The sequence below is a fragment of the Neolamprologus multifasciatus genome, chromosome 15 (genome assembly GCF_963576455.1).
Source record: "Neolamprologus multifasciatus chromosome 15, fNeoMul1.2, whole genome shotgun sequence".
In the NCBI taxonomy this organism is placed as follows: Eukaryota; Metazoa; Chordata; class Actinopteri; order Cichliformes; family Cichlidae; genus Neolamprologus; species Neolamprologus multifasciatus.
This window is the reverse complement of record NC_140453.1, coordinates 32,431,481-32,575,659: the sequence shown is the minus strand read 5'-3', so window position 1 is coordinate 32,575,659 and position 144,179 is coordinate 32,431,481. Positions and strand designations below refer to the sequence as shown.

The window sequence follows — 144,179 nt, the reverse complement described above, 5'->3', positions numbered from 1 at the left end:
CTTAGCTACAGCTTTGCTGGGAACTTGCATTCCTTGCCAAATGTCTTTTGACAAACAAAGATTTTGAAAATGCTGATCTGTCTCTGTCGTCTTTGCTTTTTCGTCCATAACTCTGCTTTTGCCTGAATGACCCGTGACAGTCGTTCTGACAGTCCATTATAACTGTCTAATCATGACCAGCTGGCCCATAAATCAATCAGTAATTTGGGATTTATTAATTCCTTGTAATCCACTACTTGGTTTACCAACAGAAAGCCATTCTTAACACAATTCCTTTTTACAATGACTGTAGGGCCTTAAATCAAACAAAGCTGATCAGCAAGTTTACTAATTAATTGCAAAGGAATTTCAGTTCATTTTCAGCTGTATTTAACAGCAACTATAGTCAACAGCCAATGACCCATAACATGATTATTGGCGAGTACACCAACCACATTTTAGTAAATAATCTGCAACCCTATTCATCCATCCAGTTTGGGGTCACAGCAGGCTGAAGCCTATTCCGGCTTTCAAAGGTCTCCCTGGACAGGTTGCCAGCCTATCACATGGATAACACAGAGAGACAGACAACCATTGATGCTCACATTCACACTTTAAGCCAATTGAGAAGCTAACTGAGTTTGACAAGCATGTCTTTGGATTGTGGGAGGAAGGCAGAGATCCTGGAGTGAACAGACAGCTCCATACAGAAAGGAGCCAGCTAACCGGGTGGTTTATACCCAGGATCTTATTCTATGTTAAGCACTGCACCACTGTTGCACCTACAGTAATTCACCATGTATTTTTTAAAAAAAGATGGGAAGAGGGTACCTCACCATCCTTTCATGATCATGGAAGGCAGGAAGAGCAGCAGCTCTCATGGAGGGGTCAAGTTCCGTCTTCTCATTAAACCGGTATAAGTGGTTTCACTGACAAGAATCTAAAGAAATGTCAACATGCAAATAACTTTCTATGAATCCAATTTAAAATCTAGCAGGACAGGGTGACCCGAGAAACGCAGTTTTCAGCACAATTTTAATAGATCCAGATGATGGGATTTCCATTCACTGCCATGAACGTAGACATAAAAATAGTGAGTTGTTGAGTTAGCTCACTTGGGCAGATTGTTTTGGAAACCCCGCTGAGATTTAACTTCCTTGTATCAGAACATATAATATGAATTGTTAATCTGGCATGTAAATTGCAGATGCATCTTTCCTGTGTTTTCTCAGTTGTTTCATGTTTTAAGTCACAGCAGACACGTTGGAAGTGTTCACAACACAGGACTAGCTGGCTAAGACACATGGTGATGTTTGCAGCTGTTTCTCTAACTTGTAAAGTACGGTTGAAATGTAGCTATTACAGTAGTCAAACACTTAGAGCAAAAATGACCTCATGCTCTAATTTAAAGCCTATATAAATAAATGACTTGTTAATAATATAGCAGTTGTTTATGCTGTGATGGAGCCAACAACATGGCTGGTTACACGGTGAGTCTGTGGACATTATTTCAGCTCATGTTTGATGACATTTGAGGTCATTCTGCCCTCACATCCTAAAGGTCCTCACAGTTGAGAGACTGGAATACCGGCCATCGTGCATACCACTGACAAGGATGTGACAAAGTGTTTTTCAACCACACACTCTCATTCATGCTTCCTTTTCTAATGACTGTGGGTCACTGAAAGTTGTGGTCCTTTTAGTGCAAAGCTCCACTCAGGCTTAAAGTAAAAATAGCACTCCAACTTTTCTTCCAGTTTTGTGGGGAAGGAAGCAGACAGGGTTCTCCTAATAGGAAGCACAGAGACTGTCGTCATGGGAGTACGAACAGGGAATTTGTGTCACAGTTCCCTTCCTGTTGGGCAGGCCAATAGCAGAACCTAAACCTCAAGATAAGAACTCCAAGCACCCTTAGCTCAACTTTACTGCTTCAGTCTAATGCAAAAACCATAGCACCTCACTAGCTGGAAATTAGCTTCCTTGTGGTGCCCGGGGCAACGGGCCATTCCTCGCCTACCCCTTGCATCAATAAATGACAGCAACGGAAGCTTCATGGGGAATTCCTGGAACGGTCACCTCAGTCTGTTTTACATTACGGAAGTCTGTCATATTATAGCAGCTGACAACAGCTAAGGAAAGATGAGACAAATAAGAACGTGGGATTTCAAAACAAAGTGGGTCTACCCAAAGCCACATCTCCAGTGGTTCCATGGTGAGAGGGTTTGATTATCTCATAAGTTTATGTTTGCTGTAGGAGTACGCCACATCTTGAGCCGCACTAATGAGTCATTAGTTACTCAGTAGATGACATGAATGGTAACCATAAACAGAGGCGCGCTGTTTGGGTTTGGCTGGTGCGTCGTGTTCCCTCATCAATGCTTCTATAAGTGTACACAATCCTTATTTGAGTTATCAGTTTATACAACTTTGACAGTCTTTCATGTGTTGAACAATGAGGCTGACAATAGCTGAAGAATAGTCTGAAAAATGTCGTATCGTTAAAGCAAACTGCCGCACATGCACTGCAGAACATGTGAGCCAACGTCATAAATCACTAATCTGCCAGTGACAGCATTGTTTTTGTAATATTGTAACTATTTTAGCATGCAGATGTTTACTAAACAGAGGGGATATGTCTTATAAAAACTACAGGTATAGTATCTCTCAATGTATTTTTTATGCACTCAGTGCTCGGTGCTCTGTGTGAAACTCCCTCTACACACTGGCTCATTCCCAGTGGAGCACATTACATCAGTCAGGGCTAATCTTGATTTTGTATAACCGGGGTTAATTCCACTTAGAGTTTGTGATGTAAAGCTGAAATCTGGAACTGAGATTCCAATGAGAGTGTCAACCGTGAACAGAAGTCTCCAAGACTCAAGAATACAAACCAAAGCACATCCTCTCCCCAGCGGAAAGTCTGACCAGACACTCCCTTCTGATTGGTTGCATAAAAGGCATTGAATCATGGTGCTTAATAAGTTGTACACTTATATACAAAGACTTATAGATACTGTAAGCACTTTGGGTACTGACAGCAGTCAGTACTGTGCAAAACCCTTTAGCTATCCCTCATTTATGTTATTTTTTTCCTTCAAGAAGTCAGGCTTTCTTGTCATGTTTTTTTTATTGTTCTGCAGCAGTAATTCTCCGGACTTTCTGAAGCTCTTTCAGAGTTTGTATTTAGAGATTGGCTGCTTTTTCGCTCAATTTCAGTGTAGGTTTTACAGCTGACTGACTAATTGATAGCTTAGTGAAAAAACAATTTTAAATCTTTCTGCAGCCTTTCTGTTACTAGGAACCTTTTGCAACAACACATAATTTCTTCCCATTTTTTTTTGTTGACTCTCTAAAAATACCCAAAACAGTTTACCAAGCATAAAACAGTTTCTTTTGCGTCAACAAGCTCATCCTAATGAGATATTAGCCAAAAACATGGCATATCTCAGAACAGTTTGCAGCGTGCCCTTAAAACATTGGTGGAAACTTGAGGACAAGTGGATGACAAAAAGAGTTGGAGGCTTAAAACACTAAACACGTACATACAGATGAACAGGCTCTTAAATTTGTGTCCTTAAGAAAGTGGAAAACGAAAATCCAGCAAAGACCTGATCCATCTGTTGTTCACTGAAATCACATCAGTAATAATCTCAATGAAAGGGTGGCCATTCCTAAGGAAGGGAAACGGGAGAAAAGGGTGATATATGCAAATTCACATAAGAACTGGACCGATAATCAGTGGCAATGCCATGGTCCAGGGCATGTGGCTGGAATTTTCCATCAGGCTCCTCAGTCTTCCTGTCCTACAGCTTAAGCTCCATCTTGGAAATCACTCTGTGCCTCACCTGCCTGCCCTCCTGCCACCACACATCATCAGGAACCTCCAGACCTCAGGTCAGCCACCATTCTACACAATGTCCAGCTCACTCCAGATTCACGTTACCCCTCTCTCATCGCTCACTCTCTCCACCTGCAAGTAAGAACAGTTATATAATACACTCCCCATCTTCAGAGCTCCACCTCCCTAACTCCAGTGTCCCCTCTCCACAGTGTGACTGCTTAACTGCCACGTTCCAGTCTGCATATCTGGCCCAATTCCCCCCTTTCTAGATCCACGTCCACCTAGCTATGTTGACTAGGCCTTGCCACATCAAGTTCTATGTATTGTTGCCTTTGTCCTTGTCACGGTTTCAAGTTTGAGTTTAACAAATAAACAGTGTAAAATGTTCTGCTGTCTCTGTTCCAGGTTCCTGCGCTTGAGTCCAGTTTTTGGTACCGACCTTTCGGTCTTGTGACAGACAACAGGTATTTTGGGTGTCTACAGCCATCTGTAAAACACAGTGCGGAGAGTCTGTGGGAATCCATTTCAGCCAGTGGTCTCGTGGATCTTGTCAAAATTGGTGGAATTATAAATGCTTAAAATTACCACCAGATGGAAAGCATCTGATTGGCAAGGTTCATTTTCAGGATGACAATGATCCCAAACACACTACCAGTGCATTAAAAGCATTTCTGGATACAAAAAAGAACTCAATCGAACAATATCAGTCACGGACTGGCCTTCTCAGATCCCTGACTTCAACATTATTGAAGTAACGCGGTCTCATCTTGAGAGAAAAGGTAAGACAAAGCAGGCAACATCCAAAGAAGAGCTTTGAATGTCCTCCAGGAAGCCTGGAGAATTATTCCTGAAGACTACTTGTTTAAATAAATTGCTGTACCTAGTTCTCATTTATCAAGTAACATTTAAAGAAAGGTGGGGTGGCACAAGAACTGTTTTGCACATTATTGTATGGAACTGGTCAAACTAGGTTGTGCATTTACTGCTGCAAATATAATGATTCGTGACTGATATTATATCAGGTGTGACAAATTTTGGTAATCTAAAATAAGAGTGACTAGATCTCATGCCAAAGATATAAATCAGCCAAACTGATGCGACAGTTAAGTGATTGTTTTAAAACAACAGATTCATTTTATAGCCCTAAACAGTTCATCACATCGCACCAACACCAGCTATGTAAAGTTAGATTATGGCTCTGAACACAATGAAACACCAAAAAGCAGGGAGTCTGAATAAAGTTTTAAGTGGCTAGTTGCTCAGTCCGGCCTGCCATGTGTGTTTTAATACAAAGCTCCGAGGTCAAGAACAGCACACCTGGGACACAGCACACACACTGCTAGAGGAAGTGGTCGTCTGCCAAAGAAAGCAATAGAAATTTCCAGCCTATTCACCAGCCTGCTGCGATCCTACCCTTTTCAAATCCTTCGCTTTTCAACAAAATGAAAATAATTTCCCTAATTTCACACTGAATTAAAAATTTGTACAGCATGTATGAGGTTTTATCACCCCTGCATATTACTTAATAGTGCAGCGCATGGTCATGTTCACTCTTTGCCTTTAGATATGACAAAGACAATAGAAAACATCCGTTAATACAACATGGTATGCACAAAAAAAATCCATTAATACTTAACCTGTGTTTGTTGAAGTCAACAGATGAATGCAGGTGCAGTTTAGCCTTTTAGCCATAAACTCATTTAACTTTCCTGCTCTATATTATGCTCCCTACTCCCTTCATCATTTTTTAAGTGGAGTAAATCAACTTTGGATTTCTGTGGTGTTTTTGAATAATTGTGGGAACATTCATGTGCATCTAATAACATGCAGCATCTGATGTCTTAAAACAGAGGTCTCTCAGCGCACCGGATACCGTGAAGCATGCGGTTGCTTGTTATATAACTTTTCAAAAATATTGTTTAAGTAAAGTCATCTCAAAAGGAAACACTACGTAGCATCTGCTGTTTAGATCAAATAATATGTACCGTAATGATGTGATTTGCAAACCCTCCATTTCATTGCTTTTCCGATGCTCTGTGTCAAGCCACAGAAGGAGAAAGGGCTCCAAGTGAACATTGGCTATTATGGTGCATTTGCAGGGAGGGGAGGAAAGCATTTTGTCTCCTTGGCTTATCTCATAAAGTCAAAAATCACTACAGGCAGGTTTGTTAAAGCTCCCCCCGATTCCATTAAAATATCTCATCTCTCACACAGATCCTATTGTCAGTAGTCCAGTTTATTATTCCAGTGCCCGTGCCACTTTCCACACACATATATCTATTACAATGCAAACCCAGGTTAAACTCCAACCCCAAGTGTCCAATAAAATTACTATTCATATTTTTATAGCCTATCCAGCACATCGCTTTTAATGACAAATGTTTTATTTTTATGGTTTGTTTGAAGTCCAGAGCCAGCAAAACTGTTATGTTCATGCAACAGATTTGTACATGCAACCCCCCCACATCACATCACAACCCCCTCACAACCCTACAAGCACGGTTTTGCCAGTTCAACAGCACCGGGCTTTATTTCTTCATAGAAAATTCTGTAATGGAGAAAGTGTTGATATAGATTTACTTCTTCTCAAATGTGGTTCGTGTACATGACAGTCTGTATGACTATTTATGTGGTTTGACGTGTAAACATGCGGCCAAGCCCCAAAATGAAACAATATGTATAATGCACAACGGTGGCGGTTTGGTTTGAGACAGTTAAACAGTCATCTGGAGTGAAGGACCAGTCGTACCTACAGTCCTGCAGGTGCTGCAGAACTCAGAGCACAGTGCAAGGTTTATTTTGATAGGGTTAAAACTCTTGAATGGAGACCCCAGACCAACAAAACCACCAGGGAAAATGTGACGCAGAAGTTGTCACTGTTGCATACTGCGAGCTTATGAACTTGGGTTTACTTCAGCGCTGTTTGTAACGTTTCCCTGTAAGATGCAAAGACTTGTTGGATCTCTTGATAAGACACCCTGATTTCTGTGTGTTTAAGTCAAATGCTAAAGCAGTTAAATACAAAGAAATTTTGCATCTATTGGTGAGCCAAAGAAGGGTTATTGCTGTCTGAATTAATATGACTCATATCGCCAGTGCTTTAGTCAGAGAAGCTTATCTAAAGATGCAAAAACTTTAGTGAAGCAAACTGGGAAGGAGTGAGAAAAGGGGTTATTCCTTTGGGTGGGGGTTATCAGGGAGGCCCCTGGTCTCCACCTACTCAACATTGTTAATGTTCCTGATGTGTAAGGATTTGGTGGAGTTTTTCCTGTCCTCTATCTTTTAAGAAAGGAAGCTGATTTGTTCTTACTCAGGCATTACTCAGGCCGTGATAAAGAGCCTCCATGCACCCAAAATATCAGCCTTGGTTCATTGGTAGCTGAATTCTAGATGAGGGTCAGCACTGTGCAACTGTGCTGCTCCTAAGTCAAAAAATAGAGTTGATCTCTGAAGCTAAATGGAAATCAAATGACTTAAAATATATGACCTTACCAGATAAGAGTCGTCAAACACAGGTATTGTTCTGAAACAAAACAATCATATCCTTGAAAGGAATGATTATGATACAATATCTAGCAAGAGAGTTTACCGTACAGGAAAATGCTCATGCTGACATTTCCCTCCATTATAATGCTGCATTTAGGATCTAACAGGAACACAGCCTGTGCCTTTTGTTTTTTAAGTCCTTAATACCACCAACAGTAGGAACACACCCTCTTATCTTAGATTCAGATGTTTACCTTGTCAATTTCCGGAGGATTTGCAACCGCAGTGCAATTTCCTCTCGGTCATTTGTGAGGTGGCAGACAAACAACTGTCATCATTATTTTCTACACAACGTGCAGCAGCTCTTCAATTTGTCATGGTCCTGGGTCGAGCGACCAAGTGTTTGAGTTTTATGTATCTTTTGTATTCGTTTGTGCCCTAGTTTAGTTCATCTAGTTTATTTTGAGGTTGCTGTTTAGTCCTTTGTTTCTTAGTGTTTGTCATCTCCTGTACGCAGTCTCCCTGATTCGTGTGTCTACCTGTCATGCGTCATATCTGTGTGGTTATGTTCAGTCATGTCTAATCTCCATGTTTCCTGTTTTACTTTGGAAGTCTGTGTCTAATGTCAGTGTTTGTAGTTTCACTTTCCCTGTCCTGTCATTAGGTTCATGTGTATCAGCTGTTCCCCCCTCATGTGTTTCCACTTCCCTTGATCATCCCTCATGTGTATTTAGTCTCTGTGTTTCATTCAGTCTGCGTCGCGTCATCTGTGTTCCCACCCTCCATGTCCTCATGGCCAGTCTTTACAGTCATCGTCATGGTTCAAGCTATGAGTCTTCATAGCTTATCGGTATCTGCTTCCCAGTTTAGTTTAAGTTCAGTTTAGTCACGGTATTTCTGCTTTGTGTGAGACCTGTCATCAGCCATAATAAAGGCTCGCTTTCAGTTTAAGTTTACTCCGGTCTACTCTCTTGTGTTCGCACCTGGGTCCACCACACACACCACCGCACGGTCTGTCTCCTCAGATCGTGACACAATTGAGTACTATTATTTGGTTACACAATTTAGGATGACTAATTGTGTGCATGTCATGTCTCACAGCTTAGAGACAAGTAGCAATGCTCTTTAACAAGTTTAACCAGCTTTATGTATTTCAAGTGTTTACAGTATTCGAGCATTCGTGTGTCTTCAAATTTCTGCCTTTGTGGTTATTTTCCATTCAACATGCAGTTATTCTGTATCAATATGCTTTGACCTACGAATATATCTGTAATTTCGTTCCATTAGTGCATTCATTAAATCGTGAAAACTGATTTTTGACATTTGAGTTGACTGGATAATTATTATTTCACATTGAGGTGTGATGCCGTTGTGAAAACTACCATCAAATGGTAAAATAAAAATAGTAAAGGCACCGTGTGGATAGTGAGTATTATAATCAATCATCTGTTTCAAAAATCAGGCTGTTTATTGTATACATATTTAATCCCGTATACTTTTTACCCAGTAAAAGCAGCAGATTTATAAGATTGTAGTGACCTGCTATAATGTAAGATTTGAAGGTGGTTGCACTAAAAGGAGACAGAAGGCTGAACTGGAGGTGACAGAGCTGAAGATGTTAAGATTTTGATTGGGAGAGACCAAAATAAACAGGATTATGAATGAGTACATCAGCAGGACAGCTCAGGTTAAGCCGTTTACAGACAAAGGATGAGGTGGTTTAGACTTGAAATTGAGCTCATTCTTGATCTGATCCAATACAGATACCTTGACTATGGGTTGCTGCTGATACTTCGAACTACCAGTGTTAAACTAATAATCTGTATCCCTCACTAAAAGGAAGAGCCTGAGAAGCATTCTCACATCAAGCTGGACTGAAGTAGCTTTCCCATTAGGAAAGTGAAAGTACACAAGTGTCGCCAAGTGTTTTGACTCTTGTCAGCTCATTTTGACCACAGTTTACACTTCAGTAAAACGCTTTTGCACAATTGCACAACACTGACAAAAAAACAACAACATGCACATGGAAGTTGTTGGTGTAGCTGCATGAAATACCCCCATACCGTTGCATTACAACTAGCTGCTGCTGTGGCATGATGACCACGGATTGACAAATTATCACTGATATCCAATCCAGTGTTTTGGGTCAGTATCGGACCGATATGTGAGCCAAAACATCCCTAGTTTGGAGAGTTTGGGTTGGTGAGACAGAGGAGGATGGATAGGGTGAGATAGAGCCAGATGATCCTTAGTGGCAAAGCAGCCAAAACAAAAAAGACGACTCACAACACACTACATTTAAAATTAAAGAGACAATTAACTAAAATAATGTTTCCCAGAGGTCGCTGTATTTGACTCATTTAACTTAATCCAAACAATCACAAGAATATTATGTGGAATTAAATAATTTAAGGAGATAGCACAAAATAGCATTTTGTGCTATAGCATTTTGTGCTAATCAAAGCCTAGCATTCAAATAGAATTTTGTCAAAATAGCATTTTGTGCTAATCTAAAGTTGTTGGGAACTCCTATCCAGACAAACCTTTCTCAGTGCACTTACACATATATGCCACTCATGCAAGAATCACTACAGCCACGGTATATTTTGAGTGAGTGTGAGTGGGGGGTGAACACAAGTGTAATTGCAGGTGAGCAGCATTCGCTGAAGCAGATTAGCACAGAGCCCTGAGTACGCCGCTGCGCCACAGCTGCATAAAATCAGATACATGGAAACCCAAGCTGATACAAAACAGAAACGTCTGAACAGAACAACAAACAGCGGTGGTGGGTGTAAGTGGAGGGCGCCTATTCATGAGTGGAGAGCAACTCGAAATGGATGCACACGACCAAGTTTGAAGAAAAGTTGATCTTCAGCCAGTATGCTACAGAATTTGTGTTTTGTCCTGTACAGGGGGATTGTTACAGCATGCTAGTAGCAAAACAAAAGATCCATCTTGATTTGAGGTTTTGACGAGATGAGGATGAGAAATGGTGACAGGCTGACAAAACGTTGTTTTCTTTGCCTGAAGGTGTGCAGCATGTCGCCATGGAAGAAAGTTGTGCTTTCACTGGAATCACAGCTCATTGTAGACGCATTTGTCATTCAGGCTTCAAGGCAATTACAAGCAATCAGGGCTCTGGTTAATCAGATGAAAGGCTCCACTGTTTATCATTAAACGCAGGGTATTCAATAATACTTTGTCACCATGGTTATTGTTTGATTAGAAAAGATCAGGGCTAGGGTAAAATGAGTCATTAAGATAGACACAGTTAGAGTTCGGGACATTGTGGTTCTGTAAAAAAATCTTTTTCTCTACTCCTGACCATCATTTCACATTTTTCAGGTGTACAGTTCTAAACGTGTTTTATTTTAACCCAAATTTAGACAAGTTGCAAATTAAGTGGGTCTGTGGAAGACGAAAAGTAATCGAAAAGCTACTTTGAAATACCTATACTTAACAAACAAACCTATACTCTACCCATATACTAGTTAAGCAAACCATAACAAATGCAAAAAGTGGAAAACCACATGTGTTATACCTGCACCGAGTAGAAAGGAACCCCATTATCCCAGTGCTGTCACAGCAGATGCTTTGGGCTACGTCTACACTAAACCAGATAAATTTGAAAACGCCGTATACGTCTGAAAACGCTCCACGTCCACACGATTGTTTTCATTCGTTTTCACAGAGTTGTTCATCCGCATTGAAATGGCCGAAAACGCTTACGTTCCAGTATTGCACAAAACGATTCGACCTGCCTCATTTCTGTCTGCCGTTTATTTACTTTCCGGCTCTTTGAAACGTCGTGGCAAAATGTCAAGGACAAAAAATGAGTTTTTTAAATGGACTGACAATGAGGTGGAGTTGTTGCTGCGAGTAACACAAAGGTACAAAGCTGCAAAAGTGAGTGAGAGTTAAAGAATTTGAAGAAAAGCTATCTGGAGGATGTACAGGCTGATATTAATCTTTAATAGGACTGTCAAAATCGAGCGCAAACAAAACAACTGATGTATAATGCCCTCCACTATCTTAGTTTAATTGGTTGCATGACTGCACCACATGACTAAAATGTGTCATCGTTTTCAAAAAGGCTCCAGCGTTTTCAAAAAGCTAAGTTTTCCTTGACCAAAAACGCTGTCGGACAGAAAAAGATGCGTTTTCAAAAGATAACCTATTAGTGTGGGCATGGCCTTGGTCCGCTTTGTCTGACCTCTGTTTTCAACCTGGACTGAGACAGGTAACTGAAAAGACAGGAAAAAGTAATGAAGAACAACATTTACGAAATCTGCACGCCACAGTGTAGATCATGACATATATGAGTGTGAAACCATTAGATTAGAGCTTAAAGCGCATGAATATTGCTATAAAATTGCTATTTCATTACGTAGTTGTGGATACAGCCATCTTACAGCATTTCTTTTAAATCAGCCAAACTTTGTAGCTCTGGAATCAACTTTTGACATGCCAGATGGTGCACAGTAAGTGACGTTCATGTTTCTGAACATCAGCAGTGTTTTTTGTTTGAAAATGACAGAAGAAAATGGGAAGTTCTGCAGGACCAAAGCCCTGGAGTCCTATAGCCACCTATAGAATGGCATCAACAGAGAGTCCAAGGAAAATACATTACAGCACAGGCCACATTGTTTGACTGGCAGGTGAACTCTGGTAAGTGCTGAGCCGGACTGCTACAGCAATGAATCGTTCACACCAAAGGTGCTGCCAGAACGTCAGAAATAATGATCTTGGGGTTTATCGCTTGAACTTTAAACCAGCTGAGCATAAAGAGATTGCCAAAAGGAAGTGCATTTCTACTTTTGAATCATCGCTGCTACCATAACCATGCGTTCATGAAAGGAGAGTTTAACTCCACAGTTTAGGTTTACACACATATGGTAGCATTTAAGCTCATACCAGTCGGGGTAGCCTCTTGTGGCTAGAACTTGTGGTAGTCACACCAGTTTCACTGAAGTCATAATGCCAAGTATGGTTAGTGTCACTGCGAATGATTTGAACCTGACGGAGCCATCTCTTTGCAGAACGAGCGCTGAAGCCATCTGGTAAGCTGTATGGTTATGTGCTGGATGATGGTGAAGTCGGATTAGTCTAATATAATTGTCTGAGTAACAGTTTCCAAAGATGTTGAGCGCAGTTTGATGAGCTTTTTCCTGCTGTCGATATTCCTGTCTAAAGGCTGTGGTTCACCGAGGAGGGTGGGCCCAGAGAGTTCGATTTCTTTGCGACAGGCACCGAGTCAAGTGAAGTGATGCAGACTGGTGTATTCATCCAAGAGTGCGGTGGCTAACTACGTGATGATTTGCAGAGGCACACTAACATTTCCTTTCCTAATAGTCCCTCCTCAAATAAGACATTTATAGACTTTCTTTTCCAATAAGTTTTAAATCTGGATTTTGCTCCATTTTCAAAATAAAAATACCCATCCGCAGTGTTTCTAAAGACCCATAAAGTGGTAGAAAAGACCATCCACTCCCACTTTTCATATGGAGTAGAAAAGTGATGGCCATACGCTGTGATGTGAAAGATTTCACCAGTGTAAGAATCTGTGTAAATACAAGTTGAAAAGGCATCGAAAGCAGAGAAACATCCGTAGCTTTTGTGGTTCTCACAGAAATAAAACTTTTTTTATTTGCTCCAATCAACGTCAAAAGATAAAAGTTTGTTGAACCTCTATATACACAAATCAAGTTAACCTGCACACAGCCATTTCTAGTAAACACAGCTTTGCTTTTGTGGGTCACATGCACATATAAAGTTTGGGAATCACAACCATAAACTGCAGAAAAACAATGATATCACACATATGTGATATCACACAAACATGAGGGGCTTTTGTGAAGACCTGAGGGCGTTTTACAAACTTTTCACCATCATGGTGAAATGTCTCACCCCAAAAAAATCCCAAGTTGTGCAAGAAGTGTGGATGAGCCTTGATGACCGCAATTAAAACCGTCTGGGATGGCGACATTTTTTACAAGGTTCCACACTTTTCAGTGGTGTTGCTGAAATGCGACCTGATATCAGTGAGTACGTTTCAGTCTTTTATTTAAATGTCACCGGTCTGTTAATGAAACCATGCTGCCTCTAGTACATGCAGTGGCAATTGCTTATTGTTTCAGGAGGTGGTTTGACTAATTGGATGACTACCATTTCTATGTACAATGTACCAATGGTGACACCTTAGAAACACAAAATTGCCTAAAATGAACAAACTACCAGAATGTAGAATGTATCTTATAAACAGATGGTGTCACTCTCATTAAAGACAACCAGATTTACAGTAATCCTTTTTAAAACAGCAGGGGCCCAGAGTCAGGGTGCTTAACTAAAGGCCACATTAACACCAACGGTAAAGACTTCCTGGCAGTGTTGTTAGTTTCAATAAGACACACCTCGCAAATTCTTAAAGAAAAAAAGGAATGGAAAGAGCAAAACAGAATTAAAGGTAATTAAACTCAACGGACAACAACACAAATGGCCGCAAGGCTTGGTTTGAACGTGGAGTTTTGTTTGTACTTAGTTATTATTTTGTTATATACATTTTTTCTCTCTGTGAACCTCCTTTCCTCTCTCTCTCTAACAGAGGCACACAGTCTAGCTATAGCTGTTGTTTTTCGCTTTGACTGTTTTTAATCTTTCTACCAAGCTCTTGCTCATAAGGACTCACTAGATTTCTCCCAGTAATTATTGTCACGAGGCACCGTGTTGTTGTAAATAAATGTGAATGAAATCGAGAGTTGTCATGTTTCTTGAATCCGAGGCCCTTGCCTCAAACCTCCAAATGCTCTCAGCTGCTAAACACAAAGTTTGTTTTGATGCTGTGTAGTGTTAATAGTTGACTCATGTGCCGACGTCTCAGCTGCAAAAAATGCTGCAGGGCCCTCGAACTCCCCGCACTGTAGCCCATTTGTTTAATTTTGTTTTTGTGGAAAGTCTTGGTGTCTCAAATTTCCACTTTCACATTCAAAGAACAAATGAGAAAATTTGTTCCAATATTAGATGGGCCCCATCTGAACTCTTTTATCGTCTTCTGCTTTTCATTCACACTTACGCTTGACTAAAATTGAAAAAGTCAGGTAATGTGCTTGAGCATTGTTTAAGGATACAGTGCTACTTTCAAGGTCTCTTTTTGTTTTTTATTGTAAAGATGTACAAGAATATGGATATAGTTACAAAAGTTACAAATGTTTCTCCACCCAAGAGAAGCACCTTATTTAGAAGATGGAGAAGACGGTAAAATTCCATTAACTGTTTTGGTTAAGATGGGTGAGATTAATAGAATGACTCCTCTTTGGCAAAAACATATTGGAAAGAAAAGAGTGCCATCAGTGCACATGGACTTGCCGGGTACTGGGCCGTTTTTGACGCCTGAAGAAGCCCTGTGACCCTGATTGTGGGTCACCGAGGTGGCCGTCCCCATATAGAGCCTTCCTACTCATGGGATGGGTGTGCAGATATTGGCCTTAGGTCTTCGGTACTCTTGAAGGGCTGCAAATGGCTCGGTTCTCCTGGATCCATCGCTGTCTGCCTCTGGCTCCTGGGGGGCATTATTTTGGCTTCCCACCCTCATTTTCAAATACATTTTCTGACAAAAACACATAAACACACACCCTTTTTCTCTCTCACACTCATACTCACACACACTACACACGAAGATTGCTGATTTATGTACCTGTGCATTTTAAAATGTTTGTGTTTCAGGTGTTGTATGTTTGTTTTTCTTATAAGTGCGGCGGCTGGCGATACATTAGGCATTACTATACATTCCCCATTACGTCATCACCTTTGCACTGTATGCCACATATAATGTAATAACTTTAAATAACAAGAATACAAATGTAGAAATAAACAGGCCTTTGAAAATCTTGGATCAGATCATAATTCTGACTGCAAAAAAATATGTATATATATTCTTACCCAGCGATACTGTGGGTGAAAAAGTCAACTTTTCCTAATACATTGTATGAATCTTCAGTTGCATGCAGGTCTCTGAATAAGGCTTTGTATAATTCTCCCCCCAAAGGAAGGGAACGAGCATGTAATCAGTTTGTTTGTTTGTTTAGAGGCCACACTTTTCTACACATTTGTGCGATGGTAGATACCAACAACAGCTTGAGCTGATTCGATTTTGGTCGCACCAAATGCAAAAATCAGTAAAACCGTTATATTACCCAGAACTTTCTATGGATTGTCTTCAAACTTCACAACAATGCACGAGGCCTTGGTGGGCATGAACACCTGAGTCAGCTGAGTGGTTTTTATTCACCACCACTATTTGCGCCCAAGGTCAAAGTTGAGCTTGAAAAAAAAGATTTAAGAAACTGTATTGAGTAATCTATGAAAGGTCATGGGCATTTTTCCAGGACGACGCCCTATGTCTCAATCAAGTTTTGCATAATCACACACTACATGAATATATCTTAAAATGTCAAGTTTTTACAGCCAAAGTTTTAGTATGGGAGGTCCTAGGTCAAAGGTCATGGACACAGCTTTTTTTATGTTGACATCAGCATAAAACGTCAAAGCTTTAATGCTCTTGTTTGTAATTTTATAGTTAATATTTCTCTTTGTTTTCAGATGACAAAGTTTAAATAAACTTTAGCCTTATTAAAGTCTAATTTCTTTGTCATTCATTTGTTTTATTTTCAAAGCGACCATATGTCCATCATCTCATGCTTTCATAAATTCAAGTGTACCATCTTTTTCATTTGCTTGTTGCCAATAAATGAATAATTCGGTCATTTCATCTTCCACAGCATGTTTTTTTCTCTTTTTTCTCTTTACTAATGCCCTTCAAAATGGGTGTTGATGAAGAATAGTCCAGAAACACATTATCACTCTTAATTTGACAAAGCCTTTTATTCATCCCTACACTGCAGAAGCCTTTTGGGTGTTTCTCCCAACTCGAGGCACCACTATTGGGTTTCAAGCCCTTTATTTAGTTCAAATCAACATCCACACCCAGAACAAATGGTCTACCTCAGATGACTTTGAAAACAGATTACACAGGATGAGCCTCGGACTCCAACCGTGTCTCCTATAATCTTTGATAACGCTCCAAGTAGCCTCTTCATATCGTACGTAACAGCAGATCAAAAGTTCTCTTTTCATTTAGCTTTTCTTTTTTTTCTTCTTTTTTTGCTGTAGGTCTCCTGTCCAGTCATCTTAGCAAATGAAATGAAAATAGAAATATAAAATGTATTAATGTGGTACTATAGAGGGGCTTACAATCGAGATTTTAAGTGAATACAAGACATATGACCTCTAATTTTTAGAAGAACTAGTAATATCAAATGCATGAGTTAGCTAGTTAATTAGAGGTTCGGGTTTTTTGTTAAGCATTTCTCTCTAGATGCCAGTGCACTTCTTTGGCTTGCACACTTTGTGTAGACTTAACTTTATATTAAAAGGCTTGTATTGTACTTGTATCTGAACAATGGTGATTGTGCAAAAGTGTGCCGCTCCAAGGGGCTGTCAGTCAGACACAGAGAGAGAAGAGGAGGAACGTGGAGGAGGAGAAGAATCACCCTCAGGGAGGATACAGCGCGGCAGGAGACAACATGGTAAAGGCAGCAGGAACACTCCAAAAACGTGGCCGACTGCCAGGAGAAGTTTAGCGGCTCTCGGCTGACACAGCACTTTACTGTTACGGCCACACAAGCACACAAGCTCTCTCTGGTTGCGGCTTACACGGCTTTGCACTGAAATAGGCTCTTCCAGCCTTGTGCCTGTGCACTGCGCACACACATCAAGATCAGATGCAGTCAGACTTGACACTATCCTTAAAAAAAACAATATGTGCGCACTTGAACTGTCTAAATAGAGCTTGTCGGGTACTATGCAAACAGCCAGTGTTAGACAGACAACAGAAAAACCCTTATATGAATGTGTTGCATTCATATAAACATCCTCTTCCTTCTTAAGAGTCCATATATTGGATTGAAATTACCTGCCACACAAGTTCAAGCATATATGGCTCAACTCACTATGATTCTTTTGGTTTGTTTCAAAGTGTCATACCTTATACTTATACCTTTTATGTCATTTCTTCTGAGAGACATAAAAGGTATAAGCAAAAACAACAGCTTAGATAGCCTAAGTCGACATTCAACAGGCCAACCCCGTGAAATGGTTTATGAGTTGCCAGGTTATGGTTGGATGGAAATCGCATGTATAGTATGAATTGTTTGTAGACTGTGATTGATTGATGATCTGGCAACTTTGGTAACAAAACTTTGATTAAGAAAGCAAAGAAAACTTAGAAATGTGGATAAAGATTACTGAAGAGTTCAAGGAGAAGTAGCAAAAGAAGAAGGGACCAGAAGATAACCTTAAATTACATCATTTCCTTAGGGCAAGCCTCTTCAAATGGCGGCCCGCAGGCCACATGCGGCCCAGAAGCAATCTCTGAGTGGCCCTGCCCGTGGTTCTAGCAGAAATGCAGAGAAAATGAAAAAAACAAACAAAAAGAAATTCCTACAGCATAGTGTGGACTATGAATGCAACACTCCTAGTAGCCTAGCAATATTCCACCCACAATGCACCGTGTTGTAAACATATCAAGCTATCGCTTCACCATTGCCTTCAGATTGCACTGACATCTTATGAGCCAACAGTTGCCGCAATTGTTCAGAAAAGAAAATGTCACTTCTCCCATTAATAATGTCAGGGTAACTATAGCCCACATATCAACATAATGTGGAATGTCTAACAAAGCCATGCCTAATTACAGGGGTTGATATAAAACAAAACTGTATTACCTCAGTGTGCAGCAGTAAATGTTGTATTCTTATGTGTTACTGCTATGGGTTTGTGCACTGATAGCTTTGATAGGATTGACTGTTCTATTTTAATTGTGTTAAATGCACTTTAAGATGTGTCTGGGTCACATATATATTGAAAGGGAACTTTCAAAATGTTTTTTTTATTTTATTTTTTATTTTATTGGAGTTTTTGGTGTGCATTTGTGAGATGTCACCAGATTTAAAAGGGACAAAATGAATAAACATTACTTGTTTTTCAATACGTTTCTGTTGGTTTGAAATTTATCACGATATGCTGCTTAATGGCTGCTAAAAAAAAATCTGGCCCGGATAAATTCCTTGTTTTGAAAATCTGGCCCAACCAACTTTTTAGTTGAATAGCCGTGCCTTAGGGATTATTAAAGTATTTTGATTCTGATTTTGATTAAAATTGATCAAAAACTGTAGAGTTGGCACATATGCAGGACTATCACAATGATTTATTTTTGTTTTTTCATATATAGTGCAGTGAGTGACATCTGTAACACGTGGAGCTAGGAGCTGTCTGCTGATTTTGTGATTAGCATGTTGACCCCAGCACTTCCTGTAGTTAGCATTGTCCTGTCACAGCAAGAGCGCTTTGGCCTTTTTCCTGCACTGGATTTCCTCCCGCAGTCCAAAAACATGCATGCTAGCTTACCTGGTGATTCAGCAGGTGTGGAGACAAGTGTGCAGTTTCTTTGTTAGTCTTTTGAAGGACTGTTGATGTGTCCATGGTGTACCCTGCCTTTTGCCCAATGGCAGCTGGGATCACTTCCAGCACCCTTGACACCCAAAGATAGTTAAGTGATTATGAAAATGAATGGATGGAGTGATTACAGACACTTAACGCACTCAAATTTGGTAGAGTTGTTTTAAGACAACTCTAAAGTAAATACTAGCTTTCCAAGTAATTTATCACCAATCTGACAATGCTGACAAGAGTTTTAAATGAGCCGTCGAAAATACATCCGATGTTTCCAAATATATTTTCCCTGGCTGCCTGAAGATCATATTTTCATTACCTTTTTTCAAATCGTAATTGCAACATTAATAGCTTAAGGGTGAAAGCTTCTGCTTCTTAGCAGGAGCTTTCAGAGGATTTGGATTTCTGTAACTATGCCCAACTGTCTGATGACTACACAGAAATTGTCAGTTTTTAAGCTCTGACTACAAAAGTTCAAAAGAATCACTTTTACCAAAGACCAGCATCGACAACATCAAAACATACAGCACTGTGCAAAAGTCTTAAACCACCTTTGATTTCTTTATGTTAGAAATTAGTTGTAGTGATTTATTGAAATGTGCAAACGTACATGGAAAGACACTATGTAAGGCAAAAAATAGAGATTTACTATTTGGTTTGACTACCTTTATCCTTCTACACAACTTGAACTCTGTCAGGCGAGCTTTAATGCAAGCTCCTGTCAATTCTTTAAGCGGTCCTCAGAAATAGTTCCACAGGCTTCTTCTCTCCAGGACATTCAAAGCTCTTCATTGAATGTTGGCTGCTTTTTCTTCCCTTCTCTCTCTCTCTCTCTCGAGATTTTCCCACACTGCTTTAATAATACTGAGGTCCGGGCACTGGGGAGGCCAATCCATGACGGTGTTTAATTGTATGTTTTTCTATCCAGGTGTGATTTTGCTGCACTGGCAGTGGGTTTACCCATATGGAAAAGAAATAGTAAAAACTTATATGACTTAACTCATGAAAGTGGCCACTTTCATGAGTAAATCATATAAGGCTTACATGATTTACTCATGAAAGTGGCCACTTTCTCATTACTTTCATATATTGTTTTAGTAAGTATCCAAAACATACAAGTTTCATTATATAATTTTTCAAGGGATCTTATATCTGTTTTTACTCATGTATGCTTTTCATACAAGTTTCACACAAGACAGATACAAACTTTATAAGATTTATATATATCTTTTCCATATGGGTATGATCACTATGATTCTGAAAAATGAAGTTGCTAATCAAATGCTTTCCAGGTGATATTGCATGGTGGCTCAAAATCTGATGACATGTTCTGTGTTCATATGTCTATTAATTTTGACAAACAATGACACTGCACTGTGTTTTAGACATTCACCGTTGTATCTCTCCCGACCTTTGACATGGCTATTGATGATGATTTGCTTTTTCAATTCAGTTCTTGTGTAATTTGGCATACCTCAGCCTGTTTCCCTTAATTAAGAATGGCTTCTTGACATCTTTCTACTGAGAGCATTTTTAATGAGGTTCCAGTGAACAATGCATGAATTGACAGAAAGGGCCCAAAGAATCTCTCAGGTTCTGTATCAAGTCTTTGCTGAATTTGTTAATTTGTTACAATTTCTTACAGACATGACTTTCATCTACTGTGCATAGTTTTTTTTACACCTGCCACTTTTTTCTTTTTTCCTCCACTTGTTTTAAGATCACTGTACATTACACACAGTGCTGACATGCGCTGAGTTTTTCCCTAGTAGATCTTTGGGAATCACCTCGTTGGCGCCAAAAAAAACAATTTAATACCTGCCAAAATCTGTTATCTGTTCATGTATTTAACTGAAGAAAAGCAAACAAATTATGTGTTTTGGAAGCGGGTGCTAATAACAAAATGCCTAAAAATTTTATTTAAAATTTGTTCTTTGCTAAGTTGTCTAATATGTGTAGATACAACACTGGTTTAACCCTCGAGTTAGAAAATTAGGCGAATTGGTAATTGGTAATTTTTATTTTTATTTCAACATGTGAACAATATACAGGTACATTTAGAAATGAAAATAAGAGAAAAAAAATACTATACAAAATACATACAAAAAATGAATGTTAAGTAGCTTAAAAGACCATTTTTAAAAAGCCTTTTCTCTGGTAAATAGTTGAGGACTGGACTGAAAATGAGTGAAAAAGCAACGAATGTCCAAAGAAAAAAAGAGCAAGAGAGTCTGGTTCCTTGGAAACAGAATATAAAGAAATGACGGGTGACTCAAGACTTTTTCACAGTACTTCATTAGTTACTTCATATTTATTTTTGATGGAAATTGTCCACAGTGGCAAGTTAGTGTATAGAGGACAAATAGAAGTGTCCTACTAGCCTATAACTTTAGAGTTCACGTAACCAAAGTTGCTACAGACTAACCTCATTCTAAAGTGAACTCAGTCAAAGGTGATATGGTTTTCTTGCAGTGAGGTAACGTAAGCTAATATTAGCTTGGAAAAACAAAGGAGCAATACTGTCACATAACTGGCTGATTACATGCCAAAGAAACCTGACTTCCACGGTGCTTAGAACTACCATCCGGTGATGTACTGTTTTAGGAAAGTCTACTTCCAGTGCTCCCTGCCAACTACTGGTAAAGGGACAATAATTTTAGGGAAAGTGTCTCACAAATGTGAGGGCAGCTTCAGGTCATATAAAAAAAAAAGAGGTCTTGCTTTTACAATCACACATTCAGCATCGACTAAAATGTTTCCCTTCCGCTCCACTAGCATAATACTTATTTGCAGAACCTAATAACGATGATTCAGGGCGACAGGGTGATCTTGTGGTTACAGTGACCCGCACATCATGTAAAGGACAAGGGTTCAATTGCACTAACAGCTGTACATCCTGGCCGAAAGCCCTCTGGTAAGATGGTGAAACTGCTCACTCAGTCACTGAAATTCACTCTTAATATGACTGTTTGACACATGCTAGCGTGTCCTGAATTAAGTGTGGGCTTTTTAGCATTCTTACAGAAAATCTAAAATGTTGGTCCCTAAAGAAACATTGGGAATCACAGAGCTAAAAGAAATGCTGATAGAATTTATCACAATGCATTTGTTCACTAATTGTAAATAGCACATCTCATTAGTGAGAAGGGTACATTTTATACAATTGCTTAGTTGTGAAGTAGGTGAAGGGTGATGTGAAAGAAACTGGGATGGAGGGTGATGATGTCTCGGTGATAGGCCACACAGCTGAATGTCGCAGTGGAGCATAATGAAAACAGACATGGTCTTGGCTGACATTTAATGTAAATGCTTTCACCTTTGTTTCTGAATAAGATGATGAATCCAATTAAAATCAGTATAATCAAACAATCACTTCAGGTTAGAATTGCAGTGTAGTTTACAATGTACCAAATAATGAAAAGAAAGTCCTGGAGCTACTTTGCAGATGTTAGGGTTCATGCTCGAGCCATAAAGTTTTATTTTTACGACGATAAGTAAGACGTCCAAGTGGTCTGGCTGTTCTAATCTCCTGCAAGGCGCATGGTATGTAACTGCGGATGGGTATGTGTCTTGTCTAGTTATTAGTTCTGATAAAATGCTATGTGATAATTAACCATATCTTTAATATTATATCCTGTGTATGCTGTCATTTATCCCTATGACATCTATAGGCTCCAGCTCCCTGCAACCCTGAACTGAAGAGAATGAATGGGTGAATTGTTATGTGATGTTTCCAGGTCAAAGCGTCTTCTGCTTTAGATGAGGCTCTTTCTAACATGTCACAGTGATTAACCCTTCTGTGTTCATTTTAGGTTCGTCTTCATAAGCAAGTTAACAGATATTTTATATACAGCCTGTCATTTTTTTTTCTCAAAGATTTATTTATTGCTTTTCCAGCAACATCTTAACCAACAGGAAGAGGGAGTTCAAATAAAATAGAGGAGGAAATTAATTTAAAAAAATTGAGTGTATAATAATAATGTATGTACATCGTGTATGAACAGTTGGGGAAACACATAGATATAGTTATACATACTCTCCCATGTAGATCATTCAGATATTATTACAGAAAATATATATATATAGATAAGTAAAATAAAATAAAACAAAGCAAAACAAAACATCCCCCCCCCCAAAAAAAAACAAAAAAACAAGGGGAACAGACAGTGCTCCAAAAGAAAACAGGTATAACACAGTGAGACAATAGGTTTAAGTGCATTATTCCAGGGCTTCAGGCTGAAGTTTAGTCCAAGGGTGTCAAGTTAGTTAGAGAGGCATCCGACCTAACGGTTGCAACGATAAGCTGTGTCCTCTTCAGTTCCAGTGCATTTAATTTCACATCTCATCTCCTGTCCTTCTATTGAACAGTCCAGCACTCGCAGGCCCCCAGGTTCTCTTTAACAGCTACAACACTACTTCTCCCATACAGGTTAAATGGATATAGTCATTTCTGTTCACTATCGATCATCTCCTCACATTCCAAAAATAACCAAAAATTTCCCCACATTTTTTTAAAGGAAGCATGTTTACCTTTTATCATAGACGTAAGTTTCTCCAAAGCAAGGGATTTTGACAGTGTCGACAACCAAGTTCTCAAGTGTGGTCTACTAATGGATCTCCATGATTTGGCTATGACAGCCTGTCATTTTAACAAAATATTCTGTGCCCTCTGGCCAAGAGTTTGTGATCTTTACCTTTTCACCATTAATCCAAATACAGGAGCAACATATGTTGCGAGGGATCATGTCAGAAATTCTTGTTTTCTTGTATTTTCTTTGTCTCTGTTGCTCAGCAACAATCAGTGTTACAGCAAATATTTAAGCCTCATTTTACCGGCGCTAATTAGCGATAGCTTTGTAGCTAACTACAAGGTAACAGATAGTTATCTGGACACTAGGCCAGCTTCATTAACCTTACAAACATCACGGGTATTTAGTTTTCTGTCTCTGTTTATCAAAAGCTAAAGAAGTGCTGCATGTTTTTTGTTTCTTTATTTTTTTTTTCTTAAAAATAAATACAGTCAGTATTTGTCCCCTTTCAGATTTGTTAATTTTCACATATTTGTCACACAAAAATGTTTCAGATGTTTCAGCTCATCAAACAAATGTATTTAATTTTGTTTTCAAATAATGAATGAAGAACTAATGTGAAAAAATAATTACCCCCGTGTTAATTTTTTTGGAAATGGTAAATGGACTGGTTCTTATATAGCGCTTTTCTACTCTGTCCAAGAACTCAAAGCGCTTTATACAACTAATTCATTCACCCCCATTCACACAAGCACTTCTAAGTTTAAGTGCTGAGTATCTAACATTCGTACACATTCACACTTCGATGGATGCATCGGAGAGCAACATGGGGTTAGTATCTTGCCCAAGGATATCTGGCATGCAGACTGGAGCAGCCGGGGATTGAACCACCGACCTTCTGGTTAGTGGCTGAGCTGCTCTGCCACCTGAGCTACAGCCACCCCAACTGGCTCAGCTTGGAAAGCTGAGTTCCCTTTCACTGACCACACTTTGACCGCAATTTGGATAGGTTTGTTTCCTTAATGAATTAAATCATAATTTAAAAACTGCTATTTGTAATGACCCAAGTTATCTCTGTCTAATATTAAAATGTGTTTGATGATCTGAAACACAAGGAGGCAAATACTTTTTTTACATCACTTACATCACTTAAAAAAGTTTTTTTTTAAACTGTCATCATTATAAAGATGTCTGGAAACTCAAGATATCCTAACAAAATAACTGATTTGCTTGTACCTTTGCTGAGCAATGTCTGGAGAATTTGTTTTTTATTTATATTTTTACATTTTCTGTTTTATTTCCATGTGCCAATTCATGCAAAACAAAACACAAAGAAAAGCAAAAGCCAGGAAGAACTTGATCAGCTTAAACTGTTCTCAAATCACAGTAATTTCTTTAAAGCAACAATGTAACAAATCAGGCCGATGTGTAACATTCTGAAAGAATTAACTATAAGACACAGTTTTGAGCCTTGAAATTATTTTAAAGCTTTAAAATTGTGTCTTATTTTAAAACTTTACAAGAATGTCATCATTGACATGTTTATCAATTGCTTAATGAGAGTGATATAAGAGCAGCGTCCCAGAAGATTTTGAAAGACTGTTTGATTGAAGTAATACCTTAAGAAAGGCATGTACGAGCAGATATACTGACTCAGCTATAGCAAAATAAACAGAGATCATATCTGTTTTTACTTCCAAGCGATTTCTGCAAGTCAGAATATGCAGGAAAATAGATTGGCAGATGTTGCGCAACAAGGTAATCATTACTGTACTGATCTTACACATCAAAAGCCAAGCAAAGAGTGGGGAATAGATTTTTTTAAGATGCAAGATTGATATCTACCTGTTATCATCGCGCCAGCAAAATGCCACATTTTAATTTCAAGGCCTAGGGGTCCTGCAAAGGAGAAAAAAATTCTATATAAAAAGTAATGATAACAAGAGTGGAGTCTGGAAGCAGTTCAAAGGATGCTGGCACTTTTTTAGTGTGTTATTTAAAGCAAACAATAAGTTAGTGTTCACATGCCCACGGAAGAGTTTACGTGAGGCTAAAAGTAACCAACAATAGCCACAGTCAAAAGCCGGTAATTAGTTATAGCATGTTAGCTATGTAGCTGTACATATTTAAACTGTTTGGATAGCAGTGACGAAAGCTTTGAAGTGGGTAAATGCTGTAGTATTCCCGTATCTGCTGAAACACACACACACACACACACACATGACTAAGTACCATTGCACCTTGAACACACAATCATGTACTGTTTTTATAAGCAGCACCAAAACATGGGAACTGCTCATGAAAGAAGAAGCATGATGTATACGTTGGCCGATGACAAATGCAAACTTTTGAACTCCACCCACTGCTATTGATTTGTGCCTTTTGATTATCTGTTTGGTGTTTTATTAACAAATCCTTCAGATTAGCTGGTAATGAAACAAAGATGAATCACGAAAGGAATGAAAAGGAAATCTGGACAGGAAATGTGAGGTGGGCCAACGCCCTTCAGTATTATGCGTGGACTTTATGGTCATTACTAGTCCCTAATTTGATTCTGCCTTACGGAACAATCAGGGCCAGGCTTGACTTTAAGGATGGCGGCTAAGGCCTAGCCAAAGGAAAAGGACGTCTGCATAGCAACAGGGAGACCGTGCAAAAACAAGCTCACCCAGACCCCTCACAGACCAGCTGACACATCGAGAGGAAAGAGATGTAAAAATTATTCTCCAGTTTCTTGAACAGATCAGACAATAAAGGGGTCTATATAAAAATACAGTATGTTAATCTTCTAGCGTTAACAGCTCTAACTTGTTAGAACATGATGGAAACCAAACTAAGCAAAATCATGAGACACGGTGTCTTTGAGAGAGATGGCCAAGAACTGATGCTCACTGTGGCGAAGCCTGAGAGATGTTGCAGATTTCTGCCATAGTAGAGATGGGAGAAACGATACATCAGTGCAACTTCATGACATTTAAAAGAGCTATGTAATATGTTATGCTGACAATGTTTCTCATTACTACCCTGGTCAGTTTAACAGCTTTTCCATGAAAATGGTTTTGCAGTATACCCTAGCTGCTGGAGGTGCAGGGATTGAGTGTGGGCAAAGCCCCATAAACTGTTAAACTGGTGATCCCAGTATGGTGATAAACCTTGGTGTGCTTCACTCCTTCCTACCGTAAAAGCCTGGTTAGGGTGTCACACCCAGTCAGGCAAAGATGGTGCTCTGCCCCTTCTCGAGCAATTATAGTACCTCCATTCAGACAAACCTTTTTTTTTTTATCGTATATTATACTACTAGTGTTTTTGACAGTGCTTGAAAAAGTATTTTTAACCAAAGATAGCTTGTATGTGGCAGAGTTCAGATACTTTTTACTTACAGACATAAAGTTTGATCATCTTTAAGATATTTTCAGACCTGATATGATTGCACTTGAGGGCAATTCAACTGATTTGATTTAACAGAAAATTCTGGTCAGACGTTTGTCTACACTCAACATGGGCATGAGTGTATCACCATAATTTGGGGCTTTTAATGGTTTCTTTTGAACTGTTCTTTTTCCAGGGTGAAGTGATTGTACGGCCATCTGTAATGACTTTAAAAAGCAAGAACTGTGTGCACAGGTTTGACACAAAGTCAGAAGTATATATACAGACTCACATTTATATACATACTCCCACTAATATTTGATTAAATCCCCCTTAGCAAGTTGCACCTCAACCTTGTAATAGCAATCGACAAGCTTCTGGCATAATTCTATTGTTGTTCATCTGTAGCGAGTGTAAGCTGTTCCACCGCTGTGTACCTCAGCTGTTGTCGATGCAACTGATATGAATCAATGAGAATGTAAAGCTCACTTCTGACTAATGGAAGCAATGCTGGGGTGAGTTGTTGAGGATATCCTGAACTTTGTTGTCGGTAAGGGCTGCTGTTTCTGTCACTATTAGCTGCTGTTAGCCTCTGTTAGCTGCTGACTTTGCTGCTGTTAGCTGGCTTTAGTGCAACTTTCTTTAAAGAGAATCTAACATTTAATAAACACTTGATAAACTCTCACACGATATGAGAATGTGATCAACCTGTTTCTCATGGGGAAAGTAATGCGTTTTTTTTAGGACACTCAAGCCCAATGTTTCCTCTAATTTTTCATGTGTCTGAGCGAACGCACAAACTCCCTGAGCGGTCCCTTGGACCACTGTGAGCAACAGCAGACGTGTGCACTGTCATCACGCCAGCATCGAATCCATCCAAGTTACACGGTTTATTAAAATAAGCAAATTACAGCATTTACATTTATGTTAGACTACTTTTAATTAACTGCTTTAGCCCACTTACAATGAAAATTTTTTTAAAAAATCCTGGTCATGACCTGTGTAGTATGTTAACACTGTTGGAAGTAAAAATAACTTGAACTCCAATTTTGAAAACACAACTTTCTTTTTTTGTTGTTATAAAGCTCCTGAGTCCTGTAACTGTCTGTCTGCAAAATACAGCATATAATGACCAATGCTGGACATTTAATTATATAGTTACTTCTTAAAAAAAAGTTAGTTATGCAAACAACAAAGTTTTTTGCAGCTGTTTACCTAAAAATGCAGCCAAGGTGTTTTTTTTTTAATAAACATTTAAAACTATTTATAGAACAATCAGGTGTTCTGCATCAAATCAAATAATTTCTGTCCACTATGGGATAAAGGAGAACAACAACCTGATACCTGCAGGCCTGACAACAGGAGATGTATCACTCCTGTAACACCTGTAACATTCAGCAGTCGCCTCATTGTTCTGACACACACAACAAAACTATTGACTACACTACACACTAACTACACAAGATTTGCGCTAAACGTCGCAAATCTCTCACATCTCAAAACACCGCCGTCACTCCTAAAACTTCCTCCTCCCTAAACAACTAAATGCCATGTTGCCATATCATTTTTTGATTGGTCCACATGGTACATTTTTTGACCAATAGGATAGGGTGGGTTTTTTTTGGTTTTGCTCACAGGCGGAGAGTGGAGAGTGCTTTCGAGCGTTTTCCTTATAAAACGCCGTTTTTACCGTTTCTTCAGGAAGAAAACCAAACATTGCAGATATTTTTATCATAACTCTGGTTTTACGTGGCCTATCAACACAATTGAAAAACTGGTATAAAGTCCACACTTTTTCCGTCAATTGTTCCGTCTGTCCTGCTCACATCTCCAATGGTTGTACACGTTGTCATTAACGTGGCTTCACTCCACATCAGCCACGCCGCTTTGCTATCTAAAACACCGGTGTCAGCACATAAGGACGCTGTCAGAGCCTGTCAGCGTCGTTGATTAGCTGCGTAGATTTTCTGTGCGCAGAGACCGTGCCAGCAGTGCGCAATTGCGCACGCGTGCAGTTTAAAGGGAACATTGCTCAAGCCTAACATTAGCTGGCATAACGTTAACTTATAACCAGCTGTTGCTGTTGTTTAGCTCATTCATTGTCAGCTGTCTGAAAACAAGAAGGCCACATGTCTAATCGGCTGAGAATAAGCAAGTGGGACAATATTTGGAATATATATAAGCATTTCTATCACATTTTCATATAACAGAGCCCTGACCTCTGTTCAGGAGATACTTTGCCTGTAAAAAAAATTGTTTAACTACTGTTGAATTGAGAAAGAAACTTTATAAATTAGCAATATGAATTCAGTGACCTTCAAATGCCTTTGCTTCTGGATCAGCTATTAATTTACCTCAAGGCAGAATTAAATATCAAAACCTCAGTTTAGGCAGCACGGTGGCACGGTGGTTAGCACTTGCCGCACAGCAAGAAGGTCCTGAGTTCAATTCCACCATCAGGCTGGGGTCTTTCTGTGTGGAGTTTGCATGTTCTCCCCGTGTTTGCGTGGGTTCCCTCCGGGTACTCCGGCTTCCTCCCACCGTCCAAAGACATGCAGCTTGTGGGGATAGGTTAATTGGATAATCCAAATTGTCACTAGGTGTGAATGTGAGTGTGAATGGTTGTCTGTCTCTGTGTGTTGGCCCTGCGACAGACTGGCGACCTGTCCAGGGTGTACCCTGCCTCTCGCTCTATGACAGCTGGGATAGGCTCCAGCGCCCCCCGCGACCCTGAAAAGGATAAGCGGAAGCGAATGGATGGATGGACCTCAGTTTAGTAAAGTCGACCGTGTTGTATTTCGGTCACTGAAATAAGTCATTTTTTTTCTGGTGCTATGCAACATTAAATATGTTGTAACTTTACTTGCAAGTGCTTTGATTCTACTTACCGTTAAATGATTTTGGGGGTTTAATTATAATTCTTGGGATTTTTAACATATATCGTGCTTATGGCTAATCTGGATATGGAAAAACGGATGATTCAGTTCCAGTCAGACATAATGTTCAAAACTGTGTTTGACTTTTAATACAGAGGAAAAGGGTATCCAAAGGTCACGGCGCAACTCACTCATGGCCAGTCTAGTACGTGACCAGGGGTTGAGAGAAGATTGTTTAACACTGTTTGACGGCAGTCTGAGTATGCCTTTAATGTGGCAGGTCAGACACCCTTTCCCAGCTCTTGGGTTACTGTCTTCCTATCCGCTCTCGTTTTAGGCTCAGCTATAGAGTACTGGATGAAAAAGATCTTTATTGAATTAGCTCCTGACTGTAAAGTTAACTGCCGTCAGACTAGGAACCTTTTCTCAGGTCTTTGGCCAACAGCTTTCTCTTGATGGATAAGGATCGCAGACCTCACTGCCTTCTCTTTTCAGCAGTATACAGTCATTCAAGGGTCGGTCATGTAATTAAATAAAATATACAAGATCAAACAAGATTATATCTAGCAGGTCATACATATGCACTTTAAATGAACAGTGAGGCAAAGCAAGTTTATAAGCCAGATCCAGACTCCTAAACACACTGAATGTGTTGCGTTCACCAAGGCATTCACACTTACTCTTCCAAAGAACACAGAAGTCACTCTAGATGCAAATCAGACACATACTGTAAATATAAAGAGCCTGTATTTTGATCTACATTATATTTCTCATTATAGACTTGTGTGGCCTCTGCGCAGGTCTATCTAACTTGACGTCAGAGATCACCAGCTGAATGGACGACACATGAAAGGTAGGAGCGAAGGTTATTTTGAAAACCCCACTGCCAGACTGGCTTTGGTTTGTCTGACTTGGGCTGGACCTCACATGGTCACCACGTCACTTGTCAAATGTTTCATCTGGTTTGAAATTGGTCTGGTGTGCAAGTGGCTATAACAGCTCCAAGCTGCAGTTAGACTTGTAAATGCAGGTTTCAGTGAAAAGCAAAGCCATAATGGCACCTCATTGCCAGTCAGCTGGAACATTCTCTCACTTTTCCTGCTGAGTTTTTCACTGGAATCTGGCAATCTACCTTAACATGGAAAGAAGTTCAGTGGTATGATCGATGAAAAGCAAAAACAAGCTCTTTGGCTTTTGACATATTTGTACAGAGAACATATATCTGAGAACTGAGGACTTACAAGAAATATGTAATTTTTTAAGGCATATAACAAGGAAAATCCATACTGATAAATCTCTGCGAAACCCATGAAATCCAGCTGTATTTGGGGCTACCGCAAGGTAATCTATGCTAATGCCCGTTTTATCTGCAGGTCTTAAGTAAATGCTTTTCACTCAGTTTGTGGATACTGATCAGCACACCCAAGTTATACATCAGCAATCCACATACTTGATCCCTTCAGCTTTTTTAAGACTCCATCATACATAAGTGTTGTTCTCTGCAGTAGCAGCCACAAAGCTTAGGTTATTGTTTAAGGATGTGTATGCCAAAATGGCCACCGATAGGTAATTAAACCAGCTGCCAGATTCTGGACCATTAAAGCAAAAACCGGCTGAAATCAGTGAAAACACTGTCTGAGCTTCTTACGTCAAACTAGGATTGACGTAAGACTTTCAGTATTTAATTTTTTAATAAACACCGTAAAAGAGCAAATTACTAGTTTTCGAAGTTCATTTTGCAAATTGAAATAATTACAGCATCGTTTTGGGCCAAGTTTACGCAGAAGCCTTTAACATCTCAGCAAATGCATGATTAATAATAGGACTGGCACAATAATCAAATATAAATGCTAATCTTTTCTGTAGATTTCCCTTTAGACACTAATGAGGTTATTCTACTGTTGCCCTAGCATTTTTAAAACAGAGGACAGAATGGTTTGTGAAAGCTTTTATGGAGTCTGAAAGGCTTTTATACTCATTTTCTTATTTTATTCAACCTTTACATAGGCTTTATTTATCCCATTGACACCTGTTCATTGACCTATGGCTTTGAAAATGGCCATTAAGTAATTTCTGCACATTCCTATACATCTGGACATTATGGAGGAGAATTAGGGCCAAAGTACTTCGGAGGTATGACATTTCTGTTCAGGATTCTGGGAGCAAAACTCTGAATTCTGACTTTAATAAAGTAAGACTTCAAACTTTTAGGTCAACTTTTGTTTATTCTCACATCAGTTTATGAGCATACCTGTCATTCTATTATCCTGTGAAATCACTGGCAAATTGTGCAGTTTTAGAGTCTTTGACAAATCATTTAAAGTGGTAAAAAAACATCCTCTAGATGTCGTAAAATGTTTTTCCAAGCCTTTGAATTTCCTTTGTGGTTATCCCGAAACACATTCCTTGTTGTTTTTCAAGTAGAGTAAAGTAGTGATCTCACGTGAAGCTTCTGCAGATGTGGATTTTTAATTTAGCTGATGTTCGGTGACATCACCCCAGGGATGTGTTATGGCCTTTTAGAATAATTGATATATTTATTTTGTTGTTTGTTTTTTAGTTGTACGTGAGTTCAACACTTTTTTTTGGTCCTTTTTTTGTCATTAAGTGAGCAGTGTTGAACAATCAGTCCAAAGTTTATATTACTGATAGATATTTTAAAGATTCCCTTTCTTTAATTCCACTAAAATCATCAAGGTAGGCAGCACACAGATGGATCCAACACATTACTGAACAAAAACAAATAATGGCTTGTAAATTGGATTTTTGTTAACAAAGCACTGGATTTTGTGGTTGATGTTTCACCTGGACATTTTATTTTGAAAGTTTAGACAATCAGTATTCTAGGATGTTTCCAGAAGTGTGTAGCACTTACTAATGGTGTAAGCAGCAGTTATTTTGCTTATGCAACATAATGATGCTAATGTGTGTGCACTGCTTGCACCCTTTCGTTTGTATTAAGCTGCAGCCCTTCAATAAGGTGGCCTCTCTTTGTCCTGTGACAGCTTCGACAGGTTCCAGCCCCACCTGTGACCTTGATAAGCAGTTCTGAAAATGAATGGATGGTGTGGTGCAGCTGAGCACTGCAGCAACATGTTCTGTTGGGTTAAGAAAAAAAAAAGTCTGTTAATGCTTTAAAAACCACATTCCTCATGACTCACTATAAGTTTTAAAAGCAATCACTATATATATTGGGGAAATATTGGTCTCGAATAAAAAAAATTAATTAGGGAAACAGTGTTTTTGTGCAGTGGCATTTGTCTGGCAATAGGCAAGTCCATTTACAGTCGAGCAAAAAAATTGTAACGTCGAGCCAAGATTATATATCTGTTTTAAAATGCCCTGTTTCCATGTGGTTTTGTCGCAGCTTGTGCAACCCAAACCCCAAACACGTATTTTTCCACATGGTTTGAAAAAGTGACACACCAGAGCTTTGAAATAACATGTCCGCCACCAAGTATGTGTGGTAATGCTGTGAACACTGGAATAAATGCTTCTCCAACAGCCTGTATATTATTCACTTTTATGGTTTTAATGGTAATAGTAACCTTGGCGATGGCATTAATAATAATCAGAGGATTATAAAACGTGAATAATTAATGAATTATGATTGTAGCCACTTATAACACGATGCCACGAGCATTTACATCTTTCCACGCTGAAATCATTGGCTCAGTATCCGGCCATGTTAGCAATTTGTGCATGTCCATTTACAGACTTTTCAACGGCTAAACACAAACCCAGTAAATTAAAACCCAGACGGCATCTTTTGTGGTCCAGAAAACAAAAATCTGGGTAAGAATAGCTTTTGACCTAAGAGCATTTTCATATGTTCTGTCTTCTTGCCTCCAGATTGGAATGTTTTTCTGACTGAGGCAATATGCCATGAGAGCAAAAAATGACACACAGTATTTTTGGCACACAACTTAAATATACGAATAGTAGGCCAAATGGCTGGCAGCGTCATTCTGTTACAAGAACGGCACTATTTCTGCATTTAAACCTTCACAAGGAACTTGACCTGTGTCTCTTAGGAATGCTTGGAATTGAGCGAAAATCTAAATTAATAATGCCACGGTGGCTCCCCTGTGATATCGCAAGATGCTAAATCTGAATCTGAAGTGACTGAAATTTTTTCCCCTATTAGTCACCTCAATGTCTGCTCAAAACACATCAGTATATTTTTGTTATGGAATTGCAATAAAGTAAAAGCACAAGTGCATGCTTTGGAATAGGCAATAAAACTCTATTGTTCATATGACTGTATTCCACTTGTGGTTTCTTTATGCCTTGTGTTTGGCTTCATGCATGAACAGCATTACACAATATGATGGAGGGCTTCCACCATTCTCAGGGAAACTCATCTCACACGCTGTGACACCTGCATTAGCTTACAAAAAGTTTGTTTTTGGTTGGGACATATAATGTGCATGTTGATGTGACTGCTAAGGGTGCATTTTTACATTTTTATTTAGGTTATAAGTTTTCCACAAAAATATCAGGACTAAAAACATATTCCATGCAGCAAATTCACCTGATCCAGCCACAAATATAAGTTTTATCAAACAAAAGAGTTTCACGTTTAAGTACAGAGGCTGTCATCATCATCAGGCTATGATGATTTGGGTGCCATGTCATCTGCCGGTGAAGGTGGCGCTTGGTCTGACCGTTCATCAGCTGTCATCTAGGAGTACTTCATGCTGACAAGCTTTAATGGAGATGCTGACTTCCTTTCCCAGCAGAATTCATCACCTGCCCACAGTGCCAATACTACCAAATGCTTGGCTGATCATGCTACTACTATGACTGACCAGCCAGCCAATCCATGCGACCCAAACCCCACAAACTGTCAAGAAGAAGACAATAAACACCCGACCCAAAAATACAGACGAACTGAAGGCTAAGAAAGCAACCTGATCACCTGCATGCCACGCCGCACTGATGGAGTATTTTGCATATTAGTATATAAATTATAAATTGAGTATATAAATGAACACACTTTTGATCATTACAGATGGATATTTTTACTCTAAGGATTTGAGAAACTGGATTTCTGATTTGATGAGCTATAGGCTTTAGTCACTTTACACTTTACTTGTACTAAAGAACAAAAATTTACTTTTTTCACAGTATTCAGATATTTATGATGATGCACTAGTGAGTGTGCTCCACAGTAAAACAAGTGTTAACATTTCTGAAATTAGTACATACCCCTATAATATCAAAAACATCAAGCCAGGCGACAGGAGACCCTACCTCCTCTAAAACTAGTTCATTCCAAAACATGTGTGTTTACACAGTCATCATACGCATTTTGTGTACGTTAGTCAAGTAGCCCTGTGTTGCCAATAAAGGCAAGCGTGTTTGTTGGCACATGCAAAAGGCTTCAGAGCACTTGTGTAAAAAGCATTAAAATTCCACACGCAATAAAACTGTTATTTATAGGACCATAACAGCCTTGTAGTTTGTCTTACATAAACCCAGAGGAGGAATCAAGACACTCAACCCTCCCATAGACACCCAGTGCAACGGCTACTGCAACACATGGTCTCTCCATACGTTTGCATAGCTTCCTGGTGCAAGTAAGTTAGGCTGCTTCATTTTCATTCAGCCACATCAAAGCTTAAAAATTTACTGAAAATTGAGCGGATAAGAGTTTGTGGGAAAGGCAGGGAGAAAAAGGGGGAAGTACAAAAGGACATAGCAAAATAGGTGCTCTCAGTAACCCATGTGATGTCATTGGGAAAAGTGTGTAACATTGTTAAACTGTACAAAAAAAGGCAAACTTGTGACACAACACTTGCGACATGAAGAAAGAATGTGTCATACACTTGTTAAAATTCAAAATAAAGGGATTAGCAATCAGTGAAAAATGTTTTACGAAACCCAAAGATGTCATCATGGACACAAGGTCAGCAGAGTTCAGCTGCTCCATATTGCTGTTGTAAAAGCGGATTAGTAAAATAGTTTTCCATGCAATTAAACATCTTTACTGCAGTTACCTTGGAGTGTGAGTGGCCTTTTTAGCAGCAGTAGCTGCTAAAAACATATTTTACATCACATATGCAATGTGATGTGATGCACCTGTGTTGATTATTTTCAGCTGAAATTATTTTTTGCACTAAAGAGTAACATGTTTCAATATAAATGCCGTCAACACTGTGAAAAAAACGAAAACAAAAAAAACTAGCAATAAAAGTTCAGATGTAACAGTATGACTCATGTCAGACAAGTACATCCTGTTGATGATTTAAAAAGCCTTCTTTATTTCAACATATTTTTTTTTATAAGAAAGGAAACACCTTCAACTCTTTTAGTTTGTTTTTAGACTACATGAGTACAAATGTGGTGATGACAAATTCCATCTACATTTTTTTTTCTGTTACTCTTACTAACTTATTTTATTCAACATGGACCAGCAGTAAAACAAGTTGTGGGCAGGGTGCCAGGGGTGACCTGTGATGACACAGGTTTTCCTGATACAGCAGGATCTGGCAGTGGCCTCCAGGGGTGGTGTTAATAACCCTCTACACAGCCTTCCTGTTCTCAGGTGTGGCCCCTGCCTACCAAACACCCAGGCAGTAGGTGAGTGCCCAGAAACCTGAAGGTGGAGACAGATTCCAACCATTCTCTGTTTATAATAAGAGGGGAGTGGACCTATGTGTGCCTCCTGAAGTCCATTATGGGCTCTTTTGTTTTAAGGATGTTCAGCTTCAGGTTATTTTTTGACTCACAGGTGTGCAAGGCATTCACAGCCCTGTGGGGATCCAGTGCTGGAGAGAGGTAGGGCCAAGTTGGGCTGATTGAGGCAGAATTAAGAGCTATTTATCATCACCACAGCTTACCTTACTCCGGCAGATTTTATTACTGTCATTTCAGAAAGTAAATATAATGTCAGCACAGGAGCTTTTGGTTAAAATCGAAGATCACTTTAAAGAAAACCTTACCAGAGAATCAGTGAAAATATCACAGTCAGATCACCCTCGAGCGCAGTATTAGATTAAACTCATGAGTCATTTATCCATATATTTGTATTGGATCATTTGTGTTACGATTTTTTTCTGTGAAAAATAAAGTTATCCCAAAACTAAGAACACCCTGTAATTTTAATGACTTGTAGAACCACCTTCAGCAACAATAACTTAAGGAACAGAGGTTTTCTGTATGTCTTTATCAGCCTTTTACATTTTTGTGGAAGTGTTTTTGTCTCACTCTTCTTTACAACATTACATTAGTTCATTTAGGTTTTTTGGGATTCATTTATGCACAGGTCTCTTAAGGTCTCGCCGCAGCATCTCAATCAGGTTGAGGTCTGGATTTTGACCATGGCAAAGTCCAAACCTCAACCTGATTCCTCTCTTTTTGAGCCATTCTGTTGTAGATTTGCTGCTGTGCTTGGGATCATTGTCCTGTTCCAAACCCCAATTTGGCCCAAGCCTTAGCTGTCAAACAGATGGCATCACTTTTGATTAGAACACTTTGGTATACAGAGGAGCTCGACTCTAATGACTCCAAGGTGCCCAACTCCCACAGTTGGGCACCCCTTCACCACCATGCTTGACAGTTGGTATAAGGCTTTTGTGTTGATATGCTGTGAGCTGCCAAGTGTGATGCTGTGCATTATGGTCAGACATCTGCACTTTGGTCTCATCTGTCCAAAAGACATTGTTCCTGAAGTCTTGTGGTTTGTTCAGATGCAACTTTGCAAACCTAAGCTGTGCTGGCATGTGCCTTTTAGAGAGAAGAAGTTTTCTCCCATCAGCTCTTCCAAACTTGTCTCTACTCTTTTTCTAATTGTACTATCGTGAACTTGAAGTCTACAGAGTCCGATATTTAGCTCTTGTTTTTTAATTTTTATTTATTTCAATTTTTTGCACTGCTCCGACTTCAGAGTCCTATAAAAACTTTCATTATATTTTTCTTTTTATAGCTTTATATAGCCAAAACAAGTCCATTGCTTTCATTTCAAGCAATTAAGAGAACTTCTGCATGTAGCGACAGTGATGAGTGTAGTAAGTTTGTTAGACTGAAGAAAAATGTGACATTGTAATGTTTGTGTCCTGTCTTTGAAGAGAAGCAGTCTGGATGCATGTTGCTCTGTTATTACATCATATATCTTACATATATATCACTGACATCATCTTGTTCATCTCTTCAGTTTATCAACATCTCTGTTTTATGAGTTCATAGGGAAAAACCATATACTTTATATGCGTTATCAGAGTAATGTTGTCTAATTATACACACAGTGTTTTATTTAGCCTTCAAAGTCATAATCTTTAACACACACCATAAGTGATTATTATTATTAACGATCATTTTTTATGGTGTGCAACCAAAAAGAAAGCAGAGTATTCAGCAAAGGTTGAAACATGGACACCTAATGATGACACTGCTGCTGGCTGCCATCCAAACATCGTTTTTGCTGCGTGATTCAATGCAAATCCAACACACGTTCTGATTGACATTTTTTGGCAGGTATGCCAGCACTGCTACAAAAAATGTGACATATGTTCTGCAAAAAAATGCAGGTATACACTTTCCATATGCCAAATCTGCTCTAAAAAGCCTGTATAGGACTTTCAAATGCTGACGATCTGCTGATTAATGACTTAGTTTTACAGTATAGTATTGATCCAGTAACATGTGACTTTGAGCGGTATTCGCTTTTCGGCATAGCAAATACTGCCACTCTGTGTTCCAAAACAGATGGTGCTGCCTGAGATTTCTGCTCCACTATGTGGGGCCTCGACTGCTCCAGAAACACTCCACACTGCAAAAAGTATCTTTGTTTTTCACAAGGGTTTTTGTATTGTCTCAAAATTTGTGCATATTCTTTAAATAGGTAAATTATTCTCAGTGAGGTGACTTTTTAGCTTAAACTACCCTTGACAACATGCCGTTTAAGTTGTTTAGTGATTGATTGCTACTTATTTTAAAACATTTTTAGATCATCATCGTTCTAACTGCATATCACCAATTAATAGTGGCAGTTCTATGTATATCTTAAAGCAGGTCACACGGCATATGTAACCAACCGTGGGTGAGCTTACGAATGTTAGGCAACTATACATCAATGTCAGGCTGTTTGCAGTATCAAAAACGCTTCTTTAAAGTTGAACTTTCTTGGTTTACACTGTTTGAAACATGTATGGTCAAACTTTAAGATTTAACAAGAAACTACTCTCTCAACCCTGGAAGTGAAGCAACTCATGCATGTGTCACACTTCTACAGAAGGGTCACTCTCTCACAGAGTTCCTTTTTTAAAAATCCTGAGCATCAGAAACTTTTCTTGGACACTTCCAAGGTGTTTCCACCATATTCCCAGCCCCTATAGCCATCTCCTTTATTCAGTTCTGGCAAACCAGTCATTACTGGTTGACATAAAACAGGTGCAGCAGTGCTGGACACTAAATTAAAAACTCTGGTTTTCTGCCAAAAGTAGACAAACCTGGTGCAAATTGCTTAAATACAACTACTTTCATTTATATGTTAAAAAAAATAATCCCCAGCTGCAGATTAAAGCTACATTTTTTACACATTTTAGTGCTACAGTAGTTTTTTCCGGTAAGACTTACTTGTAACACTTTAAAAATGAAAAAGTATTCATTTATAGATATGATGTATAGAAGTATATAGCTTGAGAGTGCTCTTTGTTGATTGGTATTCTCTAAACCAGTAAGAGGGGTTGAAAGGCTGCGAGCCATAAAGGCTTTTTCTTACACTAGATTTTATACCGACACCCATTCAACTGTTCTTCTCTGGACTTGTGGTAAAGTAACATAGTCTGTATGAAAACCCATCGTCACTCATTGGTTGGAGTCAGCAGCTAATGCCAATTCTTAAGCCTAAAGTAAGTATAGACATATTGACTTCTGTACAGTTTCACTCATTTGTGCAGAGTCACCCTCCTCCTGGTTTATAGAAGTATCGCTGGTTTAATATCCTGCATATTGACGGCACTCTGCAGACGCACAGGCTAAAATTTAAGAAAGCAGCAGCTTTTCTTAGTGACATGCCAACTTTGATTCAAGAACAGTATAACAGCATAAATTATTGCTGGACACTGGTGTGGTAATCATCGCTTAGGGTTCATGTCTGTGCCTCCTTTCTGAGTTGGGGGTGACTGTCTGAACAGTCCCACACATCCAGTGTGTTTCGGAGTAGCCACAGTAGTTCTGAGATTCTTCTCTGTAAGTGGACTAACACCCATTTACACCCAGACACATGACATGACTTATAATGAGTGTCTCTGTTTTTTTTTTTATGAATCAGCGTGAACCGTCTGAAGTTTTTTCGGTGTGAATCCCCCTTAGCTGATGTCATGCTCTGATGTAAATAACGTCGAGCAAATGACTTAAACTGGGTTGTTTAATAATTCCATCTCTGTATGTTTGCATTCCTCTGTATAATAATAATAATAATAATAATAATAATAATAATAATAATAATAATAGGTTTTACCCTTTAAAAAAATAAATGAAAAACGCGGGGCTTGAGTGGCGCAGTAACACATCAAATTATTTCTGGTAAAATTCCGCTTTGTGCCTTCCAAAAAAGTGATTAGATGAAGAAAATCACATTTGAATTTCTGGAAGGTATCTAAAAAATGACCTAATTTCTTTAATTCCAGCAGCAGACTCTGAATTTTCGCTTAAAGAAAACAGGATATGTCATCCACGCGCAGCATATTGTATGTCTTTTTAAGATGTTCCGCAGCACAGACGGTTGGCATCCTAGAATTCATTTCACTGCCAAAGTCGCTCTTCAGCTCTTGACGCGCAGCCTTTGAAACCACCTTTGGTTTCAGCTGTTGCATCTCAGCCAGAGGTCTAAAAGCTTAAAGTCTGTGCCTTTTGATAGCTTATAGCCTATATCATTTTCTCTAACACAGCGATGACCGGAGCTTGTGTCATTTGCATTTAATTAATCCCTGGCATGACGTGCTTAGAGGCAGGTACAAAAAACAGTGAATAGGCGAGGAAGGAGAGCCATTACGCAGGTTTTCATGACATCACCATGGGCTGGCTATAAAGCGGCGAGGATTAATACACAGAGTTAGAGAAGCACTTGAGGAGCTTTGGAGTAAAAAACGGACTCTCCTTGTGTTTAGAAGCTGATTGGCTGAAGCTAACGTCCTTCGATCTGAACTGCAGCGCAGAGGAATCCCCGAACAACTGCTAGACTTGTCAAAATGAACTTGTCATACTTTGTAGCGTGTGGACTTATGGTCACCTTACTTTCAGTGAGGATGGGGGCAAAACCTTTAACTCAAGCGCAGCAGAAGGTAAGAAAAAGTCACTTGTATTGTTATTACTGACCAGGAGAACCTTTTGATTGGTTTGGACTGAAGCTGCTGGAAGCTGAATACTGAATAAGCAGCAGCAGCTGTTCTGTGGCACAGGTCCTCCAGGACAGTAGCTTTGCGCATCATATTTCACAATTTGGTTCTTGTTAAGCTTGTTTTTCCACACTCAGAGTGTAACACCCCTGTCCACTTGCACTTTATTTACAAACAGACGGCATGTTTAGTGACATGCAACCGAAACAGCCGGTGAAAGTTTGTTTCCGAGCATCCCTTTGATATTTTTAGACTTTAAATCGCCCATGTGCGATTTTTTAAATGAAACCACATATGGGGAAAACATTAAAATTCTTAGTTTACAATAACTCTGAAAAGCTATTATACTGACTATCAACATCATTTTTGGAATTTTATGTATTTATTAATTGTTCTCAAAATAAGATTTACCAAACCAAAACAAAATTGTGCGTAAAATCGCAATTACGCATAGAATTGGCCGGAATGAATAAAGCTGACCCTTTAAAAATACTCGTTTGAAATAATGTTGTAATTATTTGCTAAGCTCAGTAAAATTTGGAATGTTGGAGGTCTTCGTTACAGTCTACTTTACGAACAGATAAGTAAGCTACAGGCACCTGTTTTAAGTTTGTTTATTATTTTTTTCTTCGCTTTGAGAGCGAGGTGTCAGAGTCGGTAACTTAATAAAACAGAAGTACTGCACCCTTCTTCAGGGGTTTCCTTCGAGGTTTGAATCTCATGACTGGAGCCTCTCGTGGATCTTTTCCAAAGTTGTTTTTGGTTAGATGATACAAGTTAATGGATTCTTGAGTGCCGTGCTGTGAGAAAAATGCCAACGCGTCCCCCCCTCCCGGCCATTACGTTTGTGAAAGCGTTAGGATATATGCCAAGCTGAGGTTTACCTCAAACATTTAGCATATAATGACTGCTCTGTTGAAACGGGCACAAACCATAGATTTCACTTTCATCAAAAGCATTTGTCTTTGCACAATGTATTTGCCTGAGGGAGAGATTGTTTATTTATTTTTCTTATCTTTCAGTCTCTTAGAAGTTTGATGGGCGAGGAGCTGGCGGAGTTTCTGGAGTCGGAGGAGAGAGAGAGACGGCTCGACGCTGTGCGCACTCGGATACGGTTACTGCGCGATTTACGGGTGGACACCCGGGCCAGAGGCATGTGGGCTCGTCTGCTCAACGATCAACCCCCAAACAGGAAACACAAATCGGGAAGCAAGAAGGCTGGCTCCTCGTCACGGAGTGGCTGCTTCGGACACAAGATGGACAGGATAGGCACCATCAGCGGCATGGGATGCTAGGGTTGGAGCAGCGCTGCAATGAATGGTGAGAGGTCGCTCATATCAGTCCCACTTTAACATTATGCAACATTAACTGTAGCAGCAAACAGTGACATGTAAACAGAGCCCAAAAGCAACAGGGTGAAATGAAATGAAAGAATGAATGCTGAAAGATAAGATGGAGAAAAATTACAATCAGGGATTTTAAAAAAGAATGGCCTAGTTAATTAAATGGGCCTAATAATCTATTTTTTTAATATTGTATTTATTATAATTTCCTGTTGGTATTCCTCACAGTTAAATGATGATGTTACAGGATTATCTGTCATATACATAAGACACATGTATGCAGCATTGCATGGTTCAGCTACATGGAAAATATTGTAGTTCACTAACTGCCTTTGACTTAGAAATATTCAATCTAGGGAAATAATCAAGCCTAAACCTTGTAGCATTACCTCCTAGAACAGGATAGTCTTAGTCATCAGTTTAAGTGGATAGCCCACTTAAGCTGATGTATGGGAAAGAAACCAGTGAGCATTTAGGAAGTCCACTCTTGTATCTGTGCACATCATTATGAATGATCCCATCTGCTTCTGTAGCACAAGAACAATATATCACATTTAAGAAAAAGGGCAGCGAGATATCGAGGACGGAAGTGGGGTTGCAGAGACACATTCACACACATATTTGGTTGTCAAGATGTTTCTTGGAAACGCATTTGTTTCACTAAGTGTTTTTAACATAAACTGAAAAGGGGGCTGTGTGGGTTAATTAAGTAGTGGGGAATCTAAGTGACACACGATTAGTCCTGAGGCTTCACGCCTTTTTTCGATTTTATGGTAAACTCTGACATCCCTATGGGGGAGTGTTAGTGACTAACAATGGGTGAGTGTGTTTTTCATTGGTTAACACCATACGGGTGAGTTAATCTAAAGTAAAGTGGTTAGATGAGAAGTGAGTTAATGAGTAAGGAACCAACAAGTAAATTTGGAGATTCCCTGACTGATACATGTATTACGTTAACAAAAGATCGAATAAATGAACATGTGTTTATGAGGCTGACCTTGAAAGACTCTGTCTAACCTTTTGCTTTTCCTCTTCCTCTCTTTTTCTAGATCTGGACGACGTGTTTGTTTGGATGACAAAAGTTGAGTTTGTTCTTACCAGAAGGGGAAAATAAAGAAAAACTCATCATGATTGTTCTATGGTACGAAAGTCACCATGACCAGCATAAACAAAGACTTGGATGACAATACTACAAAATCCTAATATAGATATATATATACAATAAATATGCAGGTATATATACATATATACAGTACATATATGTATAACATCCAACATGGTCAACAGATACAAACACAGATGGGTAGTACAACATGGCGGACAATGGTGTAAAAAAAAAACTACATACCGCAAAGCTGTATATTGTTGCTGCTGCTGCTGTACATTCATGTACTTCATCGTTCCCTGCATAAATGTATTTATGTTTAAAATCTATTTATATGTTTATAAAAAAAGAGATATTTATAAATATGGATTTTATTTATGTAACATTTTGGAAATGGATGCAAACTGTAGGTCAGTTCTGTTTGTTGCCTTTTTTTTCCCCCATTTGTCTCAAATAGTTGTAAATGTTTTCGAAAACGATAAAACGAACATTCCATGTGCACTTACACCTTTGATCTGTGTGTCTTTGTGTGTTCCGTGAAACTAGTCAAGTTCTAGTTTGTGAGCATTTTCTACCTGGCTTCTGGAGGTTTTGTCAGAAGAGAAACAAAGACTGCCCTGCTGTTAGATGGAGCGCCATTCATTTTTATTCAGTTCAATTCAGTTTCATTTCTATGGCACCAATTCACATAAAACAGTGACCTCGAAGCGGTTTATGTTGTGAAGACCCTACAATATTAGAAAGAAAAGAAAAACCAAGCAATCATTCGACCCCCTTTGAGCAAGCTCTTGTTGATGGTGGGAAGAAAAAACTCCCTTTTAATAGGAAGAAACCTCCAGAACCAGGCTCAAGGAGGGGCAGCCATCTGCTGTAGCCGGTTGGGTTGGTGTTACAAAAGGCACACTTTGGTACAGAGAGCCAGAGTTTAACATTTACTAAAGATTTTATCCTGCTTGGATTTTGAAAAAAATGTTTCAAACATTAACAAATATCTGAAACTCTGTGTTATCAGATAAAATGTTTATATGAAACAATAAGGATTTGTTGGGTGCTGCATCTATACTCCTGCATTCAACCTGGCATGATTGTACCCACACTGTAGAAAGCTCTTGCACAAATTTGCTGCACAAATAGAAGAAAACACTGAAAACTTAAATTTTGACTTAAAGCGATCTTTAGAATTCAGGCAATAACGCTGTAATCCCCAAATAACCCATCATGTTGACCACTAATTAAAAAGATGATAGGAAGCCACTTCCTCCTAATGTTCCTCTAATTCTTCCACACATTACATCCAGTTACCAGTTGATAAATTTAAGAGCGATATTATTTAAAATAAGCAGTAAAATCACCTTATAATTATCCATCCATCCATTCTCTTATGCTTCTCCAATTCATCATAGGGAGGAGGGAACAGGACACATCCTGCACAGACAGCCAAACTGTTGCAGGAATAACATACTTTAACATTATATGAAGATGATATATAAGCAAAATGGCTTTTTTATCTCGTAGTTTCCAAACTAAAAGGCTTAAAACAAGACAACAAGCATATAGAGAAAAGCCCATATATGTGCGATATTAAAAAGGAAAACAAACACACCCAGATTATAATAAAGAAGCGTAAAAAAGACAAATTGTGCTCAGTTGTGAAACCGTAAAAAGGTCCATTGCTCAAAGGTTTCATGGTGTAATTACACTAAAGGGGGTGAGAGCCAGAAAAATACAGAGAGAACACTTTACAAGCGAATTAATACAGTGAAGTCAATGTAAAAGTCTTTTCAAGGATTTCCTTTCCAATACCATGAAACATGATATTTATGGTGTGAGTGTTGTGAATGTGTGCATCTGACTTTGAGGTTGCTACCGATTTGCAAACTGGAGAGATGTACAGCTGACAGAAGCAAACTGAGAGCACACGTGTACTGTGAAAACACATTTACAATCATACATTAGATGTGCTTGTCTCTTTTTTGTGAACCTATATTATTGACTGTAGGAAGGTCATACTCATAGTAATACAACTTTAAACACACACACATACAAAACAGGCCTTGAGGTGGCCGGTGCTATAGAACTAAAGCCGAATTAAAGTCAATAGTTAATTCACTGAAAAGAAAAGAACGTGATATCCAGTACTTGTTCAGAACAGCCTGCCTACCTAGCTGTTACACTACACACTAAGTGTAAACGCTACTCTGGAAAACACAAAGGCAACATGCCCACCTCATGTACCTGGTGTTCAAGAAACATGAGTCACATAAGTCTAAAAAAAAATAAAGGATAAAATAATAAAATGGAAGTAGTGTTTGGGGATCGTTATAACACCTGTCAAACAAAGATAAAAGCTTTTTGCACCCACCAACAACAAAACAGAACATACACTGAACAACAGCAAGAAATATATCAACACTGCTGTGTTAAATTCAGTGTGCTCTGTGGCAGAGCTTCCAGTTAATAAAAGCTTTCATCAAAGGCCAGCATATAGCTGTACACGCTCACATTGCCATGTGAATTTGTTTACTAGTTTCAATGTTGTTATATTTGATCTTTAACCATTCTACAATACAGCCCCTGATTTAGACGCACGTGTTCAGCTGCACGATTAAGCAATTAATTTAATGGTCCACTGACATGACATCAACTCAGTGCATTCAAGCATGTAGATATGTTAAAGATGTTCTGCTGAAATTCAAAGTGAGCATCAGAATGAGGAAGAAAGGTGGTTTAAGTGACTTTGAATGAGACATGGCTGCCGGTGCCAGAAGGTCTGAGTATTTCAGACACTGTTGATCTGCTGGGGTTATCCCACAACACCATTTAAAGGGTTTAAAGAGAAGTTTCTAAAAAACAAAAACAAAAAACAAACATCCAGTGAGCAGCAGTTCTCTAGATGAAAATGTCTTCTTGATGACAAGCGTCAAAGCAGAATTGGAGACTGTTTTGAGCTGACAGGAAGGCAACAGTACCTCCAATAAACATTTGTTACAACTAGGGTATGCAGAAGAGTATGCACAACATGTTGAACCTTGAAGTTCAACTGCTGCTGCAGCAGCAGAAGACTGCAAAAGCTGCCACTCTTGTCAGCTAAGAACAGGAAACTGAGGCTATAGTTCACACAGGCTCAACAAAAATGGACGACAGCAGACTGAAAAAATGTAAACTGGTCTGATCGGTCCTCATTTGAATGTTAGGATCAAAATCTGGCATGCAAGCATGCATCCATCCTGCTTTGTATCAGCGATTCAGCTTGCTGCAATGGTGAGAGGGATATTTTCTTGGAACACTTTGGGCCCCTTGTGTCCACCTGTGTATTGTTGCTGACCATGTGCATTCCTTTATGACCATCTTCTGAAGGTTGCTTCTAAGAGGATAACGAGTCACAAAGCTCAAATCACCCAAATCTGTTTTTCTCAACACGAGTTCATCGTATTGAGATAGCCTGCGCATTCACCAAATCTCAGCCCAGTAGAACACATTTGGGATGTAATGGATTGGGAAATTCACATCATGGATGTGATGCTGATAAGCTGCAACAACTGTGTGATGCTATCATGTGTGACGCTTTTAGTACCATATCACCCCATTAGGGCTCTTCGCTCTCAGACTGCTGGTTTACTTGTTGTTCCTAGAGTATTTAAAAGTAGAATGGGAGGCAGAGCCTTCAGCTTTCAGGCCCTTCTTCAGCTTCCAATTTGGATTTGGAAGACAGACACTATCTCTGCTTTTACGATTAGGCTTCAAACTTTCCTTTTGATAAAGCATATCAGGTGGATCAGGTGACCCTGAATCCTCCCTTAGTTATGCTGCAACAGGTGGAGGCTGCCGGGGGATTCCCATGATGCACTGAGTGTTTCTTCTTCAGTCACCTTTTTCTCTCACTGTGTTTAAACACATCTTTCTATTCAATTATTATTAATCTCTGGCTCTTTTCCACATCATGTCTTTGTCCCGTCTTCATCCATTTACCTTCAACCGGTCGCAGCAGATTGCACCCCTCCTTGAGCCTGGTTCTACTGGAGGTTTCTTCCTGATAAAAGGGAGTTTTTCCTTCCCACTGTTGCCAAAGCACTTGTTCATAGGGGGTCATATGATTGTTGCTGAAAGACAGCAGTGAATAACTGAACAAGAGTCAGAGTGACAGGAGGGTTTTTGCAAAGAGGCATACCTATTCATTCTGCAAATTCAGCATAGACACTGCTGTGTAGTTGTATGTACCTTTGTTATTTCAATATGGCAATTTCAGTAGCTCTTTTTCTTTTGTTGTTGTTGTTTTTTGTGGGGGTTTTTTTTTTTACACAAAACAGTTTTTTCAGTTATACTGATATGCTTTAAAACCACCAACAGTGGGACGACTGTAATAATTAAACACAGTCAACTACAGTTGTGATCACAAGTCCAGAATGTCACAGCAAGACTAAGAAAAGGGGCAAAAGTTGGACAGAATACAACATTTTGTACAGGTAGACAGGTAGAACAATGGCTACTCTGTGAGCTTTCTGACTACAAAAGATATTGAAGTTCAAGAGAATGGTTAGATTATCATTATTATCATTATTATTACAAAGAAGAAGGGACCAATAAAGTTATATTATCTTTCTCAAATCAAAGGTAGCTGTAATTCACTGAGACTAGTCTGTAAGACCGAGTGATGTTAAATGCAATGCTGCCTCTGTGTGGTGTTGAGGGTTAATTACTCAAATGTGCTCTTCATGTTGCCCTGGGAATCAGCCGGTTGGCTCCAGGATTCAATTGTGCAACAGAAAAACAATGTATGAATATTTATATTTAAAATTATCTACAATGTAAAAGTAACTTAATGGCAAAGAGGTTCCTTCACTGAGGAAAAAAAGCCTAAATATTATTATTATCATTTTAAATGCACACATCTACCAAAAAGACAACAAATATCTATTGCTTACATCCTTCCTGTGTGTAGTCATCCTTGCAAAGGCAAACTCTGAGCATGGAAAACACCTGTGTAGAGGTTTTTATTTATTTATTTTAAGTTTTATTTAAATGTATACAGTTACATGAAAAACATGTACTAAAACTGGACTGAACTACTATGTATACCCCACTTTGAAGTATTTAGATTATACTATACTATACTAGTTGGGAACTATCACTGTTTAATAGTGTAGCGTGTACCTCGTGGTGGACTACACGTGGTCGATAGTTTGGCAACCGGTGCCGAACCACGTGGCCATGTAAACAGCTGCATGGGATATGTGACAATAAGCTGTATATGGTTTCTGTAGCGTTAAGTCCGGGAAATTGCCGAAAATAGTTTTCTTTAAGATTTTAACTATAAACATATATAACTATACGTGTATTAAAAACAAAACCATGATAATAATAATAATAATTATATAATAGCAATGTAAATAATACATGTTCATATTAAATACAGACAGTCATAACATTGACTTTAAAGGTTAAACACGGTAGATTTGACAGTGCTGCCTCGTATTTTTGTCATGTATTTAGTGATATAGTGAGACGAGAATAGTTAAACAGTATTTCCTTAGAGTAGTAAAATTCAATGTTTCCTGTATGTGGGGTGAGGCGCGGGCACGACGCAAATACATTAGCTTCTGATTGGTAGAGATAGTCATGTGGGCGGGTCGGCGAGAGCGCGCGAAGAAGGGGAGTATCGAGCGCGTCTTCGTCGTCTCTGTCTTTCCTGTCCAATGTCCCATCGAGTAGGCAGGTCCACGTGCATACATTAGCTATTCTTTTTTTAAATTCATCTTCAGACGTCCAGCTTCTCGTGTTTTATTGAAACGCACAACAGCACAATGGTGAAGTTAGCAAAGGTAAGATTACGTCATTCTATTTTAAAATGGTGCGTGCGTTTGATAGAAAGAAGGCTTGTGTTTACGCACGAGGCCTTTAAGCAGAAGTTGGTGCGTTTGTTTAAAAAAAGGGGGGTGAATTCGCGGAAAAAGAAAATTTCCGCTCAGGTAAAGCAGCGATTGTCGCCTTTTTTAAAAAAAAAAAAAATGAATCAACATGGTGGCGGTGTTGCCGCATTTACTACGCCTTTTTCGTTTGCGATCAGCCATGTTTGTGCCTCGCTTTTGGCTCTCTGGCCTGCTAAGCTAAACCGCTGCTTAGTGTGGATTTCGTGCGCGCTCTCGATTTAAGTATGGCGTATAGAAAGAATAAAACATAATCAATTTATGGCCAGCCTGCCAACCTGTACCAACATTTGTTAGAAAACTGTTGCAAAAACCGAAAATTTGAGCACGCGGCTAGCTTAACAACTAGCATTAGCGCATTCATACCCGGACTTGATTCTAATTTACTTCATTTTGTGGAAATATTGGTAGTTCTCGGTGTGAAGTTTAAATTGCCCCACTTAAACACTTTCTGTCACGTAACAGACTTTCTAGATAACTGTTCGGCATATATGTTTATATATATATATATAAATATAATTCTTTCTTTAATGCTTGTCAGCAAATGGTAAAATTACCCAGCATGCTAGCTGACCGACCTCTAGAGCTCCACGTGGGTTCTGCGCCTGCTCTGAGTGACACACGAGGCAAGCAACCAAAACCGAGAAACCCCATCGGCGCGGAGTTATCATTTGAGTGGCTTATTTTAAACCCACGTAACAGTTTGCCGGTGATTATTTAATTATTGAACCACCAGCACGGCTCTCCTGTTTTATTTTAACCGTGGATTTCCACGTGGCCTAAAGCCCCCTCATGTTTGCGGACATGCTGCAGCGGGTGCCATGATTGTTAGACCCTCTTCTTTACCGGAATCTATGCTTGGCTACTTGTAGGGCTCCATTATTGTTAAAAAACATTGGTAATAACAATTTTTGCATTCCGGGATTTCTTTTGAAGGCAGCAAATAAGCAAGCAGCTCAGAAGAAAAAAGCCCCTCCACCCCCTAAAGAAGTTGAGGAGGAATCCAGCGAAGAGGACAGCAGTGATGAGGAAGAAGAGGTACAAAGACGTTCTCTCAAGTATTTTATGGCTAGAAAATAAAATGTAAAATGTGGTATTAAGTGTTTTTTATTATTATTATAAATTTCTTTTAAACACTGCAGGCTCCTGCACCTAAAGCGGTGAAGAAAGCCACACCAGCCAAAGTTGTTGGAAATGGCACTCCTGCCAAAAAAGCAGAAAGTGAAGATGATGATTCTGGTAAGTAATAAAGGACCAAAATGAAACTAATTGAATGATACTCATATCTCACGTATCTCACATAACCAGTATGTAGGTGTAATTTAGTCTGGACTTTAATATATAGAGATTGACCTACTTTGTTTGTTTTCCAGATGTTAGAAAGTGAGTCCCTCTAACATTATTAAATGCATCAGGCCTCAGTTAAGAAAGATGTTGTTTTTGACATTTAGTTACAACAGTGAAACAGATGGTCTTTAGAAACAAAACCTTCAGAGTTATGAAAACTGCTGTTTCCACTCAACTGGTGAATGTGTCGTGTTGTCTAAATTCATAATATACATTCTTGATCTAAATAAGATAAAATCTTAAAATGAGCATAATATTGTCTAAGATGATTTTGCTATTTATTATATATAGACGAATCATCAGAGGAGGAGGCCCCCCCACCAAAGAAGACACCTGCAAAAGCAACTCCGGCTAAAAAAGCACCAGCAGCTGCTGCAAAAGCAGAGGAGTCAGATGATGATGATGATGAGGAGGATGGTAAGGCTTATAGTGACTGATAGTAATTACCGTTGTACTGTGTTTTTAACAAAACTGTCGATGGCTTCATTTTAATCTCATCCAAGTATTTGTGCTAACAGTCTGGTGATGTAATGTGTCACAAAACATCCTCCATTTCTTGGCATGCATGTGGTTGTTTAGTACTCATGTGTGTAATGTACGGAGGAAAAACAAAGACAGCGCTATGTCTTCGGTACCGGTGTGTATTTTGCTGTCTGCCGGTCCTATCCTCAATCGCTGTTACAACCTAATGCCCTTTTTTGAACTCTAAAGAGGTTTTGAAAATTTCTGCAATTAAAACGAAACGAACAAACTCGTTTTTTTTTTCTTGTCTAGATGAATCTGAAGAAGAGGCCCCACCACCCAAGAAGGCAGCCAAGCAAGCTGCTAAGCCTGCAGCAAAGCCCCCAGTAAAGGCTCAGCCTGCAAAGGAGTCCTCTGATGATGAAGATGACGATGACGAGTCAGAAGAGGAAGCCCCTCCCCCCAAGAAGGCTACTCCAGCAAAGCCTGCTGCAAAGGCTCAGCCTGCTAAAGAAGAGTCATCTGAAGAAGATGATGATGAAGACGATGAGGATGGTAAGACTGGTCCTCACATTTTTTTGTTTTTAACAGGAGCCTCTGTCTTTGAAATAGTTAACATTGTATGATGATCAACAAGGGACTTAATACTGATCACGTATGATGTCACCTTTTGAACTATCTGACACACAGTAATACTCGTTTTCAATGCACTTGAATTCGGCCACAGTTACTGTGAGATTTACGTCTCCGGCATTGATTCTGCTTTTTAGACTCTGAAGAGGAAATGGACACTACTCCTGCTCCAGCAGCCACCAAGGCAAAGAAAGCAGGCATGGTTAAAGCCAAGGAAGAGTCTGAAGACGATGAGGAGGATGACGAAGAAGATGACGATGAGGACGACGATGATGAGGAGGAAGAAGAAAGTAAGTTTGGGAGTTTAAAAAATAAATAAATAAAAATTAAGTGAAATTGTTATTCTCCCAGTTTTTATAAAGTCACTTAAAAGGGACCACCCTATAATAAAGATGTGTGTGTGCTGTAAGATGGCTTATGTACTGTACTTTAGTCTTTGTTGATGATGTGGACAATGAAGACCCACTGCCCCACTCACTTACTGTTTTTGTCGTCATTCTCCTTTCTGACCAGAACCCACAGCTGCGAAGAGGAAGGCTGAGAGCAAAAAGGACACTCCACCTGCCAAGAAAGCAAAGTCAGAAGGACAGGGTAAGAATAAATATATTCTGCCTGTTTTAATCAGCTTTCTTTACGTTTATCAACAAGAGGCTTAATGCTAATCATAAAATTCTCCTTTATGCCAACATAAATATCAATAATGCATTTTTACACCAAAAGTAATTGAAGTGTTTTCCTGTTTGCCAGCGTTTTCTCTGTTTGTTGGAAACTTGAACTCAAGCAAAGATTTTGATGAGATCAAAGCTTCACTGAGGAAATTCTTCTCCAAGAACGGCCTCGAGATCACAGACGTCCGGTTAGGAGGAAACAAGTAAGAATTACATTTAAAACAAATCATAATAGTTAAGCCCTTGTGGTTGGCTTATTCTTGCGTGGCATGTCTGATGTTGCTTGCATTTTTAACTCTACAGGAAATTTGGCTATGTTGACTTTGCATCTGAGGAGGACCTGCAGAAGGGCCTGGAGCTCAATGGCAAAAAGGTCATGGGCCAGGAAGTGAAACTGGAAAAGGCCCGCAGCAAAGAAGGCTCGCAAGACAGCAAAAAAGGTAATGGATGTCATGAATTGAAACATTTCTTTGTGGGTGGAAAATAATTTTGTTCCTGTACTCGCACTGACACTGACATATGGCCCACAGAGAAGGATGCACGGACACTGTTTGTGAAGAACCTTCCCTTCTCCGCAACAGCAGATGACCTGAAAGAGATCTTTAAAGACGCAGTAGAAATCCGGGTGCCTCCTGGCCAGAATACTTCAAACAAAGGGTAAGAACAAGCGAGGTTGTAAATGTTTCGTACATTAGACAGTGGTTGGGAAAACTATATAAGAAGCACAGCAATTAATAATTATTGATTATCTAAATTATTACTATTAACTCAGACTCTACAAGTTTGGACTGATAATCCTAGATAGCACAGTAAACAGTTGAAGTTATGGGCAGTAGTTGTAGAACATGAACTGCTGATTATGTTTCATCATTATCACTCAGTTCCTTTTTTTAAAGAGTTTGTTCCATGTTTTTGTTTTGTTTTTTACAGTATTGCTTACGTAGAGTTCAAAACTGAGGCTGATGCAGAGAGGACAATGGAGGAGACCCAGGGGTCTGAAGTACAGGGCAGATCCATCATCATTGACTATACTGGAGAGAAGAGCCACATGGGAGCCAGAGCATCAGGTAGGCTTGAGATATTTTGTAGAACCGTGAGATAAACTACTTGTAACAAGCAGTTCTAATAATTTTAATTATTATAATGCATAAGTATCTATACTCTTAATGAAAGTGTCTGTTTGTATGGCCAATGCCAGTTCTGCAAATGTACTGATCTATAGTGAACATAACATAAGACAGCTGAAGAATGTTTCATCTTTTCTTTTTGTAGCATCTGAAGCGGCCAGCAAAACCCTGGTCGTGAACAATCTCTCCTTCAACGCAACAGAGGAAGTGCTGCAGTCCACATTTGAGAAAGCGGTTTCTATTAGGATTCCACAGAGAGATGGCAGACCCAAAGGGTGAGTGTCTGTGGCCACGGGTAACCCCAACGAGGGCTTTCAATCTTTCAAATGTAGTCATGGTGTGTAAAACACCTGCAGCTTCTCTTGAGCTCCTGTAAATCTACATGATAGTACTTGGATTCGCACGAGAAGTAGAGCCAGTGCAGTTAGAACAGGCCTGCCCACCTACGTGGGTGTTGCCTATGTCTGCTGTGCAACAATTACAGTAAACTTTGTAAAATGACAAAATTAAAACATTTTAACCCCGATAGCCCTCAGCAACACATTCAGATGAAGTATTTCAAAACAAATGTTGACTCTTTTTCTATCGTTGTTCTTCTCTCCTTAGTTTTGCTTTTCTGGAGTTTGAGAGCACAGATGATGCTAAAGATGCTCTAGAAAATTTCAACAACACAGAAATTGAAGGCCGATCAATCCGACTGGAGTACAGCCAGAGCAGAGATTGGAACAGGGGAAACTCAGGTAGGTCATGAAACCAATCAGTTGTCTTTTTAGTTAAGACTCTGCCAGCTGTGATGAAATCTTTATCTCCTGAAACTCTGTGAAGATTCAAAGATAGTCAAGTCCTGAGCTGATCTTTCCATGAATTTTAATTTGTTGAATTGTTTAGATTTGCCCAGATGGGTATTATTTTGCTTATTTACATGATGCCATCTTCTCTACCAGGTCCAACTAAAACCCTGTTTGTCAAGGGTCTCTCTGAGGACACAACAGAAGAGACCCTCAAGGATGCCTTTGAGGGTGCTGTAGCAGCCAGGATAGTGACAGACAGAGATACAGGGTCATCAAAGGGGTAAGTTTGAACAGGTGCAAACACTCCTCCTTCTCCAGCACTTCTCTTGAGCACCGCTCTGTCTAACAATGACAGTGTACGGTTTCGTATGAGAAGGAGAGCAAAGTCGCAGTTAAACAGGCAGCTGCCTTGGTGGCAGTTGCCCATGTCTGATGTGAAACAGACTCGATGTGGTTTGAATTAGACCACTTTGCTCAGATGAGTTATTTAAAGACCAATACTTCACCCAACAAAGTAAAATAGTTTAATTCATGGCACTGCATTAGGATTACATTTATTAATTAGAATCATTTTCCTTTATCTCGTCCCCTAACCTGTCTGGCTCTATAGTTTTGGCTTTGTGGACTTCAGCAATGAGGATGACTGCAAAGCAGCTAAGGAGGCAATGGAGGATGGCGAGATTGACGGCAGCAAGGTGACTCTGGACTACGCCAAGCCCAAGGGTGAAGGTGGCTTCCGTGGAGGCCGAGGTGGTGGCGGCTTCGGCGGTCGAGGTGGCGGCAGAGGAGGCCGTGGTGGCTTTGGCGGTTTTGGTGGTCGTGGTGGCGGTGGAAGAGGACGAGGAGGACCTCGTGGAGGTGGACGCGGAGGCGGAGGCGGACGCGGTGGTTTTGGAGGTAAGGGATTAAACTCCTAAACCTGTGGCTACGATGGTCATCTTTTAACTGACTTGCAGCTTTAGGCCAGTAGATTTTTACATTTGTTGTTCCAAGAGTTAACTGAAACAGAGCGATGTCTAAGTGTCTAAACATGCTGCCTGGTAGACTAAGTTGCCCGTCTTTCTTGTTTCAGGTGGAAGAGGTGGCGGCGGTTTTGGAGGCAAACCCCAGGGGAAGAAAATAAAGTTTGATGACTAAAGTCTTAGTCTATTTTACTTTTTGAAAAGGACTCTGGTTGCATCAGTTTTCAGAGCTTTTGGACATTCCACAAAGCGTCATTGGTATATATTTAACTGTTAACGGGCATTTTAGCCCTTTATTTAGACCCCTCAGACCTTCCATCCCCCTTCTGTGCCAGAATGGTACTTCTGACCTTTTCAGCTTAATCAAGACGTGAATACTGAATGTCCTAAATGCAAACCTGCACCTCACGCCCCTGAAGCACACTTGCTTTTCTGGAGGAATAAAATGGAATAGATCAGGTTCGCTGTGAAAAATGTTTGGTTTTGTCAGATACATTGTGTAAATTTAAACCGTTTGTATGATTTCGTTTTACCTTTTGTAAAAAGAAATACACTTGTATCCATATGTTTTGTTCTTATTTTGTCACTTAGTTTACTTTAGAAGCTAATTTTTACTGTAATGTGCAAAGCATATTTTGATAAGCGGAGTCCTTCCTCATGAGTTGGATGTTGAGAATGACAAATGTTCACATTTTTGCTTGTTTTGTGGGATGCTGTCGATGTCTGAGTTGCAGATGAAAGACCTCTAATCTATGTAACATAAAATATTTGTAGTGCATTGACTAATTTTTTTTTTTTTTCCCCATCTGACGATTTTCAGACGATTAAAACCTTGTATGTGGTGATTTTTAAATGACTCTTGCAATAATTTGTCTTCAAAGTCATGTCCTTTAGACCGGGTCCACTTTCACTAGTGCTGATCAGTTTCTCTGTCAATGGGGTATGTGCAGACTTTAAGTTGTCTCTAATTAAACCACTACTCAAAAAAAAAACATCAGTTCCAGCTAAAGTTATCAAACTATAGACCAATCTTCCTCTAATTTCAAAAGTTTGTGAAAAACTAACAAAGTATAGGAAGGAAATTATCTCTTTGATGTTCCAGTCACAGTTTACTGACGGAAACAGACCATAGCACATAAACCGTACTGGTGAAGGTTATAAATATCCCTGGTCTCTGAAAGTGCACTGTGTACTTGTGTTACGCCTCAGTGCAGTGTTTGATAATATTAATCACAATATTCTACAGCGATCCTGTTAGTATTAAAAGATGCACTCCTGTGGTTGTGTCACATATCTGATAGACAGTTGTGTATTTAAATTGGGAGTAATCTTATTTAACATAAGTTGGTCAGTCTTCTGTGCTAGGATCAGTTCTATTTACATTATACATGCTTTCCTTTTACAAGGTAATATTAGAAAACAATGCATATCGTTTGATTGCTGTGTACCGGATGATACAACTAAAGTCTTATCCCTCCTAGGACCTGGCGTCCACATATGTGGACATCACATTTTGGGTTATCTAGACCAAAATAGTCAAAGGAGCTTGCAAAGAAAAGCGTCTGGACTTCTTTAAGTTACTTGAAGACGTTTCACCTCTCATCCGAGAAGCTTCTTCAGTTCTAAGGTCAAATGGTGGAGAGTCCCAGATATAAACCTAGTGGGAGTGTCCCCCCACAGAGGGACAAAAGGACCCCCTGATGATCCTCTAATCGCCTGAGCCAAGGTGTGGAACTGGGTGTGGGTCCCAATCAGCCAGAGTTTCAGGTGAGTTCATTGTGAAACCTGGCCCCACCTTATCATGCGAATTCCTGAGGTCAGATGGCCCAGGGTGTGAGTGGGCGTTAAGGCGTCTGGGAAGGGATCTCAAAACTGGATTATAGATGGCAGAGAGTTGGTGTCGTAAACCACCGCCTCTGTTCAAAGATGGCCGCTCACAGTGGACATAGATGGCTTCTTTCACTCCTCTTTCAAACCATCTGTCCTCTCTGTCCAAAATGTGAACATTGGCATCCTCGAAAGAGTGTCCTTTATCCTTAAGATGCAGATGGACAGCTGAGTCTTGTCCTGTCGAGGTGGCTCTTCTGTGTTGTGCCATGCGCTTGTGAAGTGGCTGTTTGGTCTCTCCAATGTAGAGGTCTGGGCATTCCTCGCTGCACTGTACGGCATACACCACATTGTTAAGTCTGTGTTTTGGCGTTTTGTCTTTCGGGTGAACCAGTTTTTGTCTGAGTGTGTTGCTGGGTCTGAAGTAGAAGAGCCTTCCTTTCCACTTCCTCCATGTAAAGGTTACCAGCGGATAAGGGAAGATGCACCGTGGTCCTAAACACTACAGACTACCATACAAAGATCACTACTCTCCTCAGTGACAACAATACCTACGAAGCTTTAAAGCGAGACCCCACAAGCAGCTACAAAAAGAAAGTTATAGCTTGCCTTCAAGACTTGGAAAAGGACAAAATCATTGACCGCCTTACTTATCACCGCCTTTATCCAGGGGAAGCCATACCCTGCATTTACGGACTTCCAAAAATCCACAAGGAAGCTGTCCCACTCAGACCCATAGTCAGTAGCATAAACTCAGCCACTTATAACATTGCAAAACACCTTGCTACCATCCTTGCTCCTCTCGTGGGGAACACCCCACACCACATCAAGAACTCCACCGACTTCACTGACAAGGTCCAGAAACTTACCCTGGATCCAGATGAAACAATAGTGTCCTTTGATGTAGTCTCTCTCTTCACTTGCATACCCACCACGGAAGCAGTGGAGACTGTCAGAAAACGACTACAAGAAGACAGCTCCTTGGAGGACAGGACCAACTTCACACCCGATCAGATTTGCACACTGTTAGACCTCTGCCTCACCACCACATATTTCAAATACAACGAAGGCTTTTACAAACAAAAACATGGCTGTGCCATGGGCTCCCCCGTGTCACCTATTGTAGCCAACCTTTACATGGAGGAAGTGGAAAGGAAGGCTCTTGGCTCTTTCAAAGGAAGAGTACCCAGCCACTGGTACAGATATGTAGACGACACCTGGGTCAAAATCAAGACACAAGAAGTGGAATCCTTCACTGCGCACATCAACGCTGTGGATAAAAACATCAAGTTCACCAGGGAAGACACAAAGGACGACTGTTTGCCTTTCCTGGACTGCGCTGTGCACATGGAAGAGAATGGCAACTTCAACATCGAAGTTTACCGGAAGCCCACACACACGGACCAGTACCTCCTGTTTGACTCCCATCACCCTCTGGAACACAAACTTGGAGTGATCAGGACCTTACACCACCGGGCAGAACATGTTCCCTCTAAGCCTGAAGGGAAAAAGAAGGAACACAAACATGTAAAGGAAGCACTCAAAACGTGCGGCTATCCTAAATGGGCGTTTTTAAAGTCAGCAAAGAGGCACAGAAAAGAAGATCAGACACCAGCGAGGGAGGATAAGAAGGACAGACGCAACAACATTGTTATCCCCTATGTAGCCGGTGTATCAGAGAAACTCAGGAGGGTTTTCTCCAAGCATGACATCCCGGTGTACTTCAGACCCAGCAACACACTCAGACAAAAACTGGTTCACCCGAAAGACAAAACTCCAAAACACAGACTTAACAATGTGGTGTATGCCGTACAGTGCAGCGAGGAATGCCCAGACCTCTACATTGGAGAGACCAAACAGCCACTTCACAAGCGCATGGCACAACACAGAAGAGCCACCTCGACAGGACAAGACTCAGCTGTCCATCTGCATCTTAAGGATAAAGGACACTCTTTCGAGGATGCCAATGTTCACATTTTGGACAGAGAGGACAGATGGTTTGAAAGAGGAGTGAAAGAAGCCATCTATGTCCACTGTGAGCGGCCATCTTTGAACAGAGGCGGTGGTTTACGACACCAACTCTCTGCCATCTATAATCCAGTTTTGAGATCCCTTCCCAGACGCCTTAACGCCCACTCACACCCTGGGCCATCTGACCTCAGGAATTCGCATGATAAGGTGGGGCCAGGTTTCACAATGAACTCACCCGAAACTCTGGCTGATTGGGACCCACACCCAGTTCCACACCTTGGCTCAGGTGATTAGAGGATCATCAGGGGGTCCTTTTGTCCCTCTGTGGGGGGACACTCCCACTAGGTTTATATCTGGGACTCTCCACCATTTGACCTTAGAACTAAAGAAGCTTCTCGGATGAGAGGTGAAACGTCTTCAAGTAACTTAAAGAAGTCCAGACGCTTTTCTTTGCAAGCTCCTTTGACTACGATGACCTGGATGACTGAGAACCTTCACAGACACTAGACCAAAATACTCAATCTTACTCTAGAAAAGCCTGATATCCACCTACGAGGACATTATACTACTACAGTTCTATCAAAATTTTAAACGAATATCCTCATATGTGGCTTATTTTTCTTAAAATCAAAAATAAGGTAAAAAATAAAATCTGGTAATTCTTCGTTTTTACATTCATCGGGCCCCAATATGCCCAAATATCAAAGAGAAATTAAAAATGAATGCCGTGGAAGAGTTCGGGTCTTAGGAGGTTAAAGGCCTAAATCACCCATAAGTTCACAAGAAATTGAGGTTATTGTAATCAGCCCTAGAAATTGTAGAAACAGTTTCTAATTAGAATTACTGAATGCATGCATCATTATAAACAGGCTGTTCTGAAAGTGTTGAAATCCAAAGATGAGAAAGAGAGATCCTATTTCTTCAATGTTGGTTTCTTTTTATTGGCCCCTTGTTAAAGACCTCATAATATGGAAATATAATCAAGCAATTCACGCTTGTATTCAGGAAACAAACCTTTCTGCTTTAAAGATTAGTACATCAATGCAGATGGCTGTCCGCCCCCAAGCCTGCTTCTACTTCAGGTTTCCTCCTATTACAAGGAATTTTTCCTTCCCACCATTGCAAATTGCTCGCTCATAGAGGCTTGCTCCATTATTGGGAGTCTCTCCAAAACCTTAGTGTGAATTGACTATATTCGCAATTCATTACATTATTTTGGATGTTTGTGATCTGTAGACCAGCAGTTTTTTTATTTGTTTAACTATGAAATTTCATAAACCTAAAACCTCTGGAATGTATGTGTGTTGTTCATATTTAATATACAGAATAAGAAAGATCTGAATAGAAAAACGGGGTTTGTTGTGAGAGGATCTGGAGGACTGCAGAGCTAAGAGCCCTGACATCATGGCGTCAGGACAATAATCTGCCTCTTAACATCAGCAAGAACAAGGATCCAGGACCTCTACTGACAGCGCTGTAGGAGGAAGGCCCCACAGATCCTCTCTTATCCCACCCACCACAGCCATACACCTCTCACACTCCTTCCATCAGGTAGGAGGTACAGGAGCATCCAGACTCGCAGCAGCAGATTCAGGGACAGTTTCTACCCACAGTCTATCAGTTCTACTGAACTACTAAAATATTAGACAGTTGGTGCAATCACTGCACACACTGTACATGTAAATACATTACCTCTGCACTACAGCCACCACAGTATTTTTAGTAATTTGTATTTATATATTTCCTTATTTATGTTACATATGTATAATTAGTTTTTTTTTTTTTTTTTTTTTAAAGGGGCTTTGACCTAAGAATTTCATTGCTGGTAGTGACGTGCCATTGTTACCTATATATAACTAATTAAACTTGGACTTGATTTGATTGAGCTTTATCCCAAGAAGCTATAGCCTATGCATGATGACACAGTGTCACTAGATTATCCTCTCGGCTCTTAAAAGTCATTCGGGCTCCAAAGCAAAGTTTTTGCTAATCGTCATGAAAGTTAAGCGTTAAAGATTTCATCTCATAAAAGCAGTGTGGTAGGACTCGACTTAAGCGGTCAAAGAAGTGCAGGAGACTGATGCTGTCCAGTGTAGCAAGTGATTTATTCACCATTTTGTGACCCAAACAATATTTACAAAGAAACAAATAAGAAACTCAACTCTATAATTAACTCAGTTCAAATAAACATACCTGAACTTAAATCAACGGAAATTAAGGTCAAACTGCAGACAGCTACACTGACCTGAACCTTTCTTTTTTTTCGTTCTTCTGCTTAAATAGTCCACTTAACCAAACAATTTCTCCTCTGGACTATTCCATTCAGTAGGTAGGTAAGATGAACGTGATTATATTCAAACCTGTACTACTCCTCTTTACTGGCAACATAAACTCTGTGGTGTAATCAATACATATTACAACAATAAATCTATTTCTTCATAAACCCTCTAAACTCAACTTTATTAAATTATAAGAGTTCTTCCCCTTCTGCACTTGGTCTCTTCCTGTGACCTCAGATGAACCCAGAAGGTATAAAGCAGGAAGTAAAACTACATTTCCTCCTTTTGTTTCTGGAAGACAGGTAGGTAAGGTAAGTTCTAAACAATACAAATTAACAGTTGAAATAAATAAAATGTTAACTTAAAAAACTTGTAGGGATTGATTTAAACCAAGATGTTATATTATATAATCTGTAAAAGTGCAAAACATAAACAAACCCGGGATAGTAGATGTTTGCCTATTGCAGATTACATGTGAAATATGGTTAAATCAAAACAAGAATGTTAACTAAGAATATGGACAAATGGTCTTCTCACCCACTTTGTCACAAGCAGATTTGTTTAAACAGGATTTCTTTCTTTAATAATACAACACAACAAAGCATACAAACTGAACACACTGGGGCCAAGTTACTTAATAAATGTTTGTCTCCTAATGACCTGCGAGTATGAACTCTGCTGTTTTAAGGGAATTAAAGCATGGATACCTGTCCCTCAGGATACAAAAACTCTTGTTATCTTTACACACTTGATACCTGTAAAAAATGTATCGAAAGACTTGAACTGTGACATTGTTTCAAATTAAATCAAATACACCTGTGGCTGTGGCAACCCCCCCCCCCCCCCCCTTCTGAATCAGGGAGCAGCCAAAGGTAGCTCTAAAAGTCAATTAAATGCTTGTTGGGAACACTTGCGGTTTATTTTACCACATACAAAGTGGACAACGAGCACGATGAGGACAATGGGAATACCAGGCTTTGATCCTAAAATAAAAAAAACATAAAAAGATTCCAAAGATTAGACAAGAAGGATTATTTTGTCTGAGGATCACGTCACAGGAGTGCTTTGAATACATGTTGAGATACTGCTGTACTAAATAAGTCAACCATGTGGTGCCGCTAGAGGGCAAGCCGACTGAAGCTGAGGCGCAAATAAGCCTGAGAGATTTACACTCAGTACGAATCAACTCGTCTTAACACGCTTTAGCACAGATGTAATGGATGTCTGATAGAAATCAGTTCTTTATGCAAATTGCCAAAATGATAAAATACAGCAGCCAGCTTCGAATCTGACCCAGGGGTTAGGCACAAAAAGTGATTGCTTGTATTCAAACAGTGATACAGTTAGCTGATGTCAAACAAATCTCATGAATGATGTTAAGCCACTTTGAGCAAACAACATTCCTGTCACAAGCCAGAAGCTGCAGTCAGATTTTAGCAAAGTGACTCCTGTGTATGCTTTATTTATCTAAAAGGCAAAAGGTGTGAGTGACATTAAAAATGTATTTTTGTTAAGGGCAGGAGAGGTTCTAACATATAATATAATCGTTCTATTTTCTCTCTCCCATCATCTTGTGTATCTTCAATGATCAACTATCAAATAACGGCAAAAATGCTAAAAAAAAAAAAAGAAAAAAAAAGTCATCTTAAGAAGCAAAAAAAGTTATGTAATCCAGGCAGGTAGGTGACAAAAACTATCAGGAAACAGCGCTTCTATAAAGGACGGCTGTTACTGTAATCTCTGATTGTTCACATGTAAGAGGACTCGGTGCGACCTGACTCCGAGTTCCTGTGGCAGGAGCGTCTTTTGTCAGTGACACCAGCAGACAGGAGACAGCGCCAGGCTGCCATCAGATGGCTCTCCCAGCTGAACGGGGATCTTTGTTCCTGTAGGTGCCTGGGCAGGAGGCACTGATGATGGCACCACTGAATACCTCCATTGAGAGGTTTGTTGTACCACCCCCGACCCCTCCCTGCCTTCAACACTGACAGAGGTCACGCTAGCGTTTCTCTGTGGCCTTGTGACGGTCGTCTACAGTGACTGCCGTGCTTTCTTTTCTGTTTCAGGACTCTGTTGTAAGCTTATGTGGACAGTAAAGAAGACACATAAACACTAAGTGTTGTCTCATCTGATAATCAGCTAATCTAAATAATCTCACTCTAGTTCTCTTCACTTATGTACAACACTTATGTACAGCACAGATAATGATTGCAAAGATTGTGGGGTTTTTTGTATGCCACTTTATCCATCCAAAACACATATTTTTGGAAGAAAAGGTGCAAACTTTATTAACTTTATTGATTTTGTAAGTGTTTTTTGTCTTAATGTCTATAGCAGTTATCTCAAATATCAGGCCCGGGGACCAGAATTGGCCAGGCAAAGGCTGCAATCTGGCCCACCGGAAGGCTTTGGGAAATGTGAAGGAGTGAATAGAATTTGAACTTTAAATTGCATTTTCATAAGTTGGACAACTTTTTCTATTGACAAACACCTCCCCAACTGCCATTCATACTACACCGAAAAGTTAAGAAATACAGGAGGATTACAACCCAAATCCTAGCCTACCCTAATCCTAACCCAGTATCAATATTGTTCCACAGTACTGCTCCACAAACATCTATGACTTTCTCACTACAATAGTATCGTTTTTACATTTCCTGGATGCTTGTAATACTGAAAAAAAAATGTGCTTGGTTTTTCATTCGTGGGTATTACGATGACTGTAAAGTTTTACTGCTGCTTTTACATCCTTAAACAAACACTGGGATCGCCTCCGGTGTCATGTCTTATGGGAAAAATGTAAAAAGACTCTGTAACAGGTTATAGGGCACTACTGTGGAACAATAATAGTGACAGTGACTGATCAGCACCGTGATATCCGAATCTGCTCTCGTGCCTGAGTGCAAACAGTTTCTGTGTGTGCCAAGGATACATCACTTTACATATCTGACTCACTGCTATGCTGGTAGCAGTTTCGATTAACAAACACTGGGATACTGTTACATAGCAGTGTGATTTTCTGCCTCGGGCCAGTGACAAACACCTATTAGATATGCAGTTTATTTCCAACTTCTCAGCCTGCAGACGGCTCTTAATCTAACTCTATGCAAAGACATTCCCATCTTTTGTTATGTCAGTGCTGCTGCTGTAAAGGTCTTTGAAGAAAATAGAGGGTTGGCGTGAAGGTTTGCATCCCTGTCCACCTCACCCATTGGCCACGCTGACATCAAAAGCTTCCTCCAATTAGTGTTAGCAAATATTCGGCTCCTGGTCTACAGGCTGGTTGGGAAACTGGCTGTCAGTCACCGTGGTGAGAAATTCACTTTAGATTAAAGTAAATGTCGGCCAGTGGTTGATAAGCCTGTGTTTTCTTTTCTTGTCACTTTGGTTGGGAAAATCTCGGAATGTGTGTTGGAAGTTCAGCAGAGCGTACTGGGTTTCCTGAATGTTTACCTCCTTTAGCGTTCCTCTCAGTGTAGAGGTTACAAAGGTAGTGAAGTAAGAATTGGTTGCTTTGCTGTGGCTGTTTTGCTTGCTTGGGTTTGGGACGGCTTAACAGCTGAAAAATAGGAACACAATTAAGGCAGAGGAGATACCTTTGACTCTCACCATTTCCATTGTACATTGCAGTACAGTCACTATTTACTGACCTCCGTGTAAACTAGTTGTCACTCCCTGTTCGCTATATGCGGTGTGGAAAATTAAAACTCAGCTATTGCTGAGTCCTATTGTCTGCTCATATTCAATAAAACACACCGATACAGCAAATTCACAATGGGGAGATTTCAGTCCCGATCCTTTGTGGGTTTGACTTCCCATCACTCTGTTTAACAAAGGGGAAAGAGATAAAACTTAAGCTATGGTTTTTGTGCCAGTGAGTGTGTCCCGGTGAAATACAATATAGAGAAGGCAAATTCCATTTCTGCATGGCTTCTGTTGTCCTGAAAGAGATCGTGGAAAACAAGGGGGTATTTGTTTCCTTTTGCGATGCCCTCGTTATCTTTTTGTGAGATAGCGTCACTGCGGTGTAACAGTCTCAGCAAGCGGACTTGTTGAAAAGAGTCGCAGTAATAAGAAGGGGACAAGGGGAAAAGTGGGAAATGCCACAAGTAGCCAGCGCATTTCTGAAGACAAATACAAAAGGGAAAAAGGGGCACAAAGTTCAGTGAAAGCCTGACGTGTTTGTAGTTTTTTGAGATCCTTTCCACCTTCTGTCAAAGATAGATCCTTTGGGGGTTGCATCAGGAAAAGCATCCTGCGTAGGAATCTGCCAAATCAGATAGGCAGAGTGTTACCTGCAGTGGCACACCCGTGTCATCGAGGAAGCAGCTAAAAGTCGTTTTTTAACAGGCTATAATCCAACCTGCTGGATTATACAGCACATATATTACGCTAGTGGAAATGGATTGGGATTCATGTAGGGTTTTATTGGTCTAACTTACTACTTCAAGAGCTTTGAGCTTTGGCACAGAATACTATATATTTTATGCCTTTTTTAAGCACTTTATCTTTCACACATTTATTCATTTTTATTGAGCATGTCTTTGGATCAGCCCTTAATCCCAACTCCCCTCCCAAGCGAGAATTCTCTACTGTAGGCACATTGAACGTCTAATGTATCTGTTAAAGTATACCACGTAGTTTCTTTGGGAAGATCAATCCACTGTTGTTGGATTTATCTTATTTTCAGACATTTGATGTAGATAAAGTCAAACACAGTGTCAATTGTCATGATATTTATTTACAGATGGCATTCTCTGTACATGACGATTTTTACATATATTTACATTATGCAGACACAACCACCACCAACCACAATCGGTCATTTACATTGCTTTATCGTCTGTTGCCTTAAGTTAAAAGTAAAAGGCAGGCCCCCCCTTTTCTCGGGAGACGATTAAATTAACATGTCATAATGGTCGTACCAGCAAGAATTTAAGTTCACAGTGTCATTGTAAACCCCTCAACCAAATTCACGTCAAGTATATCAGCACATTCAAATCAACAGAAAGCATGTATGTAACAAGTAGTTTTCCCCCCCCAGATAGTTAGCATATATGTAAAAGAGCTCCAGATCAAGTCAGCGAGTGTAGGGAATTCTACAGTACAGACAGTATCAATCTTACTTTAGGAGCAGGTTCTGCATAGGAAGGAGTTGACATGATATAGTGACCAAACGTGATCAAAGACAAAAGAGTTTTTGTCCAAATCATTGAGGTAGAGAGAGTTGTTTGTTTCTCTGCATGACATCCTTGTCCACATGAATGCAACGTGCAGCACTTTGAAGACTGCTAGCATAACTGCAGGCTGTACCCTGGCTCCTAGGGCGTCCCACTAATACTAGCTGCCTCTATATTTTTGATATTCACCCAAGAAAACATGATATCCCACGATTAATCCAAAATAAAGACATAATATATAAAATAAAAGGCATTTAGGATTTTGTTCACCACCACAATTAATTGTTTTCACATTAGTGGGTTCAGTGTGATTTGGTGATGTTGTGAACCCTTGGTCAGAACCCAAGACTTGGGTTTTGTGTCGGGAAAATTCTAGATCATGTCAGAAGGATAAAGAGGAATAAGTCTCATTAAAAAAAAAGACACAAGAGAATAAAATACCACCAACTTAATGACAACTTAATCAACTTGGTATGCCCATTGATTTAGCAGCACAGTTTGGTTTTCTCTGAATCTGTGTGCCGACGGGGGTTGGTCCTTAAAAATGTCAACGTAAGCACACAATTCTAATTCAACTTAAAAAAATAATAAAAAATAAAATAAGCTCTGTATAATTTACTTTTGATAATCCTCTTCAAGAAATTGCACAACTGCTCACAAACAGAAAATTCAAATATTGTCCTGGTTCCACTCCACATACAGCTTCTGATCAACTTTACCAGGAAGTTTGGCTCCTGCACTTCCTCATAGCAGTCACCGAGGCAAGGCTGAGCTCGCTCGGTGCCGCTGTTCACCCGGTGTTCTCGCCGAGCTATAGGAGCTCGACCTTTTGTGAACAGACTAGGTCGCTGTTGACCAGATTCCACATGCGCTGGAGGTCCGACGGGAGCAGCTTGTGCACCACAATCATGTTCTTAAAAAAACAAGGTTCTCGGTTCAACTTGCTGTTCTTATTTTTCACCAAGCCAAACGTCTTAAAGGCGTTGTGTTTGACAGGCGTGACCTGAAGCACCTCCAGGCACATGCCCAAGAAGACATCGTCGATGGGGTAAAGCTCCAGCGTGTCTGCGGCCCAGTGAAGCCTACTCACGAGACTTCCATCCATTAGAAAACCGCCTCCACCTGCGTATGGAGGGTAGTGCGTCTTGTTATACAAAGCCTGGGGGATGTGATATTTGTTGTCCTTTTTACGAATAGGCTTAGCTTTGAAAATCACATCCCCAACAAACAGGTTCTTTCTGTGTCTGCTGTTTTCCAGGTATTCAAAAATATTCGTCACGCTGACAAAGACGTCATCATCCCCCTTGAAGACATATTGCACGTTGTAGCAGTAAGTATGGAACCACTTGAGGAAATGGGTCTCCTTGAGAGTCAGGTTGAAGAAGCTATCTAAGAAGTCCCACTGAAGAATATCGTTGTAAATCTGGTCTTCATACTCCACAAGTTTCTGATGATTTGCCCTTTCTGCCTCATTGGAGGACTTACCAAGAAGAAAGAGGGTCTTTATCCTTTTGCCGTCCACCACCTGCTCCCTGCCCCATGTTTTTCGGATGACCTCCCTGCGGTCATACTGAGTGGCCACTGATTTAATCACCATCAGCAGATACACCTCCCCTGTGCACTTCTCAGGGTGGTTGAGGGTCATGGGGAAATATCGGCAATGCCGATAAAGCAAAAACTGCTTGAAACTGTCCTCGAGGTTCTTGAACCACTCGTGTTTAGAAAAGTTGACATTGGCGCTACAGTTGGAACTCTTTACATCCCAAGTTGTGGGCCTGCCGTCCTCAGGGATTCTGGGCTTCTCTGTGGTGGTTGGAGCTTTTGGCTTTGACTGGTAGCTGCCAGACTTCCAGAAACTTTTTATCTGCAGGTATGAGTCAGCTCCAGATCCTGCTTCCTGAGCAGCATCCAAACGAGCGTGCCTCTCCAGCTCGAAGCTGATGCTCCCCCTCTGGACGGCCAACGCAACCACGGCTAGGAGAAACATGACACTCACCCTCTTGTACACTCTCCAACGATCTCTGCTATTCTTCCTGGGGGAAGATAAAAATCATGGGATTCCAGTTAGACACTGCAACATTATACCTTGTAATAGAGGGAAAGTTGAATATATAAACAATGTTAGTGAAAGGCATATGTGTGCAGTGTATACAAAGATTACCCTCCAGGCCTTTATATCGAACAATGAGAGATTATTTATTTATTTTTGCAGAGATTTGTGTATTTCAAAATGACAGATGTTCATTTAGGATTATTTATTTAAAGAAAATTTAAGAAAAAAACACATAAGGGCGAAAATCATCAAAACTATAACACGACACCCTCGGAGGGTACCTACATAACAAACATGTCGCTGTATAGACAGAGAAAAGACACACAGATTGTCAGTATACCCACACGTCTCCAGAGATTTATTTGTAGTTTTGTGTATGGCCTAAAATGTAGTTGGGAAAGTCCTATGACACCTGGACAATTTTCACTTGAAACGTCATTTATAGATTACACAACCTATAGAGGCTTCACTATTACCATGTTTCTAGAGAAAAAACCCCCCACCATAGATATATAACTTTCTATAGAAGAATAGTCATGAAATACGACTTATTTAACCAGCATCTGTGGATTTTAAAAACATGGATTGTACTTCAGATTTTCTTCTATGCCAGGTTATATGGCTCTTTATTGCATTCATGATCAATAAGACACTCCTCTATTCCTGCATGGGCCCCTCTACTTCTGAAGATCACTATCTCCCCCCACCCCCATTCTCAAACAAAGTCCCTCCTGAAGCCAGACAGTCGACACAGCTACAAGTTACAGACAGGTGTATTTGTTGTTAACAACATCAGTAATAATAACAACAACAATAATAATGTGGTTAAGTCCTTAAAACTCTATAAGAGATCGATTCCTTTTGCTTTTCACTAAATATTGTGGTTTTTCTTTGTTTGGTTATTTCAAAAGCTAATTCTCAACGTTAAATTGTTGCTTTCTTCTTTTCTTTTCCTTTTCCTTTCTTTCTTTTTTCTTTTTTACTTATCTGACAAGCCCACTTTCTAATAGACTTTAAAGATAAAGAAAATCAGGCGAAATAAGTGAAAAAGAGGTTACAGTCAGATCAGACGAAAAAAAAATAATTAAATCTTTTAATAAAATGCGCCACTTACATTTTTCCTTGTGCGTTAGATTCTTTGTGATGATGTGCCGGCGATGATCGATGATTTTTGAGTGTTTTTGTTGTTTTTTTCTTTTTAAAGGTAGAATGACTTTGCTTTATGTAATTTCCGCTTCTTGGAAAAAAGCTAAATATTCCTTTCCATCGAAACAGTCTTAAAGCATCAAGCGTTCCGTTTAAGAGAGAGTTTAAAGGTTTTCAGGGACTGTGGTACCAATGTGCGCTGTATGGTCTGCGCCGCGGAGAGTGCGCTCAGGCGCAGAGATCCGCCTTTAAAAGCTCAGCCGCCGTTACGTAGCCTAGACTACACACGCAACAGTTAATGAATGAACAGAGAGGGATGCATAGTGTCCACGACAGGCCAATTAATCATCAGTCGACTACCCCTAAACCTGCGACAAAGCAAATATTGAACTTTTTTATTCATTTTATTTACTTACGTAGACGTATGTCGTCTGTATGAGGCGGATGAAGAGTGGAAGGGTGGCTTGTCCTGATCACATATCTGTGAGGGTATGGAGAGAAGGCAGAGGAGTTTTTCACCAGTATTCAACAAAATTGTGGATTCCTGAGGAATGGAGAAGAAGCGCGTGGGCGACTTTCAAGAGCAAGGGTCATGTACAGAGCTGTAGTCGACTACAGGGGGATGAAACTTATGATCCATGCCATCACGTTATGGGAAAGGGTTGCTGTTTGTCCGTGATTTACACAGGGGGAACAAATTGTGGCAGGATCAGCCTGATATTATTTGTATCCCACTATAACTTCGTTGTATAAAGAGCTAGCATCTCAAAAATGTCAGGAGTAGTTAGCCATTATAAGAAGTGTTTGTAAACTAAAAATCAACAATGTGGGATACTGTTTGTCCGTGATTTGGACAGTCCAGCGTGTGCTCCCGACGCAGGGGAAACAAATTCTGTCGGGGATACCTAATTTGGCACGACACCGGGACAGGAAATGTGGTATCTGGAGAAAGTCTGGAGAGGTAGATGTATGCACTGGGGAGAAGAGGAATGACATGGTGACAGAGAGATAGCAGCAAGACTAAAAGAGAGGGTAGCAATGCTATGATGAATGCTTTTGAGGAATCGTGTGAGGGTTTATATTGTCCCTTTCCTGATCACTCACAACTCACAACAGTAGAAACGAGTACATCAGAGGGACAGCTCAGGTTGAGAGGCTTGGAGACAAAATTAGGCTGGCGGTTGGACATGGATATGTTGAATATGGAGCTGTCAGGCAGGAAGAAAAGAGGAAGACCACAGAGACGGTTATGGAGGAGGAAGGAAGACCCATATCTTTTGTAACAAGAAAGATTTATCCAACTAAACTGTATATATAGTTTGGATTATTTATCTAAAGAAACATAAAGTGGTAGCTCGCGCTTTGCTCTGCTCTGCATTTTCATATTCCACTTGTTTGTACCTCATGCCTTATAAAGACCGCGACGTGCTATAGCAACATAAGCCCTTTATACAGAACAGTAACCATTAACTTTGTCAGATAAATGCAGTAGAGTGAAGTCAAGTACAATACATAAGTCCCATGAAATGTCACACAGCTGAAAGAAGAAAGAATTCCTTTGTATTTTTTAAGGCAGGTATTTGAATATAATTGTTGGAACCAGTGTTTTTGTTAACATCTGGCGTAAGTCCTGTAGAAATGTTTGCAAATAAGAATCAATCAGTGATATTAGATTACAGGAAGTCTTCCTCATTTCTCCTCATTTTTACAGTCTTTTGAACAGCCAGAGAACTCAGTTGTTAAGGTCCAACCTCCACTTGCGTTAATCTAATGAAACTCCCAAGATATCAGTTATCAGACTATTATTAAGTAAATCTGACACTAAGCCCCGTTTAGCTTTAGGTTCAGTGTGTTTTTTTACTGATATTCTTGTTCTTTTCTATGGCTGTAGCCACGACAGAAGAAAAAAGCAAGTGATACACTCTGTCCTCGGTATTTTTGCATTGTGATGTGGCCGAAAGCAGCTGGTTATCCCAAATTATTTATTCTAAACTGTGAATTACTGTTAATAATTGATTAGATATCCCACACGTTTGAGCTTTTACCTTTTAAGTAAGTGTTTCTTTATTTGCCGTATGATTAAATCTGATTTACTCTCCAAAAAACACAACCCTCTCACCTCTTAGTGTACATCTCTTTTCCGTGGGATAGTGTGGATGGGATTTTTTTGTATAAGCAGAAAAGGCTTTTTTTTTTAAGCATTCCCACTTTAAAATCGATTATTTCAGGTATAAATCTTTGGCCTGTCACATTATTCTCTAGGAAGGGCAAAATAAATAACAGAGCACCAATGATTTGCTAAAGTATTGTAATATTGCTTTATGGTTGTCCACTGATGACAGAGGAGGTGCTGGGGTCAATGAGGCATCACTTGTTGACATCGCATACAAGTGATGCCTTTGATCCATTCTCAAGGAAGGTTTGCTTTTTGGATAAAAGCATAACTTTAATGTGAGTCACAAATCTTACTTACTCTGAAACAAAGGGAAAAATCCCAAATCAATCATTACATGTTTGATCAATAGATTAAATTAAATAGTGGCTGAAACTCCTGCTTGCAGAGCTGCCTTAACCAAAGCTGCTCTTAACCCTCGCTGTGGCAAACCGTGTGTTTCCGCCTCCTTGTTTTCTGGAGAAAGAACAACAAAATGTCTGTCTGCGCTTCAAAACAGGAATATTTTAATACGAACACAGCTGCGATCCAAAACCTCTCCTTCCTCTGCTTTTCTCCCCGTTTCCTGAATCCAACCAGTCATCCTTCTCGGGGCCATGTGCATCCTGTTGCCTGCTGGCTGTGTTTTTTCCGTTTTGATTTTTTTTTTCAGCCCCCCCCCCCAATCTTATGTGGATTTAGTCTGTAACAGTTCTGCAGATGAGTGAGTTGGATATGGACATCACAGTACCTGATCCTTTCCCCTGGCCACATCGCTGACAACATAAGGACTGTCAGCTGAAGAATGAAATTAGAAGAATCAAATCTGCAATGCAAATATATATGTATATATATATATATATATATATATATATATATATATATATATATATATATATATATATATATATATATATATATTTGCATTGCAGATTTGATATATACAGTGGGGCAAAAAAGTATTTAGTCAGCCACCAATTGTGCAAGTTCCCCCACTTGAAATGATGACAGAGGTCAGTAATTTGCACCAGAGGTACACTTCAACTGTGAGAGACAGAATGTGAAAAAAAAATCCATGAATTCACATGGTAGTAACATGGTTTGTAAAGAATTTATTCGTAAATCAGGGTAGAAAATAAGTATTTGGTCACCTCAAACAAGGAAAATCCCTGGCTCTCACAGACCTGTAACGTCTTCTGTAAGAAGCTTTTCTGTCCCCCACTCGTTACCTGTATGAATGGCACCTGTTTGACCTCATCATCTGTATAAAAGACACCTGTCCACAGCCTCAACCAGTCAGACTCCAAACTCCGCCATGGCCAAGACCAAAGCGCTTTCGAAGGACACCAGGAAAAGAATTGTAGACCTGCACCAGACTGGGAAGAGTGAATCTACAATAGGCAAGCAGCTTGGTGTGAAAAAATCAACTGTGGGAGCAATCATCAGAAAATGGAAGACATACAAGACCACTGATAATCTCCCTCGATCTGGGGCTCCACGCAAGATCTCATCCCGTGGGGTCAAAATGATCATGAGAACGGTGAGCAAAGATCCCAGAACCACACGGGGGGACCTGGTGAATGACCTGCAGAGAGCTGGGACCAAAGTAACAAAGGTCACCATCAGTAACACACTACAACGGCAGGGAATCAAATCCCGCAGTGCCAGACGTGTTCCGCTGCTGAAGCCAGTGCATGTCCAGGCCCGTCTGAAGTTTGCCAGAGAGCACATGGATGATACAGCAGAGGATTGGGAGAATGTCATGTGGTCAGATGAAACCAAAGTAGAACTTTTTGGTATAAACTCAACTCGTCGTGTTTGGAGGAAGAAGAATACTGAGTTGCATCCCAAGAACACCATACCTACTGTGAAGCATGGGGGTGGAAACATCTTGCTATGGGGCTGTTTTTCTGCCAAGGGGACAGGACGACTGATCCGTGCTAAGGACAGAATGAATGGGGCCAAGTATCGTGAGATTTTGAGCCAAAACCTCCTTCCATCAGTGAGAACTTTGAAGATGAAACGAGGCTGGGTCTTCCAACATGACAATGATCCAAAACACACCGCCCGGGCAACAAAGGAGTGGCTCCGTAAGAAGCATTTGAAAGTCCTGGAGTGGCCTAGCCAGTCTCCAGACCTCAACCCCATAGAAAATCTGTGGCGGGAGTTGAAAGTCCGTGTTGCTCGGCGACAGCCCCAAAACATCACTGCTCTTGAGAAGATCTGCATGGAGGAATGGGCCAAAATACCAGCTACTGTGTGTGCAAACCTGGTAAAGACCTATAGTAAACATTTGACCTCTGTTATTGCCAACAAAGGTTATGTTACAAAGTATTGAGTTGTATTTTTGTTATTGACCAAATACTTATTTTCCACCCTGATTTACGAATAAATTCTTTACAAATCCTACCATGTGAATTCATGGATTTTTTTTTCACATTCTGTCTCTCACAGTTGAAGTGTACCTCTGGTGCAAATTACTGACCTCTGTCATCATTTTAAGTGGGGGAACTTGCACAATCGGTGGCTGACTAAATACTTTTTTGCCCCACTGTATATATACATATTTATTTATTTCAATTGTGGATCACATCATAGAGTTATATCAAAGAACTCTATCATGATCACTGAACAATCTAATACCAGTAAAATGTGAAAAGAAAAGACGCTACATGATCTAGATATAAAGAGCTTGCAGGGATGATTAGTCCATCTGAAAGCAAACATAATGTTCTCAAAGAAAGATTAAGGCCAGAGTTGAAAGGGTTAATAATTGCTGGAGTAGATTGAATCTACTTCCTGGCACACCGGTGCTCATTTATCAGAACACCATTAAGTTTCATTAGCCACGAAAACGTAACGTATCTTTGCCTTCATCCGGTAAACTTACACAGTTTGACTCGCCCTTTTCATATCTGTCCCTCACGTCGACAACCACCAACGACAGTAATTGTGAAAAATCTTTGCCGACTCCTTTATGACTTCAGTCTAATTCTGCTTATGGAGGAATTAGAAAGAGTTGAGCTGAAAGGCCTGAGAAGTTGAGTGGATGAGAAAAGGATATTTTTAATACAAAATAAAGAAAAAAAAACTGCCAGTACTTTTTAGGGTTTGGGGAAGGAGAAATTTAACACCTGAGGGACTTTGGTCTGTCGTTACTAACTAACACTAATGAACACGCTTAGGAAAATATGTCTTCTTCTTCTTAAATACAACTCCAAGCTCCTCGGTCACCATGAAAGAATTTACTGCTGGACAAGAAAAAGGTATCCTAAGGAGATTGTTTCTTTTCTTTCCTTCTTTTTTGCACTCAAGTCATCACTTGAGGACCTTTCTCTCTAAGAAAGAATAGAACAAAGGAGGCGTCACCAAGCCATGTTATAAATGCCACTTTCAGCCATGGCTACAAGTAAACACTGGGCTCCCCTTTATAGCCAACCAGACTTCATTAGGCTCAGTAAACACTAAAATAAGGTCAGATTCATTTCACTCTACGGTTTTTTCCATGTTTTGCTGATTTTGCTGACAAAAGTTTCCACTAACACCGTATTAGTGCTGATGCACCTCCTGTTTTGGTTAAAATACATGACTCATTTAGACCTACGGAAGCATACCAAAGAGAAAGCTGACTGAATGATATTAGTTATATACTTGGTGTGATTTTTTTTTAAACTGCTGTTTTCAAGGTCAAAGTTTGAGCTGAGCCTATAGCTTTACCCCACCTCGACTCTGCCTCGCTGTAATCTTAGCGTGATGGGTTTATTACTCTAGCCAAACTGTGAAAAAACACTCAGTGGTACTTTTCAGCTGGTATGAGTCACTAATGCCGTGCCTACTTCCTTCTTGATAAAGACACTCTGTAAACTCAAGCCCTTCTCGATGGTAGGCCAGCACCTCGAGCGGCCTCTTATCTGCCATTGGTGTTTGTAAATGGGTAAATGAGTAAACCATTGAAAAAGATTTGTTGAAAGGTTAAGAAGGTGAGATTTTTTTTGTGTGTCAAATACTGTTTGCAATCTTAAAAAATAGACCCTCATGCACAAATCCAGAAATGCTAAAGTCACCAACAGACAGGTCTTTCTGGGTGACTGCAGATATCAGAGAGTGAGATTTACAGCATCCTTGAAAACCTGCAGCAGGGATTTGATCCTGTGTATACACAATAACAAAAGTTTAACTGGTTTCACAGGAATTTCCCAAAGGTTAAACATGTCATTCATTTTTTAGTCCGTTTGATTCACACTTTGTCCTTTGGACATTACAATGTTTGGTATGAATGTTTCTGTTAATATCTCATCTCTTCTAATCCTGTGTCAAATGAATCGAATACAACAAAAACAGAGAGCTTCGTGTCTTTAACAGAGCAGCTGCGGGGCTTGACTTCACGCATGTGTTCAAAGGAATGGGACAGGAGGAAGCAGGAGGTGGGGGAGACACTGGGATGCAGCCCCTTCTTGGCTGGCGTCACTCCTTTATCAGCAGTGCACATGGTTCCCTGCTGATAAACACAACTAAAGAGGGTGCCGGTGATCCTGATGACATATAGGGCTGTTTAGTAGCAGAAGTGGGACTTTTTTGAGCACAAATTTTAAAAAAAAACTTTGTCTATATATGTATGTATATATATATATATATATATATATATATATGTATATATATATGTATATATATATGTATATATATATATATATATGTATATATATGTATATATATATATATGTATATATATATATACACATATATATATATATATATATATATATGTATATATATATATATACATATATATATATATATATATACATATATACATATATACATATATATATATACATATATATATATATATATGTATATATATATATATGTATATGTATATATATATTTTTTTTTAAAGTACATTATTCATTATTATGACTGAAGCTGTTGTGAACAACTATACTGAAAACGTCGAACGTTCTTGGACCTTGGACATGTCACCACAGTTTCCATCTGGTAGCTTTCCTTAGCTGTTAGTCCCCCCCCCCCCCCCCCCGTTTTTATCAATGCTTTTGTTATGATAAAGAGCAGCAGCTTCCACTCTGTTGTAATTGCAGCTGGTCGGTTCCAGCAGGAGTGAAGCTTTCGGGGTTACACCTGGCAGCGACTGTGCGTCAGTCTGTCATGTGCGGTCCATTTCCTTGCATTGTGCTCCTCCTCGCTGGCAGCATTCGCAGCTGGATCGGTCAACTCTCAGGAGACAGCATGGAAGGGGTATAAGGAATTCCCATCCAAATCTATCTTTCAACAGCCTTTATATTCCAGAGGTGGACTGACCATCTGTGTTATTAAATAAAGTCCTGCCAATATCTTGACACAAGTGGACTTCATTCTGTGTTATTTGTCATGTACTCTAGTATGTTGTGTAGCTCAGGGGCAGGAATGACATGTTCCCTAGAGGGCAAGGACCCATCCTATTGTACCGTTTTCCCATACTTCTTCCCTGTGCTGTCGTCACAACAGCGTATGACAACAATAACGCCATCAGTCAATATTTCACTTAAGTACGGGGACGGATACAAGGCTTAAAAATAGGGTTTGGAGAGGACAGCAGCTCAGGAGGCGACAGATCACTGTCTGGCAGGAATGAGTCACAAGAGCTCTTACAGTCACATGTTTGATATGAATGACTGCCAATAACAGCAGCCCGATGGGAAGCAATTTCCCCGTACGCCTCCCCTTAACCCTCAACCAGTCATGGTAGATCTCTGGAGGTTTCTTCCCGTTAAAAGGGGTTTTTCCTTTCCACTGTCAATTCAATTCAATTCAATTTTATTTATATAACGCCAAATCACAACAAAAGTCGCCTCAAGGCGCTTCATAGATACAGAGAAAAACCCAACAATCATATGACCCCCTATGAGCAAGCACTTTGGCAACAGTGGGAAGGAAAAACTCCCTTTTAACAGGAAGAAACCTCCGGCAGAACCAGGCTCAGGGAGGGGCGGGGCCATCTGCTGCGACCGGTTGGGGTGAGAGAAGGAAGACAGGATAAAAGACATGCTGTGGAAGAGAGACAGAGGTTAATAACAAGTATGATTCAATGAAGAGAGGTCTGTTAATACACAGTGAGTGAGAAAGGTGACTGGAAAGGAAAAACAAAATGCATTATGGGATTCCTCCGGCAGCCTACGCCTATTGCAGCATAACTAAGGGAGGATTCAGGGTCACCTGGTCCTCCCTTCCCTCCCTCCCACCTGTCACCAAGTGCTTGCTCATAGGGGGTCTGTCTCGTTGTTGGGGTTTCTCTCTATTACTGTAGCATCTTTACCTTACACTATAAAGCACCTTGAGGTGACTGCTGCTGTGAGCTGATGCTGTTTAAATAAACTGAACTGAATTTAAAGCAATGGAGAAAAACAGTGTGTGATTTTGCAAACTGCTGACTCGTCACACATTTATTTAAAACTGCTTGAAAGAATATTAACAGTGAAAATGCACTGCAACAGAAATGTCTCACCATAAATACACATAACCACACAGGCAAACGGTGCAAATAGACAAGCAACTAAAGCTGAATTTACAACATTAACACAAATTCAAGTTGTTTTTTTCCCCCCCTCAGTTATAGTGTACATGCTACCTGTGTGTTGGAAGTGAAAAGTTCTGGATATCATTTAAAAACATGCACAGTCATACTAGGGCTCTAGGGCTTTCTTGTACAATCTTTTGTAGCATCTGCGAAACAGGAGCTGCCACAAAGAGCTATGCATTTGTGGTAATGTTTTACATTTGAAACACAGCTTGTATAATAATTTATTCATGTGGACAGACATCTTCCACCATAGTTAAAAATCAATACAGCACATTGTGAAATTCACGACGATTATTGATTTACAAATTCGAGATGAGAACTTTCAGTACCGGCTCTTGTGCTGCTCTTTGCAATGGTGTTTAAGCGATAAAAATGTCTCTGCTGTAATTTTTAAGCTCCAATCCTCCTCCTTCTCGCAGCCTTGGCTGTGTTTGATCGGAAATCTTGAGCTCATGTCCAAAATGATGACAATTTATCCACAAAAAGAGGCACATTGGGGAATCCCCACTCAAGTAGTGAACATGCCAAGTAAGCAAGTAGGATTGAGTAAGAGCAAGAGAGAGGAGCGTTATCATATTCTGCCCCAACTCAGAGCGATACTAGACTTCGGAGTTAAAACACCTGACTTTTGTTACAAATAAATTCTGCCGTAGTCGGAGGGTGTCGCACACATTTTGTATCACCTTGAGGAGAAACTGCAGAAACTCAGGGCCAACAGAGACTGTCAGGTGCCCAGAGTCGCATGACTGTGGGTTGTGTTTATTGTCCAACGTCATATCAGGTTACAGAAGCAGTCTGCGCTGAAGCCGAAGGGCGAAAAGAGAGAAAAAAAAACCCTAAATGCAGAACCACAATCCTAGACATTGTTCCACCCAGTCCTGCTCCTCCTCTTGCCACTAAGCCTCGACCGTCTCTGTTTGACCCTGATCGTAACCTGGTTGGATGATGTTACAGGAAGCCCGATGCTCCTGGGAAGATAGTGCTACCTCGTGGTGACAGCTCCCTCCTCACCTCCTCTTTGATTGCCTGCCTGAAGACAGAGGGAGAGGGGAAGGAAGAAAGGTTGATAGGTTGATGAAAGGGGGTAAGAAGGAGAGAAAGCAGAGGACAATCAGACTTAATTCATCAATAAAATGAGAACAAAATTAAGCTGCTTTGTCACCAACGTATACAAAACGTAGTTGTTAAGCTCCTGTCACTGTGTAAGAAATAGCATATTTAAATGACAGATTTAATCCAGACCTATTTAAAAAATAAAAAGGACAGTGCTTCTTCTTCAGCTTCTCTGGTTCTCAATTGGCAAGGACATTTTCCAAACACGTAACCGAGGTTATTACGGTTAACTAAAAATAAACACTTTATTTGAGTTAACCAAAATAAAAGGGAAAAAACGGACGTTTTAGTTGTTAGTTTAATATCATTTTGTTACAACTTGCCTGATGAGGCTTTGATGGACGCACTTACTGAGACTCCAAGACTGTGAGTCAACTGCTTTCAAAAAGTTCAAGGTTTTTATTGTATTACCTACTCTGATTGCTCTAAATATTTCCTCTGACACCTGCCGGTCATACAACAGTAATTAAAAAGACTAAAACCAATAAAAACTGAGCTGAAATGGGCGAACCGGCTCTGGAAACCAACTGAAACTAAAGTGAATTAAAAATAAAAATCCAAAAGTAAGCAAAAATCATAAAATTGTAAGAACTCTGCTCTTAACATTATGGCTCAGCAGAAACTCCTATTCTTGTCTGTACTTGCTAAGTGGGTGGCCCGTTAAGCCACACAAACATCTTTTCTTTACCCAAGGGAGCCTTTCTCTCAGTCACAGCAGATATGTATGCTAGAAAAAACAAAACAAACAAAAAAGCCATTAGCCTGAGGGGAATCTTGCTCAAATGTGTGGTTGTTATTACACAGATCACTGAACCACCCTCCCGACAATAGCTTGAAACATGCCAAAAAGCTTACTATACAATACAGGTTATTTTATATAGGATGTCTGTTTGCTTATTGCCCTTCAAGATGAGATGTGATTAAGTGACAAACATCTGATATTCGCCAGACCTCAGAAGTACAACACACTCACAGAAGGATGCGGTGGCTTTGAGTAGCTAATAGGTGCCATTACAAACTTCGTGGTAAGGGCACCCATCGTAAGAGCCGGAGGTAATCGCTCATGAAATGCAATTAGGATGCATGAGAGCATGGAGAGATGTTATCGGCCAACTAAGAGCACCAGATCATCTCTGCGCTGACTCCAGTTCTGTGTGTAAGACATGAAGTTGACAGCAAATAAAAATGGACCCAATATCAGGCCTGACAGTGCAGTGCCTCCAATAAAAGCTAACTCAATTTGATTTTCCCAATTTTCATTTTCCCAATAAGTGCTTACTGTGTTTTTTGTTTATAGCCATTGTTACGTTCTGCATGATAAGCCGACTTATGATTCAGACTTTGTGTCGCTGGCCATAACGGGAAAAACATTAATGCAGATTTATAAGAAAAGTCTTAAAAAAGGGGCATATTTTATTATATAGAGACTTCTGGCAGAGACTGGTAAGAAATGAAAGAGTGGCAAGTGAAATTCCATAGTGGAACTAAAGCATAAGTTGCTGGAAACCAGTACAACATTTTTACAGTTAATTTCCTTTAGCCATTGTGTTGCTGTTGTCTTGGTAAGTAAGTACAGCATGAAAAACTGGATTTTCAGGCCTGGGAACACCCACACACCCAGGGGTTTCCTGGCATGCATAGTTGTGTTGATATGTGAAATGTAAAACTGATGTTACACAAAGATTTGGTGATTGTGAGGCAGAGATTTAATCAAGCAGTAAATAATTCACAATGCTCTACATGTTTGGTTGTGTGGGGTGCTACAACTCCATGACAGTCACTGGTTAATGCTTTCATCATTTATATAAGATATTAGGGGTGGGGGAAAAAAATCGATACTGTGTAGTATCGTGATATTTTGTTTGCTAATAATGTATCGATACAGGGACAGCAGAAATCGTTGACTTCAGAGCATGTTGATCCTTTTTCTGAGCAAGAATCCTGACATTCCTTCACTGTCCAAATGTGTTTAACTTTTTTTATGGCAGCAATAAACATGACAGTTTACTTATTTTAATTTAAGACATGTTTTATTTTAATTAAGTTTAAAACTTTTTTATTTAATGTAAAATTATATTTTGTTTTAATTTACTTTCAAATTCTTCAGTTGCTGAAGGGGCTGCATAGTTTTCATAAATTTCATAGTTCAGAATAGCTATAATTGTACCAGATGGTTGCATTCAGTTAAATTGGACTAGACTGTAATACAAACCGTTCAGTTTGTCAACAATCAAACTGAAATGAGAGACTGAGTGGGAGACTTTGATATTAGATAAAATGAATATTGATAAAGTTTACCTTTATGTACAGAATCTGAATATCGCAAAATATTTTAAAAAATTGCAATAATATCATATCGTGCGTTAAGTATTGTGATAATATCGTATCGTGGGATGTATGGTGACTCCCACCTCTATAAGATATACCTATTTTCCTTTGGTATGGTTACCAATTTAACTGCCAGATATATGTATTAATATCAGTACTGCTAGGGGTGGAGCTGAACCAGAATCCGGTATTCAGAAAGGCACAAATAACGTGTTTTTTACGAATAATTATTTCGAACAAATACTTAATAACAAATACTTAAAAAATATTTGTATTCGGGAACAAGGAAAAACTTTATATCAAAAAGCTGAGTTTCCTTATGAGACCGCAGAACATGACCGGATGAGTGAGTGACGTGTCAAAGAGGTGAGTGACACAGGCTGCTCCACACAGCAACAGAGACGGCTCGGCTGAGCCAAAAAACAGTGAACTGCATCACAATTTTTGTTGAATCGATTTTTTTGCACCTCCAAATCTGAGGCCATGGTTCTCAGCCGGAAAAGGGTGGAGTGCCCACTCCGGGTCGGGGATGAGTTCCTGCCCCAAGTGGAGGAGTTCAAGTATCTCGCGGTCTTGTTCGCGAGTGATGGGAGAAGGGAGCCGAAGATCGACAGACGGATTGGTGCTGCGGCCGCAGTGATGCGGACGCTGCACTGGTCCGTCGTGGTGAAGAGGGAGCTGAGTGTAAAAGCGAAGCTCTCAATCTTACCGGTCGATCTACGTCCCTACCCTGACCTATGGCCACGAGCTGTGGGTAGTGACCGAAAGAACGAGATCGCGGATACAAGCGGCGGAAATGAGCTTCCTCCGAAGGGTGGCTGGCCTCTCCCTTAGAGATAGGGTGAGAAGTTCAGCCATCAGGGAGGGACTCAGAGTAGAGCCGCTGCTGCTCCACATTGAAAGGAGCCAGCTGAGGTGGTTCGGGCATCTGACAAGGATGCCTCCTGGGTGAGGTGTTCCGGGCATGTCCCAGGGCAGACCCAGGACACGCTGGAGAGATTATATCTCTCGGCTGCCCTGGGAGCACCTTAGTGTTCCTCCGGATAAGCTGGAGGAGGTGTGGCTGGGGAGAGGGAGGTCTGGGCTTCTCTGCTTAGGCTGCTGCCCCCGCGACCCAGCCCCGGATAAAGCAGAAGAAGATGGATGGATGGATTTTTTTTGTACCTTAACTGAGTTCCAGAGGCAGTATATAACTTTCGTGAAGATCGTTAAAAGGTTAAAACAATCCTTGTGTAGTTGTCACTTATTAACGTAGCTGAAACTCCCCACATGGATTTGCGGAACCGAATAAAAGAGTGTTGCTGCTGCTGAGCCATCTGGCAATAACATAAATAACATAACAGCCAATGGCTGTATTTTCTTTTCAATGACGTTTCTTGTGACATGTTTATTGCTGAATTTATGGAAAAACATCAACTAATATTGCATAACCATAATTATTATAATGTTTATAATTAAAGAATACTTACACTATAACATTTGTTAGAAGTGTAATGCAAAAAAAAATGGATTTTTACACTTATTTTGAATTTTACTCGAATAAAAATACAATTACTTTTCCCTCCGCAACAAATACAAATACAGATACAAATTCTGGCTGCTTTGCACATCTCTAAGTACTGTTTTCCATCATAAACTGAACATGCATGCTCAATAAGACTCAAATAAGTAGTGTTGTGCTGATATACTGGTCGATATCAGCCATCTGCCAGTATACTGGTATTGATATTTATAACAGCCGATAAGTAAACATTTTAATAATAAAGAGAAGACAGGAACACCATTCAACCATGCTGTAAGTATTGATGTTGGGAAGTTGTTTCAGATTGCACTCTGGTACTTCGCTGTTGGCAGGGTTAGGACTGCAGATTGGCTAACAAAAATGAGTTGATCTGCGCGGTGCGACAGAGCGTAACTGACCGATTTGTTTAGTCAGCTTATCTTACTAAGGGTGGAAAATAAGTACAGATAACAAATGTTAGGGAAATATGTTTACGATTCCTGTGTTTGCAAGAAAAGAAAAGAAATCTGGGCTGATACGTCAGATTTTTTAATCGCCACATATCTGTATCGTTTTAAAAATATACTATTGCTTAAAGTGCATCTACAGCAACTCTTTTCTGAGAGTCACTGAACATTCAAATCAGTGCTGGCCACCATCTAGAGTGGTTGGCAGAGTAGATGAAGTAACCAGATGGGGCCAAAATCTGCCAGACTGGTGTTGATTTCCCGCTCTTACGCTTACTTCCATTCCCGCCTCCTCCTGTGGAGCTGGCAGAGCCAGGCCGGCTGCTCTGCTGCGGCTCAGACTGTGAGAACTGGGGAGCCAGGGCCAGGCCTCTACCCCGGTGAGCACTGTTCTGGTTGGTTGCTGTGTCAGGTGTACGGGGAATCTTGGGCTTACTTGCAATTGCAGGGATATAATCATTTCTGCTGACAGGGACAAAAACAAAAACAAAAAAGAATATAATCTGTTTTTGGTTAAAAAAAAAAAAGAAAGTAAGAAAGAAAGAAAACATTAACAACAATCTGCCAGTTAAATGAGTCACTATAAATACCATGATAATTATACAAAGAAGGATAAAACCGAAACTGGTAGGATGGGAATATTTAACAGTTAAGTTATGAACGTGATCTGTAAGACTGTGCAAAAGTCTTGCAACCCCTCATTTCTGTATATTTTTCAAGTAAAATGGGAGATAGGCACAGCAATAAAGTGACACATGGCATGCCAGAGTTTTTATCTGTCATACTTTATAAAATACTTTATATATAATACTTTATAAAAACAAGAAAAATTTTTAATAATTGAGGAGCAATTATTCATTTTTAGGTCTATTTGGACAACAGACAAGACAATCAATCATTTTTAGACAATCAGTGTTAAACACTAATATAACATTAGAACATATGTAAAATGCCTTCCTTCCATTCAAATTAGACATTTTCTTTTTTTTGCACCTAATTTGCTTTGTGCACCTTCTTTATTGTGTAACAAAAACCAAGAAAAGATGCTGTGGTGTCTGAGAAACAGGGTCACGAGTGAATAAATGTCTTCAGCATCCAGTCACAACCTCCTCTAATGTTCTTATCAGGAAAGAGCTAAGCGACCTACATCCTGTTGAGCAAGCTCACACTTATCAAATGGATCGATTTCATTCTGGTTTCTGTTCAGAGTAGTCACACTGGCTCCAATATCTCTGATAAAATCTGGTATAACTAAGCGTTACTGTCACGGTCCTGGGTCGGTGACACAGTGTTTTGAGTTTCTTTGAGAATCATGACAGTTACAGTGTATTGTATTTCCGTAAAAATGGGTGGAGGTGCTATCCTTGCATGTTGAGCTCTGTTCAGAAGCAAAATGAAATGGGTACACATTTTACTTAACTTTTCATCAGTCCCTAAAATTCTTTTTAACAAGTCTCGAGTCTGAGTCCCGATTTCTGACAAAGTGTGAGTGGAAGACAGCCTGACTCTCCAGCAGGTGTTACTCTGTATTAGGGAATCAGTTCATTAGCCTAAAAACAATTGCAAACACTCACATCTGCTCTTTTGGCATTTGCCAAACTGCCGTGTTGCTAAGATTCTCTTCAGCTCAATATGAATGGCCATTTCATCTCACTATAAAAGTCTTGCTTTCCAAACTGGGGTGAAACGAGGCTACCGAAGTCAGACTCAACCAGGCTGTATTGTAGAGGTGTTTTACGTTCCTGGGGGGTGAGGTGTGGGGGAGGCGAGGGACTACTGAAGCAGTTTCCTGGGACTCATTATTGTGGGTGGGTTTCAGGAGTCAAGTTCCTCTGGGATTTAAAGGAGAAGAGAAGCAGGGGAGGTTCGATTGAATGGGTCTCTTTGTGGGCACTGCTCGTTTAAACGCATGTCACAGTCTCACAGACCAGCTTGGCGGTGCTGAGTCACCTATCGGTGTTCAGCAACATTCTTGCCAAATCTTTCCACAGACACACAGACACACACACACACACACTCTTACAGGAATCTCTGCAGTTATGTGGTGGTTGTTTTTTGTGCTCATTCCTTAAAGCATCAGATCAGGTCTGGTTGTAGTTCTCAGGAAAAAAGTTTAGTTTGTGTGTGTGTGTGTGTGTGTGTGTGTGTGTGTGTGTGTGTGTGTGTGTGTGTGTATATATATATATATATATACATATATATATATATATATATATACACACATATATATATATATATATATATTAGGGGTGCAACGATACACAAAATTCACGGTTCGGTTCGATACTTTGGTGTCACGGTTCGATATTTTTTCGATACAAAAAAAAAATGTTCATGCCTTTTTAATTTGTCATTTATTAAATTTTCACGGCACATTCTGCACCAAATCTGTGCGTTCATCATTTGTTTGAAGCCAGCTCCACTCCTGCAACCACTTTTCCGAGAATACGCGCTTCTTTTGTGGTTCGGACTCCTTCTGACATTTCTTTGGAGGTGGAGGAACATCACAGTAATTGCTTAAAGGAGCTTCTTCGACATCTTTAAGAGTTCTAAACAAATGTCTGTCCTCCTCCTGAAAATCTTGTGTACGCAAACACGCGTTGCAACTTCTTATCTTGTGCGCGTTTTTTATTTTGACAGGGAATGCGCACCTGCGGACCACTTATGTGCAGCCCTGGTTATTTAGCTCGTCATATTGCAGCCACAAGAAATTCTTTTGTCCATGAAACCATAAAGCTGCACTTTCTTTTTGCCTTATAGTCTGATTTGTCATAACATTTCCGTTTTGTGGTAAGCTTTTCTTTGGCTGTCACTTCTTCACCCTGACCTGTCTTATTTGGCTCAGCAGAACTAAAATATATATCCTGCTGCTTTTACACACACACTCACATAATGCTCAGCGATTCTCTGCGCGATCAACCTCTCACATGTTTAAGCTGCGGGAGATTTCACTTGTCATGTTTGCATAGTAAGCTAACGATTGATAAGACGATGTCAGAAGAATTGGTGCGCAAATTATCATCACTCACCAATCAGTGCTGTCGCTAGTGATGTGTGATACCACTGATTTGCTTTCCGATCCGATACCAAGTAAAATTCAGGGTGGTATCGGCGATACTGATCCGATACCGATACTTTGTACAAAAACTTTTTTTTTACTTTTATCTTTTATTGTATCTCAAATTATAGCATCATAATGATTACAGGACGTCAGATTACTTGTTCTTATCACTTAATAATGCAGAATTATCATACAGAAAACTGAAGTTGTGTGCCATTTGAGCATGTTGCCTGCCTGCAGCACTAAAGGACTCCTCGAGAGACGTCTGTCTCGCCCTAGCAGCACCTGTCCCTCTCCTCGTCTTCAGTTTGCCTCAACATACGCTCGTCATATTCTGTGATATGATTTACTCTGAGGTGTTTGACGTGGTAAATGGTGTTGCCAGAACACCTCACTTTCTTGCCACATGTATCACAAACCGCATCTTGGCTGTTTGTGGAGGTAAAATTCAATTCAATTCAATTCAATTTTATTTATATAGCGCCAAATCACAACAAATGTCGCCTCAAGGCGCTTCATAGATACAGAGAAAAGCCCAACAATCATATGACCCCCTATGAGCAAGCACTTTGGCGACAGTGGGAAGGAAAAACTCCCTTTTAACAGGAAGAAACCTCCGGCAGAACCAGGCTCAGGGAGGGGCGGCCATCTGCTGCGACCGGTTGGGGTGAGAGAAAGAAGACAGGATAAAAGACATGCTGTGGAAGAGAGACAGAGATTAATAACAGATACGATTCAATACAGAGAGGTCTGTTAACACATAGTGAGTGAGAAAGGTGACTGGAAAGGAAAAACTCAATGCATCATGGGAATCCCCGGCAGCCTACGTCTATTGCAGCATAACTAAGGGAGGATTCAGGGTCACCTGGTCCAGCCCTAACTATATGCTTTAGCAAAAAGGAAAGTTTTAAGCCTAATCTTAAAAGTAGAGATAGTGTCTGTCTCCCGAATCCAAACTGGAAGCTGGTTCCACAGAAGAGGGGCCTGAAAACTGAAGGCTCTCCCTCCCATTCTACTTTTAAATACTCTAGGAACAATAAGTAGGCCCGCAGAGCGAGAGCGAAGTGCTCTAATAGGGTGATATGGTACTACAAGGTCATTAAGATAAGATGGGGCCTGATTATTTAAGACCTTGTATGTGAGGAGCAGGATTTTGAATTCAATTCTGGATTTAACAGGAAGCCAATGAAGGGAAGCCAAAACAGGAGAAATATGCTCTCTCTTTCTAGTCCCTGTCAGTACTCTTGCTGCAGCATTTTGGATTAACTGAAGGCTTTTCAGTGAGTTTTTTGGACATCCTGATAATAATGAATTGCAGTAGTCCAGCCTGGAAGTAATAAATGCATGAACTAGTTTTTCAGCGTCACTCTGAGACAGGATATTTCTAATTTTAGAGATGTTGCGCAAATGGAAGAACGCAGTCTTACATATTTGTTTAATATGTGCGTTGAAGGACATATCCTGGTCAAAAATGACTCCAAGGTTCCTCACAGTGTTACTGGAGGCCAAGGTAATGCCATCCAGAGTAAGAATCTGGTTAGATACCATATTTCTAAGCTTTTCAGCGCCGAGTACAATGACCTCAGTTTTATCTGAGTTAAGAAGCAGAAAGTTAGTGGCCATCCAAGTCTTTATGTCTTTAAGACATTCCTGCAGTTTAACTAATTGGTGTGTGTTATCTGGCTTCATGGACAGATAGAGCTGGGTGTCATCTGCATAGCAGTGAAATTGTATGCTATGTCTTCTAATGATGCTGCCTAGGGGAAGCATGTATAATGTAAACAGAATTGGTCCTAGCACCGAACCCTGTGGAACTCCATAATTAACCTCAGTGTGTGAAGAGGACTCTCCATTTACATGCACAAATTGGAGTCTATTAGATAGATATGATACAAACCACTGCAGTGCAATACCTGTAATACCTACAGCATGTTCTAATCGCTCTAATAGGATATTATGGTCAACAGTATCGAATGCTGCACTAAGGTCAAGAAGGACAAGCACAGAGATGAGTCCACTGTCAGAGGCCATAAGAAGATCATTTGTAACCTTCAATAAAGCTGTTTCTGTGCTGTGATGAACTCTGAAACCAGACTGAAACTCTTCAAATAAACCATTCCTCTGCAGATGATCTGTTAGCTGTTTGACAACTACTCTTTCAAGGATTTTTGATATGAAAGGAAGGTTGGAGATTGGCCTATAATTAGCTAAGACTGCTGGGTCTAGAGATGGCTTTTTGAGTAAAGGTTTAACTGCAGCCACCTTGAAGGCCTGTGGTACATAGCCGATTATTAGAGATAGGTTGATCATATATAAGATCGAAGAAGTAATCAATGGCAGGACTTCTTTGAGCAGTTTTGTAGGAATGGGGTCTAAAAGACACGTTGATGGTTTGGAGGAAGTAATTATTGAAGTTAACTCAGAAAGATCGATTGGAAAAAAAGAGTCTAACTTAACATCAATGGAACTAAGAGTAGCTGTAGATAATATTACATCTGTGGGATGATTATTGGTAATTTTTTCTCTAATGATAAAAATTTTATTTGTGAAGAAGTTCATGAAGTCATCACTAGTTAACGTTAAAGGGATGGTTGGCTCAAAAGAGCTCTGACTTTTTGTCAGCCTGGCTACAGTGCTGAAGAGAAACCTGGGGTTGTTCTTATTTTCTTCAATCAGTGATGAGTAGTAAGCTGTTCTGGCTTTGCGGAGGGCTTTCTTATAAAGCAACAAACTATTTCTCCAGGCTAAATGATGATCCTCTAAATTTGTGACACGCCATTTCCTCTCCAGATTACGAGTCATCTGCTTTAGGGTACGTGTTTGAGAATTATACCACGGGGTCGGGTACTTCTGATTAGAGACCTTAGTTTTCACTGGAGCTACAGTATCCAGAGTCGTACGTAGTGAGGAGGTAAAATTATTAACAAGATAATCGACCTCTGTTGGGGTAGCGTTCAGATAGCTGCTCTGCTCTGAGTTGGTACAGGGCATTGACGATGATAACAGTGGCTGGATTATATTCTTAAATATGTCCGCACATTACTCCATTTACACCCAGCCATTGCTGTGAGTGCACATGCCAAGGGGCTGCAACACATTTATACAGCTGTATTTCGCACATGACTATTAAAGGCGGAAGAGGAAGTAGTTCCTTCCAATGTAGACAATCCAAATGTTATAGTTTCTTTCCACTCTGTTCCTGTTAATGATAAACTACAAATTTACCCTACATTACTAAAATATCGATATTTTAATATGAGAATCGATTCCAGAACATAAATGATTGGTATCGGAGGACTCGATATTTCAGTATCGATCCGCACATCACTAGCTGTCGCTCTCTATACACAGTTCACGCGATTGCAAAGTGAAAGCAAAAAACAAGCGCAAATTCAAACGCGATTTCAATATGTCACATATTGACAGTGGCTCACCGATGCCAATGACATAATTACCCAGCTATAGGGATGCACCGATACCGGTATCTGGTATCGGCCTCGATACCGCATTTTCTAAAGTACTCGTACTCGTTAAAAGTCCCCCGATACTGGGGACCGATACCACGGTCTGAGAAATGTCTATGTTTGAGCGGCGTGTAAGGGGTTAATCACAGGCGCCGAGTGCCCGCCCCCAGGCCCCGGCTGCAGCTCAGAGCGGGGGAGAAGGGGAGGCGAGACAAGTCAGCCGTGTGGAACTATTTCAAAGTGAATGAAGACGACAAAACAAAGGCGGACTGCAAATTGTGCTCAGCGAAATTGTCCAGAGGAGGCTCAAAAGGTAGCACATTTAACACAAGCAATTTAATCAAGCACCTAAAATCTCAACACGACAACGAGTACAAGGAGTTTACCCACGCTTCTAAACCAACACAACCCACGCTGCAGCAAACTCTTGCAAGACTAGAGAAAATGTCCAGAGACAATCTACGTGCTGTGAAAATAACACAGGCATTGCATTGAGTGACCAGCCACTCTCGGAGGTAGAAAATGTTGGATTCCTGCGTCTCCTCCATGTTCTGGAGCCCAGATATGATGTCCCAAGCCGCCACTACATGACTGACACGGAGCTGCCTAAACTACACGAGTCTGTGAAAAAACATATCCACAGCCTACTGCAAGCCTCCTCTGCGTTTAGTTTCACCACGGATATTTGGACAAGCAGTGTTAGCCCCGTGTCACTGATTAGCCTAACCTCCCAGTGGATAGACGAGTTTCACGCCGCAACGAGCCATTAAATGCCAAACAATTCCGCGGCTCGCACACCAGCCAGGCTATAGCGCATGTGTTTGAGGAAATGCTCCAGACATGGGGTATACCTAAGACATCAGTACATGTTGTGCTTTGTGACAATGCCAAAAACATGATTAAAGCCATGAATGACGCAGGGCTCCCAAGTCTGCCATATGTCGCGCACACGCTCCAACTGGCTGTTCACGAGAGCTTATTAGCACAGATGAGCATAGCTGATGCTATAGCAGTGGGACAGAAAATAGTTGGGCATTTTAAACATTCCGCCTTAGCCTACTCCCGCCTCGAGGACATTCAGGGACAGCTCAACCAGCCAATAAAGAGACTGCAGCAGGACGTACAGACGCGCTGGAACAGCACGTATTACATGCTCCAGACCCTCATTGAGCAAAAGCGAGTGCTGGGCGTGTCCGAGCACGAACTCCCTGACTATCTCACCGCTCACCAATGGGCTCTTATGGAGACGACTGTTGCCATCCTCGCCCCCTTTGAGGAACTAACTAAAAAAGTGAGCAGCTACGACGCACTAGCCTCTGATGTCATCCCAGCTGTGACTGTGCTTGTAAGACTTCTAAACAGAGAAACAGACGAACAAATTTAAAATTAAATTTTGTTTTTTTATAATTATTTATTCTGTAATATGTTGCAAACAACATGCTTTTCATTTTAAATAAATGTTCTTAATTCCAAACTAGTCCCTTGTTTGTTTGTTTTTTGTTAAATTATAGGACTAAAGCTGTTACCTGTAAATTTAAATCATGTTTTTATTAAGTACTCGGTATTGGTATCGGCGAGTACTGAAATGCAAGTACTCGTACTCGTACTCGTTTTCAAAAAAGTGGTATCGGTGCATCCCTACCCAGCTACATTTCCAAAAGACTGCAAAAGCATTGACATATATTTTTCCTTCCTATGATAGCCCGACGGGCAGGGCAGAGATAGATTTTGGTAGCCTGACTGGAAAAATCGCTAGCCCCGGGACGTCGGGCTAGCGATTTTGCGAGCCCTGATTTGTGTGTCAGTATACCTGGCAGAGTGTCCGTTGTGGTCCTCCTGGGAACATCCTTTTCTGGCTCTACCTTCATACTGCCTGTCCAATTCTGACTCCTGGGACGACCGCCCACACTCTGAGTCTGAGTGGGAATGAAACAAGAGTGTCAAAAGACCAATTTTAGAATCAACCAAAATGTCAGGCCTTCAAATGGAAACAAAGGTCATAACTTTAAAAAAGCAGAGGGACAGCTGAACACTATCAAACACACAAGCACACTTGATACCATCAAACTAAGGTCATTAGCCTTCTGGTACCCACCCACCGATCTGAGCCATGGTCTGAGTAACTCTCATCACTCCGGCCACTCACACACATACTCAGACTGAGCACTTTGCAATCTGTCCTCTAATGTGTGCCTCCCTCCTCTTTTGTATATACTCCTCTTGTCTACTATTCATTCCTGCCGTCCTACTATTTATATTTGTATTTCAAGCACCCACAGTTTCACTGTACATGTACAGTGACAATAAAAGGCTATTCTATTCTATTCTATTCTATTCTATTCTATTCTGCTAAGTCTTTATCCCTTATGGTTTGTGAGGAAGTTGCAGGAACTTCCTTCTCTGGAACTACCCTTTGTTGCTTGTGGACACTGGGCACCACATCAAATACATCTAACACACAACCAAATAAAAAGCAGCAGGTGGAAGGGAAATTAAAGATTTTTCCACAAAAATGCACAGAGCTTCTACTAACTGTGAGTAATCTGAGCGCAAACATCTGATTTACAGCCACAGCTGTTAGACACGGTCAAAGAGTTATTATTTTACTCTTTTGAAATTCTACCGCTACTCCTAAATTACATCTGAAACTCTGAAAGTTGAGTCACCCACCGATGCTTTGGCGTAGGGAGTCTGCGGTGCTCGGCCGACTGCCGGAGCGTGTAGGAGGCCGTGAGTTGTATCGAGAGGGTGGCAGGCTTCCTTCCCCGCTCTTCTGTCTGTATTCTGTGTCTCTGCTGGTCTCGCCTCCCCGACTGGCGGGTCGATAATCACTACACATAACACAAACACAATCTCACATTAAGAACTTCCACGAGGATGTTGGTGTAAGCAAGATGGCTTTTAACTTGAAAAAACAATTTATTTTGATGATTCCACTGACTTTCATCAGTGCTAGTTCTTCATATTTGTACAGCTCTCTAACAGTTAATATTTAAACTGTTAAATACAAGGTTAGGCCTGTTTCTCTAGGTTGGTGCTCAGAGCAAAGAAATTACCTTGTCAAGACCAAACAAGATGCTTTATAGCAATGGTATCCAGTCACTCAAGTTCTAGTCTACTGCGGCTGACTCATCTCTTCAAAGTTTACGCTTTGCAAAGAAAAACATCAAAATACATTTGAAGCATTTTTGTATTTGCAGAGTTTTAGCGGCAAGAGGAACGTCATTATCTATGTATCCTAAAACAAATGGTGGCACAATTATCTACACAAGCTACAGATTAGTCAGCTCATAAAATCTATGGATTACTTTGAAGTGATCAGCCTTTAAAGAAATGAGGCCTGAAGACCGGTATCTGAGATCTAAGGACCAATGTTTATGGTGGTTTGTAAATCACTTAAAGAGAGGCTGCCGCTGCACAGTTTCTCATGTCCTACACATTTTATGGTCCCACAGACACCACAAAGAAGTGTTTTAGCTTAAGAGTGAACTTCAGTCTGGATCTCATGACACCGTTTGGTAATTTAACTTACCCCACGCCGATATTACGATGAGAACTAGGGGTGACTGGCCGCTGTAGCGGCTCATCAGCAGCTGGCTGTGGTAGAGGGGTTGGCTTCCTTTTCACTTTTGTCATGTTGGTCATGATCTACACAGCCACACACACAATAAAACAGTAACATACCAAACACATTTCCATCATGGAAAAAAGTGTTAACAGGGAAAAGAGAGATTAATGTGATGGAGTGCTGTAACTGTCCAACACGGAACTTTTTCTCACTGTAAACCTGACTGTGTTCTGTCCGCCGTATTGGCTGGTCATGAACTCATAGCCACATAAAACAGATCCCTAAAAAAACTAACAGGCCAGCACCTGAGATATCAAAAGCCATCACCACAAAGAGGCAGCGATGTGTGCGGTACCTTATCTAATCATGAGGTAAAACATATTTCATGCTAGCATTTATGAACCAAATAGCCAAATGATTACAATTCTGTGAATGCACAGACCTATGCACTGTCTAAAGTTCAGTGCACGCTGTGATAATGTCATATCCTGTTGCTGGTGCAATAAACAAAATTTACAAGCTACTTTGCAACTTGCCCGTAATACATATATATATATATATATGTACACTAATACCCATCATACTGTTAGTAATTCGTATTCTTGATTAGTGTCAAAATTTGAACTTCTTAGCTACAAACAATATGTTTATGGTGAAAATGTGTGTTTTGCTCTTACTCCCAGGTACTCAGTGGTGAGCAGGCTTTCCCCAGACAGTTCCCTGTGCTGTGGCTGAAGAACTTCCTCTTTATCAATGTCGATCTCCATTAAATCTTCCTGTCACAATGCAAAGACAATAAATCACTTGAGAAAGAATTTGTGTGCAGTGTCAAAAATGCATATTGTCCGCACATGCACTTAATTTATGTTTAAGCATTAAGCAGCATTATATAAAACACCCACAGGGTTGCTGCAGGTCGATTTTTACCGGATTACATTGGCAAAGCGTAACTTCCTCAGACTGACTAAAAATTAACTCTCACCCATTAAAGTTTTATTTAAAAATTAATACAATTAATACAATGCTTGGTACCATTCCACAAGGCTCAAGGGACCAGTGTATTCTGTAGCTTTGAGACTGCCACTCAGAAACAGGTATTGTACAGTATGTATCAGTTCACCATTGTGGGCAGGGAAATGGATAGCAGCTATAATAAAACAAAAAACATAAACAAAAAAGACACTCGAGATTACAGGGCAAGGGCACTCACACTCAAGGAACTCTCATGGGAACAGGAAGAGAATGGAATATGTGCGTATACACACATACATACACACACACCCCAGGAAACTCCTGTAATTCATTTACATTTTAACTTTTTAAGTCCATCATTCCCCCTCATACTTTATTTTCTTTGTTTAGTTCTTTTGATATGTGCCAGTTAATATGCTTCAGTGGTTTTGTTGAATTAATTTGTAAACAGGCTTTTAATATGATGATGGAAAACACCAGCACATTGATGTTTATCAGGCGGCCTTACGTCATTGTCATCCTCTTCCTCCTCATCATCAGACTCTGATCCTTCCTCTTCGGCTGGGTGGAAAAACCACAAGGATTAAAAAGCCAGCAGATTTTCCAAAATTCTACTTCATAAAAAAACTACAGTTTCAAATGATAACTAATGTTATGAAAACTGGGGATCTGAAACAGGAAATGTAAGACATCAAGTTTCATATTTACATATTTTGTTTTTCCTGCATTGCTTGAGTCGCTTACTTTTGGACTACCAGTTTATCATCTACGTGTTTAACAGTAAATTTCACTAACCTGAGTTTAGCTGTTTAATGATGAATTCAATCTGTCTGTTAAGGTTTGGGTTCTCCTCTTTGATGTAGCAGCGGAGAATCTCTTCAACGCTCTTCACACATGAGGGAAAGACACACAAAACATTCAAAAAATATGTATGCAAGTATAAAATTACAGTATATACATACATACATATATATATAACAATATTTGGCTAAAGCGTGTGAAAGATGAACATACCTAGGTGACACTGTGATGTCACTCGTTGCTTTCTGAAAACTAATTTAAAAACACTGAGATTGCATCCGTGTCCATTTTGGCCTTTTATAATTGATTCTGATGAAAAAATGGCTAACTAATTAGCTAAAATTTGTTAGTCAATACACTAGATAATCCTCATTGAAATGATAAAACGATTCGTTTGATTAAGGTGTGCTGACCCAGGGTTCCCCACTTTAAAAGAAAGTATGTTTTAAAGGTCTCGCTGATTGCATTGACTTCAGTTTGCAGACCTGGAAGCTGCGTCCATCTTTTATACTTTTTGTGATTACAACTCCACATTTCAACTACACTTCCATTTACAATTTTCTCAGCCTATTAAATGAACGCCTGTTGTTTTCCGAGGAAAGTGAAGAGGAAGAGACATGCAAACTGCAAAATGCAAACTGCTATCTCACCATCTCTCTTGCTTCCTGTCGCACAGAGGGAATGCACAGGATGCTGTAAAGAGCTCCATTCACATATGGCCAAATCTGAAAGCGACACAGACACAGGTATATCTCTATGGTCTCAAATACAGCAATTAGAGATGTGTGCCCACAAAGAGGAACTAATGTTTGTGTTGTGGATAAGCTATTTTTTTAACAACCTGACCGCTAACATAAGTAAAATCAATGAACTCTGTGCTTTCTATGTTTTATTGATGTTCCTGTAGTCATGGCTCACTTATGCCAAGACTGCAGTGTAACACAACAGTAGAGAGACTGTTCATTTATGAATGTTGGCGGTTTTAGTTTATGATATGCTAGCAACTGGTGTCATTTTCTATCCTTTAATGGCATTAATTCTGCACTTTCCACCTATTGCATGCAATACACACTGTTTGTTGTGTAGCCTGTATCAGTTTCAACCACGAGAAATCTGTTCTGTTTGCACACTGCAACCACTGTGCATGCAACATCTGTGCTGTGTGTTGGCAGATGTGTATATCACCTCGTGGTTCTCATGTCCAAGGAGGTCAGTCAAAACTTTTAGCACATGCTTGGCGTTTTCTGCACACTTCCTTTTTCCTGTAAAAACACAACCATCCAGCACACAAATTTAGCAACGCTTTTTCTGTGTGCAATATGATGGGACTCTTATTTGATTTAATACATATAAATCAGGTGAATGACTTCCCAGTACTTATCCGTGTAAGACAATACAACTACTGATAAATCAAATGTGGGACAGTATTTCATTGTGGCATTCTACATTGACCAGAAGTACAGCATATAATAAAAACATGTTTTGGGAAAAAAGAAAAGAAAAGAGGGAGCGTCTGAAAGCGATACATCCTAGATATGACGTAAATGGAAGACAAATAATTGTAAAAACAAGAGTGCAGTGAAAACATGTATTCAGAAGGACCGAAAAGCTAAACGTTTGCTTTCAATGCAAACTTAGACAATAATTAACCTTAGTGTATCAGCAAAAAAAAGAAAAAAAGAAAGAAAGAACAGGAACAAACCTAGACCTTGACTCGTGGCGTGAAACGAGATCGTTCTGATTTTCATGATAGCATGGACTATTAATAAGCTCTATGAATGAACGTTAAAGTATAACCCATGGTGTGAAGACTTATTTGACTTGGAAATTATTCACGGACAGTGAAAAAAAACAAAGACACGAAAAAGCACACAGAAAATCAACACCAGTCTTAAAGTAAATATAGCACAGTAGCAAAGCGTAGTAAATAAAAGCCAATCATCGTTTAACACGGATGAAAGACAATAAGGAAATTGTAAGCCTGGGTCAAAAAAAGTCTTAAAAAGAAATGTGTTTATTCTTTAATGCCCTGTAAAAGCCTTGAGCCAGCTCTCCCTCTCACCTTCCTTCATTTGTTTATCACATTTTGCTTCCACAGAGTGAGATTATTATTTTATTTACTTTATAGTAATAGTTAGTAATAGTAATAGTAATAGTTATTTACTTTATACCTCGCGATTTTCAGAGGAATGATTTTTTGATTTGTTGGTGAAGCCACTTAAACACTGACCTCTGAGCCATTCATGCATAAAGACAACTTGGCAACTGTAAATACTACCTTGAGGGATTTAGTTATTAGCATAATTTGTTCCTATTTCTTCAATTCAGTCTTTAGTTGGTTACTGATGTGATTCACAAACAGTACCCATTTCCCATTTTCTTGGCAAAATAAAAATATATTTGCCAATGGCCAGAGCTGCCTCTCAGCCTCCTAGCAGACACACCTATCAATTTCAAAATCCTACATCTCCATGTTCTCAAGTTATCACATTCACAAGACTTTTACAGAACGTGATGCGGTCACTGAAAGTGGAACTTGTCGATACATCGGATTTTTAGTAAGTGCATCTGTGGTATCAGTTTGAAGCTCCTACGTCACCTCATTCTCGTGTTATCGCATTCACAAACTTAGGTGTCCATGCCGCCCGTCTGGTGTTCGCATTATTGAGCTACATTTGTGTTCTGCATGTTTTTTTGTTTACCCTTTGTTCGTAAACACAGGTTCATAAGCAAAGCTGCAGAATACTCCAGGTTGTAGTCACTGAGGCAGTCTGAGTCCTGGAGCTCATCCACCAGCCAGCCAATCAGATCATCTGCAATCATGGCTGTCTGCTGACTCCTCCTAACAGGCGAGACATGATGTAAGGTCAAATATTCATATTCAAAGGACAAAAATTGTGACATATTCATTTAAAAACATTAATTGAGATAAGAAAGGATTTAGTAAACCCTAGTAATTTTAAAAACTACCTGAGGCTGAGTTTCTGCAGAGCCACAAGGACATTTTCCCGAGTAAGAGATTCTTTTTCTTCCTTTCTGAGTGTTTCTGTCAGATGTTTCAGAAGAATGGGGATTTGGGAAAGGTAAACACGACCTGTAATAAATATCAAAGGAACATCTTGAAAGCATTCACAGCCATTCTAAAGTCTCCTTTTTACAAAATGCTGTCTACAGTTACTGTTTAGCTTTTGTGGAGCATCATTAATAGTTTTTCTTCAAAACGGAAAGCCAGTAAGGTCAAGCCATCGGGAATCAACTTACAAAGTAAATGACGATGCCTAATGAGCTCTTATGGCAGCTTTAAACTTACCCTCTGCAAGGGAAGCAAATGCATTGATGAGACGAGCCATGTATTGACGGACAATCTCGTTTGTTGATCTCATTAAATGAAGCACAGTTTTCTAAGGAAACAAACAAATGTAGGGCAAGTTGTGCACTGTGAGTTTTTCCACTCACCATTTTTTGTAGAGTAAATTTTCTTAGAGACAAGGACTATGAATTTAAACATAAAACACAATGTAACATTTGACAAGTAGCATCTTTTTAAATTTGTCCTTCCTTAATGTTCATTTTTGCAACACTTTAAAATTAAAGGCATCATATTTATGTACGCTGACCAACACCTCAGTTAAATGCAGAGTCTTCCAGCGTTGCTATAGAATTTAATTCAATTTTATTTATATAGCACCAAATCTCAACAACAGTCACCTTAAATGATTGCAGAGTCACTTAGATATACCTAGAAAACCTTGAAACATACACAGGAGTACAAAGATTGAAAGCATTTATGAAAGTGTTATTCACTCTAAAGAGATTGTATTCAGCATAGCACCTGAAGCTAAAGGCTAGGTGAAAAGAAAATGACGAGAGAAAAGAAAAAAAAGAACAAAGTGTGTCAAAAGTCTTTCATGAGGGTAAAGTTTGGGACACAATCTGAGCTTCTCAGAGGAAAGTGCTTATTCTGAGACTGGGAACCATTTCTAAATGACTCACCATTGGGTTCAAATGATCTCTTAATATAAAATAATTACTAAACATTTGATAATGTTAAGATCATAAACGATGATTTTCTTCCTCTAAATTTAAATATATGACTTACAGAGCTAAACAAATTGACAGATTAGGCCGTCTGTCATAAAAACAAGAAGACTGTAATATTTTAGAAATCTGTCAAAAAATTTGTTTACAAGTTTGATTGCCTTTTCCATAACCTCCAGCTTTGTCATGAAAGTCACCTTGTAGGGATAACATAACCTTTTTGCGAGCGAGTTATGTTCTAAGTGTTGGTTTAAAATTGTCTGGAAGCACCACATTTCTACGATTCTTTTATTTACGGCATGTTTTCAATTTGTACGTTCACAAGTTAATTAACAGGCCCTCTGAATGAACTTTGTAGTGTTAACATGCATGATAGTGAAGCTATAACCCCACCTCTTTAGTACTGTAGCACTCCAGAAGATCATTGCTGATGTAAGCCTGAAGCACAGTATCTCTCTGCTCACCAGGGAGTGAGCGGGTGAGTCTCTAAAAAGACATTAGAAACAGATACGACAATCAGCACTCAAAAGTCTAATCCACGTAAATATAAGTGCCACTCTTCTTTTGTCCAGGTTCACAAACTGCCCAAGTTTCTGGACGCCCCAAATTAAAACTGTACTTAACGCATTCTACTCTCTGAGGATGAAGACGGATAAATACATTGATCTTATATAGTTATAAGCTTGTGTTGGAGCCAAACAAAGTCACAAGGAAGGCTGATGATCAGATAAATACAAGACATCTTATCACTAAGGAGAATGCTGGAGATAATAAACAGAATACTCTCACCCAGCGCAGTGCCTGAAGTAGCAGAGACTGAAGTCTCTCTGAGCCTTCGATGAGGTCTTTCTTAAGCTTCTCATAGTCTAACGAGGGCAACATTGGCACATCCTTTGGTCTCCTGGTGATTTAAAGAGAAACGAGATAGCAGCCTTGTTTTATTTGGGTTTAATGAAACTGTATGATTGGTACAAAAATGATTTCTTCCAAACGAAGACTTACTGTGGTGCAATGGATGCTCGTAGCATAGAGGAAGCCTACAAGAGAAGGAAGAGGGGAAAAAACAGAGATAATGAGAAGAAAAAATGGAGGATCTTTAATGCAGGGTATTTTTTTTACAATCTGACTTTATCACTTTAAAGTTTTCAATTCAATTCAATTCAATTTTATTTATATAGCGCCAAATCACAACAAATGTCGCCTCAAGGCGACATTTGTTGCAAAACATACCACATGCAACATTAACCATATGTTACTCTTACCATCTGGTCCATCCAATCTAAGATAATCAAGTTAACTAATGTGTAAATATGTCATTAGTAGTTTTTAAGACATGCATCATCATGCGTGTGGTACATGCTGAGTACTGGGACATACAGTATTACAGTGTTTGGCAATATTATCTATGCAGTAAGAGGCCAAGAAACAGTACCAGAAAGGGTAGGCTAATACTTCTGCATTTGTCACACATTAGTCCATCTGTGGTTTTTTTTAGATGGCTCCAGAATGTAGCGACTGACATCTAACAAGTGAAAGACCCCCCACTTTGACCCCAGGAGAAGAAACAAAAACTTGATCACCGAGGTGTTGTTGTTGTGTGTTAAGTAAGGTGATACTGACTATTAAAGTTTTTACTCTGAGTTTATTTTGAAAACCCCTGAAATCAAATCTAGGGAGGAGGAGGAGGAGGAGGAGGAGGAGGAGGCTGGACCTATGGTGGGAGAACCATAAGGTCAGAACACTGATCCGTGTAAACGGACGTATCGCTTTGTCTGGCATACTAAAACAAACAACAAAAAAAAAAAGAACAGAACAGTGATACCCGGCTTATTTCCCAAGTTCCTTTCCCCCTAAACATTTGGTGCCCATGTACGCATGATAATATGTTGTTCTGGGACATTTGACACTGGCGCACCAAGCAACCAGAAGGTCATATTTAAAGCGACAATCAAATATGCTGCTTAGTAAGAAGAGAACCATAAAGCTAAACAAAGGTACTTCTGACAACAGCAGACGGCTGACAGAACAGAAATACAGGTTTCTGCAAAGACAAAAATGGAGGTGTTCAGTCAATGCCACCAAAGAGCCAATTATATGTTGAACCTGAAATCTAGTGTTTGCATTGAAGCGCATACAAGCTAAATTTTAAAACGACTGTGTGGTGGCAGGAAAGTCAACTACAGGGTGGGCCATTTATATGGATACACTGTAATAAAATGGGAATGGTTGGTGATGTTAAAGTCCTGTTTGTGGCACATTAGTATGTGAGGGGGCAAACTCCTCCAGATGGGTGGTGACCATGGTGGCCGTTTAGAAGTCGGCCATCTTGGATACAACTTTTGAGGGCCATGTGACACATCAAACTTATTGGTAATGTCACAAGAAAAACAATGGTGTGCTTGGTTTCAACGTAACTTTATTCTTCCATGAGTTATTTACAAGTTTCTCTTTGTTCACAGCCATTGACATGTTAAAGAGGTTAACACGTGAGGAGCGGATCGAAATTGTGTTGATATCTGGTGAACGCAGTAACCGGGTCATTGCAGCAGATTTCAATGCAAGACACCCTACGAGACCACCCATCTCCCATGCTACAGTCAGCAAACTGCTTGCTAAGTTTTGTGAAACTGGTTCAGTGTTGGATTTGCCAAAATGTGGATGCAAGAAAACTGTCACTGATGAAGAAACATCAGTGGCTGTCCTAGCTTCATTCAGCAAGAGCCCACAGCGTAGCACTCGCCGCATGTCACTGGAGAGTGGCATTAGTCGAACATCCCTTCGGCGGATATTAGCTACTCACAAATGGCACCCTTACAAACCCCAGCTACTGCAGCATCTCAACGAGGATGACCCAGATCGGTGCACAGAATTTGCAGAATGGGCAAAACAAAAATTGGAACAGGACCCTCAGTTCACGCAGAAGATTTTGTTCAGTGATGAGGCAAACTTTTATGTGAATGGTGAAGTTAACAAACAAAACCACAACTATTCAATAATGTAAGCTGCAACACTAAACTGAATTAGCACAGTTTTTAGATGTTCTTTTTGGATCCTTGAAAATAAAAATGACTCTCTCCCCCTTCATTTAGACAAGTCATTCAACCTGCCCAAATAACTGGCTGGAGTCTTTACCAAGATAGCTGCAGAATGGGGAGACTTGCTTGCAGCAAGACTTTATGTCCAAGTTTTACCTAAATTTTGAGTCCTGATTTGTTTTTAAATTCTTTGAATAAAAGTGAAATGCTTTTTATGTTTTTTCATCTTTTCAGTGTGTCTTCAGGATATTTAGATCTGTTTTTACACTGTGGTTACAACCAAAATCATGGACTGTTGATGCTATTGTCTAACTACAAGACTTTATGTCTTGGTCCCAACAGCAATAAAAGAAAGATTGATCATGTACAAAGACAAAGACTCTGATACTGAGGATAAATTATGGCCTTGCACTCACTTACATTAAACTAGCAAGCCTAAATGAGAAAAAAGACTATCCTCAAAAATACTTTATGAAGCTAAGCAGGTATGTTGACCTGCTTAGCTTTAAACTGCTACGTAACAGTGGTTTAAAGTAAAGTTTACTAGCTATGGCAGCTCATTTTTAAATGTTTAACTATACCTAAAAACAGCAAATATGAAACTGAGAGATAAGTTAAGAGCTAAAAGCTAAAATGAGAGTTGAGGAACAATGACTGTCATCTTCTGGGAGCGAGTGAATGTCATGATGACGTATGCCCTAAGGGTGTTTGTGTTTGCCATAACAAGTGGTCTGACAAAAGGTTCATCCTTACTGCAAATAAAGCCAAACATACATTTAAACTGGGACAATCTAGTGAGAATGCACATATAGTCAGGAGGGTGTGATGAAGAAATATGTTAGGAGGTCATGAAGGACGTAAAGACAAGAACAGGAGGGAAAAGGGAGACACCGAGGCAGAAGCTAGATGAGAACTGGGGACCTGAGCAATAAGAAAATGTAAAGATGAAAATATATGAAACTTACATAGCCATCATCATAGGGACTCATAGAGTAATATCCCTTTGGGGACAAAAGCATCACACAAGCAAAAAAAAAACAAACAAAAAACCACACACACACACACACACACACACACACAAAACACAGAAAAAAATGTTGTTCAGTTCAAATAGAAAGAAACAAGATTTCACAAGCCAGAGGTCAAAACCACAATGAAGGCCGCTGACAGCAAGCATGATTGTCAAGCTGTGGACAGTTATTTAGGTCGGTTGGGAGCTTTTCTACAGCCTTTTGATTATCGGTGGCACAAAAGAGGCAGAAAAAGAGGCTTAATAACAGCAGCAAGGATTTAAGATTTAATGTAACTCTGACCCGTCTTGACACCTTTAAATGTCGTCTTTATGGGAGAAACACAGTTACATTTCCAAGGCAGATGATTACGTAAATGTATGTGACTGCTTATTGGAAATTTGCGTTGTGTACATTTGACTTTCAAACAATGACTATATTTATTCAACTCCAGGATCCAGGAAGCACTCATTCTAGGATGCACACAACAGAATGACTAGACAGCTTACGTAAAAGGAACAAAGATGTCTTTTTGTACATAATGTAAACACTCCTTAAGTGCACTTTTCCCCGATTGTGGCTCTTATCTCCTCACCGTCTGCTGTGCATATTCTATGCTTCAATAAAATCACATTAAGTTGGGGCCAGGTGTTGTTGTTACTATTCTGAGGCGTGAAGAAGAGGGAAGGAATAGAGCTAAGACTGTGTGCTGCAACTCACAGTGCCTGGCCTGGTGAAGTCTGTGCTCTGCATCACACTCTGTCTCATCTGGCTGCTGAACAGGCGAACACACACATTCTGCAGGTACTCGGGGGAGATCTGCAAAAACAAGGCACGCTCCCCTGAGCTTTAAAATACTGTTTGTGTGAGAAGAGCAGGGTACTAATAGTGTATTCCTGTTTTCCAAATATTAAAATCGTTTCATATATATTTTCATTTTGCGTATCAAAAGATTTTCTTGTTGGTGCCCGCATGCACACCACTGGACTTTGAATATGAAAATTTGGTTGTTTTTTTTTCCTGTGTGCACGCATTCTTTTCTAACTTGTGCCATGCTTATGGACTTCGTATCTGTTGCATGTCTGACAGAATGTGTGCTTGTTTGTCCCACAATTAGCCTGCCCTACCATCTTTCCGCTGACTGTGGCCTCCAATGAGTCGACCAACTCAGCAGTGATTCCAATCAGGTTATGGTAGTCAGCTTGCATCTTGTTGAACTTCCGTACGTAGCTGGTGATGCGGCGATCTGATTCAGCCAGCTGGAGCTGTAACTGCTGCGTGGCCTCTGTGCATTCACCCAAACAAACAGAAAAAGACGGAGACTGCAGAAACCAACACTGGCTTACATGCATTAGGTGAAAATGCCTGTTATCCTTTCAGATGTCAAGAAAATCATTTAAAAATTAAACAATATTCTGAAATGCCATTTTTAATCAACCTCCCCAACACCAATCTCATCATTGACTTTTCTACTAACTTTTATCAATATTTAACATGTTTTTTATCCATTAGTGAGAGTTCTGTAAGTGTTATTACGTAAATAATACTTTCCACATTATACAAATGAATCAAGCAAAAAACCCTTGGCAAACAGATGTATAATGGGTGACGCTAACATGACTTCTTTATCTGTAGTATTAGTTGACCACTGATTAATGAGAAGGTGTGGCCTTGAGCCTTTGTTCCCTTTGAGATTATGAAAAGTTGAAAGAAAGAAAAAACTGAATAACTGGCAATAAGAAACAGTTGTTGGGGTGAAGAACTGCAAACTGCAATGCATGAAAAGGTAGACTCTATGATGGGGTAATTACCTTTAGTACTCCTTCCACTCTCCTTCTGCATGAAGCTGGTTAAAGATCACATACTTAGAGACAAATCAAACATTTCTCCTGTATTTATTCCCTTGTTAATGGTTTCATTGGGAATTACATACAAATGAAATAATTAGTAAAAGGACTGCAGATGGAACTAATTAATATCTGAAGCCTCAGTTATGCTTTCTCTGTCGGTTTGAGTCCAAGTGATGCAAATTTCATCATGAGATGCTGAGCGTGGTCTACGCGGACATCTGTTTTCCTGAAAGCAGCACAGACTTATTACAACATGCCAGATGTGCATGCACCCCAGGTAGCAGACAACAAACAACGACAACTGGTTGTGTTCCTACTTTCACTTAAGTACCCTATAAATGTCATGTAAGCACATGTAAATGTTATTAATTGGCTGAGCCAAAAAACGCTGATGCTCAAATGTTCCCACTTTTGGTAACCGTGTTAATTTTGTATACACTAGAAACATTTTTTTCAGCCCATAGCTTTTTATTTTACAAAGCTTTGAAAGTGGCCAGTTTAGTTTCACAAATATGTACTGAGCAAAGTCTATGTGGTGGGTTTCCAGTATCTCAATAATTCCATTACCTTTGCCTGCTTTTCTACTCTGAGGAGGTTAGGATAACTTTGTTTCTTTCTGTGCATTAGCTAACTTGATAAAATCTAAAACCCCAGTTGGGGACAATGGTTGTCATGACGGTTGTTATCAACTTTCTCTTTTAGGCTGGGTTTTGTGTTTCCGACTGTGCGTGTGCTCTCAAAAAAAGTTCACAGGTTGAATTACTGGAACTTTACAGTAAGTAGTAAGTAAGTAAAATTTTGGCAATTCCAGAATATTTTTTAATCAAAACTGACTTTTAATTCAACATAACTCACTAACCCGTCAATCTCTCTTCGTAGTACGTCTCTCAGGTTGTCACATGATCAAACATGTTACAAGAGACTGGTTGTTAAAGAATTCCTTATTCACCTACAGAACATATTTTTATTCTACATTTAAATGTGCAGTCCAGCTAAAGAAGGCAAGTTTTTTTGCTCCTCAGTGGGTTTATTTTCTACACATCATACCTCGCCTTCAACGAAATTGCTAGATTTTTACTGTTTGCTAAGTTTTATAAGTTTCACTGAAGGCTGTTAAACTACCTAACCTAGTAATCTGTTAATGTAAAAAGCTGGAATTGAGAATTTAATTGACAAAAGTTACGTTTTACTTGACAACCGTTTACCTGTCACGTGGGTTTGTGCAATGAATGAAAATATGAATTTTGTTAATTTTCTATTAGTTTCAGATGCCCTCCTGTTAGAGTTGTCGCTAATGCCATCTCACTGAAATCAAAACAAGACAGACAAATCCATTTGTACATCTGTACTCTGATGGTTTTCCCAGCAATGGCTCATTAGTGAAGCACAGTAGAAGGATACATATAAAGTCATCAGCCTTGGGCTGTTAGATGGCTTAAGTATCACTGACAGGAACTGCTCCAGCTTATCTCTCAATTTTGGCATCCAGGAATCCTAAAAACATGAAACAGAAGTTAAATATGAAGTATGGTGATGTTCATTCTCACAGTGTGACTTAGTAACTGTACTAGATGGCTAAAAGCAAGGTAATATTCTATAAGTGTAATACCTGGAACAGCTGTTTGAAAGAAGGGTGGACAGTGGGGTTGGGAACAAAAGGCAAAGCATAGTAAGGCAGAAACTCTGTGGTCTGGCTCAGAGCTTCTCCTCGAGTTTCCAGGTACTGCCTGAAGAAGGAAACCCTCTCTTCAAACTCAGCACGGTCCTTGAGGTAGATTTGAGATGTCCATCAAAAACAATTCATGAACAAAATTTTAAAAAATAAATAACTAAATCCGGTAAGCTTAAGGCAGGGGTGTCCAAACTCGGTCCATTTTTAATTGGCCCGCAAGTAATTTTATAAATAGAATAGAATATGTGTATTGCACTTCTTAGTTTTAACACCAGGGGGAGCTGCTGTTGATCAAGGCAGTTGCTCCACCAAAAAGGCAAATCACAGAAAAAATTTATCCCCAAGTTACTAAACATGGCAGAACCAAAGAAGCGAAAGGTAGAAAGTGAGTGCAGAAAATTTCAGACACGGTGGGAGAGTGAATATTTCTTCAAAAAATTCAAGGGGAAGTGTGTCTGTTTGCCCGATTTACATACCCAGCGCAGCTGATACTCACCAGAATAATTTACTAAAATTATATGGACTCCTGTTATTAAGTCCAGTTCAGTCTGTTAATGTTGATAATCGTTTCAAACGGATGTTAATAGATGTTTTGCTAAGCCTAATAACTTAAATAACAAACTTGAAATGTACCCGTCCCATTTTCCCCTTTATTGTTTTTTCTCTGTACTGTAAATCTGTCTAAGAGGAAATCTGAGGCTGCTGTTCTGAGAATGAGCTACCAAAGCTTTTTCTGAATAAATCAATAAAGATCCATTTATGGAAAGCTGTGATGAAGGCAGTTTTGTCTTTAATTATATTCAACAATATAATACATTTGACCACTTTTAAGTGATTTTTCTAACTTTAATACAGTAAAGTTAAGGTTATATACCTAATTTCTAGTAAGTGGCCCAGCCCCTCCTATATTTTTATGTATGTGGCCCTCAGTGAAAAAAGTTTGGACACCCCTGGCTTAAGGGGTCACTTAAGAAGATGCAATACATCTTCAATTATGATTGCATGTTTTGCTAAAAGAAGCATAAGGTTTTTTACAAATCTGTATAAATAAATGAACTCAAACTCCAATTGACTTCATGATGAAAGGTATTTCATATTGTAAGAGATCCACAAAATTGTTGCCACAGAAGGGCGAAAATAAGACTCTGGCGCAGCTTAGTGGACATATGAAAAACAGCACATAATGACATAAGTATTAACAGACACATACACATGTAAATACACATGTAAATACATACATGTCCTACAGGGTGCCTCCTCAGTGGGTAGATTGTAAAGTGGATGTAAAGGTGGAACTCCAGTCCCTGGGCCTCAGCATCAGTGTCTTTAACTCTGTGGGGAATGTTCTCTGTCCACAGTTCAAAGAACACCCTGTGGTCTCCATCATCAAATGAGCTGAGAAGGTCTTTCTACAAAAGTCACATTTTTTGTGGATTATCACACAGTAATAATTGAGTCTCAATGTACATGACTATTACAGATCTTTACAATTAATACAGACAAATACATCAATTTGAACTTTGCTTTGAGGTTGCAATATTTACATGTTAATTAGCATTTTCTAATCAAATAGTCTTTTCCACTTTTTACCATCACACCTCCATGAAAAATCAAAATGTACCTGAATGACACGTGTCTTTGAGTCTTTGAGAGTATTCCCTCGAGGCTTTGAGAGGAGTTTGCCTTTGCTTTTGCACTCATTCTCAAAACTGTGAAGAGTTTCTTCAAATTCTTCAAATTTGAGGTACTACAAAGAAAAGAAAAAAAATACAAATAAACACACGTGACATACCACCTCAATCGGAGCATAATGTAAATATGCTTTCAATCATCTATGCATAATTTATTGTAGAAACGCTATATATGAAAGTTGTGCATTGCGATTACTTAATTTCTTTTAATGCTCACTGCGATTTGCATATGGCAGTTTACAGAAGAAACGTGCTACCTCCTTAATCATCCCAAGAAGATCGGTTTCATTTGCCGAGATGTCCCCCATATTGGCTGCCTCCTTGGAACTCATGTGAGTACCGAAAAGCTTTAAAATATCCGGCAGCAAAGAGTCCCACTTTCATTCAATAACGTTTTCGCTCCGAGTTAGTATTTTGCGGTCTGTTTGAATTGGACAACACAATGGTTTGAGCAACTAACACACACACACACACAGGGAGAGAGAGAAAAACATCAACAAAGATACAACTGATGGCGATTTTACGTTACAATCTAAAATTCAAGCACATTTGCCTTAAAAGTGAATTATTTTCATCACAGTAAGACATCAGAGACAGCGTCAAGATGTCACAAGCTAGCTAATAAGCTAGCTCATCAATTAACGTTATGCGACATAAAGAGAGCGCATTAACATCATTACCTCGTTCGTATATCAGGTACTTGGTGAATACATCTCATTGACTCTTCCGAGGCGCTCACGCGTAGAACCGTCCATTTTTGTGAGGATTTGTGGTCTTCAGTTGCAACTTATATTGGTTAGATAGCCATTAGCTAGCAACAGTACACAGACAGGACGCTAAAAAACACCTAGCAACCGAATAGACTGGAAAGTAGTGGCGAATGTCGTAAACATTGACGAAAGGATGCGATTTGGTTCTTACGTATTCTTTGCAGATTATTGTGATTTTCTTTTGCTCTTTTTAACTTTATAACAATAATAAGGTATCTCATGAGACCATTTATTTTTTAAACTAGCTGGAAAACCTATATATTTGTTTCGAATATTAACGTAGAGAAAGAGCAGATAGGCAGGTATTTTTTTTTATTATACTTTTTTTGTCTGTGGCTGAAAAAAATCGTCTATCTGTCTTTATCTAATTTTGTTATATGTTTACTTTTCTATTCTTTCTTTCCGTATTTCAAACCGGAAGCACTTTCTATGTCAAAGGTTGAGCACATTGTTCCTGCGCGGTACAGTCTGTTTGGGATAATAATGAATGAAATTTTGACTAAATAACTCATCTAGCGCAAAATTAAATACTCTCCGTCGTAGAGTGAAAACCCAAGTGAGCGCGACGCCATTGAACTTGCAGTATAATATCAAAACTTAAGTTAAGGTAAGTTTTTGGAATCGTTTGGCCAATATGCTAAGGCTAGCAATTAGCATGAATGAGAGATGCTAAAGTTGAAAAAGCTTTGCCAAGACCTTAATACTTTCGCTAACTGATTCGGCAACAACGGGTGTTAGATTACTGTTAAATGGTCAAAAACAAATGCACGAATTATTAAGGTTTGAAGGTTTTTTTTAAGTTGTGATACACAGTTGTTTCATTAATGTATGATTAGTGGTTAAGATTTTTCAGCTGTAGTTGTGCACAGAATAGACGGGGGGAAACAATAAGACAAGCAAACACAAGTTTCTGTGAATTTCAGTGAAGTGTGTTTCTTGTGCTGGCAGGGTGGGTTTTAAGTTTCAGTAATGGTTTCAGTCTAATAAAAGTGGCTTCATTTTGTGTTTTTGTCTTTATTTTCCCCTCGTTTTACAGATTGACAGACTCGGAGAGAGATGGCTGGAATTCTTTTTGAGGATATTTTTGATGTAAAAGATATCGATCCAGATGGCAAGAAGTTTGACAGAGGTGTGTGAAATATTATCATTAAAAAAAGTAAAATTATAACACCAACCAACAGATAATTGCTTGTTTTAAAAATCTCTAGTCTGTACTGCCCTACTAGTAGTTTCAGACAAAACAGACAGATTATTAGCCGTTGATCCACACTCTTTTAACGTAATTTGATCTCGATATAGATAAAGTTTAATTTTTAACCCAAGTGCAGTTCTTCTTAGTGAAAGGGATCTGATATTAAGTATTAAACCTTTCAAGTATCCAAACACACAACTTCTGGCCAATCATGAACCAGTCTAACTTTGATTATCAACAAGAGGCATTATTTTAGTTATTGTTGATCTTCGTTAACGCCATTTAATAAAAAAACAAACAAACAATAAATTATCTAATAGAAACTCTTCAACTGTTAATCTGCAGTATCTCGTCTGCATTGTGAAAGTGAATCGTTCAAGATGGACCTCATCTTGGATGTGAACATTCAGATCTATCCTGTTGATCTTGGTAAGAAAAAAACATTCTTTTTTTGTCCCTGTGTGTCTTTGTGTTTTTGTTTTGTTTTAAATTGGAAGTCATTTGTTAGTTAATATGTATCAAATACAATGGTGTAAACCGGCCCTATATACAGCATAATTATAGCAAATGACTATGTCAGCTATTTAGAATATTTCATCAGAATAAACTGGCACTCTTCAAAAGTAAAGATTATACTGTAATACATTAAAAAAAAAAAAAAAGATTGCTCGTTAATGTATCCCCTGACTCCCTCAATATTTGACTTGTTCACGTGCAGGTGAGTCGTGTAATAGCTGTATAATAACATTTACTCAACCCAAAGGAACCCAGCTCTATGAGTAAAAAGCCTTGAAGAACCATGTGTCAGAATTGTACCTGTAACCCAAAGTGTCCAAATGCACAATATGATAAAGCTAGTTTGTTGTAATATACCTCTTTCATTAAGGTGACAAGTTTAGACTGGTGATTGCCAGCACGTTATATGAAGATGGAACACCAGACGATGGAGAGTACAATCCTCAGGATGACAGACCGTCTAGGTAAGACAGCTGCTTCCAATTTAAAGTTGTAATTTGTGGAACTTTAGCAAAAAAAAAAAATGCTGTTTTATTGGCATATTTAACAATAATAACATTGTTAATACTTCTTACGCTTTTAATTTACAAAATGACTTTCACACTCATTCCACTTTGTTTAAATTTCCAGAGCAGACCAGTTTGATTATGTGATGTATGGGAAAGTTTACAAGATTGAGGGCGATGAAACTTCAACAGAAGCTGCCACACGTCTGTAAGTGAAGTGCTTAGTTTTCTCAAAATGACTATATGTCATATATTTACTGAAATTAATAATTTGCTGGAACAAAACTGTGTTTCTAACAGAGAAGATGACCTTTCTGTGAAACTATGTATGGAAATGAGATCACATTTGAATTTGCCTGTGTGATAACTTTTCCAGACTCTGCCGTCGGTTTGTGCTATTCCAATTTCTTGTGTGTTTTTCTTGTTTCAGTTCTGCTTATGTGTCTTATGGAGGCCTCCTCATGAGGCTACAGGGAGATGCCAACAATCTTCACGGCTTTGAAGTGGACTCCAGGGTCTACCTGCTCATGAAGAAGCTGGCCTTCTAAAACAAACCTGTGGTCACCCACCCATGGTTCACCAGTCAACCTTAAAATTATATGGAGCATCTACAAGGAGGCTGTCAGAAACTTTTTTATTTTGTTGATTCTCATTCCTCCATCAGGATGGACTAAAGACTGAACACTGTGGCACATAAGAACTGCTACCGACTCCACCTGCAGACAAACTGTAAATAAAGACTTCTTTTATACACATTGGCATGTTTATTCTTCCTTATATCTTAGAAACTGCTCTCAAACAAACATTTAATTATCCTTGTACTCTGCAAGAAGGGTGAGTCTAACATTATTACACAGGCATCATGTGTGCTGCTATAATTAGGATGAAAGATGGTTCTATAAAGAAACAGTGCTAATTGAATAAAGTAGTTCAGAACGGTGAACTTTCAGGTTTGTAATTACAGTTCCAATAAATCTGTTTGCAGTTTTTGGCTCCATTCATTCCTCCTGCAGACCTCAAATGGGCCATTTATCCTCAGCCTACTCACAACAGCAACAATGCATGTTGGCTGATGTCATTCTGACTCAGAGCAAAACCTTAAGCATGTGTAAAAGGAGCAACACACATGATTAATGGCCAAAGATTAAATCTCACTAAAAGGAAGATTTAGCAACACACATGAGGTAATCCTACCTCATGTGTGGGACTTCACAGTGTGACGGGAAATGTTCTACATGCCAACAAACTAAAATGTGAACACACGATAGACAGAAAATTTAATCAAGTGTACACAGGCAGCTTTTTGTATGGAAAGCGGTTTTTTCTTCTAATGGAAATCACAAGATGGGGAACATTTTTGTCTGACTCAGACTAGAGTTTAGTGATGCGATAAAGAAACGATGTAACTTCTCTGATGTCTTCCGCTTTTCCTCCTGCTTGGTATCTCCATTTTCAACATCCTTTGTCCAACAAATCCACTATTCCTCATCATCATCCCTTGTCTCTCCAACTTTATCTCCAAAACACTTGACGTGAGCTCTCCCTCTGATACACTCATTTTCTAGCTTGTCCACTTTCTATGAAAATTTTAGCGTTTCCAGCTCCAGGTTTAGGGTTTTTAGTTTAGTCTTACTGTCCATATTATACATCATAGCAGGTCTCACTCTCGTCTTATAAACCTTCTTTTTCCCCCTTGCTGCTAGCCTCCTGTCACAAATCACCCCTGACACTCATCTCCACCCACTTCACCCTGCCTATGCTCTCTCCCACTCCTAAACTGCATTAATCAGCATGATTGAATCCACACTCATTAGCGAATATCCAGATTCAGTCCAAGGGGTTCAAAAGGTTTTATTTTTTGCAATAGTGACGCTTGTCTAATAAAGCACGTATAAGCAAGAAGTGCAGTTCTTTGTATCAGATCGATACCAAAATTTGCAGTATCGCACAGCACTACCATCATGTATCTTGTTAAATAGTCTTGCAACAGAAAGAAGAAGAAAAAAAAAAACCTTATACTCTAATGTGTGCATATTTTATTCAATCTATGAAAGCAGTTGAAGTTTCAGCGGTTGCGACTGTCAAGGTGCGGGCAACCGGAAGTTGTGTAGGATGGCTTTAAACTGCGCGCTGCTGTGATTGGTTGTTTCCCCTCTGCCTCGCTTTTGGCAGTTTGAGGGCGAGCGTTTAGTAAGCTACGGCTAGCATCAATCATTGCGGAGCATTTACCCGGCTGGTTTAATTACAGACATTTTATATATGTATGGACTTTAATCACGACGAAAACACGAGTTTTCCATACGATATGAGATAACGCGTAGTGATAAGTGATATTAGCCTTGCAAACGCTGTTCGGGTAGTAGGAACAGTATGCTCTTGAAGCATTCTGCAGCTGTTTTCTGTAATTGGAAGCACTGCTCTCGGAGTTATGTCGGCTGTGTTTGGTAGGGAGACGAGAAGGGACATGTATGTTTAAAGTCTTACAGAGAGAAGAATTCAGCAGTGAGACATAATGGATAGCAGACGGGAAAAGAAGCTGACATATATCACCATCGGACTTATTTTTCTTCTTAGCGGCGTGGAATATGGTAAGACTTGTTATTGGGGTAAACATGGGTAGATGACAATGACTAAAAAAATTGTAACAAGTACAACAAAACTGTTCTATAAAGATATTTTAAGTGGACAAAATGGACTGTTTTAATTATAACGCCGTTGCACAACACCGGTGCAATGACGCATGAGTATAAAAAGTAAAAAAGATTTTTAAAAATAGGTCATTTCTTTATTTTATATATATCCATATCCCCTTCATATCATGTTTACTATAGTCTATTTAACAATATGCAAATATAATAAACATTAAAAAGAAAAAACATCGGAAATAATTTATTTCACATAATCATTTTCAATGAAGGTCATCTCTACAGTGCATTTAAAGCGCATTTGTGTTAACATAAATGTTTATAAGTATCCCAATATATAAGATGTATTGAATAGAATATACAAAAATCAAATTATTATAAGAGGTGGAGATAATAATATGTTACATTGTGTTTATTTACCGCATTTGCATTGGCATTTAACAAAAAAAAAAATCTGTTCTGTGTTACACACTGCATTACAAGTACCATAAGCTTAACCGGTTATAAAGACACACACTGACAACTGTAAAAGAATAGATTATAAATCCAGGCTTCAAGCAATACATTTGTGAGCTTTAAATGAAGTGAAATTAAGTACAAATTTAAGGTTTGTTTCAATTTTATGATTCTGTAACAGCAAATTGTTTTCACTATTTGCTGGTGACAAGTGTAAAGCAGAAAATAGGAAATTCAGCATCCACAGATGCAAGATTGAGGTAGAATCAAAGGTAAGGCAATAATACCAGTGTAAATCTTTATGTGGTGTTAAAATATTGCGATATCATTGCATCACCGTACATTTATGTTAGCTTGTGTGCGCAGTAATGAGAGAACCCCAGGCTGATATGTGAGTAAGATCCACGTGTGTCAGCCTCCATTGATGAGTTAGTTCCTAAAAATTGAACTACTTGAACAATCTCCAACCAAGGACAGGACTTAGAAAAATGTGTAAGAAAACTGTTCCTGTGGAAATAATAAATGTGTTTCACCTGATAAGACCATAGCACAGAACCATTGAGTACAACCAGGCTAAGCGTGAGAGGACCTGTGATCCAAATGTATTTAGGTGACTCAGTCCAGCATGATTGGAGCGCTTGATAGCACCCCACGTGACAGTGAGAACAAACAAGGAAATTAGTGATTACTAAAGGAAAATCTCAGGTAGAAAAGATTTTTGTTTTACCTTGCGACAATATTGGGCAACTCCCAAAGAGTTACAAGGTTAAGTTAACCTAAAACCTTAAGCAGTTATTTTACACTTGGACTTCAAATTTTCAAGCGAAACACTAGCTAGGTTTGCTTGATCACAGCAAACTGAACAGTACTTAAAACACGAACAGTTGGTTAATCTTTTAACACGAGTGGTTTTACTTGTAGTTGAATTAATGTTTTAGATCTGATTTCCAGTACAACCCACCTGTGTTTATTTAAGATTGAGTAATGTAAAATAGGGTCATCTACGCTACAGTTTGACACTGTATATTCAACTGCACGTCTTCTTCCCCTCACCCCCAACCAGTCTCGGCACCTTGCCACCCCTCCCTAAGGCTGGTGCTTCTGGAGAAATCTTTTTCCTTCCCATTGTCACCAAGTGCTTGCCCATACAGGGTCACCTGATTTTAAGGGTTCTCCATTATGTATTATTGCTGCTATATAAAGTGTATTGAGTTGACTGTTTTGTTTTGTTTTTTAAATTTGGTGCTATATAAAGAAAAATCAAACTGAATTTAACTGGTTGGACATCACTGTCTTTATGCAAACATTGCTTAAGCCATTATCACAACTTGGTCACAGTCACTTTAAAAATACAGTCAAAAGAACAACTGACAACAGAGATGAATACAGGTGTGCTCTGTGAAACCACTGCATAATCCAAATGTGTTTAAAAATGTCCGCCTTTAAAACGTGTATACATAAGAACATGTTAGGAGCAATGTGGCAACCACAAATCAATCAAAGTCAATGAACTTAACTAAACTCTTGCAAAAAGGGTGAATTAACGCATAGCTGATGTGAAATAACTGCCATGTAGAGTAAATAATTCTCAAATTTGGGACAGATAATTAAAGCAACTACACCAATGTGAGCAAAGAATGCAGTTAACTAACCGGATGAGTAGTTGTGAACAGCCTGGAAAACCGACTAGCCAACCAGGTATCAGCTATAAAGCAATGTGCATCAAGCAAATCGCTTTACACAGTTAGGTCAATACGTTTTTGGACTCTGCTCCACTGTAGTGGATTTTAAATCAAACATTCATGATGTGACTGAAGTGCATACTTTAATTCAAGGGGTTTTACCAAAATAATTCATTAACCTGTTAAGAATTGCAGCCATGTTTAGTCATCTGTTTTCAAAGGCTAATGATTAATTGAGAAAAGAAACATTATTTTTAACATCACGTAATCATACATATATTTGAATGACAATGCTTCCTGGAGTGTAGAAACCATAGACATCACAAAACGCTGTGTTTCCTTCCTCAAGATGCTCTGACAGGCCTTGTTGTGGATCTTTCTACCTCCAGTTTTGTAAAACCATGCTCTGTTGGGGTGAGATCAGATGACTGACTTGTCCACTGAGGAATATGGCATTTCTTTCCCTTCAGAAGCTCTTGGTTTGGTATTGCAGTATGCTTTGTTTCACTATCCATTTGCACTGTCAGCCGCTGTCCAATCAGTTTTGCGACATTTTGCTGAATGTGCTACTGCTACTTCTATCAGCAGTCACATCATCAGTAAGCACGACTGACCTAGTTCCACATGCTATAATATTGCCTCCACCATGATTTACAGATAATGTCATATGCTTTGGACCTTGAGCTCTTTCTCTCCTTCTCCATCTTTTCAAAATTCAAATTCAAATTCAAATTTTATTTGTCACATACACAGTCATACACAGTACGATATGCAGTGAAATGCTTAGACAACTGCTCGTGACCTAAAGAAAAAAAGGAAAGGCTATGAATAAGATAGGAAATAAATATGAAAATTAAAAAGGGTAAATTTAACCAGGAAGGAATAAAATAAAATAAAATATAAAAATTAAAGTTAAAAATGAAATAACTGTACAACAGAAATTAGAATGAAGGGTAAATTTAACTGGGAAAGAATAAGATAAAATATATAAATTAAAGTTGAAAATAAAATAACTGTACAACAAAATACACAATACACTGTATAGAAATATATAAGAATGTATGAAGAAATATAAATATATATACACACAATATATCTTTTTTCTTCCCATGATTCTATTACAAGTTAGAAGACATTTTTTTCAGAAATGTGTAGGCCCCTTTAAATGTTTTCTGGTAAAGTCTAATCTGACCTTCTTGTTTTTGAACATAACCACTGGTTTGTTGTACCTTTGTATTTGTATTAACAATCAGAAAGTGTCTCCTGATTGTAGACTTTAACAAACACAGACCTACCTCCCCTTCTGTGGTTTTTCAGGCCTTTTGGTGTTTTTTGAGCTAATCAATTCATTCATTCTTTTAAAGAATGAACCAGATTTTTATTTTATCAGCTTAGTTTGTCCTGATGTAACGAGGGTACAGGCCTCACCTGGCCGTGAAACTGCTTATCAGTCAATCAGTTTCTATTTACCTTTTTGCATCTAAAAATAGTACATTAGGTACATAAATTGGCTGTAATTGTTAAAAAGTTAATTCAGTGGGTTTTTTTTAACACCTTGAACTAAATTAAGTCTGTACTTCAATCAAATCTTGTTTATTTGACTCCACTGTGGTGCTCTATAGAGGCTGTTTATAGACAAGGTCAAAGAAAAAGAGAGATTATTGAATTATCTACAGATACAGAGGTTTTGCTCTTTCCTAGGGAGCAATATATAAATCTACAAATAAATGATAAATTCCTAAAGTTTATGAAAAAGAAGCATTCAGTTTTGGAGCTTTTAGTTTTGTCACTTCCACACACAGTTGTGTCTGTCAGGGCCATATCCCTGAACGACAAGAATTTGAGTAGTAATTTTCTCTGGAATTCTCAGAGAGCGTGCTTTATTGTGTGCCATCTGACCCAGTAATTGAATTTTGGATTACATTTGGTCAGCATTATCCTTTGCCTGTGTGATGAATAAAGCTCTAAGCAATAACAGCGTGATGTATCCATCTTTTGTCTTTTAGTTTTCAGACTGTGATGAATCGAATATGTATGATTTCTTAATGGTAAAATAAAAAACACATTTCCCCTCTTCTCTATCCACAGCTGTAATTTTGCCCACAATATGGCGTTTCTTGCAGACGCTGGATGCAGCACCTTACTTTCTGGGATTGGTCCTGTCAGCATTCAGTCTGAGTGGCCTACTGTCTGGACCACTGTTTGGCCACTGGTCCGACAGAACCCGATCAACAAAGAAGATCATATTGTTTGCCAACATCTTTGAGATAGTTGGTGAGTCCACAGCTCTTGCATATTTTCTAACACTCAGCAATCCTTCAAATAGGATTCACATTTGAACCCCAGTTATACTGGGTACTTCTTTTGTACAAGAAACCAAACATAGTTTTTTTTATTCAAATCTTATGAAAATTGTTTAAGTCGATTCCATATTTACTTTTTATCTTTTTTTTTTACAGGTAATTTTATGTACTTGATGGGATACTCAAAGTGGCTTCTGCTGTCAAGCAGACTGGTAGCAGGTGAGTCTATAATAAGTAAACGTAGAACTGAGAATCATTTTGTGGATTTAATGACTACAAATATGTTAGTCATACTGAAAAGCATGTTTAAAAAACTTGATTATAAAAGTTTCAGACTGAAAGTACTTCAGTGATTAGAAAATACTGGGATACATTATTTACTGCAAAATATAGTCCCTGCCTTTGTGATAGTTTCCATTGACACTCATAAATCCTTAACTTGTAGGTCACTAATAGTGTTTACAAGCTACTTTAAATTGAGTCTTAAGGTATGTTTGGTGAAATATGCTGCTGAGTTTGCAGCAACTGAGTGTGTTATGAACTGGATATGAGACATTGTTAAGACTTTGTCGAGGTTGGACATAATAGTTGCATAACTGCTGTCACTTTGTTGGGGTAGTCTGGAGAAATTTCAAGAATGCCAACTGTTTCCTTCTTGTCTAAATAGTTCATGTTCACAGTTCTTATTTGGAGCTGTGTTTTGGGTCATTGTTCCATTGTAGGAGGAAATTGGCTCTATGTGGCTCCAATAAATGAACATTCAATGGTACGGCTTGTACTGCAAAAAGTGATAGCATTCCTTTATCCCGTACAATTCCCTCACTTAACATCACCAAGACATTCGTGGGAGTCACTTAATAGAGCTGTTAAGATAAGATGAAGACGTGTAAGGTGTCTGTTTGTCAGAGTAGAAACTTGTTGTCTGGTTTATTGTTTTTTGCTGTTTTATCTTCATTTCTTGCAGTTCCTCAAAGCCTTCAAAAAATTATTTTCTTGGCCAGTTTGAGGCTGAAACACCCAAAGTTCTGGTTACTCAATAAGCCAAATACATTTCACCTGTCCCAACATAAGTGAAAAAAACAAAACATTTTTATTTCCAATTAATTATGCTTTTAACATTTAAAACTTGCAACTGTTAACACAATATGCCATTTGTGACCATTTAGGATAACTGAATGCCATGTTAAATAAAAAACACGTGTTTTTCTTTGTTGTTTCTAAATCACTCCTGTCACTTGACTGTTAGTGAAACACGATTTCTTATCTTTTTTCCCACTTTACAAAAAACAGTTTTACCTGTTAAAGAGAAGCCAAAGTTGATGTTTTTGGTTTTTAGTTGGTTTGTTTGTTTCCCAGGCATCGGTGCAGGCGTTAGCTCGTCCATCTTTGGCTTCTTAACTAGAAGCACGGCCCCAGAGGACCGTGCCACTGTATTTGCTGCTTTCATGGCGTGTCGGCAGGCTGGACTTGTGATTGGTCAGTGCTTGTTTGCTTTCTTGCGACAAACATTAAAGATTGTTTAATTATTATAAATCTTAATGGTTTTAGGTGGATAATATTCATGTAGTATCCTTTGTTTAACACAGGTCCAGCATTTAACATCTTTCTGAGGTTGTGTGATTTCCACCTGGGTCCTTTTGTAATCAATAAATACACTGCGCCCGGGGTAAGATTTAAAACATGTCAGTATGCATTATAATAAGGTGTTTTACATTTTCCACGCATTTTTTTTGCCTCCATCTGTGGAGAGCAGTGATCTTGTTCATCCATCCCTTGCAGCTGTTTATGTGTCTGCTGTGGATTCTCCTTCAATTCGTGGTTGTTTTCCTGACTGTGGACCTACCACCCGTTGAGAAGAGGAAAGCCAGGGATAGTATGACACGAAAGAACCAAGAGGAAGAGAATAAGAAAAGCCTTGTGGAAGACGTAGAAGAGAGCGATGAAGAGGGAAAGCCCCTAATAGTGTCTCAGGAGCTGATGGGGTCCTACGGCTCTGTCGTGGCTTCCAGTCCACCCAGGAACACTACGCTGAATCCGAATCCTTCACCTCATTCTCCTGTTTCACCAGCAGAGTCTTCAGGTGTCTTTAAGAATTTCAGCATATCTCGAGGTCAGTGATTCACATGATTATTGCTGGGAGCCTTGCCTGTTTGTTCATCTCTTCTTCTATTTTCTTCTTAAACAGATTGGATTGCCTTCTTGCTACAAAGCGTCTTAGTTTTATCAGCCTTGGAATGTGCAAAATATATCTCTTACAAGTGAAGTACACAGTTTGTTTGTTGTTGTTGTTTCTGAACTTCCTGGTTATGAAATAGATTTTTGTCTCCTTTCTCTCTGACTTTGCTGTTGACCAATGTCTCTTTCCAGTGTTTTCATGTTTCATGTTTCGGTTTCTTTGTATCAGAGTTCCTGAGAGAAGAGGTGATTGTGCTGCTGGCTGCCCAGTTTGTCACCTTTTTCAATCAGACAGCGCTGGAGGTGCAGATTGAAACTCACATACAAATTAAATGATCTGTTTTCAGTATATCATTTGTTGATTTTTAATCATTTTAAACCCTGTGAGAGCATACAAACTGAGTTTTATCTTGCCAACAAACATAATGACACTAAAGGATTTAACGGGCTGTGTCCTCAGACCATGGTGACCCCTCTGACGCAGAAATATTTCAGCTTTGGGGAGCTGGAGAACAGCGTGATGTACTTTCTTGGTGGTGTAGTGGTGATTGCCGGCTTCCTGTTTGTGCGCTGGCTGAGCCGCCATGTGACAGAACGGGTGATCCTCGCCATTGGTCTGTGCATGTGCAACATCTCCTGTGTCTGGTGCCTCATCTTCTTGGCTAAGCCGCTAGGTTAGACTCAACTTGAAATTATAATTTTTTGATTGTTTTTTTGCTTTAGCATCTAACTCTAATGAATGCTGTTCATCTGGACGGAGCATTTTCACATATAGAACTAGGTCCTTGATCTCTCACTGAGACACAGTCAAAGTAATGCTTTCTTTTTACACACATGTAATATTTAATTCTTAAAAAAGCTTTTGAAATCCATCTTCGAAAAGTGTCATATATATTATTCACCTGTTTCCTTCCTTTGTGTTTTCTCTAGGTGGCTTTGCATGGCAGCTGACAGAGTTCATCATTGGGGTATTTCTGCAGATTTTGGGTTTGCCGTTTGTGTCTGTTGCGCAGGTTTCTCTGTTTTCCAAAATTACAGCTGAGAAAACACAAGGTGAGAAACTGCACCATCTACTGGACAAGCAAAGGCATGACAGGGTTCTGGGGTCGTTTCGAGGGAAAAAATTAGTATATCAGTGAAACTGACTGCACATTTTAAGGCCTTATAATAACCATATAAGTAAGCCCTTTGATGTGTTTTGTGCTGTGTGGGGCATTTTGCAGGTTTCAGTCAGGGAATACGTCGTTCAGTGGGGGGTCTAGCCACCATTCTGGGCCCACTATGGGCTGGAGGCCTTACCGAGAACATGTATGTCATGATGGGGATGATGACAATACTGCTGGTCCTGCTAACGGTAAGCAACAATTACAATGACAAAACCATAAGGCATCCTGTCAGAGGTTAAGTGTAAACGGACCTTTGTTGGCTGAGAGGAATCATATTTATATCGAGGACATAACCTGAAAAAATAAAATGATGAAAACATGAAAACTCATTTGCAATATTTTTGCTTTTGAAATTTTCTTTATACAGTGTAAATAGTACATTTGGGTAGATTTAGGTTATGTGCTTCTCTTCATCTCCTACATAAAAATATTACTAATAAAAATAATACATAATACACATTTGTGCTTTTGTATTGCTTTATTTTGCCTAAATACTTCTCTCTACGTTTCATTTATTAGGAATGAATAATGCTACCTGCTTGAGAACATAATGATTAATCACCACATTCCCTTTTTACACAAACCTTTGTTCTTGCACTAATGTGTATAAAATGAACCAGTTTCTAAAATTGGGACTCACAAAGTGTGCAAATGTGCATTTCTGTTTTATGTCAAAAAGTGATGTTTCTCATCAGTGAGTATCTGTTTAGAACAAATAAAAACCTAAAAATAGGTTTTAAGTTAAGAAAAGGAGATGCATGTTGACATGTCTAGCCAGCAGCAACTGGATTAGATAACAAGCAAGCACAACAATATCCTTTTCATGAAGTACAGGCTCACTTGTTATGAAACCCAAATGTTTAGAAGCAAACAAGACAACACAAGGCAAAAACAACCAAATTTACTCCATCAGTTCTTCACAGACCTTTCTTTCATTATTTTCTCTGTAAAAAAACAAAAAAAACAAAAAAAACGTGGAGCTCTACCTCCCTGACACATCTGATGTAGTTTCTCAGTTATCACAGCATCAAATGTTCAGTTCTTGAAAATATTTAAACTTTTACAGATACTACCCAATGAACCCAAATGAAACATTCCCGCTTCAAATCACGTCTGTAAAACTCCAGTTTGGATTCAGGACACAGACACTATCTCTACTTTTAAGATTAGGCTTCAAACTTTTCTTTTTGATAAAGAATATATTTAGGGCTGGACCAGGTGACCCTGAACCCTCCCTTAGTTATGCTGCAATATGCTGCTGGGGGATTCCCATGATGCATTGAGTATTTCTTCTTCTGTCACCTTTCTCACTCACTATGTGTTAATCAACCTCTGTGCATTAAATCATACTTGTGATTAATCTCTGGCTCTCCTCCACAGCATGTCTTCTATCCTGTCTTCCTTCTCTCACCCCATCTCAGCCTATGGCAGATCCCTGAGCCTGGCTCTGGTGGAGGTTTCTTCCTGTTAAAAGGGAGTTTTTCCTTCCCACTGTCGCCAAAGTGCTCGCTCATAGCGGGTCATATGATTGTTGGGTTTTTCTCTGTATGTATTATTGTAGGGTCTTTAACTTACAATATAAAGAGCCTTGAGGCGACTGTTGTTGTGATTTGGTGCCATATAAATAAAATTGAATTGAACTGAATATTGAAGTCAGCTTAGCAACTGCTAAATGATAATGACACCTGTAGCGTTGGACCCGTTAAGCATAGACAGGACACGGACGTAATGACAGCACTACTTTATTTTCCAATGTGATTATACTGTGGTTTTTGTTTTCACTGGGACACAGACACTCCCGCTCTGCTGTCACGTCCGCTCTCTCCCCCTCCGCCTGTCACTGTCAACATATAAAGAGACATAATCACACTGTCCCGGCCAGAGACCACACCCACGCCACAACACCAACTAACAGACAATCTTTCTCTTTCTCTCAGTCACCTTCCACTTCAACATGAGAATAAACGTTTCTTTAACAAACATTTTTTGTCCATTGCAGATGATGCTGGTCTACTCATACAGCCGACTGGTGGAACCTGCTGCACAGGAGCAAATGGACAATTCGGAAAACGTTAATTAGCAAGTGGCTGTTAGAGGAAAAGTGGTTGAAGGAGGTACAGTTTTATTTACAACCATAATGTATGTCTTGATGCGATTCATTTCAATTCAGTTTTATTTATGGTAGTATAATAAGTAGATGTTAGAAAGTAAATAAAAGTCTTACATACTGTCTTCTTCTGTTTCTCTCTCTCTTTAAGAACAGTGGGAGCTTCGCGATCTGTACTTTCTGTCCCTCATCAGTCTCACTTTCTGCATCAAGACCATCATGTAGAGTAGTATCACAAGCACAAAGTTCATTCTGTAAGGGTTGGATTTGTCTGTGCAGAGGCTGATCTGATGCTGTTTAGTTCACTATATTTCCTATGGAAATAAACAGAGTTCTGCTGTTCATGCAAGAGTTGGACAAAGAGGTTTGTACCAACATCCTACCTGTGCTTCAGCACATAAAACATCATGCTAACTGTTAATTTGATGAATATTCCAAATGTTTTACATTTGCATCAGAGGACCATATATGAATATTAGGGGTGCAACGATACTGGTATCGATACAGTGCTTTCGGTTCAGTACGCATATGTATCGAACAATACAAAATTTTTAATTTATTTTATCAACTTTTCTTCTGACGATGCTGTTTGTGTTGCGAGCTTAGTGGATCTGCGCTCGACTACTCCGCCTAGGCTGCACTGTCGAGCGCAGATCCACCGACCGCAGCGCAAGCTAGCAAGACAGAAGCTAAGCTCGTTGCAACATGGCAAATTGAACCTCCCCCACCCTCATTCAGATCTGGCCTTTGGAACTATTTTGGTCTTCATGTGAAGTATGACCCTGAAGGTAAGCGCGTCATGGACAAAAGTAAAACAGTATGTGGGATGTGCCACGCAATGCTCAATTACATGGGTGGGAACTAGTGTGTTAGCGCAGTTAGCTCGTTAACGTGTTGGCCGTCCAGCTCCACGCACGGGGCAATCCGCGGTAGCTCGTTAACGGAGATTTGCCGTGTTGTGGCGTTAACGTCATTTCAGATTAATGCTGATAGCACTAGTGGGAACAAAATGAATATGACTGCACATTTACTCCGACAGCATCCTAGTGCAAGTGGAAGCAGACAAAAACAACAAGCACGCATGCTACAAACTTTAGCCGAGTCATTTAGACAGCCGTTAGCACATGATTCTCCTTATGGGGACCTGATATGTTTAATATGCTGCTGAGAATATAGCTCAGAAGAAGCGTATAGTATAGCTTTTATTTAGGAAAGAGCCATTTCTCTGTAATAAACTCTCTTTTCCAAAGATGAGTGATTTCTCGATCAGATAGATTTATTTTATTTTTTAATTATTTTGTTGTTTCAGCAACATTAAGTTTAAAAACTGTACTTTTGAGTTAAAATATATATTTATAATTTTAATAAATGACAAATTTAAAAAGCATGAACATTTTTTTGTATTGAAAAAAAATATCGAACCATGACACCAAAGTATCGAACCAAACCGAAACGTGAATTTTGTGTATCATATATATTAATCACTGACATGATTTGCATTATTCAAGGTGTTTAAAGTTTTGTGACCATTGTGGGATTAATTTGCTGACTCCGTGAATTTTTTTGAGGGTGTTTTTAGGGTTTAGGAATTACAGCTTCTTAAGCTTTTGCCCCCTTTTTTGTTTTTTTCCAGGGAACTAAAGGTAATTTGCTCAATGGACCTTTTTCATGGACAGGTGTAAACTATTCTTTCATTATTTTTTGCATTAGTTAAACAGTTAAAAGCTCATACGTTGATTTCAAAAGCAGCATTTGGATTTTGAGCTATGCGTGTGAACTTGGAATCAACAGAGATAAATGTTGGATAGGCTGCAAAAACAACTCTATTGCAGAGATAACAGCAACATTAGGATTTGAGAAATCAACCGTATGATGGATATATGAAAATAAAGATACTGGTGAGCCACAGAAGACATTGGCGGTAGATCAGCGCATAAGTGTCACGGTCATTGACTGGCTAGTCTGTAACTGGAAGACTTCACAAGGCTAGACTTTATCGGCTTCAAGAATAGAAAGGCCAAAATCTAAAATGATGATTTTTATTTTAATTATGATTACAACAATTTTTACAATTACGTGGTGCCTCTCAAGACAGGGGACTGTAAATGAACATCGCTGTAATTACTTAAAGACATAAAAGCTTTAAAGATTTCAATTTTATGTCAAATCTGTTGTAAAAAATTATAACTGAAAAAAATATCACTGTCTAAATATTTCCCACTAAAACATAATGATACCTTGACCCATTGACCTTCTGTTGTGATAAAGAATATTAATATGTTATCAATGCCAAAACTGTACAGAGATTTTAAAGGCAGGCCCTTTTGTCTGAAATAGCAGAAGGATTTAGAACTTAATTTTTTATTTTTATTTTATTTTTTTAAAATTTACAGTAATTTAATTACACTTGGTCAAATGAAATATTCAGCTTTCCATTGATGACACTGTTTTACATTCTTCTCATATTGTATTTATTAATTTAACAAGCGCTTAAACACATTGTCGATATGTTTTTTTTAAATGTCACAGTAAGTGAGACAATAATTAAACACTAAATAATCAGAAATAATTACAACAACTAATACAAAGAATCTTTTTTTTCATTGGAAAGCACTACGAAGTACACATTGCTAATATCATGGTGCTGATTTCATATATATTTTCAACACTGGTGGGCGCTCTTAGTCTTTGAAATATTTCATTCTTATTACTGCATGACTGGTATGTGATGAGTCCACTGTTAGAAGCTGGGTTTTTTTGTGTGTGTGTGTGTGGTTTTTTTTGTTTTTTTTTTTTAAATGAACATCAGCACTGTTAGAATTGCTTTAGGTACAAGGCAGTGCTAAAACAGGCACTACACTTTTTGCAGGCATTTATGTTGTTTGTCTTGTAATAATTTCTTCACATTTTACACTAAACTCACCAAAGTGATGTTATAAACTGAGTATTCTTTATTTCATATTTATTTTTCATTATTTATTTATTTTGTTTTGTTGCCTCGCAAAATGTACATGACCTTCTTTGTACCATTGTCTTTAAATAAAAAAGATGAACTTCACTATGTGAGCTTGTGTTTATAATTCTCCTAATAAGTGATGAGTTTGTGTATAGTCACACAGTCATTTTGAGAGTAGAGCAAAAGAACTGGTTTTATAACACATATGTTTGCAATATAATATATGACAAGAAAATAATGTTTATATACATATTTATTTATTTGTTTGTTTTCTATTATTTAAAATGTATATTAATTGCAATAACAGTATTTTGTCAAGGTCATTTGTTTTCTATCGTTTAAAAGTCAAAGATTTTTTTTAAAAATAGTATCTTGTAGTTTAATTTCTATATTTTAATTAAACAGTTTCACTGAATTTTAGTAGGTTACATCATCATCATCATTTGGAGGCAATGAACCCAACAGTGTTGGTATCCCAAATTAATGGTGTAGTGAAAAATGCTTGAGCTGATTTCTAATTGGATGCACTGTTAAAAAAAATCTGTGAGGTTGTTAAAATTACATTATTCTGTAAAAAACCTATTGAATGTTATTTGTTTGACTGCTTTATAAATTGACTTTCCGATTAAATAATACTGCGTAAAATATAATTTTATATGCATTTTTATTTCAGCTTGTCAGGTTTCAGAACAAATAAGTCTACTAATAAAAAAAAATATTTGAGGTTCATATGAAATTAATCTTTTTTTTTTTTTTAATTTAAACATTTGTATCAGTTTTATTTATTTATTTACCCTTGAAATTATTATTTTTTTTATAGTTGTCCTGGTCAAGAAGGCACACCATTACAAAGACAAAAACATACAAATCAAAAATAATATTAAATACACATATGCCAAAAATAAGTTGTAATGAAACAAAAATAAATTAAAAGACATGAGATTAGAAGGTCATGTAATACAAAATAAATAGTACATTAAAATACAACTTTCTTCATACCATTTATTTTCTTGTGCATTTAATATACTATAAAATTATTTTACCAGTACATTTAATTTGTAATTGTTAAATAAAAAATTATTCATATAGTTTTGTAACATAGTTTTAAAAAATAATGTAAAATATATATGACATGTACCCTATTTCCTTGTCATTCCCAAATCTGTGCCTATAATGAAGGCACATATTTAGAAATGTACATTAACTGATAATAAAATGGTGATATTATTCATCTTCCTGTCCATTTTTGGTATTATAATTTGAGTGTGTGTGTGTTTTAGTGAGAAAACTGTAATACATATTTCACAACTCTTTTGTTGCCTTCATATTTCCGTAGAATTTTGCAGTTTATGAAATATTTGTATTTCTTTATTAATTTACTTTTTAATAATCATTTAAAATTACTGCAAACAAATTCATTTTGTTGTAAACTAATAGCAGGCCTTCTTTGTTGGTCCATTCAAGACAAAACTTGCTCTAAATCAGGACATTTTACAAGCTACTGCTGATATGACGCAAATGTCACCCCACAGAAACAAGCGTGTAGGTGAGGCCTTGCTCATGACGACATGCCTTCTGCTTGATGACGCGATGGCGAGGAGGTGTGGCCATATGTTGTGAACTCTAGTTGAACCCATTTTGATGTTGGGCGGGGCTGGCTCGGAAATGTTACGACACAGCGCCAGTAACAGGGATATTTTGGGGTTATCCTTCTTTTTTTCCCAACTCCACTCACCACACGCACAATCCCCAAACACAGTTAGCCTGCAGCGGCACACTGACCGAGCAACGACCCTGCATATCAGGGTCAGAAGTGTTGAGCACGTCGTGTGTCGTATCAACAATTGTCGGGGTAAATTTGGCTTGCCCGCTCCTCCTCTTTCACTACTAGTCGCAGACTTATAACCAAATTCACAGATGATAATGGACACATGAACTTTTGGTGAACTGTATTTTCTTGACTGCGGCAACGAGGGCATGTAAAGTTTAGTAGGACTTTGTTTGTGTTGTTCTTTTTTTTGTTCTTAGTACACTTCCCCAGGCTTGATCACTAATCGACATCCACAAACTGAGTGAAGATGGTGTAGGGATGATGCTCTGTGACTCTGGGGGCCTTGCGGGACCCTGGCATACATATTTTACATGTGTGAGAGCGGACAAAGCATTACCACCGTATCACCATCCACTTTCCCACTACATCTTCTTTTTCTTGTCGTTTCTCTTGCACTTTACACAACTTTCAAGAATAATACCTTCGACGAGATTTTAAGACTTTGACATGAAGCGAGGTGACATGGGTAATAAATGAAGAGAAGTGCTTTAAAGCTTAAACTTAGCCTTTGAGTTTCCAAGCGCATAAAATATTGACTCTGTGCACTGGTGTCACAGATTCCTAATGTTTGTAAAAAAAAAAGTTGGAGCCACAGTTAAATCAAAATGATGGCACTGACAGAAACCTGTGAAAGTCTCTGAGTGTCCCTGCAGGGATAGCACTTGAATCCTGTTTTAATAATACATGTGTCCTTCCGAAGAGGTGCGACGTTGCAATCGCAAGACAGTTTATGGAAAAAAGTGAGCGGCTTGAAAGGGCTCGAGTTGTGGGTAAAAAGGATGGGCTGTGACAAGAGTCTTCCATAACAAAGGGTAAAATGCGCATATAATCTCATGCCGGAGCTGGGCTTTAGAGTCGCTTCTTTAGTTCAAAAGGTTATGCGAGGAGTAGAGTTGTGTTTAGTTGCTGTCTGAAATTGAACTCCTGGAGAAGATTTAACTCCAGATCCGTCACCCGGGGTCGTCTGACAGGCAGACTTTTTCTTCCCCGCTGGTTTTATCAGGGATGCAGGGTTGTGTAATGCTCCTTCTAAGCGAATGAATAATTAAGTCTGCGTAGCCTATAGCGGGGGCACCCAGGGATGTGTTGTGCAAGGGAGCCAGCTGCTATTGCACAGAGAGTTCTGTTTTGCCAAATAGGTCACGCTTCAGTCATCCTCAGTTCTGACATTTTTATTCTCCCCCCTCTCTTTGATCCTAAAGCATCATACACTTACTTTGGATTTGGTCTTTTTTGACCTCTGACATCCCACTAGTCTTGACCTATGTGGCTGATGAGAATAAAGTAGCACACGCGGGATTAAGAATACTTGTGTTACATTTTGCACCGTTTGAGAGGGGTGAGCTTTCACAATCTATGAAAAGAATGTTAATGTTGCCTTGCCATTGAAGCGCTGTGCTCCTCACTTTTATTTCCAGGATGCATGTCATTGAATTTCAAGTTCTCGCATGCAAATTTTCGTTTTAAATTAATTTTGTTGACAGCTCTATTCTGGAGGAATATAAATTAGCTTATTTGTTGAAGGGAGACATTGGTAAATGGACCTTTAAAGTTGTTTTTCTGGCAAAGCATCAGTGCACAGAGATGAAATACCTTGGGGACAAAAGGAGGTGCCTAACAGCGAGAGAACAAAATGTCTTTGCCTATTATTATGTTCAGAAATATTTTGTTTTATTTCAAATTTCGAAAGCTAGCTTACATTATTATAGAGATTGTTATCTGTTCAGTAACTCCATTACTCAGATTTTACGTACCTGCTTTTAGGAGATATTTTCATATCTTAAAGTCACAAAATTTTTATCTCCAATTTTATCTAACACGTGTTACTGCCTTAATTTTGTTCCGACGGCTAGCCCACATCCGCACTCAGCCGTCCAGCTGCCTCCGCCCTCATGTGTCCCTCTGCCTTGAGAGGAGAGAGATTACTAGCCCATCTGTATCTCCAGAGCCAGGCCACGCTAAGCCGATGGGAGCCCTGCTCAGCAAGGCACCGCCACAATTGTTAACCCTGATTAACTTGATGTGGTGTTCAGTAGAGAGAACAGTGTGAAAATCCAGCGAGTACCATGACCTAGTGCCCTGCCGTTGAACCAAGAGGGAATTGAGCAAACTTTGGGGAGGGTGGATGAGAACTGGAGCCAGGAAAAAGGATGAAGAGCGAAAAAACAGACTAAAATAAAAAAACAGCGATTGTAGAGATGGAACTGGCTGGAAACCTTTAGATTTCGGGTAGAACAGATATGTGCCTCTGAATATCTTTCTGTTTCAGTGCACTTGAGTATCAGTTACAATACAGACTCCAGCATTAAAGCATGTATTGGTGTGACGTTCTGTGCTGTAAAGGCACTGTTTACTGTAGAACACCCACTCAGATTATGATTTCACAGAGAAGGCAGTGTAGATTATGCATGAAATGGTGCATAATTTAAAGATGGGGACTTACATATAGAATATAAATACACAGAGAAATACATGCCTTGTTTGCTTTTCTACATAAATTAGTTTGCTCAAGTCTCCAAGGCAAAACAGACTTATGCTTGGACCTTTAACATACTTGAAATTCAGATGAACCCTGTTCTCAAGCAACATTATCATCATCCCTCGTTTCATTTAACATATTTGTATATAGTATGTCAAATAATTATTTCATTCAGAGCCCGGTCAGATTTGAACTTTAGCACGAACCTTTCTTATTTGTTCATTTCTGGCTCGTGGATAATGGCCTATTATATGCTTTTCAGCTGAATAGCCTTTGAAGAATTTCTCATAAATGAACCTGAAATTATTACTTTGCATATTCAGATGCATTTGCACATCATTTTTTCTGTATACAGAAATGCACCAGGGCCAGTGGCAGTTCAAGCAGTCAAGACCCAATGATTAAGCTGCTTTTGGCAATTTAAGTTGAGAAGCAGCTTTGCAGCTGCAGTGACAAATCTGTCCTAAATGAACCTCTGCTTTCACGGAGGCTGCTATTGTCTTATCTACAACGCATGGACGCTTCCTAGTTCCCCAGTGTCTTTTACTACACTACGTAAATCAGAGGTCTCAAATATAGAGCCCGAGGGCCAAAATGGGCCCAGCAAAGACACCAGTCTGGTCTACTGGATGGCAAATATGAAGGGGGCAAAAATTTAGCACATACTGTTGGGATGTGTAGTTAAACCTCTTTACAGTGAGTTTCACTGTTCAACATATTGTAAATATTCTTTCAGGAAAACTATGTTTTCGGAGAGGATTTTGTGGATTTGTGTCAGTTTAAGTTTTCAGTTGACGTGATTGAGGTAAATAAACGGAGGGATTGCAAACTCATATAACAAATGTTTAAGGTGTCTGTTTATTACCCATGAAACCAAAAGAAACAAAGTCTGGATTATTGCTCATATTAAGCAATGTTTAAAATAGTACAGAGCTGATCAAAGCTAACTGTGGCTACATCCACACTAGCCCGGATAAATTTGAAAATACGCGTCCACGCATCATTTTCTATCGTTCTCACAGAGTTGTGCGTCCACATTGAAACGGCCGAAAACGCTTACGTTCCAGTACTGCACATGCGTGAAATGCAAGACGATTCGACCTGCCTCATTTCTGTGTGCCGTTTATTTATTTTCCGACTCTTTGAAACGTCGCGGCAAAATGTCGAGGAAAAGCACCGAGTTCTTTAAAAGGACTAACAATGAGGTGAAGTTGCTGCTGCGAGTAACACAAAGGTACAAAGTTGCAAAAGCGAGTGAGAGTTAAAGAATTTGAAGAAAAGCTATCTGCTATCAAACTGATATTAATCTTTAACATGGCTGTCAAAATTGAGCGCAGACAAAATAATTGCTGTATAATGTCCTCTGCTATCTTAGTTTAATTGGTCACATGACTGCATCACATGACTAAAATGTGTCATCGTTTTCTAAAAGGCTCCGGGTTCGCTGTCCACACTGCAACGCGAAAACGGCGTTTTCAAATGTATCCGCTTTGGTGAGCGTTTTCAAAACGCTGGGTTTTGCTTGACCGAAAACGCCGTCTCAGGGTGGACGGGAGGCCAAAAAGATGCGTTTTCAAACGAAAACGTATTAGTGTGGACATGGCCAAAGCCCTAAACTGCAGTTGCAAGGCCAGAGATCAGATTCTTTTTGACCTGCAGGTGTGATCGCACCCTGAGCTCAAGAGCAAACTGTCAAGCACATCACTTTCAAAATGCTACCAAGTCTTGTGAGATCTTTGTTGGAGCTGTTTTTTAACAAGAAAGGTTTCTCAGCCTTTTCCGTGTTAGACCGGCTGGGTGTTAAGAGAAAGAGACAGGACGGGGAGAGAGAGAGAATGTGTGAGGCAGGAGGCAGCAGAAAGGAGGGTCTTGGAAACAAGCTTGACAAAGGAGTGACCCAGGATTAAGCACGGTAGACAGTAGCAGTTTGATTTGATTGGGCAGTGCTGCGCTGTTAAATCGCTCATTAAATCCAATTAGTGGAGGGTAGTTGGAGACAGATTTGGGGGTTTGTAGGGGACGGTGGAGCTTTAGACTTTTCCTGAGCAGGATTGCATGCCAGGGAGAGCAGGTGACAAACTCCAGCTCTGAACTCCTGACCTAGCCATGGGACTCCCTCCTGTTTTCTCTCCTTTTCACCCCCCTCCCTTGTTTTTTTCTCGGCTGTCCACTCACAGCTTTCGTCCGCCTTCATACCACTACGCTGAGGTGTGATGGTGATGGTCATGTCTGTGACACGGCTGATGTCAAAGAGCAGTCAGTCCTGCTAGATTTACATGTCGCTGTAAAGCCAATTAATGTCCAATCAAATCAAAAACAATTAAAGGCAGAGTGTCGCTCTCATGTGGTGCCAAGAGTCACATCAGAGCAGTGCCAAGACAAATGCCACACAATCACACGGTACAACACCACCCGGCTGTGGCCTCTCAATAACCTCTCTTCAACATCAGACATGGATAAATGCCTCTACCCCTCCTGAATTTAATAATTCCTGAAACTTGATTCCCAACTTAATCTTTTTCTCCAATTTTCATGGTCCATAATGATTTTGCCTCAGAAACTGGGTGCAGTGGTTTGAGACACAAACAAACAAGTAGGGATTTAGAGAGACTTCATTTAGTTGGCTGATCTGTGAAGTCATTGATGCTTTCCACCCAAACTGTCACAAAACTGCTTTTGTGATTCACATTGTTTTTCCAACTTTCACTCCACTGTTTGGCCCTTGATGTGTGATTCATGTGCTGCATCTCTGCGTTGTCTGTCCTTTGCAATCCAAATCTTCTTCCACCATGTCAAAGTTTTTTAACATCTTTGGAAGGTTCCTGCTTTCTTGATTTGTTTGTGTAACTGAATTAACAATGGGTAAAATAATAATAACAATATATATATATATATATATATATATATATATATATATATATATATATTTAATATGTGTGTGACATGGTGTTATAGCTTTATACCACTTTGTCAGTCACGTCTTGTGTAATTTTAATTTTCAGATTTTTTTACACTCTTCAGTGAAACATTTTGAGTGTGACACCTGTTATGTAAAGATTATCCTGTGGTTGTTTTTATTATAGTTATTGATAATATAGAGTCATTCAAGGTGCTTTACAAGATCAAATTAAAACCCCAAATAAAAGAAGGAATAAAAAGGACAAATAAAGCAGTGGTAATAAAAACCCTAATAACAGCAACAACAATAAAAAAAACAAATTACAACAATGGCAACATAACAAAAAATTAATGATGGTACAGCTACCATAAAAGCAATCGTGAATAAGGGTGTTTTTATCTTTTCAAAAATAGCTCGGGCTGATGACGATCTAACCTCAGTGTGTATTTACGTCCTAGCTATGGTATTTACATCTGTGCACTGCTAGGTGATCAGACTGTGCAGACATACTGGATCCTTTACACATCTCTGATTTTTATATTTAGGGTCCAATTTATTTAATGGTTGAGAAACAAACAGAAATAAGTCTGTTTTTTTACTGTTTTTGCTAACATTGTAGCAGTAGCATTTTTAATTAACTTTAATTGTCTAATAGTGTTTTAGGAAGGCCAATAAAAGGAGCATTGGAATAGTCAACTCTGCAAGAAATAAAGACATAAATGAGCTTCTGCAGATCTTGCCGGGTGCATAACCTCTCGGTTTAGCTATATTTCTGAGATACCCAAAAGGCTGATATAATCGCAGCTTTAATGTATATATAGTTAGTGAAACTAAGGTCCTCATCCATCATTACACACATATATATCACACACACAAGTTGCAAATGAGCATCTTTGTTTCTAAACAGCAAAATCTCAGTTTTGTGTCTTTTTAACTGAAGGATTTACTTATTTATTTGTACAGGCAGGTTAATGCAGGTGGAGTTTCTGGAAATCTTGTAGATGTCTAAACAGATATATTTCCAAATTTAAATAATTGATGTTTTATCCATTTAGAAGGAGTTATGTGTCCCAGCAGTCTCCAAACTGACTGCTCTAACAGTGGGAACATGGATGGGCTATTCATTGATGTAATTAATAGAGATGGACCGATCCGATATTACGTATCGGTATCGGTCCGATACTGACCTAAATTACTGGATCGGATATCGGAGAGAAATAAAAAATGTAATCCGATCCATTAAATATCAAAAAAGCACCTCACAAAACTTGGCGACATGGCGAGCCGGAGCAGTGTGGTCACGTGATAGAGCGGCTGTGTGTATTTGTAGCCTGCTAGCAAACATTTCATCTCCGAGGAAGTTATCTCAGAGAGAAGTAAAGCAAGTGTGTAAGTTCATCTCTGAATGTTTGTAAAGCATTCCCGCGTTAAGCTTAACAACCGATATATAGAGCAACTGCTTCTTCTCGCCCTCTCCTGCTGCTACTTCAATCGTGAAACTGCTTAATGATCAGCTGATCGGCTTTTCTGTCGCGAGTCCGTCTCTCTTCTTTGTTTTTGGCCCATTTCTCACCAGAAAGAGGAAACCAGCGGCTGAACAACAGCAGCACTATTAAGCTTGATAAGCTGTTGTTAGAATTTAATATTACTTTCTAGACCAGGATCATTTTCTACGTAGCTGACGGCTGGTAACTGTGCAGGGGCGGATCTAGCAAAGTTTAGCCAGGGGGGCCGATAGGGAATGAACAGGCAAAAGGGGGCACAAAGACATACTTTTCTTTCTTATTCTCATTTAAAATATCTAGCTTTTAATTATTTAATAATTATCTGAATCTTACACCCAAAGTTTTAATCTGATGTAAAATGTATAGAAGTCCATTACTGTATATAGTAACTGTTAAGTCTAATATACCCTAGTACTTTTTAGTAGTAGTACTTTTTCCTTTGGGAAGGTACCATCTGTGCAGTCTGCAATTCTGTTGAAGAAAGATGTTGAATCTATTTAATTATTCTTGAAAAATAATTTATTTCTGTGAATTTTTTTCACCCTGCATCAAATTAAAGTTGATTACATTGATTAAGCATCATGAGGAAGAGGGTGGTTCCCTATTTTCTTTTGCTGGGAGTTTGCAACCCTATTAGTTAGGTTGCTTAATATTTCTGCTAAGTACTCTTTAAAATACCAGAATAGGGAGGATGGGGTAGGTTTAACTTTATTAGATTGATCAGTGTTGCTGATCTATGAAATATTTTGGGTGCAGTGTGTTTTACATACAGGTATAACAGAATAGCTTTAGTGTTGTTGTTGTTTTTTAACTTGAGTATGAACTTATACAAAAAGCAGCAAGATATTAAAAAAACAGTTTTACTGATTAAAAAACACACTATATCGGATTCATATCGGTATCGGCAGATATCCAAATTTATGATATCGGTATCGGTATCGGACATAAAAAAGTGGTATCGTGCCATCTCTAGTAATTAATGTTAGGTTAAAAAATGTGGCTGATACGTCGTCACATAAAGATGGTGAATAAATACAAGAATGGTTAAAACTAAGGATTATTCCCAAAATAATGTTGGAGAGTTGATACGTGAGGTACATCTATTCTATTGCTTTTTAAATATTTTAGCTCTTAGTGGTAGTTGCACTTGCAATTTACATCTAATTACAATACAGAAAGCTCAATTTAAAGTATACATCACTAAGCTTCTTAAAAAAAAAAGGAAAATGTAGCTGTAGTCTCGGCCTGTTTGAGTGCTAAAATAAGTTAGCGGCTACAGTGCATCACGGCTAACAGACTAGCTAGCTATGAACCATGAGGGTTTTCAGTTAAGTCAGACTGTGTCAATTACTGTTGTTAAAAGACTCTCTGAATATGATTTTACTGCTATCAGCTGCACAGGCTCTTCCCAGCTGTCTTATTGGCCTTGGGCTTGAGGAAGGGTGAGGTTGCGTTGCACCATTTGAGAATTAAAAGTTATTAAAAAACATCTGTGCTTTAAACTCCCCCTCTATTTGTCAGTCTACCAAAGTGTTACATGGAATTTTTACAAAAACATATTGTGTAGCGTTTGGTATCTGTGTTATTGATACTACAGTTTAACTACAAGCAGTGTCAGAAGTGCAATTAAAAGTACACTGATAATAAATCCACAATGTTGGGGAAAATACATTTCTTCTGTAGAGCAACGTGCAATTCTTACTTCTCGGAAATATTTAGATTCAGTTGTGTCTTCATCAGCTAAATGGAGATGAATGGAGACGAGGTGTCCTCCAGTAAAGCAGCACATCTCTGAAACTGACGATATCTTTTTACTGACAGGATAAATTGTTTATATGTTAAATTAATGCAATTTAATTAAATTTTGATGCAAAAAAATACAGTTTAATTTGATATATCTACAACTCTACTGTATGTTAAGACTGTAAAACAGAAAAAAAAATTACATATTAAAATGATCAGAATTAAAAATATTAAAACTGAAATGATTTGTGTTGGCTTCAGGAGCTGCTTTGGTTATCTGCTCCTGAGAGCAGAATAAAATACTGCACAAAGAAACACGTCTAGGTTTGGTCGAGGTTATTACTTCCTCTCGAGAAGCTATAGCAAAGTTACAAGTTTTTGGTTTATTTTGATGAGTTTTGAACATTTTAAAAAACCTATTTACAAATATAAGAAACAATGGGCATGTGTACTTTTGAACATTATATCCTTTCTGTATAATTAAATCCACTAATTAAATTTCAAATATTTAAATTACTGATCTAGTATCCATTTATTTACATATAAAAAAATAATAGCAGTAGTCTTTAAATAAAATAGCATATTAGACATTAGAATTAGCAAAGTTTCTGAGCATACACTTCTTTTTTTAATGGTTTTGATAGTAAGTAGGCAGTGAGTGGACACTGGATCAAGTGATTTTTTGTTTAATATCACACAAAGTTTAATAGTTTTCAAATTAAAAGTACAAAGAATGAATTTGAGTTAATATCAAGGTTTAAAAGAAAAAAACAATACAGTATAAGTAGTTATGGTCTAATATTCCTAAAGGAAGTGAACATAAGACTGTCTTAATGGTCTTGGGCCTTCTTATCTCTCAGATCTGCTTTTACCATATGAACCCTCGCGGGCCTTGAGGTCCTCCACATACTCACGGAGAGGCAGCTTTTCAGTGGTATGGTCCTCATCTGTGGAACAGCCTGCCGGAGGAGCTCAGAACGTACATGTTTTTAAGAACAGGCTCAAGACCCACCTTTTTAATTTAGCTTTCACCTAAAGTTTATTTATTCTATTTATTAATTTAGGTTTTGCCTAATATTTATTGATTTTATTCTTATTCATTTTTTTAATCTTCTTACTCTATTTATATTTATATTTATATGGTATCCCGTTCTTATTTATTTTATCTTTTTACCCTGTATATATCCTATTGGGTCATATCTCCAGTGTTTCCTCGGAGGGGGCTCTCTGCACCGGGGCTGTGATCGACCGTGGCTGCTGGGGCTCTGGGGGTCCTCTCTGGGGGCTTTTTTGCCTCCCTCCTGCTGTGTGCTCAGCCTGGAGGCTGCGGTCTGTGACCGGCTCCCGGTGCAGACGGTTTCCTCACTTGGCTCATGTGTACCCAATTTTACTCTTTAAGTGTGTGTGTGTTGGGGGGGGGGGGGGGGGGAATGTGTGTATTAATGATTGTTTATGTTAATGAGAGTGTGGGGAGTGAGTTGGAGGGCGGGGTGGGGTGGGCTGCTTTTAACCATGTAAAGCACTTTGTGCTACATTTTTTGTATGAAAAGTGCTTTATAAATAAAGATTGATTGATTGATTGATATTGTAACTTGGATTTAACATGCGTTGAAACTAAAAATTCTTCTTGTACGTCATATCAATATTTTAATATTTTAACATCAAACTGTTCAAGCTTGTTCAAGATTTGCTGTGCATTTTTCATGACACCTGACCCTTTATACACATAAAGAAATTCATAACAGCCACAGCAAATTATTAAATAACAGTAATTTCTCTGATTGATCTGATGCTGTGTAGCCTTTCTAGTTAAATGTAAAACACATGGAGCTAAAACCTTACAAGCCAAAATGAATAAAAATGGATGCCAGCATTTAGGTCTGGGATCAGTGGGCAGCAGGGCCAAGGTGAAAGTGGCAACTCAGGACACACACACACAAAACTGGGCTCACTGTGCTTCTAATGCATGACTGTGTGCCCCAGTTACATCTGGATGTCCACCGAGGAACTCCTCCGGGCCTTCAGACTCACAGTAAAAGTCAGCAGAGCCTGCGCAACCTTTTCCTGACCTCTGCCATTCTGCTCGCTGGGCTCTTGAGCTTCTGCCCGGCTGTCTCTTTTTCAGCACATAACACAGATCAACACAAGATCTGACAAATTCCTGCTTATGTACAGCATCACAAATGACCAAGTGAGTTGGTTTCGCAGCACATTCACCGCGCTGTTGCGCCTTGATGTATATTCTGTTTCTCGGTACGTACAAAGATGGCTAAGGGGGGCAGTTATGCCAAATCTATTTGTCAGTCCCTCCAGACAAGCAGAGACAGCTTCCCTAACAGGCTCTTAGAGCCCAGAATAGATGACAACTTTGACACTGTTGTATGATGTTTCAGTAGCACAGACGTGGAAGGCGGACTGCCTAGACTTGATGTACTGGAGGGTATAAGCCAACAGACATATAAGAGGGACGGGGGTGGGGGTGGGGATCTATTTAAAAACAATCATAGCTGTGTATCCACTGTGGGCTAAACAAAGGATTTGTTCTCATTAACTTACAAGTGTATACAAAAGCAGGCTAGTTCTCAAGTGAACATGCTGTCAAGGAGGCCGCTGAGAGGCAATGGCCCATTTTTTTTGTGTGCCCCTTCACTGCATTATATGCATGTACCGCGCATGCTCATCAGCATCTTCCCTCCATTCCCCTTCATCAAGTCCATCTTGCTGGCGGTCATGTGGATATGTCAGGAGAAAGAAAACAATAATCAACATTGACAAATGTGATGTTCCACAGAGCAGAAGTGATACCAGGAGGCTGGACACAGCAAATTATATTCCAAAAATACATTTTCCTGCAAATTCAATGATAGTAAAAATGAAAATTTTGTGTTCTGGCTCAGCTCAAGCGTCACAACAATAATAAAAAAAAGAATAACATTGCAGCGTGCTGATTTAAAACATCAACAGACTTCTGTTTTCTTGTGACGTTTCTTTATTTTATTTGTACCGAAGTGTTTAGTTTGAATCATTATTCTTTTTGTTTATGCTCAATATATTTGTTTATTTATTTTAAGGGCAGCAGGGAACACAGTTGCAATTTCTGTTAAATTACTCCCTTTTAAAATAAAATGATAAAAAATTAATAACAAATGCTCTTTCAAAATAAAGCCTTCCCATGGTTTAAAAAAGCACTTTCTAATAAATAAAAAAGGCAAAAGAAAAAAGAAGAAGAAGAAAAAAAGCATAGGCAACACATAAAATCTCCAAATGTAATAACTCTAAAAACCTTATTTGAATAATTTCACTGCTGGCATGAAAAACACAAATTAAAAAGTTATGCTGACTAAGACCCACAAATCAAACTGATCTCTAGACTTGTTAATTAAAGTTTCAAGGAAGATTTAAAAGGAGAAATTTCTCTGTAAAAAGTGACAAAATAATTCATGACCTTCAGTAGAAAGTCGTGTATTCCCTGAAGTAAAGTTTTTCAGACTGCTCTTTCTGTTACATTTTACAAGCTGACAGCTGCACTTTGACACGGTCAGCCTTTAGGAAGTAAAAAAAAAAAAAATAGAAGAAAATTTACCACCAGATATTTTCAAGTTGGGATTATTTTTCTTTTCTGCACTTTCGAAGACCTGTTCAGAGTCTCTGTTGTATATTTTATACAGTTTACTTCTTAAACCTCAGCGCTGGTAAAATCCGTGACCGAAGGCTTTAGACTATATTTTTTTTGTCCGTTTCATTTCCATGAATGTCCAATGTTCCATGAAGTGTCTCAGGGACACTTTGAGGGAATTTCTTCAAATTAGATTATGATGGTCAAAAATAAAGGTCGCTGGAATCTCTCAAAACACACTTTTGCTCATAGCTCAAGAATCCATGTGCTCGTTATCTTTCCAAACTTTCCAGCAAACATTAAATAAAATCATGATGTGATATTTTTACATTATATTCCATTTACATTTTACATCCATAGGTCAATATTCAACTTCATATTGTAATAAAATAATGTAAAATGTACTTCCAGCTTTGTATTCAACAATATTTTTGAAGCAAACAGTTTTCCCTAATAATAATAATCCATAAATTAAATATAGGTAAATAGATTTTCTTAATTTCATTTCATGGACTATGTTTACATTAATAAAAAAATAATGCTGTTAAGAATCAAGCAGTAATTACAGTCCCTCAACAAAGGCTTGTGCATGGGTCTACTCTCCCTGTCCCCACTTGACACAAATATACGAACATTCATTTATTTTGTTTATTATAATCTATCGTGAATTTACTGGTAGCGGTTCACATGTAGACAGTATGTAGACATTTATCTTGACTGGACAAAAGCAGTCCTACTTTCTTCTAATAAAACCTTTTATTTTTATGTTAAAGGAGTAAAGAAACAGTAAATGTCTCTTTACGATTATGAAAAAAAAAAACCCATTTCAGCTGTACTGTTGGTGGAAATGAGAGAGGACACCCAGAATGACTACTGAGGTTAGAAAGTAGATAAGGAAACAATTACTCCCTTACATTTTCCTCACATAGATAAAACAGCTTTTATTTTTCTCTGAGCTTCAGCCCTTCAGCTGAGAAAACACCGTCCACTGACGTCACCACCAACTGGATAGGATGCTTCAAGCTAACAAACAGAAGCTTTCGTCTCATTTAGAGTACCAGGCATGTGTTCAAGCTTTGTTATCAGGGAATAAAAAAGAAGTTAGCTGTTAACGCAGACACTATGAACTCTGAGTGACATCGAGTTCACAGAGAGGTTATTGGTTCAAATTAGCTGAAAGATTTGCAGGGCAAACTGATGCTATTTTAAAAAAAAAATATGACAGACAACTTCCACTAGGGGGCAGTATATTACCTCAGTTTAGCAGAAGCTGCTGTTAAGAGCAGAGTAATGAATGAATAGAGCAGAGAGTGAGAGAGATATGACCCTCTGATGAACTGCAAATCTGCTGGGAGCTCAGCGGGGCATTGCTGACTGGTTAAATGCCAACGCTCCACCTGCAAGAAGAGAACAATGACAATGATGCATCTGTATGCGTGTGAGCGGCCGCGAGCCTCTGTCTCTGAGTGTGTGTTTGCATGAGTCGGCCGGCGCTTACACAAGCGTTTGGTGAGATTTTGGGTGTGGCTAATCATGCTAACATGCCGCCAGCAGTGCAGCAAGTCCCCCACATCCCCCACATATCAGATGTGTCCACCGTGATATCCCTACTCATTCCTAGACGTGAAGGCCAGGGAACCTTTCCCTCACAGATTAAATTAAGACTATTGAAGCCTTTTTGCTGCCAGATCACTTCTCTAAACAATTCCTTGGCCCCTCTTTTCTCTGTTCACTTTATGGAGGGGATTCTGTCTTTTGCATCTCAGTTTTGGCTCTCTCCTGTACTTTTCTTCCATCGTTTTATTTCGTATCCTAACAAAAGCCAGGACTGCGAGGCACATGATTAGACCCCCACTAATTGGTATCAGATTCACAGGTTTGGATTGGCGCTGTGCTGGCTAGAGTCGATGTATTGCTTACATCTGCACAGAGAGCGGGTCGCTGAAAACCTGAGTGTGTCAAGCTGTTTGGCCAACCATCAGTTTCCCCTCAGAGTCATAGGCCTGCCATCACGCACAGCGCTAGGGGCCAGCGCGAGTTCCAAGCACACACGTATGGGAGCTTTCATGTGCAAGCCAAACTCTGATCAGAGGACCTCCATATTGACACCTTTCATGGTTTGTTAGCACCTTGACAGTGAAGAAACAGGACAGCTGAGATAGCTGCAGTGTGACGGGAAGAAACCAACCGGTGTGGAGGGAAAGCTGTGGTTAACGGAGGCGGGGTGGACATGGGGATTAGGGAGCAGGGAGTCTGCCATATTTCCTGCATTCATAGCCCCCAGACATAGAAACCCGCATACACAGACTCTCACACAAAATATAAACATAAAATTCAGGCACACACACTCATACTTGTTGGCACTAATGTGCTCTGTAAGTGCGCCTCATGTTTTCGGTGTGTTTTTGTGAAATGAAGGACGACTTCGTGCCACCGAATTTGCTTTGGCAAGGCACTGCAGTTTGTTTTGACTTTATCGCCTTGGCATGAGCTGGCAGACAGTGGAGGGCAGTGGCGGCCTGCAATGTTGCGCAGAAGTGATGGCGGTAGCAAGGAAACGAGAATGAAGAGGGGAAAAAGAACAGAACAT

At 39.2% G+C, this 144,179-nt stretch overlaps 6 protein-coding genes and 2 non-coding genes across 18 annotated transcripts; 6 read left to right on the top strand and 2 right to left on the bottom strand.

The window, feature by feature from the left end:
* The first annotated feature begins 40,586 nt into the window (after positions 1-40,586).
* On the top strand, positions 40,587-45,656 carry nppc (natriuretic peptide C). The gene is made up of 3 exons (XM_085133506.1): positions 40,587-40,873; positions 41,950-42,247; positions 43,320-45,656. The coding sequence occupies exons 1-2, from the start codon at positions 40,781-40,783 to the stop codon at positions 42,220-42,222; spliced, it is 366 nt and encodes a 121-aa protein (XP_084989632.1). The 5' UTR covers positions 40,587-40,780; the 3' UTR covers positions 42,223-42,247; positions 43,320-45,656.
* Positions 45,657-49,018: 3,362 nt separating this feature from the next.
* On the top strand, positions 49,019-56,142 carry nucleolin (nucleolin multifunctional protein). Of its 4 annotated transcripts, none has more exons than XM_085133501.1 (16): positions 49,019-49,194; positions 50,236-50,337; positions 50,442-50,538; positions 50,938-51,075; positions 51,421-51,663; positions 51,879-52,043; positions 52,264-52,332; positions 52,489-52,612; positions 52,713-52,849; positions 52,940-53,066; positions 53,340-53,476; positions 53,682-53,811; positions 54,143-54,276; positions 54,481-54,607; positions 54,938-55,224; positions 55,400-56,142. In XM_085133501.1, the coding sequence occupies exons 1-16, from the start codon at positions 49,177-49,179 to the stop codon at positions 55,462-55,464; spliced, it is 2,100 nt and encodes a 699-aa protein (XP_084989627.1). In that variant the 5' UTR covers positions 49,019-49,176; the 3' UTR covers positions 55,465-56,142. The 4 variants fall into 4 exon arrangements, with proteins under 4 accessions (XP_084989627.1, XP_084989630.1, XP_084989628.1 ...); XM_085133504.1 differs by having other exon boundaries at positions 49,020-49,194; positions 50,938-51,063; XM_085133502.1 differs by having other exon boundaries at positions 49,020-49,194; positions 51,879-52,031; positions 52,255-52,332.
* Positions 51,193-51,332, top strand: LOC146502470 (small nucleolar RNA SNORA57). Its single transcript, XR_014869652.1, has one exon. It is a non-coding gene; the product is annotated as a small nucleolar RNA SNORA57 (small nucleolar RNA).
* On the top strand, positions 54,646-54,772 carry LOC146502469 (small nucleolar RNA SNORA75). Its single transcript, XR_014869682.1, has one exon. It is a non-coding gene; the product is annotated as a small nucleolar RNA SNORA75 (small nucleolar RNA).
* A 9,857-nt stretch (positions 56,143-65,999) lies between the features above and the next one.
* Positions 66,000-70,401, bottom strand: b3gnt7 (UDP-GlcNAc:betaGal beta-1,3-N-acetylglucosaminyltransferase 7). Of its 2 annotated transcripts, none has more exons than XM_085134100.1 (2): positions 70,162-70,401; positions 66,000-68,579 (listed from the first exon to the last, which is right to left on the bottom strand). In XM_085134100.1, the coding sequence occupies exon 2, from the start codon at positions 68,531-68,533 to the stop codon at positions 67,358-67,360; it is 1,176 nt and encodes a 391-aa protein (XP_084990226.1). In that variant the 5' UTR covers positions 68,534-68,579; positions 70,162-70,401; the 3' UTR covers positions 66,000-67,357. The 2 variants fall into 2 exon arrangements, with proteins under 2 accessions (XP_084990226.1, XP_084990224.1); XM_085134098.1 differs by lacking the exon at positions 70,162-70,401 and adding an exon at positions 69,714-70,092.
* Positions 70,402-78,125: 7,724 nt separating this feature from the next.
* On the bottom strand, positions 78,126-109,932 carry armc9 (armadillo repeat containing 9). 5 transcript variants are annotated; one of them, XM_085133058.1, is made up of 26 exons: positions 109,723-109,932; positions 109,300-109,497; positions 108,973-109,098; positions 108,590-108,760; positions 107,289-107,444; positions 107,081-107,173; positions 105,641-105,665; positions 104,957-105,114; positions 104,550-104,648; positions 103,785-103,820; positions 100,787-100,821; positions 100,574-100,685; positions 100,178-100,270; positions 99,057-99,147; positions 98,717-98,840; positions 98,449-98,588; positions 96,932-97,008; positions 96,397-96,471; positions 95,741-95,831; positions 95,454-95,506; positions 94,651-94,749; positions 93,938-94,053; positions 93,076-93,236; positions 92,216-92,321; positions 84,158-84,345; positions 78,126-79,501 (listed from the first exon to the last, which is right to left on the bottom strand). In XM_085133058.1, exons 2-26 carry the CDS (start codon positions 109,372-109,374, stop codon positions 79,479-79,481), a joined length of 2,523 nt encoding a protein of 840 aa, XP_084989184.1. In that variant the 5' UTR covers positions 109,375-109,497; positions 109,723-109,932; the 3' UTR covers positions 78,126-79,478. The 5 variants fall into 5 exon arrangements, with proteins under 5 accessions (XP_084989184.1, XP_084989185.1, XP_084989186.1 ...); XM_085133059.1 differs by having other exon boundaries at positions 109,300-109,463; XM_085133060.1 differs by having other exon boundaries at positions 84,158-84,342; positions 109,723-109,930.
* A 286-nt stretch (positions 109,933-110,218) lies between these two features.
* On the top strand, positions 110,219-112,781 carry polr2h (RNA polymerase II, I and III subunit H). Its single transcript, XM_085133067.1, has 6 exons — positions 110,219-110,419; positions 110,849-110,941; positions 111,350-111,433; positions 111,891-111,984; positions 112,151-112,234; positions 112,457-112,781. The coding sequence occupies exons 2-6, from the start codon at positions 110,869-110,871 to the stop codon at positions 112,572-112,574; spliced, it is 453 nt and encodes a 150-aa protein (XP_084989193.1). The 5' UTR covers positions 110,219-110,419; positions 110,849-110,868; the 3' UTR covers positions 112,575-112,781.
* Positions 112,782-114,038: 1,257 nt separating this feature from the next.
* mfsd8l1 (major facilitator superfamily domain containing 8-like 1) lies at positions 114,039-127,577 on the top strand. 3 transcript variants are annotated; one of them, XM_085133066.1, is made up of 12 exons: positions 114,039-114,614; positions 118,933-119,083; positions 119,269-119,331; positions 120,469-120,588; positions 120,699-120,778; positions 120,892-121,222; positions 121,517-121,590; positions 121,748-121,961; positions 122,218-122,340; positions 122,511-122,641; positions 124,453-124,567; positions 124,712-127,577. In XM_085133066.1, the coding sequence occupies exons 1-11, from the start codon at positions 114,612-114,614 to the stop codon at positions 124,531-124,533; spliced, it is 1,371 nt and encodes a 456-aa protein (XP_084989192.1). In that variant the 5' UTR covers positions 114,039-114,611; the 3' UTR covers positions 124,534-124,567; positions 124,712-127,577. The 3 variants fall into 3 exon arrangements, with proteins under 3 accessions (XP_084989192.1, XP_084989189.1, XP_084989191.1); XM_085133063.1 differs by having other exon boundaries at positions 114,049-114,614; positions 118,898-119,083; XM_085133065.1 differs by having other exon boundaries at positions 114,050-114,614; positions 118,898-119,083; positions 124,717-127,577.
* The last annotated feature ends 16,602 nt before the right edge of the window (positions 127,578-144,179 follow it).

Coding starts and splice junctions, on each gene's coding strand:
- nppc (XM_085133506.1), top strand. CDS start 40,781: ATGAACTTGTCATACTTTGTAGCGTGTGGACTTATGGTCACCTTACTT. Junction 40,874..41,949: donor TAACTCAAGCGCAGCAGAAG/GTAAGAAAAAGT, acceptor CTTATCTTTCAG/TCTCTTAGAAGTTTGATGGG.
- nucleolin (XM_085133501.1), top strand. Junction 50,338..50,441: donor GCAGTGATGAGGAAGAAGAG/GTACAAAGACGT, acceptor TAAACACTGCAG/GCTCCTGCACCTAAAGCGGT. Junction 50,539..50,937: donor AAGTGAAGATGATGATTCTG/GTAAGTAATAAA, acceptor TATTATATATAG/ACGAATCATCAGAGGAGGAG.
- armc9 (XM_085133058.1), bottom strand. CDS start 109,374: ATGAGTTCCAAGGAGGCAGCCAATATGGGGGACATCTCGGCAAATGAA. Junction 103,821..104,549: donor ACTTCACCAGGCCAGGCACT/GTGAGTTGCAGC, acceptor TTGTCCCCAAAG/GGATATTACTCTATGAGTCC. Junction 96,472..96,931: donor TTGGACATGAGAACCACGAG/GTGATATACACA, acceptor TGTCGCTTTCAG/ATTTGGCCATATGTGAATGG.
- polr2h (XM_085133067.1), top strand. CDS start 110,869: ATGGCTGGAATTCTTTTTGAGGATATTTTTGATGTAAAAGATATCGAT. Junction 111,434..111,890: donor GATCTATCCTGTTGATCTTG/GTAAGAAAAAAA, acceptor TCTTTCATTAAG/GTGACAAGTTTAGACTGGTG. Junction 112,235..112,456: donor ACAGAAGCTGCCACACGTCT/GTAAGTGAAGTG, acceptor TTCTTGTTTCAG/TTCTGCTTATGTGTCTTATG.
- mfsd8l1 (XM_085133063.1), top strand. CDS start 114,539: ATGGATAGCAGACGGGAAAAGAAGCTGACATATATCACCATCGGACTT. Junction 120,779..120,891: donor ATAAATACACTGCGCCCGGG/GTAAGATTTAAA, acceptor CATCCCTTGCAG/CTGTTTATGTGTCTGCTGTG. Junction 121,223..121,516: donor GAATTTCAGCATATCTCGAG/GTCAGTGATTCA, acceptor TCTTTGTATCAG/AGTTCCTGAGAGAAGAGGTG.